Here is a 126,705-nt window from a genome sequence, read left to right as displayed (position 1 = left end):
AATTAATTTTATATTTAAATATTATTTAAAAATTTTATTTTTAATTTATTATATTTAAATAAAATATATTATTAAAATAAAAATAAAAATATTATTAAATAAATAATATAATATTTTAAAATTTAATTATTTATATATTTTTTTAAAATATTTATTAATTATTTATATAATTTTTTTTAAATATATATAATAATATAATTATTAAAAAATTAAAATAATAATAATAAATATTATATAAAAAAATTTTAAATATTAAATTTTATATTATTTTAATTTTATTTATTATTATATAAAATATTTTTAAAATATTAAAATTAATATTTATAAATTTATTAATATTATAAAAAATATATTAAAATTTTAAATAAAAATATATAATTAAATATAATAAATAATAAAATATTAATTTATTAATTAATAATTTTATTATTTATTTGATTTATTTTTTATAATTTTTCTTTAATTTTTATAATATTAAAAAAAAAAATTTTAATTAGTAAATTTAAGGATTGTGTTGTTTTTTGGGGTGGTTTTTAGTATTGTTTTAATTTATTTTAATGTGTTAAAATTAAAAATTTAAAAAGCGGTAAAGTTTTATCTGCTTTTATTTTTTTTTTATTAACGTTATAAACGTTATAAAATTTTTAATTTATATATTTATATTTATAAATTTTAGGAAAAGTATTTTTTAAATTTTAATTTTAATTGTTATTTAATATTTTAATTATATTTAATATATATTTAAATTTTTAATAAAATTATATTAATAATAATATAATAAATAATAATAATATTTAAAATATTTTTTATTTTAATTATTTAAGGTTAATTTTTTATTTTTATTATTTTTTTATTTTTTTTATATATTTATACGGTATTATGTTATAATATTATAGGTTTTAATATTTAAATAATTTTAATGTTATACCTACGTATTTATATTTATATATTTATATTTATAACTATTTATAATTATATTTAAAATATTTTTTATTTTTTAATTTAAAGCTATTTATTTAATTATTTAATTTTTTTAATTTTTTTTATATATTTATATAATATTATTTTATAATATTATAACTTTTAATATTTATTATAATTATTTAATTTTAACCTAAAATATATACGTTTTATCCGTCGGAGACATTTTTTACGCTTAAACTTTTGGAAATTATTATGGGAAATTGATAAATAATTGATAAATAATTGATAAATAATTGATAAATAATTGATAAATAATTGATAAATAATTCTTTAATAAATGATAAAAAATTGATAAGTTAATAAAAAAAATGATTGGCTAAGATTTATTAAGATATTTAATAAAATATTTAAATATTTTTAACAAATTTTACCATGTTATAAACACGTGAAAACGCTTACGTAAGCTTGCGAGTGCATGCATTTTCTTAAATTTTATATAATAATTTATTTAAATAATTAAATTAATATTTATTTTTTATATAAAAATTTTATTTATTTAAAATTAATATTTTTAATTAATTTAATTATTATTATATTAAATAAAAAAAATATTTAAAATTATTTTAAATTAAAAATTTAAAAATATTTTAAAAAAATATATCGGGGTATAATTAGTTAAAAAAAAATATAGTTAAAAAAGGTATTTTTTTTTTAAATTATTTTTAATTTTTAATTTAAATTTGTTAAGATAAATTTTAATTTATTTAATTAATTAATATATTTAATATTTTTTATATTATTTAAATAAAAATAAATAATTAATATTTAAAAAATAAATAATATAAAAAAATGGTTTATTTAGTTTAATTTAGTTTAATTAAATTTATTATTATTTATAATTTTTATTTTTAAACTATATATTTAAAATATTTAATATATATTATTATAAAATTAAATTAAAGTTAATAAAGTTGGTTACTTTATATAAAAATTAAGTTTTATATGGTATAAATTATATTGTTATTTAATAAAATTTATATTAAAATAATATATTTTAATAAATTTTATTGTTTTTATTTTACGCATTTTAAATACTTAATTTAAAAACCATGCTAATATTTAAATTTTATTAATTAACTTAGTATTTAAAGTTTTATTTTAAAATAAAAAAATATTAACTTAATATATTATTAAGATTTTAATTAATAAACTTTTTCGCGTAACTAATTTAAAATAATTAATAAAACCTTTAATTGGTTTAATTACTTATTAATTAAGCAGTAAGATTTACATAATTACGCGGTAATATATAAATAATATAGCTTTTACTATTTTAATATTATATTAAAGTAGATAAGGTTAAGCGTTGGTAAAAAATCTACGGAGGAATATCCGGTTTTAGTTATAGTGAGCACTTCTATAGCTCATATGCTCGGTGTTGGTGTATAGGATTGATGTTGGTTCATGCCATCTCGAAACTTAGGACGTGATTAGATGTGATTCGAGGCATTATTCGAGAGCCTTAGGCTTGGCTACCAAGTACCCATGTACGCAAGATTCAATCCTTGATTTCTTTTCTCTTTTTTCCATTTATGTACAAGTAACTTGCGGCTGAGTTTGTCTATATCAAGAGATGATTTCCTCTCTATTGAGATCCATAAACTCATGAACATCGACCTAATCGTTTTACAAACATTCGAATATCTATAATCAAATAGGCACTTTTATCCTATACTATTCTAACAGTCACCATGTCTACTCGTTTTTGTACGACCTGTTCGAAATATACACCTGTCAACGCAAGTGATTGTGTAAGTCGAGAATACCTAAATATGGCAACACCTTGAGTATGCTGATGCGTAATAGTGTGCGGAATGCGGCTACTCTCCCCCAAAGTCGAACAAAGCTTCCATCAACGAGGACGCGAAAAACAGGGGGTTCGATGGGTCCAAAACCTATATGCGATCTGATGAACTTTCCATCGATAATGTGATGAGTAACGAAAGTAAGGGGACGTTCCAGAGAAGGGAAAAATTGGTAGACTCAAACAAGTTGAAGGTGTCGGATATTTTACCGCTATCTTCAGCGCCGAAAAACTAGAAGATATCCCTAGTCTAGTTACTCGTCGTATACGCAACCGCGTTTACCAGTTTTCTATCCAACATTCTCGATGAGCCCAACAAGCTTAGGTTGCTCTTCTTCTCTCAACGGCTCCTCAACATACTTCTTCACTGAGACCGTGCCAATATCTACGGATCACTGTCGACCGCACCCGTCAACTCCACTTGGACTTTTCAGCCCAGTCAACCTTCAACCACTACGACCCGTACTGTACAGCCGCCTCATTTGCTCTAATGAGACAATTGGGATTCGCCCATTGAGACTTTGGTGATTTCACGAACCAGCCTTCATCACACTCAGACGTTTGCTTGCCATTCCACGTTTTCATATACATCGCACAATACATAACGGATAGTATTTGAAATTCCGGATTAGGGGGTGGGCGTTGAGCTTTGTCATATTGTATTAGTCATTCGTTTTTGAATAAATCATTGTCGTTTTAGAAGGTAATACACCCTCTTATAAATTTCGTGCAATGCGCTATATTTATGCTGAACCACATGAATGATGACCGCCTATCTTCTAACTACCTATGTCTCCTCTTTAGTGATTCTGTTGGGGTGGCTTATGGATTCAGGCATTCCTGGCGCCTCTTGTTTCTGTAAGGCTTGTTCTATCCATTTCTGAATACTGTCTAGTTTAGCCTGAATATTCGCTGCGAGCTCATTGGAAAATGATGAGTTCAGAGACCTGAATGCTTCTAGTGCCTTTAAATTGTACCTTTTTGCCATCTCCAGATTATGAAGGTCGTGTTGGTCTCCGGGCCAGTACTTGAAATATCCATCAGCAAGGTCCTCGTTTGCGAATGCAGCATGTAACGGAACATTATTCTGAAGCTCATAGCCCTCAATCGCTCTTTGGATTTTTCTTTTTCCATCATAGAATCTGCCGAGTTTTATGAGCCATTTTCCGTAAGTTCGTATGCTATTAAGAGTCATCATATCATTCCCAGAAAGTAGCTCTTCTAGGCGCTGGATATATTCTTCGTAGTCGTCGCAAGCCTGTTGAACAGCCGCTTCGTCGTCCTGATTATATTTATAGCACTGTGCCATGCGGAGAGTAACTTGGTGCCATCGTAGGTCAAGAGCGACTCTGCAGTCTGCTTCACAATGTTCTTCGATGCATTTCTCTGCCTCTTCGAAGCATTTTCCAGCCTCTCGTAGACTTTCCGCTGTATCTTGAAGAAGGAAAACAGCGCCAAGTTCTTTCGTCGCAAGTGCGAACTCCAGGCAGTTCCCGAGTATAGCTTGGAGTCTAGATGATGCGGTACTTAAACGTTCTAAAGCGTCGGTAAGATCGTTTCGTAATTTTGAAATGGTACCAAGATGCTGTTCAATTTTGAGCAACTGCACTTTGAAATCATTACCTAGGAATTCTTCGTAAGCTTGCCTTGCCTTGTTCAATAATATTTCAGCATCATCTATTTGTCCTCGCTGTATAAGGCAAAGTGCAAAATTAGTACCAAATTTCGAATCTAGCATATCCGAAAAGTATGGTTTAATTGTAGTGGTCCCAATGGACTCACGTACTGCTTTGAAGCATTCTTCGGCGTATTCAATCTCATATCGGTCTTTATATATCAGGCCAAAATTGTTAAGGACGATGTAGTACCCAGCAGCGTGAGGATCAAAGAGATCTATCTTTTGCGTTTGGCTATTGACGGATCTGGCTTCATCGACTGATTTGTCATTGGCATGAGCTATAGGCGAGAGCCTGGTGTACCAGTTAAGAGTCCAAGCATAGATCCTCGCCGCATCATCCAATTGATTTCTTCGTTGGAGTAAATGTCCAAGATGACCAAGAATAGGCAAGAGTCCACAATGAATATTCATGCCATAATCATTGAGAATTTCCAAATTCTCTTTGCATTGCAATACGTGAGGGAAAAGCCGACGTTGTTCATCCGTAGCTCCTTCGGCATGTTCATTTAGTACTGCTCTTGCAACGTTATAGATAGCAGAATTGATGTACATTTCGGCATCGCTTCTCTGAATTGCGAGTAAACGAGCTACTCTGTGGACCACGGGATAAATCGCAATACCTGCCTTTCCAAACCTTCTATTCGGCACTGGTCTAATCAAGCATATTCCACCTAGTTGCCTTACTAGATCGTTAAACCGACCATGAGATAAGTCTGTAAATAGCTCGGCCCATATGCATTCAGGATCTAAAAAGGCGCAGACCAGGAGAAAACCCCGAACATCTGAATCCAGCCTCTCAATGGCTAAACTGATAGTTTTAGTCAGTGACTGATCCAAACCAAGTTTAGAGTCATCCGGAATGCTCCTATCTTGAGATCGCCAAAGACTAATATAGTCTTCTACGTTTATTTTGTAATGTTTCATATACTGAGCCGCGCTATGGACCGACAATGCATGATTGTCTAGGAGTTTCGCTAATTTTAGGTAACCTAGAATCTTGTAAGTACCTAATTTTAAATGATCTTTGAGGAATTATATAGCGTACTAGTATCTCCTGATCCTTCCTGTTTTCCAAGGACTTTTTCTATTAGACGTATGCATTCGAAGTCTTCCAGACCCTCTACATGGACATTTGGATATTTTTGCGCGAGATTCGAATCCTGAGAGGTTATTATAATGGTTCCCTGGCGAATCTTTTCAACGAAATGCTGTACCCAGTGTTTTTTTTCGTCAACTACTGGCTCATTGGGTCGTTGGGGAGAAACGTCGTCTATGAGGATAAACCACTTATTATTACCCTTGGTATTAAGCCAGTTGATGATAGTATCTATGTTTTCCCTTTCCCGGTCTTGAAGCTTATGAGATTCTCCTGTCGCCGAGATGTCTCGTGTTAAATTGACTGACTGTGATGGCGGGGTGAGACTGGGGATATCCTCTGCGAATCTAGCTAGAGTTATGCTGAAGTCAATTTCCGAATTTCCCGGAAGCTCGAAGCGAGCAGTAAAGTCTCTCGATCTTGCAAAATGACGAGCCATTAGCGATTTCCCGCATCCTGCTAATCCGTATAGACATAAAATGGACCGGAAACGCGGGTTTGTGCCAATTTCTTCGGACATTCTATTCAGGAGGTCGGATCTGTCTACAAAGTAGGCAGGCTTCTGTTCAAATCTATTGGAATGTATCCTATCGACATCAAACCTTTCAGGAGGTGATAATGATTGCTTTACTATACAGAATAACGGGGATTAGCGAGATATGTATAACCTTCTATTTATCCAAGTACCATTCAGATCCTGGCTGGACTATAGATGCTCTTTGTGCTTATACAACTTACAGTTCCTTTTCCCATTACCATATTCACTTAACTTCCGTCGCTCTAGTAGACTCTCTTGATCAGCTTGCATGCTACGAATCACGCTTGAAACCGCTAGGAAAGACCGGTCGTTTGGATCCGAAAACTTGTTAAGCTTTAAGTGATCCGAATGTAGAAAAGCTCGGTCCCAGCCGAGGATATGGGCAGACCTCTCGTTTACCGTCTTTGCGATAATCAGTTTGACATATTCATTAACAATTGATCCTAGGAACATACCCTTGCTCGTGTCAGGCCCGGGATATCCAATCTCTTCCCATAGTCGATGGCGTGTAGTTCAATAAAACAGCATATAGGCAAGTCTAGCTTATCCCGGAGCCGGCCAAAAGCATGCGTCTTGTCATGTAAATGCCTCTTTTGTTGATGTCGCGCTATAGTGACACTCGTACGAAAACTAATGGAACCCATAAACCGCGGTGAGGCTTTAGCGAGGCCTCGCATTCTCTTTCCCGTGAAAGGAGTGCCGAGTGCCGCGAACCCGACCGTTCGTTCAGGTAAATATTTGAATTCTCTGGTGCGGTCGGCGTATAATAAGGCCTGTTAAGTAAGAACCGGCCCCCTAGATACGAAATGCACGTAGAAATCATCAACTCACATGCAGCACAACTAACCCTCCGAGGCTATGTGCAATGAAGATTAAGGGACGCTCCAAAACATCAGTGCGGCTGTTATGTAAGTTCTTAACCAGTTCCTCACCGCAGAGATCAAGGTGGATTTTGGGGGCCTTGGAGTGCCACGTCGCCTCAAAACTGTACGCCATAATTCGGGCATTTGGTACTACAGCAGGAAGCATGTCAGGATCTTTCAGCCAGTGAACATGTGGTAATTGCCCTCCCTTGTCTTTCCAGGTCCATGACCAGTCTGCACCAAAACCCAAACCAGGAATAGCAACTATACTAGCCAGCGAAATTAGTCCAGAGGGTTTTATAGGGTCTGATAAAGGCTTACTCGACTTCAGCTTTACCGGTTGGGTCATCATATAAAATTTCAAAGGATGACCGGTTGGTGGAAGCCTACAACTGATTTAGTCATACGTACGAGGCGTCTTGACCAACTACTTGAGATTCGCTAACTTGTTTCCCGTCTTTTTGGGAGTGCTCAGTGGCATCTTCTCGTTGCCCCCCGGGCTTCGCCCTTGTAAATGGAGATCGCATGTGTTGGAAACTATGAGACATCCTCGCTATGGTGGACAAGGCTCTCTTCACAGAAAGATATAACTATCTAGGATAGTTTAATATTATACGGATATAGCAAGCCGTAAAGTAATATATTAGGTACTTGTAGATAATTGGATGAAAGTTGAGTTTACTAGAAACTCTGATAAATTACGTAGACAATACTGGCGTGTCGGCGGTGTCCGTAGGCTGACTGTCGGTCTACCTATGGTCTCTATGGGCGGGGCCAGCGCTAATACTTCTAATCAGATTGGCCAACCATTCAATAGAGGCTGGACACTTGGACAAATCAATAATAATACTCAAGCGCTGTTTCGAGATGAAATTATTTCTATGATACTCATACACTTATTTGAAAATAGAGAACATTAATCTACCTCGCATTTTTACATAGTTATTTATCAATTAAGATCTTGAATACTTCCCCACACCTGATTATCTCCTCTAAGACCCCTTTTATCCCCGCCATCTAAAGAAGATATCGACAATGTAACATAGACCCTATGGTTACAACACAAACCTCGTAGTAATATATGCTTAGAACTCTTTAACCCTTAACTACTAAGCAACCAGGCGTCACTTTATCATCCTTCCACAGGGCTGGCTCGTTGTAGATAGATAAGAACACTTCGATGACTACAAATGAAGCTAAAAGTGGCGTGTCGATTTCGAGTCGATTAAGGTCAAGTCCTCACCTTGGACTGCACAAGCTCACGGATCCAAGTTATTTTCAGCATATCGATGAATGCCCAAGAATAAAATTCCCGGCTAAGATGCCCCTTCTAGTACGTTTCGGAGGTTCTTTAATTGCTCCTCATCGAAGTCTTTCACAAAAAAGGCATGTACGACGTATGCTAATTTACAGCTCAGGGCTAGGGCTGAAGAAGCCTCGGGTGGAAGAAAATTATGTAGCTCGAATAAGATAATGAGTGGTTGATCTAGTAGTAGGGACGTAGTTTGCTCATTTATAGCGCGCATAGGCGGCTGGTGAGGAGAAGAGCTGTCAGCCATTTGGGAAATGTAACTGAAGGTAGAAACTCCCAAGAGACTATATTTAGTATGAGTATATTGTTACACTATAAAGGAGTTTGAATACTGACCGTTGAAGAATAGGAGAGAAGGTGTCTCGAATTTGTAGTCGTGAACTTGGAGGATTGATTGCTTGCAGGTACGATATGTGACATATTTGCAATCATTTTTCAGTTACGGCGAGATATCCTACCACTTATATAGTCATTCAAGAGCATCAAAGCAAATAGAGGTATATCGTAGAGTTTAGAAGTTGATAAGGACCAGTCTGTGTCCTCAGCCAGGGCCTTAACTCTATATTATGTAACTATCCATAACTATAACACTATCCTATTAAGATATTATTCCAACGCTACACAAATGTTGGGAAATATTCATCTATACAAGAAATATAGATTTTTCCATGTTTATGCAAAAGTCGAATAACACCGAAACTTAAGGAATACGTCATGACAACGAAAGCTTGAGCAAAGCTTCCAGCATCATCAACAACAACGCTGACATTCCAACATTCAAGCTCTTAGGAACGCGGGGTAAATTTGCCTGCGTCGAGCTTCTCTTCTCCAATGCTCAATTATTATCTTCCATTCTAATTCTCAAATCTTTCTATTAGTAGCATCGAGACCATAAAAGTATCGTTCTACTTCTAGCATCGTCGAAAATGGCTGCCCAAGGCTATGTTCAGACTTCCCTTATCTGGGTGACTTACGCCGTTGCAATTTTATTAGCCTTAATTGTTGCTAGCATCACCACTTTTATATGGCAAACCCCACGCGACCGATCTGCGATCGTTACCACCGTTGCTATTGTCAGCTTAACCTCCCTCTTCGCGACTGTCTTCCTCCTCCCTGTCGACATCGCCCTCGTCTCCTCGACTACGTCCACGGCCCTCGGCGCTAAGAAGGACTGGGCTACTCCCGAACGCGTCAACAACATCCTCCTTACACTCAAGATCGTTTATTATTCTCTCTACAGCTTCGATGCCCTGCTCTGCCTGCTGATAATTCCTTTCTCTTACTTCTGGTATGAGGAATATGACGAAGTTGAGGAGCAGGAGGGAAACCAAACATTCGGCTCGCGCCTCTGGGGAGCTTTCAAATATACTATTGCTTTCATACTATTGATCGTCATCATATTCCTCGTCGGTTTCTTCGTGCCTGCTGCCGGCGCCCGCGGCGATGGTAAACACCTCGATCTCGACTTCTTCAAGAAGCTCCTCGATGAAAATCATGGAGAAAAAGCGCTGACCTTTGGTGTCGGTCTACTTGTTACGCTGGGTACCCTACTCTATGTTCTTTACGCTGGTGCTGGTCTCGCCCTTTTCCCCGTCTCCTTCATCAAATCCGCCCCCTCCGTGTCCGCGCCGCAGCTCTCTGAAAACACTGCGTCTCAGCTGGAGCAGAACAGGGAGCGCCAGAGACAGTTGGAATTGCGCAGTGCTGGTCGGTCAGATGGAATGCCAGCCAAAGACAGGCGCGAACTAGAGGCCCTTGTTCGCGAAGAACGGACTCTAGTGCGTCGCGAAAGGCTTGCTGCCGAGGCGCAGGGCGAAGGCAAGGGTTTTATCGTCAGGGCATGGTCAAAGATCTGCGCAGTTTTCAGACCGCTGAAGCTCATTGGAGGAGTCCTACTTGTCGTGCTCGCACTACTGATCTGGGTCTCCATGCTAATCACAGGCATCGACAAAGCCGCCAACTCGGTCTGCAAGGAACACTGCGGATACATCCTAGCGCATATCAACGTATTCCAGCCCGTCAACTGGCTCTTCGTACAGACCGCCCGTGCATTCCCCGTGGACTACGTGCTCATGGCACTCCTAATCTTGCTTTTCTTCAGTAGCTCCGTGTCGGGCTTAGCTGCTATCGGTATCCGCTTCTTATGGCTACGCATCTTCCGAATTAGCAAGGGTCGTACGGCGCCGCAAGCTCTACTCATCGCGACGGTCATGTTGGCACTTATCATGCTAGGTATCAACTACGCCATAGCTATGATGGTAGCACCGCAGTACGCGAGCTACGGGACCCAGACATTCTGCGATCTACCACCGAAACACCCACTTGGACGACCCGACTGCACCGACGCCCCCGAAGCTGTCAAGCCGTGTTCGGAGTGGGCGGGCAGCGCGTCGCGCGGGCGGTGGTCGATGGAGCCGCAATCCGTATGCACGCCGACTGTCATGTCGACGTTCCTTAACCGCATCACGCTTAACTGGCCCGTGTTCGGTGCTATCGACTTCTGGGCGCAGTTTGCCTTCCTTGGCGTCTTCTTGCTCGTGTTCCTAACAAGTCTATTCCGCGCCCCAAGGCTCAACCTTAGCGAGATCGACGAGGAAGCTGAGGCTGATGAGGAAGAAGGTCTTCTGGCGAGTACCGGACGCCGTTTTGGTGCTACCTGGCAAGACATTACGGGCCGGCCGAAGCGCGGGAACGGAGCAGGTGGGAATGGTTCTGGCTACGGCTCTGAAGCGTAGCTTCCCCTAGATAGGTAATTACTACCAAGTTACTTTTGCTACAGATAACTTACGGTGTGATATATGCTGTCTATCTATATCAGGCCGAGTGGGAAGACTTGTTTAAATAGTTTGATTCTAAAATATCACCTTGTCTCTCCTTCACTATGTTCTAGGCATACAATGGGATGAGTGGGTTCATACATGAAGGGCATTACATCTATCTAGCTTCATTGTGATGTTGTCAAAATACAAGGGATACATGTGTACGGAGTATGGGTATTAGCTTGCGGGCAAACAAGCAAAATGTATTGGACTGGACTGGATGGCGTCATGATACTGAGATTCTGCTACTACTACAACAAATTGGGGCGTGGTGTGGATAGGTTAGGTAGGAAATGCTAGAAATAGGGAATATGATATTACTTTCTATTGGTATATGGTTAATGTGCATGTGCCATTGTGAATATTCGTTTTGTTAAATAGGTACCTACCTAAGTAGATGATGGTTCTACGGGGGACTCCTCTCAAGGAGGCATTGCGCCCAATTAGGTTTTGAAAAGGGGCTTACTGTAGGACTTGCGAATTTAAAACTGGATGACTAGGTACCTACCTAGCGAGCATTGTTCACTAGGTAGTAAATATTGTGTTTTGAACTCTGGGAGTATGTTGGGCTATGCTATAGCATTGAGTGAATTATCTTACAACTCAGTTGAAAATTCTAGTGTATACCTACACACATTATTATCGGGTCTTGATAGTTCGAACTAGTTTACTCACCGTCCCTTTTTTTTCCCCCTATATATAACCTAACACGGATTATTACATCGTGAGCTAAGATGACTTAATATATCCGACGTGTAAGGCAGAATTCACCGTAGTCAAGGCATATCCACCCTCGCTACTCAGCTTGCTGATGCCAAGAGCTACATTATCTACCCTTGCTTATCTGTATAAGGGAACAATAGTGAGATCCTATTATTTAGGTAGATACCTCACTAGAAGGGAATTCATATGTTACATAGTTAATTGATTTAATTGGAGGCCGTCGAGGCCTCTGTGGCCAAGCACCTAACTAGCCGATCTCTCAGATAGTATCTCGTTTCGGGAATGGCATCAAGCGAAAGGTGGTATAGGTAGGTAGGTCACAGCGCCGGGTATCTAGATATAATTGCAACTCAAAAACTACAATGCTGATCCAACCTAATCGTAAAAGAACCAATCATATATCGTCAGCGTCTGACATACTTCTCCCAGCGGTGCCCACGCTCATCATACCCTGCACTAGGACCGACATGCATCTCCTTCCAACACCTCGCGCAGTAGACGTCGCCGTCGCAGTCTAGACAGCGGATAGCGCCGTCCTCTAAACACACAACACACCACGTCTTCTGGTCCTCGTCTGTGAAACCATATTGCTTGATGAGCCCCGGAGCAGGTCGATCAGATGGTGCGAAGGTAGGCGCTGAAGGGAGGCCTAAGGAATCGATGTCTGCTGGTACCGAAGGCAGATCCGGACCAACAGGTGTATCAACGTTGAGCGCAGCCATGCGAGACGTGATAGATGCTGCAAAGTCGGCGTCGTCCTGGGACGCCTGAGGATGATCTGGTTGGTGTTGGTCCTGCAAATCCGACGGAACCGTAGGTAAGTTAAAGGGGTCGCTTTCATCGGACCCTGGTGCTTGTGTACTTTCATTTGCTGCCTTACCGCCTTTGACACCTGGCTTTGCGGTGTGGCTTGGTGAAGTGGGTGAAGAACCAGGCTGAGACGGAGGCTTATTGGCCTGGTCGTATTCTACCTCGTCAGCCGTTTGGGCGATAATATCGTCGGCTTCACGAGTCATCCGTTCACCCTCGGAGTCGTCGTCGCTACTGTCTTCACCTTCGTTTTCATTGCGAGATTTCTTAGTCTCCGAGTCCTTTTCTGGATCCTGGCTGGTTTTGGCAGCATCTCCAAGTTCTTCAAGAAGTGCGGTTACCCTGCGATGCTCGTCTTCAGCTAATACCTCCTCGAGCCATTGCTGATCAGATTCAAGATCTGCAAGAAGCTCTTCGAGAGTCTGATCGTCGGTATAAAAGAGTGGATCTTCATCTTCATTCGCATCTTCTATAGATGAAGTTGGTGCTGCGTCTACTCCCGTGCCCGAAGATTCGGGATTAGGGGGTGGCTGTTGTTGTGGTGGGTTTGAAGATGAAGAAGTGATGTGGATATTGCTATCATTTTGGTTTCGAAGACTCTTTAACCTTTCTGTGAGAGCATCTTCTTTGGATAAAGGCTTGGCTGATTCTATAGTAGATGCTGCAACTGACCTAGATACCTACGCTTAGCGAACTTATGGTCTCATGTAACAGGCTATGTAAGCCTGATATATGAAATAAAATAAGAAATTATACAAGGTTGCCTTACTTTGATGACGGGCTTAGATTGACAGTGCTAGGCTTAAGAGCATTTAGCCTCTCAAGAAGAGTTCGATCAGATCCCGGGAGGTCCGTCATGGTCAAGATGAGTAGGCGATACACTGATGTTGCTGTGTTCAATAATAAGTGGCTGTATGAGGCGTTAACTTTAGTTTCCTATTGGTTTCCCAAATATTATCAAGGTTCATGCTGACAATTGTAAGGCTGAGCAGGTGGTCCGGAGATTATTGTGCATCTAACCTAACCTAACCTAACCTAACCTAGATAATTAGTGTATCTTGCCAATTTGAGGGAACGTGATGTCACTGTAAGATCGGGCTCAGCTTAAGTTGCACTAACAGGGAATGGAATGTTGACAGAGTTATTACATAAGTAAAGTGGCATAGCCCTTAAATGGATAAAGTATTCCAAATCAGGTTCTGTTGTAAATCATTGTACCACTTACATGCTTACACATGATAGGCTGTGAATTGAATATCCTTGATGATTTGACATCGTGCTCGGACTCTATCATTTTAATTGGGTACCTACTAAAATTATATTATTGAAATGTTAGGTATTCCTTTTTTTACTGTAGGAGTCAGTCAGATAACAGATATTAGTAGGTGCCCTTCTAGAGCAATTCTAGAAGTGAATCTATTGAAATCATGAACAAGAAGGCTTAGACAAAGCCTTAACTCATTTCTGTTAAACAGTAGACGTCACGAGAGAATAAAGAGGCAATGATGATCCAATCCGCCTAGAAACTAAATAAACCTAAAAAATTGGCCACACCCGCCACCTACCAGTACATACCCAGATACCTAACCTGCTAACCTAACAATGTAATAATGCATCCCAGTTACTAAACTGCGCACCATCGTGTGTAGTGCTTTGCCAAGATTTGCTTGGCACCGCAGTTTGGCCTAAAAGAGGATTATCGAGAGTCATCAATCATACCGTCCATCAATCACATATATATTCCCAGTTTTCGCTTCCTTCTTACTTATTTCAGATTTCATTTGGTTCAACCATCATCAACATCTAATTAAACCTAAGCATCCCTGTGCCTCAATATCCTATCGGAAAGCTTTGATCTCATTGCTCAATTGTTTATTACCTATCGATACTCATAACAAACGCGATTCCCATGAAGACTTCGCATTTCCTCTTGGGCTTAGTCGCCCTTGGTCAAGGCATCAACGCTGCGGCTATTCATAATGTCGAAGATGTCGCGTTAGACGTAACGACATCGGATGTTCCGATAGAACAACGGGATCCGGAGACGTTTGCACAGAGTGAAGATCTATGGAAGCGCAAAGGCGGTGGAGGAGGTGGTGGTAGAGGCGGTAGTGGCTCTAGTGGTGGCTCCAGCGGTGGCTCTTCAGGTTCGTCTGGCGGTCGCGGTGGTTCAGGCTCCTCTGGTATTTCATTTTGAGGAGTACATTCGTCAGGGACGCATATAGGCTAACAATTTCATTACAGGCAGCTCCGGAGGTTCTTCTAGCGGCGGTCGCGGATCGTCAGGATCCAACACTGGCGGCTCGACAACAACCGGAAGTGGTACCCGACCTAATTACGGAGGCGGGTCTTATTATAGCGGTGGCGCAACGCAGCCGTTCAAATCCGGTGGTAAGACCGCCTCAGGCATCTTCCCCTTCGTCCTCGGCGGCGCCGCGATCGGGGCCCTTGGCTTCGTAGGCCTGAGCTTAGCCTACAACGCATACGCGTATCCCTACACGAACCGTTACTACTACCACAACAGCACAACCAATCAGAACGAGACTAAGCCCGTTACGTGCATATGCGACTACTACGGAGAATGCGGCTGCGACGACAACGGTAACCAAACATATTTCAACTCGGTAATCGGAGACGGCAGCTATCAAAACCTAGACAAATCGGTTGTTACAGTAGCTGAGAACGAAACTACACACGAGAAAACCATCTACATCATCGGCACTTTGCCCAACGGCACAACATCGTCCGGTGGTACCGAAGATCCAAACGCGGGCGCTGGCTTGCAAACACTAGCTCGCGCCGTAGGCTGGTGGCCGGTTGTGACGACGGCAATCGCCATCGTATGCCTTTCTTAACGAGGCAGATTTTGCTTTGATTTATAACATACGCTTTTTGTATATATGACTTCGTACATTCTTTCACGCATGACCCCCACGAGATAAGATTTGCGGCAACGCCTCGAAATCAATGGTTGATATCCCTATAGGCGTTCCGGGTTTGTCTAGAAAGAGAGGGTCGGTTTGGGGGTACAGTTTATGATCACATCGCTGCTGCACGTTGTATAGCAGCAGGAAGTAGCCTCATAGATCTGCGAGCTATGCTAACCGCAGACCTGGACTTGGGGGTTTTCTCCTAGACAAATAGCAATATCATTTTTACTTATATGGCCATGTTCTATTAAGTGATATATTATAAATAAGTATCTGAGTACAGCTGGTAAAAGTGACTTTTAGCTAGTGTCTCGATATATGTTCAGGGGTATCTTATAAAACAATTCGTTACGTATCGTAGTCCCCATCAGCAGTAAGAATAGCAAATAGCAAGACATTCTCCCCTTTATACCGGATCTGATATTTCAGGATCCTTGCTATCCTCAGCAGTAGCATCCTCTCTTTCCTTCCTCCTCTTCACGCACCAATCTCCCAAAATCTTCCATATCCTCTCCTTTTCCTCCGGCCTTAGCGTAGCCGCAAGTCCACTCGTACTAGTCGCTACAAACACTCTCGTCCCCTCCCAAGGCTCCTCCTCCTCATTCCCCTCAAAAACACCCATCCTCTCCTCCTGCCACCCATACTTAAACTCGCCCTTCTTCATAGCCCGTCCATGGCGCACGCGAAACACGCTTTCCCAGATACTCTTGCCCGTGACACACGCGACCTCGGGCCGCCACCGGCGACACTTATCCTCGAGAATGGCAACGCCCTCGTCCATCTCGGCCTTGCTCAGCTCGGCGCCGTTGCGCGACGGGCGGGCCACGATGTTAGTGTGGCCGAGCGCGTACCGCGCCGGCATGGTCTGGTCCTCGTACGCGTGGCATCGGACAGGCGTGATCCCAGACGAGTAGAGCAGCTTCCAGAAAAGGTTTGAGGGGTGCGCGTATGCGTGTCCGACGCGCGCTGTCTGGAGGCCGGGATTCAGCCCGATGAAGAAGATTAATAGGTTTGGCGCGATTGCGTCTGGGAGTAGGGGTAAGTGTGCGTATGTTGAGGGCGGGGCGTATGAAGACGGTCCTCGAGATCGCTTTTTTGGAGAGGATGAGGCCGATGCTGGGGGTGTACTTTTTCTGCTACTCTCATCTGCTTCTGATACCCCCGAGGGCGCTTTGCGCTTCTTTGATTTGGGTGGCGTTTTTGATGATAGTGAGAGTGAGCCCTGAGATGAGGCGGCAGACTGAGGTGTCAGTAGCCTCTGGCTTCGACGTGGTGATATAGACGATGAGCTTTGGCTCGACCCGTTAAACACGAAATTCTTCAATTGAAGACGACCTTCAAAACTTGTCTCTCCCAGTGAATTGTGTATGTCTTGATTATCTTCATCTGCCGCCATCATGACGGTTTATGACGAATATGAGAAGTTTAGTCTATGTTAAATGAAACTGCTGTAAATCTTCATGTCAAGGAAATAGAAGGCTGATACTAGATAAGTATGTACATTGTCACTCAGTCAAACTCTATTAGTTTAGGTAGATTCTTGGGGTGATTCCTGGGGTAGTCGCCACTGCGAAGTCATCTTGACTTGCCGTATGAGCATAGTAGATCTGCTAGGGTCTTATGTAATTACCGAGTTAATAATCGATAAAAGGTACATCTTCATATGTACTAATCTTAGGTAAGGTATGACCTTGTATACGGATCCTTACTGACATTCCGTACTGATTGACATCTCATAAGTTCGTATAAGTCTAAGACTGACTGTAAACGTCAATTGAACAGATGGCATCACCGACGCCTTCGTGTTGATGTCAATCCAAGACCATCATCCCTATCCAAGTCCTCGTATCGAATGCCAGATCGGAAAGACTTGTCAGGGATTATTGCAGGAGCCGGCAGCGGCGCGACCCAGAGCTTCCAAAACTGCGGGTATACCTGCAGATCGGATACGGCGAGTCAGGTACCGCAAGTCTCTTGCGAATTCAATTTACCATTGAACTGGGTATATTACGTATATGTTCATGTAGGATAAAAAAAAAACATTTATCGGGAAAACTACAGGTGCAACTATGATTGCAATATCACATATATTACACGTCGTCAGCTTGCTAATTTACCTACCTACGTATATACAAATACACACAACAAACGAACACAGGTATGCAGTCTCTAGGCTATACGAAATGTAACTTTGAACAACGTAGCGAATAGGAAGTGGCTGCGTCGCCGCATGGCTTTTCGAAGCGGTGAGATGCGAGATACAAGTATCCAACCAGATAATCGAGATGAATAGGAGGGCGGGAAGAAAAACAGGAGATGCTAAGTGATGGTGTCACTAATGCACTAATGCACTAACACGCTAAAAATGGAGGGGCAATGAGAAAAGCTGAAGCTGTTAAATTCCCCTCAACCCCACTAAGTCTGCATGTTATGCCGGGTTATTTAGCTTCTTTAGTGGATGGTTAAGTGTAATGTACCCTAACGTAACATGCAGATATTAGGTACCTGTTACACTGGGATATACACTGGGATCCCTTGTTCCTGCCCCTCTGCCCCTCAGCCCCTCAGCTCCTCCAGCTTATTCGTACATGTATCCTAAGGGGGAGGATCCCTTATTTACATACTTGTTCTTCTTTTTCTTGACTTCTCAACCTTAAGTATCTGCTTCTTCCATAAAGTCAGCACTAGCTTTAGAATTCTAGGCTGTTTCTTGGCAAGCGATTGGTATATTTCCTACCTGTTTTCCTATTTTTCTTATAGTTAAGCTTTATTCATTCTTACAACTCCTAACACCACTCAAGATCACCATGCCAGAATTCACTCCTACCGAGGTCCAGAACCTCAAGTCTGTATACGAAAAGGCCGATCAAGGCCACGTATTCACCTACTTCGATTCCCTAAGCCAACCCGACCAAAAAGCTCTGTTCGGACAGCTCCAAAAGATCGACCCCGTCAGAGTTCACAAGCTACGAGACCTTGCTCTGAACCCACCGACAGAGGAGGCACAGACCGTCCTTGAGCCACTTCCCGAGTCGGCAACCGCTAGCATTTACGATTCGAAGCCGGAAGATATTCAAAGGTGGTATGATCTCGGTCTAGAGCTGATCGGTAAGGGCGAGGTTGCCGTAGTTTTACTGGCTGGCGGTCAGGGTACCCGTCTAGGAAGCAAGGCCCCAAAAGGCGCCTTCAATATCAAACTTCCCTCCCACAAATCCCTCTTCCAGATCCAAGCCGAGCGAATCTTAAAAATCCAAAAGCTAGCTGCTGCGCGGGCCTCAGACCCTACTAAGGCTGTGATTCCATGGTTTATCATGACCAGTGGTCCCACACGTGGGCCGACTGAGAAGTTCTTCAAGAAGGAAAAGCTCGACGAGCTTAGCGCCGAGGAGAACGCAAACCGAGCCAAGGGCGAGCCGTACTTTGGTCTTGACCCCAAGAACGTGACCATCTTCGAGCAAGGTGTGCTCCCTTGCATCACGAACGATGGAAAGTTTATGCTCGCGAGCAAGGCGAAGCTTGCAGTTGCCCCTGACGGCAACGGCGGCTTATACAAAGCTCTACAAGACGAAGGAGTTCTCGAAAAAATGCGGCCCACTATCAAGCACGTCCATGCGTACTGTGTTGACAACTGCTTAGCCAGGGTTGCGGATCCGATCTTCATTGGATTTGCCGCCGAAAAGAAGGTTAAGATTGCCACTAAGGTTGTGAGGAAGCGAGATGCCAAGGAGTCGGTCGGTCTCATTCTCCAGAAGAATGGCAAGCCTGACGTGGTCGAATACTCGGAAGTTGACGATGCCACCTGCCAAGCAGTAGACCCCAAGCAGCCCAGCATCCTCAAGTTCCGCGCTGCCAACATCGTCAACCACTATTACTCATTCGAATATTTGGACAGCATGGGAGATGCTGTAAACAGCTTACCACCGCACGTTGCCCGAAAGAAGATTCCCTTCTTTGACACCGAGAAGGGCGAGGCTGTAGATCCTAAAACACCCAATGGTATCAAGTTGGAGCAATTCGTCTTCGACAACTTCAAGTGGCTAAACTTGAACGAATTCGCTTGCTTCGAGGTCAAGCGTGAAGAGGAGTTCTCCCCTCTGAAGAATGCAGACCCAGCCCAGAAGGCTGACGGTTCATTCGAGAAAGAGCCTGAGGACAGCCCTACAACCAGCCGCAGACACATCAAAGAGCAAGGCCGACGGTGGGTTGAGGCCGTTGGCGCAACTGTCAAAAACGGAGATGCTGATGGCGGTCTTGAGGTTTCCCCACTCACGAGCTACGTAAGTCCCCATACATACAAACACCAGAAAACCTTTCTAACAGAATACATAGGGCGGCGAGGGCCTAGAGGGATTCAAGGGACAGACAATCGAAAAAGCTACTATTTAGACAGGCTAAAAAGACAGATGTTCTGATAGATGAATTAACGTAAAATTTTGAATACCTAAAAAGGGGTAATGCTAGTCACCCTAGTCGAGTTGTGGCGTTTCTATATACCTGAATATTTAAAATATAAATACGAGTAAAGTGCCTCGATTATATTATAAGTTAGGTGTCTATTCATTACTCAATATTGCAAACATTTTCAGAATATGTAAACATATATGCTGTCGAAGTTCATCCCCCTTATTTTAAGCTCTCATTAAGTATTGCCTGTTACTGTTGGTACGGGAGATCGTTAGACTTGTAGCATAAGATAACCCTATCCATCATCTCATAGTAGATGATGATGATGAGAACGTTAACGTCTATTGGTTGCTATAAACAGGTAGGTAGCTACAGCTGCGCATCTATGGCGCTTTTAGACGTCTAGAGTACCACCTCCTTAGGTAAAGAGAGACAAAGCTAGAATATCGCTTGACATGAGAGATCCTCCACTTCCTGCCTATAGGATCCCCAGACCCTACCTGCCTTCAGTATTACTCTACCTGGTTAGCGCTGGCGCCAGGTAGCCGACTTTAACCAGGGAAAAACTCATCGAACACGCCTTCTTATAACAAAGATGGAATCACCCTCAGCGCCCAGCAGTGCCCAAGGGCATCTCACAGTAGAATCACATAACAAACCGTCCTTCGATACTATACCCAAGTTTCGATCTTGTGTTCTACTAGAGCGAAATTTTCAAGAAAAAAAGGGGGCAGGGGTTATACATGTGTTATGCTTTAATATATTTATTATCATATACTCATTATTATACCCTATGCCCTTATGCGCCGGTGCGTCATAAACTTTAAACCTATATGCTACCCACAAGGTGACCTTTTGTCATACTATTGTCTAAGACATTACATTGCCCCCAAGGTGCTCCCCCCTGATACCTGAAACATTGTAAGATACCCTATTTAAAGCGCTCAGATAGTGAGCAGAGAAGCACCAGAGACCTTGGATTGTAAATGATGAAAGCCACAAAAGGTATAAGAAAGCTTGGTTTGACGACATTGGCGCTTACAGAAACCTGTCTGCGCCGTCATTACACAACATGAGCTTTTTCAAAGATCGTACAAGATATAAGGACGGACCAAGCTTGAAATACCACGACATCAGTTATGTTCCCAATATGAGGTTTTAAACCTCCCCTAGTCTCCCTCAACGAACGAATTCCCCCTTCATTCATCTCTCATCAGAATATATAGTCTGAAATCAATAAGTCCCTATATAGCACTTTTACACTCTTTACTATATCCCAACGTTATTCCAATGTCGTATCCATCAGAACAGACGCTAGTTGGGTCAAGTATCAACGATTCTGAGCCCAATGGCCGATGCTCACCACAAATTCCTGTATCACTGCCGCTGTTAGAACGGCCTTTTTCCACCCGCATCCACCGTCCGCGCGACGAATGGCTAGAAAACGATAGCTTGCAAGAATTCGACACCACCGATAAACCCTCGTGGATGTGGGCACTCGGAGTCTGGAAGTTCCAACTTTTTGCCTCGCTTCTGTCCTCAGCAAGTGTCATTGGCCTAGCTGTAATAGCCGCAACTTTCTCCGGACGCCCTTTATCAGACTGGCCCTTGAATATTATATCTATCAACGGCGTTGTGGCCATATTGACGACCCTGATGAAAGGGCTTATGATGGTCCTTATTGCGGATTCGATCGGCCAGGCCAAATGGTCTTGGTTCTCGCGAGAGAGACAAGAGGGACGGCCGCTAGTAGACCTAGAGTTGATCGATAATGCCTCTAGAGGTCCCTGGGGGAGTTTCATCTGGCTATCTAAGCATCCATTTCGCCTACACTTTATCAGTTTCGGTGCGCTTTTGACCATGCTTGTCGCTGGCGTAGATGTATTCTCTCAATTGCTCGTCACTGTTGAGGATAGAGCCATTATTGATCCTCAGCAGACAGCCCACGTACCATGGGCGATGAACAACGATGCTTTGATCGAAGATTCGACCTGGGCGGCAGCTATTCTCAGTGGGATGTATAGTACCACTATGGACGACTTACCCGTCAGCTGCCCCAGTGGCAATTGTACCTGGAACGGTGTTGTACCTTCAGTGGGTGTATGCGGAAAATGCACGAACATTACGCAGATACTGCCAAAAACGTGGATCAAGTCCTGTTCCGAGTTCTTGTGCGATTATTCGTTCAATCAGGTGCGAGGGGAGTTAGGGGACACGGATGTAACAAATGGGCCTAGACCCAATTCCACGTGGGATTTCTTTCAGCTTTTTGACTCGATCCCAGAACCGCTGAATGGTGAAGCGGTTTATGTTATTCCTGTATCCGTGGCTACTAACTTTTTCGACTACAATAATTCTATGGCAAGTGAAGTTCGATGGAATGGGAGTGACCATATGGTCCTCGGAGACTTCACCGTTTTTGATATTCCAATGAAATTAGAAACAAGGTTTGATGCTATGGATCTTATTCCCTCATTTGGAGAGCCCGTCGTAACTCGGTGCTACTTTTGGTATTGTATGCAGGGAATTACTGTCAGTGTAAACTCAGGCCAACAAGAACAGACGATAGCACTTGCCGAAGAAGCCTTATTAGCAAGGGTTTGGAACTGGACATTTGCACCAAACGGAGGGGCATTCAGAGACGTCCCAGGTTTCAATATGTCGGGGCGTAACTTTTCTGTGACCTCTCCAGACTATGCAAATATACTACCGACAAGTCCTCTTTCGAGCGTCTCTATCTCTTCAGTGATATCCTCAACTCCGGCAAGACAATTTACTACCAGAAGGAAATTTAAAGACGGATCACCGGTATCCAGGATATATACTGAAGTTAATAGACCTACCTTCTTTCAAGCCTGGCAGTACAGTATGGATGATCGCTCTGCATGGGCCGACCGAATTGCCAAAAGCCTGACGAACATGATACGCCTACAAAATCAGCCTAGTCGTGAAGAGGATGTCTACGCCGGAAATGTCTGGATACATCAGATTTATATCAGAGTATCGTGGCCTTGGATAGCTTATCCCGTTACAATACTTCTGGCCAGTCTGATCCTTTTTGCCAGCAATATATACAGGTCATTGAAACCTAATCGAGGAGCCTGGGGAAATGGAACGTTAGCCTTATTATTGTCGGATATCGATAGCTCAGTTAAAGTTCTAGCGAATGATTCCTACCGTTCAAATGATGAGTTGATAAAGGCCACCGGGAAGGCGATGGTTCGTCTAGAGGAAGATGGGTCGGGCTGGGCATTTCGACATAAAAAGGATTAGTTATGCGGTATCAAAGGTATCTTGAGAGTTTCCAACCCAGAATTATATTCACTCTCAGACTAATTCATTATATTGCAATACGGGAGCTTGTGTCAGGGTATTTCTGACAGCTTGTAAGAAAGAAGTGACAATAAAGTGCTGCTAAAATAAGAACCATATAATTGCCTACGTTGGTGTAAGAATGGTAAGTCGCTGTAAGATCCAGCTTTTTTACCTAGTATTACCTATCACCACGGTATCTCCTTGTTGTCTATAACATTGAGAAACTTTCCCGAACTATTCTCGCGACTGGCATCGTCAATCTATCCAAGTTAGGCGTTGCCCCAAGAAAAAATCAGAATTAGGATGCTTACCAAGCTTATGATTCTCTCGGCGCTATACTTTTTCGTATAAGGGGCCCTCTCTAAGCCTAGATACTCGGCCGTTCCCTTTCCCATATCGGTATCAACAAGTCTGAAGTCAAATCAGTCCTACCTTCGAGGATCTCCTACGCTATTATACTAACCCTGGGTTCACAGCGATGGCAGTAAGCCACTTGTTACCGCAGTGTGCTGCCCTGTAATTAGTTAGCCATCATTTATCCCTTTATCGTATGCGGAAATGCAATATCTTACATGGTAATCCAATTAAGAGCAGCTTTTGAAATACAGTATGCCGGCGCAACGTGTGCGTTATAAGGTTCCATGGCGCTAATAGAGCCAGCAGCGCTGCTGATAGATACAAACTTAGCATTGCTAGACTTTTCGAGTAACGGATGGCAAGCCTGGTATAGAGCAATAGCACCGACAGCGTTGACGTTGAACGCGCCGACTACATCTTCAAGATTAACTTTCTCAAGTGATACGATCGGCGGGCTAATTCCAGCATTTGCTACCACGATGTCGATATGGTCAATGCCTGCTGCCTTAATTTCGTCTGCTGCACGGTTTGCATCGCCAGGCACGGAACTCTCGATCTTGACTAGGAGTAGTTTAGATCCGCTTCCTTTTGGGGATGCCTTCAACTCAGTAACGCCCGATGCTTTCTCATCGCGAATGCTCCCCACCACCGTACAATTTGAGCGTGAGAGATAAATCTGAGCCAAGGCATTTCCAATACCTGATTCGTTTGTTAACCTAAATACCACTATTATAGGCATACGTTGACATACCTCTACCGGCGCCAGTAATAAGAACCACAAACTGATTTTCCATACTCTGGGCTGTTGCTGTATCTTATTGCAACGACTAGTGATGGCTCCCTGTTTAAATCAATGAGAACGTGTGAACTACCTATCTACGAAGTCAGCGTATAACTTAGTTAGTCAGTAGATTATATACCTATTTATGAGTAAGAAGATGAATAAGAGGGAATTAGAGGGGGCGGGGGTATAATCCTATCTTAGGTAATCTCACCCTTAGATTAGGTGGTATACATAGATGCAGAGGGGAGGCTATACTCTATCGAAAATATATGCTCATTGCTGACCCTAGCGAAGATATCATGTCTTAACTGCTAAAGTAATAATATGAAGAAATTACCTAGTTACAATTTAGAGCTTGAAGGCTCTGAAGATCTCTTATATAGAAATTCCAAAATCATATTATTATCCCCTTGTAAACCCTCTGATCGGGCTATTGCATTTATAGACGAGAGCAAGAATCCCCCTTGAGATATATTAGCTAAAACCTTTGCTTAAGATAGCCTATAATACTGAAGGGCACAAATCCGCCTCCTGATGCACTTTTATAAATGATAGGGTATACATAGCCGGGTGCTGTCCATGTCATCCACAAACTTAACCAAATAAAGCTTAAGAAACGTTGCACGATCTCCGGCAGTAGAGTAATACCAGGCGCGATGCTAATCATATCTCCAATAAAAATACCCAGTGGCTGGATTAAGAAGAAACGTAGTGCCCCAGATTTAGAAATCGGTATTCCTATATTTACCCTCTTTAGTTAAAATTCTCAAGTAGCGTAGCATTTATATTGAGGCAACGTACCTGAAGAGAAGTCAACGGCAACATGGATGGCTCCAGATATGGCGAACATCAAGCATATCCGCATATGTTGAACTAGCCTGCCACTTTTTCGTAGCCGGAAGATGTTATGCACAACGTAATTCGTCAATGCATGTAACCAATGGCTGTCAGCCTGAGGCCAGAATACGCTAGATACTGGTTAGTTCATTGATAAGGAGCCCAGGGCTTGCAGACATACCTCCAGATTTTTCTTAAACTAAACGACATCAAGATAGGTCTGTTAAAGGGGGGCCAATCCTGTGGAGAACTCAGGCCCATAGCCACACATACAAAGGATGCAATCGCGTACACTCCACGCTGGAATGATATGAGGCTCACACCTAGTCCAATGATAGCGAAGTATCTCTCCCTAAGCGAGACCTCCCCGGTTCTAGAAAACGGGTTGATTTTATCTAGAAGCCAGAACTTCGTAGTAATATTCTTGTCTCGCAAAGAGTTCATCTCATCTAGTACTAGATAGCAGGCAAGTATCGTCCAACCAGTATAGAAAAGAAACCTAGTAGACGAATACAAAGTTTTGTCTAGCTGGGGCACGGCCCTAACCTGGTACGGTGTATTCACAAAACGCCATGAGAAGAAAGTCGAGAAGCCGAACTTCAGGCGAGATATTATGTTTAATCGGTGTGATCCGCTCAGCTTTGGGTATATCTTCGAACTACCAACCCGCCCATTTCGATTTATCAAGTCATTAGTAGGACCCCGAGTGTCGAAGCTCCAACCACTAAGCACAGCAACATCTAGGTAATGCAGGAATGAGAAAAGTGTATATGCTCCTAAAGCTGCAGCCCAAGTGCCCCTTTTGATATACTCTGAGCAGCTTGAAAGACAATGAAATGTTAAATAAGCCAAGGCGAATAAGGAGATTCGTCGTAGTGATGATGATGCGGATGTAAACCCTATAACAATTGGTGCGAAAAAGGCAACGGCGACGGTATCAAATATAGGATGATACTTCATCTTGACAGGTAATCAACGTGAGCTTTTAAGAATCAAAATAAAGGAGGTTGAGGATGGTAAAGTAGTAAAAACACGACTTAAAGCTGGATTGTTTTCAAAGAGGGCTAGGTATCGCTTTTGGACATTACGACTAACAAGTACCTAATGTACCTAGTCGAAAGAACAATGACCTAACCTAGTCAATAATCGTATTTATAGGATTCCAGATGAGGTATCTGAAACAAAGAGCACTTTCTATACCCAATGTACCAGCTTCTATACCTTATTACATGTACGTTATGAGGTACATAAAGTAGGTACATGTACCTAGGTAAATATGTATGCAGGCAGGTGCCTAAATTTAGAGTTCCTATAAGATTCTAGTTTTTGAAGTTGCCACAGTCGCGACGGCGTTAGAATTAAGTATCATAGGTGGAAGGTACCTTATGAGGAAATTACAACAGGACAAGCTTTTTCATGAGTGGAGGTACAAAACCCAAAGCCTGACTCACATATACGTTCTTGTTAAGATGCCTCGCGCTATACCTGACAGAAGCCTCTCACTACCTGTGTCTTAGGTACTCGTGTTATCGTCTTGATCATCTCCTTAGTAAAAATCAAACAACCTTCTTAAAACCATGGATCCTACCACGAAGTCTTTGGGGATCCTTGATCTCCCTTGCGAACTACTCTTCATGATATTCGACGAGCTTAAAGCCTCTTGTTAGGATTCCGACACGAGGAAAATGCGGATCTACAAGATTCAGGCTATCAGGAATGTGCGTCTCACTTGCCAAAGATTCTACAGCACCAGTTCCCATCTGCTCCTGGACTCCATCACCGTTGAAATGAACTTACATTCTGTTCAACGATTCCTGGACATATCGCAACATCCTCTCATAGCCCCCGGGGTGCGATCAATACGTATCTTACTACTACTATAATAGCTCTCTAGCTGAAGACCTGAATGCTTATGGAAAATACAATGCGCAAAAGATTTATCATATCGTCCGTAACTCAGAACGTAATACAAGCACCGCTTTCTTTAGTCAATACACGGACGTCTACTTAAACCAAATACGCGAGATATGTTGCCAAGGGAGAAAGATGGCTAAGACATGGAGGCACCTAGGACAAAGTGACAACAAGGGACTGTTCGAGCGCATGGCTCGGTCGGGTCACAAATCTACCGATCTCTTTACGGAGAGCAGGAGTTCCTACGGGAGCAACGACGCTTCACCAAATATATAGCCGAGGGAATGACCAGAATGCCTGGTGCCCGAGAACTAGAATTCAGTGATCCTGGGTTCTCCTACATATCAACTTCCATCAATGATGTGACAGAACGTCATAAAATAAAGAAGATGTTAGTCTCACCATTATCATGGATTGACGGAGAGAAATACGAACCAGCATCGCCACCGTACGAGATCATTTTTGATCTCTCCATGAAATTGGTGTCCAGCTCACCAGCCTTCGGATCGAAGTTCCATTATATAGTCCGGATATAGATATACTAAGTCAAAAGCACTCGGTTGATTTAACGGCCGCAGTGCAGACTTTGAGGAAGTTCCAATATTTATACGACAATCGCGAATTTAGACGATCAACGACACCAATATACAATTATACCTTTGCTATGTTGGATACCTCAAGCATCGAAGAAATCCATCTAAATTACAACCCAGAACCATTAAAATGCGTTTTCGAACACGCGATTCCGCAAAGATATTGGCCGAACCTAAAGAAAGTGCAGCTGGAATCTTGTCTCATCCACCAAGGATGCCTAAGTCGATTTTTAAATCGTTGTAATCTGGCCGTCTTCAAACACTCAGAACTTTCTATGGTGGAACTCTTTGACGGTACTTGGGGTGAGACCCTGGATATCCTAAAGAGCTCTTGTTTGGACTTTTTCTCTATTGGCTATTGTTTCATGGATGAAGATGGTGCAAATCTTGATAGCGACGAGTTATGGCTAGTTAAAAATGACGAGGATAGCGTATTTCAATTCTGGAGGCAGCTTAACATACACCATGCAGTAAGAGCAGTCTCCTTGAATGACTAGGTTATTTACCTAGGTAATGCTTTAAAGAAGCTCGGATATTGTATCACGAGGTGGACCCTGAAAAGGAGGCACATTTTGAGGATTAGATTATGGTAGCTTAACATTAAGGTCGATTGGAATCATCGCTGTTGTATTAGAACTCTCCACGAGAATAATATGTTTCTTTAGCTTCTTTACCACTTAAGTATACTCATTACTTCAAATATAAACCTCCGAATCCAATACGATACAAAATTCTAGTGTTGAGAACTAGTACAGAAGACAACAGTCATCTCATAAAAAGCTAAAGAAGGGTTGGCAACACCCCATACGCAACTATAGGATAGGAAACAGGTAAGGGTGGAGGATACCGTGAGCTAGTCTTGAGATCTTTGACTTGCACGAATATGCATATAGAGATAGACGGTTAGTATTTAGGTACGATAACTACACTAAATGAAAACATCGCGATAAATACTACCATGACTATTGAAGTATTTATTCTAGCGACATTAGTCAAATCCTACTCGTTTTATATAATAGTAGATTAATATATCAATATGAAGACTAGCGTTTTATTTTCATTCACCACCAGCTACATCTGCTTCGCACAGAGAATTTCGTCACATGGATAGAGATAAACAATACGCTACGCCGATAGACTATAGTATTACTATAATTTATGTATTGGACAATACTTATTTGCCGTGATTTTACTATTTAAGGTATTATCAAGGGCCCTTATTATCCTACCTAGATAGCGACTTTTACATCTCACCGCACTGGGCAATGACTACGTCCATGTCTGGTATATCCCGTCCACGTCTACCAGTCTTCGTTTTTTCCATCTTCTCGACGACATCGAGGCCGTCGACGACTTTTCCAAAGACGACGTGTTTCCCATCAAGGTGAGGAGTAGGTACGGTGGTGATGAAGAATTGAGACCCGTTGGTGTGCGGACCCGAGTTCTGATCCACAGTCAGTACGGATAGGGGAAGATAAGATAGGAGGAGGACTTACAGCCATAGAGAGAAGTCCTTTCTGGGTGTGTTTCAAGTCGAAATTTTCATCTTGAAACTGCTTGGTGCCGTAGATACACTTAAAAGACGAATCAGTATTTGATCTACCAGCGCCTTCTTAGTAAACTTACGGTACTTCCAGTGCCATCGCCGTTGAGAAAGTCTCCGCCTTGAATCATAAAATTGCTAATCTATGATTCATTAGTATACCATTATCTTGATAGCAGCTGTAGAAGACGTACGATTCTGTGGAATTTGCTTCCTTTGTAACCCTGACTCTGGCCTCGACTGTTCTTGGACTCGCCGGTGCAGAACTGACGAAAGTTCTCCGCGGTGCGAGGAACAGTATCCTTGAAGAGCTCAAAGGTGATCCGTCCGAGGGGTTCACCTGCTGCAGATCAGAACCAGCGATAATGTACAGTATGACAAAGCAATAATATGAAGAAAGCCTCGTAACCCTATGTGAATACCTCATGAGGTAGAAAATAAAGGTCACGTGATCTCTTTTAAGACTGAGGCGATACTATGTATTGATTCAGGTCTTGGCCTCCTGCTTGAGAGAAAGCAAGGGCGGGAATAGATTCGGAAGCGCTTACCTCCGAGCGTAACGTCAAAGAAAACCCTAGTAATTCCACCTGATCAGTAAGGTAGCTCCGGAAGGCCGGGTACGGCTGACGAGGCCTGCTCAGCCACGGCGAGCGAAAGAAAAAAAAATGATTTAGACTTACAAAGGATTTCCGGAAGCCGGAAGTTGTGTTGGCGCCATTGGATAACGCAGAGAAAGGTGTGAATGAGGCGATAGGTGATGATGAGAATACCAAAAGTGGGTAGCTTATTTAGGTAGTATTTCAGTAAGCTTAGATAGCGTAGATGTAGTGAGTGTGGATGTAGATGTAGGTGTAGATGGGTGTAGATGAGAAAATGTTCGGGTTCGGGTACGCGGTAACCGGTGGTGAAACTCGGGGGGGTTATAGAAGGATACCACTTCCCTCCGTACTAGTCTACCAGATTTAGGAAAGTACAGTACGATAGCCAGTCAGCTGCGACGATCGACTATACATGCATATGTATCCATAACAAAAGGTTTTACGGTCGCGGGGCTAGTGGAGTCTAAAAAGAATAGACTTAGTGGGGTTTAGTATCAAACATCTGGTAACTTCCGTAATCTGGGGGAAGGCATTCCCTGGTTATTATCACTTTGTTACTCTTTTATGTCACTAATTTCTTCTCCCTACATACAACTAATACTTCTCGAACACCATCACGACGCCTTAAACTTTTAACTTCTTTCTATTAAAATTAGAAGAATCATATATAATGGGCCTTGTTTGATGCAAGTCGCGCTATATGATACTTAAGCGGCTATCCTGCATTAGCTCCTTAAAAGATCGACATTAATCGCCTGTTGTTGAGAATGACCTCATGGAGGACCTATAACGACCTTAATAGACCAATGCCATTATTCTCTCCGCAAGCCCACCTGTAATGATACCTATTAGCTACTTAGGTATAATAGAAGCTAACCGTTTACAATTAATGTCGGTGAATAAAACTCGACGGAATTTGATTACGGAGTGAACGGGAAACGGTTCTAGTCTATAGGAAGGTATAGAGCCTGTGTATACTAACAAACTACCTACGTACAGGTAGATAATTACTTCGAACATATCACTAAGATAAGTGTAGTTATTAGATACCCAAGTTTAGTTAAACGAAGTGGTCTTACGACTTCTATATTCTTGGCACTCTCATCAGCCTCATTGTTTTTCGGTTGCTACCCTACGTGCTATTGGTTTAGCCGTTGACAAATAAATACACCATACATTGGCACGAATCGGCCAGCCGTGACAAGTTCTGGGCACCAGCAAAGAGGCATTGCTAAAACCGAGCTATCCGAATGGCCTCGCATTTTCCCCATGTAAGAATAAAGGTAGAGGTATAAAGAAGCACTAGTTGGTGAGGTGGTGTAGTTATAAGCTTTCAGTAAGCTACGCCCTACTTCGCCCACTAATCGATCCACAAAGCTACGAGAAGTACGAAGTATCGCGAACATTAGAAGAAGATACCTCCTCTAAGATCTGATAACACTAAAACTTCAAAGCCCCCTCGTCTAAAAAGTATACCTATTCTGCTAGCCTAACATTTCTACCTAGGTAGTAGAGCGAGGGAACTCATGCACATAAACGGGAGGCCACCCCGAGGGGCGACACAAGCCGGAAGGGGAGGAAGGAAAAAACGGGGGGGGAAGAGGGGAAAAAGGAAAAAAGAAGGAGAAAAAAGGAAGAAAAGAAGAAAGAAAAGGAAAAGAAAAGAAAGGGAAGAGGGAAAGGGGGGGAGAGAAGAGGGAGGAGGAGGAGGGAGGGGGGGAAGAAGGAGAGGAGAGGGGGGGAAAAAAAGGAAAAAGAAAAGGAAAGGGGGGGGAGAAAGAAGGAAGAAAGAGGGAAAAAAGAGAGAAAGAAAGAAAGGGGAAAAGAGGAGAGGAGGGGAAAAGGAGAGGAAAGAAAGAAGAGAGGAAAGGAGGAGAGGAGGAGGAAAAGAAGGGAAGGGAGGGAGAGGGGGGAAAAGAGAAAGGGGGGGAGGAAGGGGAAAGGGGAAAGGAGGGAGGGAAGAAGAGGGGAGGGGAGGGGAAGAGGAGAGGAGAGGGAAGAGGGAAGGGAAGGGAAGGGAAGGAAGGGAAAAGAAGAGAAAAGAGGAGAAGAGAGGGGCGGGAAGGGGGGAAAGAAAGGAAAAAAAGGGAAGAAAGGGAAGAAAAGGAGGGAGAGAAGAGGAAAGAGAGGGGGGGAGGGGAAGAGAGGAAAAGAAGGGAAGAAGGGGAGAAAAGGGGAGGAAAAGAAAAGAAAAGAAAAGAGGGGAGGAGGAGGGGGGGAAGGAAAGAGGGGAAAGGGGGAAAAAACGGAGAGAGGGAGAAAGGGAGAGAAGAAAAGGCAGCAAAAGGGCGAGGAAGGGGGCAGGAGGGAGGAGGAAGGAGGAAGAAGGAAAGGGGGAGGAAAGAAAGAAGGAAAAAAGAAAGAGGAAAGAAAGAAAGAAGAAAGAGAAGAAAGAGAAGAGAAAGAAGGAAGAAGGAGAAAAGGAAGAAAGGAGGGGAAGGAAGGAAGAGAAGAGAAGAAGGGAAAGGGAGGGAGAGAGAGGGAGGAAGGGGAGAAGAAGGGGGGGAGGGAAGAGAAAGAAGGAAGGGGAGAGGAAAGAAAGGAAGAAAGGGAAAAGAGGAGAGGAGGGGAAGGGGGAGAGGGGAAGGAGGGGAAAGAAAGGAAAAGAAAGAGGGGAAAAAGGAGGAAGGAAGAGAGGGAGGAAGGGGGGAGGAAGGGGGGAGAGGAAGGGGAGAAGGGAGAGGAGAGAAAGAAGAAAAAAAGAAGGGAAAAGGGAAGAGGAAAAAAGAGAAAGAAGGGGAGAAAGAGAAGGGAAAAAAACGAGGAGGAGGAAGAGAGGGAAGAGAGGGAAAGAGAGGGGAGGGAGGGGGAAGGAGGAAGAGAGGAAGGAGGAGAAGGGAGGGAAGGGGAGAAGAGAAGAGAGAAGAGGGAGGGGAGGGGGGGGGGCAGGAAAAGGGGGGAAGAGGAAAGGGGAAGGAAAGAGAGAGGGAGAGGAAAAAAGAGGGAAAGAGAAAGAGAAGGGGAAAAAGCGGGGGAGAAAAGGGGAGGAAAGAGAGGAAGGGGGAGAAGGGAGGAAAGGGAAGAAGAGAAGAGAGGGAAGGGAGAGGAAGAGGGGGAGGGGAAGGAAAAGGGGAAGAAGAGAAAGGGGAAGGAAAGAGAGAGAGGGGGAAAAAAAGGAGGAAAAGAGAGAGGGAAGGGAAGGAAAAGAGAACGAGAGAAAAAGAGAGGAGAGAAGAGGGGGAAAAAGGACGAGGAGGACAAGGAGAGAGAGGGAAAGAAGGGAGAGGAACAAGGGAGAGGAAAGGAAGAGGGAGAGGAGGAAAAAACGGGAAGGAAAAGAAAAAGAAGAAGAAAGAGGAGAAGAGGAAAGGAGGAAAGGAAAGAAAGGAGAAAAAGGAAGAAAAAGAGAGTGGAGGAGAGAAAAGAGAGGAAGAAACCGGGAAGAAGAAAAGAAAAGAGAGGAAGAAGAAGAAGGGGGAAAAAGGGAAGGGAGGGGAAGGGGGAGGGGAAAGAAAAGAGGGGGGGAGGGAAAAGGAGAAAAAAAAAGGAAAAACGGGGGAAGGGAGGGGAGAAAAAGGGAAGAGAGAGAGAGGGGGAGAGAGGGAGGAAGGAGGAAGAGGAGAAAGGAGAAGGAGAGAAGGAGGGAGGCGGGAAGGAAGAGGAGAGGGGAAAAGAGGAGGGGAGAGGGGGAAGGAAGGAAGGGGAGGGAGAAGGGAAAGGAGGGGAAAAGAGGGGGGGGGAGGAGGAGGAGGAGGAGGAGGGGGGAGGGAGGGGAGGGGAGGGAGGGGGGAGGGAGGGGAGGGGAGGGGGGGGAGGGGAGGGGAGGGGAGGGGAGGGGAGGGGAGGGAGGGGAGGGGAGGGGAGGGGAGGGCTAGGGGGGAGGAGAAGAAGAAGGAGAAGAAAAGAAAAGAAAAGGAAGAAAAGGAAGGAAGGAAAAAGAAAAAGAAAGAGAAGAGAAGAAAAGGGAAAAAAAGGCGGGAGGGAGAAAGGCGCAAGCGGGGGACAGACGGGGAAACGGGCAGGGAAAAGGCGGGAAAAACAGGGAAAGAGGGAAGAAAGCGGAGCCAAGAGGGGGGGGGAGGAAGGGAGGAAGGGGGGAGGAGGGAGGAAAAAAGGACGGAGGAAGGAGGGAGGAAGGAGGGAGGAAGGAGGGAGAAGAGAGGGAGCAAGGGCCCAGAAGAAGGGCCAAAAGGGAAACGGAAAAAAGAGGGCCCAAAAAGAAAAGAAAGGAAGAAAAGGAAGGGAGGAAGAGAAAAAGAAAAGAGAAAAGGAAGAAAGGGCGGGGAAGAGAGGAAAAAGCGGGGAAGAGAAAAGGGGAAAGAAAGGGAAAAGAGAGGAGGGAGAGGGGGGGAAGAAAAAAAAAGAAAAAAAGAAGGGGAAAGGAAGAAGGAGAGGAGAGAGAAAAAAAGAAAAAAAAGAAGGGAAGAGGGGAAGAAAAAGGTAGGGGAAAGGGAAGGAGGGGGGAGGAGGGAGAGGAGGAAAAAGAGGAAGGGAGGAAGAAGGGGGGGGGAGACGGGGAGGAAGGAAGGGGAAGGAAAAGGAAGAAAGGAGGGAAAGAAAGGAAAAGAAGAGAAGAAGAGAAGGGAGGGAGGGAGAGAGGGAGGAAGGAGGGAGGAAGGGGGGGAGGGGGGGAAGAGAGGGAGGAGAAAGAAGAAAGGAAAGAGGAGGAGGGGAGGCGGGGGAGGGGAAGAAGGGAGGGGGGAAAAGGGAAGGGAGGAGGGGAGAGGGGGAGGGGAAAGGGGGGGAAGGGGGGGGAAAAAAAGAAAAGGGAGGAGGAGAGGGAAGAAAGGAAAAAAGGGAGAGGAGGAGAGGAGAGGAGGGGAAAGGGGAAGAAGGGAGGAAGGGGAGGAAAGGGGGAGGGAAAGGAAAAGGGGGGAGGAAGAGAGAGAGAGGAGGGGAGGGAGGGACGAGGAGGGAGAGGAAAGAAAGGAAAAAAGGAGGGGAAAAAAAGAAAAAAAGAAAAAAGAAGAGGAAAGGAAGAAGAAAAAAGAGGGGAGGGAAAGAAGAAGGAGAGGAGGGAAGGAGAAGGAAAAAGGAGAGAAAAAGGAGAGAAAGAGGAGAGGGAGGGGGGAGAAAGCCAGGAAAGGAGAGAGAGAGGGGGAGAGGAAGGGGAGAGAGAGAGAGGGGGAGGGGAGAAGAGGGAAAGGAAAGAGGGAAGGAGAAGAGGGAGGGAAGGAAGGAGAGAAGGAAAGAAAAAGAAGAGAAGAAAGAGAAAAAGGGGAGGAGAGAGAAGGAAGGAAAAAGGAAGGAAAGAAAGAAAAGGAAAGAAAAGAAAGAAAAGAAAGAAAAGAAAGAAAAGAAAGAAAAGAAAGAAAAAGAAAGAAAAGAAAGAAGAAGGGAGAAGAAAAAGGGGGAAAAAAAAGAGAGGGGAGGGAGGGGAGGGGAGGAAAAAAGAGAGAGGAGGGGGGGGAAAGAGAGAAGAGAGGGAAGAAACAGGGAGAAAAAAAAAAAAATAGAAAAAAGAAAAAAAAGAAAATAAAAGAAAAAAGAAGAAGAGAAATAGAGAAATAGGGAAAAGAAATTTTAATATATTTATTAATAAATTTATAATAATATAATTTTTAATTTTTTAAATAAATTTAAAAATTTAATTAAAAATTTAAAAAATATTAAAAAATAATAATAAAATAATTAAAATATATTAAAAAAATAAATAATATATTTATAAAATATTTTTAATTAATTTTATTAATTTAAAACCTATTAACGTAAGGCTGAGATAACTAGCGCAAGGCTAAGATGCAAGGCTAACAAAGCTTTACCTTTAACATACTAAAAATCTCTTGACACAAAACCTTAAGTAAACTTAAGGCAAAGGGGGTATGCGTTTGAGGCTGTTCGCGTACCATATCTATGATTCGTGGAGCGGCGACAGCAGCCGCATCCGATCGGCGCAATAAAGATGACCGAGAATTACTAGAACGACATTATCGCGTGTTCGCTAATAGCCAGCCACGAAGCACATGCTACTGATTTGTATTTAATTGGAATTCAAACCAGAGCCATCCAAATAACGAATCATGTCGAGATAAACCTTTAACGTCCATCATTTAAGTTAAGCAGCAATGCAAAGCCCGCGCTGAGCCTAGAACTTTGGATGAAGTCAGGAGTAACATGTAGACGTAATTCGTGCCTCTTCTTGACGCAGTGCATTAATCATTCCGAACGTTTGTGATCAGTGATGAGTTATCGATGAATTTAACTGGGAGCCATGTCGATAAATTACCTAGCTTTCTTATTATCGTTCGATGCGATGCTATTCAATGCTGGTCATCCAGCCTGTTGATGTTCCCTTTAAGAAGGATGTCTCTTACTGTATTTGTTGTGGTATCATTATCGAATGCATGACTTGAGCTCTGCCACGCTTACGTAGTATTGAGAAGTCTTAGATAGATCTGTACTTCCTTAATTAGATTCCGATATCCACTACATAGGAAAGCGGTAGTCTTGGGATCCCAAAGGTCGATATAGAGATGCAAGCTTTAGGGTATGACCACCTATCAATTAACGAATTATATATCTTAGATGCCTATACATAATCTGTAACTTGATGAGGTACTGGGTGGGACTTACATTTAAATATACATGAGATAATTGTGCTGCCATACGATAATTCGATGGGAAATAATTAAGTGCATCAATCATCGTTCTATTCCGTATTATGCTGTAGCACACTAATACGCACACCTAAGATCATTTTCTTCCATCCAGGTTCCTTTTTCGTGTTAGGGTATCTATGAGTGCGACGGCGGCGCAAGAGATTGGGTAGTAGAATAGACCTCAAGACACTTGCGCTATACTAGTTTAGAATACTAGTTGGATAAGAGGGTGTATTATATATCAGGCTGTATTTTAAGCGCCCATCTAACATCTCCCCTGGTGATCTAGAATGCCTACACAACTGACAATAATATGCTTTTGGAATGTAAAATTTATACTCCCATATCATACCTACCTTAGGTTAAGTACATTAGGTAGGTAAGGAAATTGAAAACCGCCACTATCACCGAAACCGTGGGGTTTGAAGAGGCTTGTATAACTAACCTGTTTTTAGGTAATTTCGAAGTTCTGAAACAGCAATAAAGTCTAGCCCTTCCTTATCAGATAAACGATCTTGTAAACGATACTAACCGTTTTGCATTTTGATGCCGCTCGGTTTAAAACTCAATTTCAGTAAATTGCACCAATAACAATCTCATTAACAACCCTGGGTCTCTGCAAGTCACATTGTGTGGATCATTTGTCCTGTGCTCCCACCCATGATTACTATGAATGGTTCATGATGTAATAAGACAATATGTATACGAGCGTATATGTAAGAAACTTAGGTACCTTGCGTAAAATCATTGTTTGCTTAGGTGTCGCCTTCGGATCTGCCCCACTGACTGACTGACTGACTGTACATAAACGTATATGTATAGATTTGACAAATATTTTGATGACAGTTTTGGATAATGATTCTCATTCAAGTTCAAGGTCTAAAATCAGGAGCCGAAACGGGTCGACTAGAGCTGCATCTCTATTTCCTTGTCTGGCTTAGACATGAATGCTCCTGTTCCTAAAGTACTGGAACTAACCTTTTGATTGGGTAATTACGGTTCCACTACTACCTATCAATGAAGCCGAAGCGTTCAAAACCGCCCCAGTAAAGCCCAGCCCATCCAGCCCCGACAAGGACCGTCTGCAGCGTATGCAGCGTCTGCCACTTCCCACTTCCGTCTCAAAGTTGGCTGCTTGCGCAGCTGCGAGTTTATTACATATCACAGGACCTGACGGACTAAACAGTCAGACTTTCTACCCCCAAATCCCCAAATCCTTCCTTATTATGCGCTTCTCCGTCCACAAAGTTCCCTTGTCCTTTTTTTAATGGTCGCACTTCTTTCTCCACCCTTTTTCCCTTGGCTGAAGGCCTAAACTAATAACGTACATTACAACTTTGACCACTATTCCACTATTCCACTATTCTTATCCTTTGCCAACTTCCAACTTCACCCGTACCTTGGCACTCCCGCCCGCGGATATTGCGACGATCGGCATCATTTGCTATTTTGCTTTTTTTCCTTTTTTCCTTCTCGAAGGCATAATCGCAGAAAAAAAACATACCTAGAGAGGACGTAGATCGTGATTCAAATCAATTCCCCACACAACGATTTGATAGTAAATGGCATCTTTGGTTAGGATACAACCGTGTTGATACGATTCTTCGTCGAGGCCTTTCGCCGATGACCCTCTCGATTGACGATTAATCGGCCGTTCCGATATCTGTTCCAATTGTAGTCATCTCATTTGCGAAGATGGCGGATTTCAATCAGGTCTTGGCGGGTGGCGCCCATTTTGTCGCAAGAGCGATTGAACATCAAGTTCGACAGGCCGCTTCGTCGGTAGATCCAACGTCTTCGGTCTTTAGTTCTGCGTCTGGCACTCCTACGCCATCAGCAGCCTCGCCTCCCGCGACTCCAGAGCCTTCTACGGGTAACACGAACAACGACAATCAAAATAATGGTGGCCAGTCGACTAATTCCCCTCTACTATTCTTTGTAGCCCTGGGGTTTGGTGTCGTTTTTACCAATCTTTGGTAAGCTATATCTAACGGCGTAGCCGTCGGCTGCTGCTTCACAATCTAACATTTGGGATAGGATTATCGTTGGTGTCAAGTACTGCTTTCGCTACAACGCACGTAATCGACAGCTGCGAGGATTGGATGAAAATGGAGAACCTATCAACCTCGAGAACATGCCCGCTAGACCACATCGTCGACGTCGAGAAAAGAAGTTGATGACGATGGATGAAGTCAACGATAAATTTCCTATGATGAAATACAAGGCTTGGGTCTCAGCACGTGCAAGCGAAGGGCTGCCTACTGCGGGTGGTGTCTCTGCCCCGCCTAGCCGCGCCAACAGCGTAAGGAGCGTTGAAGGCATCGTGCCGGAAATAACGTCTAAAGAACAAGAATCAAACGAGGATCACATTGATCCTAGCTCTGTCCCAAAACCTACGGATCGAGAAAGGTCTCACGCCAGTCATGAGAGTCAGGACACCACAGCCGATAGTAACCCAGCTGGCGACAACACACTTACCCACGCGCAAACCGCGGAAAGTATAATAATGAAAGACCATGACCATCGTGCGAGTATCGACGAAGAGGATGATGATGACGAACACATAGACGCTGCCCTGCCTCCCGAATTGGTAGGTACTCAGGGAGATACGTGCGCAATCTGTATCGACACACTCGAAGACAACGACGATATTCGTGGATTAACTTGCGGCCATGCTTTCCACGCTGTTTGCATCGACCCTTGGTTGACCAACCGGAGAGCGTCATGTCCCCTCTGTAAGGCAGATTACTATACACCTAAGCCACGCCCGCCTCCTGCAGACGGTGACCCGGCAAATCCTACATCTCACAATGCCGATCCATCCCGAAGTAATGGTCGAATGAATATGCCGAGGTCTCCGCAACGCACGTTCACTTCATGGAGCAACTTCCGGGGGGCTCCGCGTGGTATGATTGCGGGTCGCTTCGGAGGTGTCGGTTCGGATTCGGCGAATTACAACCGGCAACCACGGATATGGGAGAGAAATCGCTCAGAACACCCACGAGATCATCATCGTCGCCATAACCCCCAACCTGAGTCTCAGCCAGCCGCAGCGGAGAACGCCGGGATTTTTTCAAGAGTTCGCGGTCGTTTCCCACCATTCCGACTGAATGAGCTGATGCGGAGGGACCGTAATGGGCAAGCCCCAGATGCAAGCGGGGTGACGGCTTCTGGTGCCAACGGCGGGGCGAACACTACACCGTCACAATTGGAAGCTGGTGTACGACCGTCTACGACTGCGGTTAACTGAGGAATTTTAATATCCATAGAAATCGGCTTAATCCAAGGAATATATAAATATTGCATTGTTTCATGGTCTTTTCAACCATATCCTATATACGACATCGCGAAATGAGTCCGCATACCCCTGTATCTGCTTTCTATAAGTTTCTTTTTCCAACAACGACAACACCTAGCCGTCAGAAGATCAGCACATCGCTTAGCTCACCTGCCGATCCAGAGAGTTGCCGAGGCTATACGGTAGGGGGCCGGAGGGCAAGAAACTATTGAGGAGTTTGCGTTGCGGACGGAGGGAAAATCAGTGACGTTCATCATTACTTTTAGGTTTTTGTTCAAGGTTGATCCCGGCCGGCACCCCGAACCTTCGAGGGCGAAGGACCGAAAAACATGGTCAGGCGTCGCAATGCATTTGTTTGCGGGAGTAGGCGGTGTTCCAAGGTATTCTCCCAGTATAAACGTCAGGGTTTCCCCCTTCCCTTTGAGGAGTTTTAGTTGAGGGCAGATCTGTATCGTATCGTTGTAGGGAAGTAAGAGGGTTTGCTATTCTCTTTTTTCTAGTGTTCTCAGAGCCAAAGGAGTAAAGGAGAGGCGGGAGTGTTATTGAAATCGGAGGACTCCCTGCATGAGCCTTGTATGTACCTATCTACCTAGCAAACACGCCAGCTAGGAAGAGAGCAATGCTAGAAAGCAGATTGCGATGAATGGACTATATTCATATTCGTATTTTGAAACATGCTAGATTAGGTCTTGAATGTATTGCTATATCATACTCTTTATAGTATAAGCTACCTAGCTTAGATGCAATTCTATATATGAAAGACCTCGTTGTCCTCAGCCTTTTAGTTTGTGGATATGGGTATCTTCATAACTCGGCTTTAAATATATCCCTATCCTCCATCTTCTATCTCCTTTACTTCTTATTACTTCGGATAATTTCTTTAATTATAACCTATACTCTATCTATCTATACCCAATCATGTGCAGACAACCGCCACAACCCCCTAGAGGTACTTCCCCTTCGCAAACCTCCCGCCGAAATCCGCAGCGCGATTCAGCAATTCCCGGCGCTGCGCGGTGCCGATGCGCCCGCCGAGCTTCATATCTTTCTCGCGGTCGAAGGCGCGCTTGCTCGGATCGTCTTCCTCCTCGTCGGTCTGCAGTTTGCGCCCTTGCCGCGACGCCTGGTGCTCTTCGTACAGGCTGCGGCCGCGCGTCGCCTCGGTGTAGCTGCGCACGCGGTCCTGCTGCTCTTGGGCTTCTTTCGATAGCGGGGCGTCTGCGGCAGCGACGGTACTACCCGTACCACCATGGCCGCTGCTCGTGGTCCGCGCCTGCGTGGTGTCGTCGGTGCGCCCTAGGACGGCGTTCTCAAGGCGCTTGCGCTTCTGCTCGGGCGTCTCCGTCCATATGCTGCTGATCTCGTTGCTGGGCGCGGCGCTGGACGCCGTTCGCGGGCCGCTTGCGAAACGCCGGTTTTTTAGCTTGGTTGGGTCCGGCGCGCGGTATCCGCTGGCGGTTGGGGGCGCGAGCATCCAGTCGTCGCGCTGGGGGCCGGCGGCTGCTGCGGCTGCGCGAGCGGCTTCTTCGGCGGCGCGGGCTTGGGTTTGGCGTTGGATGTGGGAGGTTGATGTTGGAAGGGCGGGGCCGTAGTCATCATCGTCGTCGTCGTCGTCGTCCGAATCTGAGTTGGTGGATGTGGTTGGTCGCTCGGAGAGGGGGGCGGGTGGAGGAGCGGGGCCGTGGACGCGTTTTGCGGATGGAGGGGCTGGAGGTGGTGCTGGTCCAGCCTCGTCGTCGGAAGAGTTGTTTTTGTCTTCTAATTGGGTTTCATCCCGGTTTGTGGGCGGGAGAGTAGGTCCTATAGATGGTCGAGCATTCATAGGTGGCGGTGGAGCGGATGGACCGATGTCATCGTCGTCACTGTCGTCTAATTTAATCTCATCTGTGTTTGAGGGCGGTAAGGTAGGTCCTATAGATGCTTTCGATGCTGGCTGAGGAGCAGGTGGACCATAGCCATCATCATCATCGCTGTCGAGATCTATTTCGTCCTGGTTGGTTTGCGCTCCTTCTGTAGCTCGTAACTTTGCGGCGGGAGAATCTGCTGATTCGTCTTCTGGAGTACGCTTGCGTTTAGAAAGGTGGGGTGGTAATTGAGGTCCTACGGACGGCATTGTGAATTTGATGTTAGAATGTATAGCTAATGATGACTTGGGATCTTGGAAGTCTGATGATAATATTAATATTAATAGGATAGGAATGTACTAAACAAAAATGTACCTTTTACAAGGCTAAAAGTTGATGTCAAATGAGCTAAGATATCGATTACACCGATTACACCGATTACACCTGTGATCCCCGTTCTTGTTGGCTCGTGCAATGCTTATCATTTAGCGGTTTTTAGTGGATCCTCGTTTATGATTGGTGATGTTCCTCACTAAACTTAGCAGCCCCCTGTTCCTACATTCACTATGCCTGCTAATAGTAAGGCTGAGCTAGGTACCTCGACGTTAAGTAAATGAATGGATTCGAGAGGAGCTGCAATAGCGTCTAATAAAACACTTGTACTACTTCATTTCTTCTTTTACTTCTGTAGACAGCTTAAAGAGAAACCCGTCTGCCATACCGTCCTCCACCCCGCGATTTTGTACCGATAATCACCATCTAATTTTCGGCCTCCGATAGAGCCGTAGAACGAATACTTACCTACCTAAAGCTTCGAGCTTACTAGGCATAGTACGCAGCAGTAAAGGCAGTTTCGATAGCTACGAAATCGTGAAGCCAATTTATCTAAAAGCTACGGCGCAAAGCAATAAAAAAGTAGCGATCATATTTGAAGTCATGCGCCCGATGTGGACGTCTCGATGAGCTTGCCTTCCCCGGAGAAAGACGATGGGGTTGCCAACATGGATGATGATCATCTAGATCTGTCTCCTGATGGAGAGGGGGTATCGAGTGACGATGAGACAATTAAACCAGAACATGGAATGGAACAAGAGCAATTAGAAGAGGATTTTGAAGGAGAGCCAGGAAGTATTGTGTCCGACCAACCTAGTGGAAATGGAGTTGTCGCGAATCGGTATCGTCAACTCCTACGAAATCGCGATGATGTCTCGGAAGCAGGATCTAGCGAAGGTCTTCCCCGAAGAGCCGGGAGCCCTATCGATTCGTTACTTTCTATACCCGACGATTCGCCTTCAGTCCAAGTAAGCTTTTATACTTACCACGATTTTACTTAACTAGAAGGAAAAAGTATAGGTTAGCTAACAGCTTCAGGGCTCCATGATATCTTCCCTTGGGAGCAGTAGAGTGCCCTCTCTCGCTTCTCGCCCTGGGCTTAGCAGTCCTACGCCTTCATTTAGACCCTTCGATCGACGATTCCAATCTCGTATAGCCTCCCCTTCGGCGCTATCTCCGCGGCCGTCGTCGCCTGCTTTTCTTGCGGGACACAGCAGACAGGCATCCATGAGCAGCCAGCTCTTATTGGAATCTGGCGAAACCGAAACTCCCACACCCCCGTGGGAAGTAGTACGATGGACTAAGCTAAAGAAATTAAACGGACAGGTATTCTCTGAAGCTGGGAAGCGTAACTTTGGTTCGCCTACATGTATAGCTATTTCTGCGTCCATCGTATTGGGCACCTCCAAAGGCATAATCCTAATGTTTGATTATAATCAGAATCTTAAGATGATTATCGGCCCAGGAACGAAAGGTTTGCACTGCTTTTAACCCCCTTTACAGCTGTTTGTTAACTAGTTACAGCTATTGAATCCGGGTCTATCACAGCCATCGCTATCTCTGCAGATCACACCACGATAGGCAGTGGTCATGCTAGCGGTAACATCTTCACGTGGGATACTAGCCGAGTGTCTCGGCCCTTCCTCCATATTCCGCCTCTTGACCCAACCCAGTTGCAAAACCGGACGACGGATGGCCATATGCCTAATGTAGCAATAACCCATATAGGATTCCTAGGTACCAGGCACACTGCTCTAGTCTCCGCTGACGACCGCGGAATGGCATTTTCACACCTTGCAACTCGGGGTACTGGTGCTCTTGGGCGAACGGTCAAGACAGTGAGGATACTAGGCCGCTACCCTGATGCTCCGCCTCCCACATCAGGGAAGCCCCTGAAGCCTAGCACCGTGTTGGCCTTTTCTCCATTGCCGCTCGGGAATGTAGAACGGGCAACAGACACGATGGGCCTCACAGCAATGCTTACCCCTTATCTACTTGTCATAGTCTCGACGACACCAATTGCGCAGACTCAGCATAAATCCGCCAGACCAAAAGATGTTGCACCGCACAGTGCTATGACCGGCTGTTTAGCGTGGTTTCCTGCAGTCAAATTGAAGGTCCCTGACCCTATCACCGGTAGTACTATGTCTAAAGTCAAACTGGTCTACTGTTGGTCCAATGTGCTCACCGTTCTTGACGTGGATGAGGTACCTACAGATGGCAAAGATAAGCCTCCCACCCTCAAATTCAAGGCGCGTAGTAGATGGACGTGCGAAGAAGCGATTGTAGCAGTCCAGTGGCTCAGTCGCTCTGTTTTGACCGTCCTCACAATCACGCAGAGACTCATTGTTCTTGAAGACCGCTCGATGAGGATGACGGAAGCTTTCGATCTCATCCATAAGTACATATATCATGCCGATCTCTTTTCCGCTCAATTACACAACCTAGTTGAGCAGCTCGATGAAGATGACACGTCAATGCATGGGGTTGTCGCAGATGCTTTCTACATGAGTTTTAAGGCGTATAAGGGCCGCATCTTCCTGTTAGGGTTCAATGATGTATCTATCGGTGCATTATCGAACTGGGCTGATCGATTGATAGCACTGATGGAGAACGGCGACTACATTGGTGCAATACAGCTAGCAACTACTTACTATACAGGGGACGCAAATAAGCTAACAGTCGGCCTTCCTGAAGATGCTGCTTTGAGACACCGAATGGTACGTGATAAGATAATGGAGATCATGAGCGCATCTCTGAAATATGCATTTGGTCAACGGCAAAAGAACAAGGCCTCAGTAGATGATCAGCATCTACGACAACTTGCAGAAACCTGTTTTATCGCCTGCCAAAGCGTAGGGGACCTCGACTTCCTCTTTGATGACATGTACGAATGGTATGAAGACGCCGACGTCGAAGGTGTTTTTTTGGAGGTATTAGAACCATATATTCTCGAGAAGACGATATCAGTCGTGCCACCAACCGCCGTCAAGGCCATGGTTGCTCACTATGTTAGCAAAGGTTGGGAAAGCCGCCTAGAAGAGATAATTTGTCATATGGAAACTACTACCCTCGATATCGATCAGATAACCTCGCTTTGCAAGCAGCATGGCCTTTATGATGCCCTCATATACGTCTGGAATCAGGCGTTATCCGATTACATCACGCCTCTTATCGACCTACTTACTCTGTTAATACCTCTGGTGCAGAACACCGAATATACAAACTCCGGAGATCTAATGGAGGATGAGATATTTGGAGTTAATGGACTTAAGATGTTCCCATATCTCTCTTACACGCTAACTGGGAGAATATATCCTACGGGTGGTAAGATGGAAGATGGAGTGGCTTCCCAGGCCAAGGCAGAGCTTTACTGGTTTCTCTTTTCTGGGAAGAGCATAAGTTGGCCTAAAGGCAGCAGCAAAGTATTTCTTACTCGTCCAAAGCAAGCGGAAGAGCCGTCTTTCCCGTATCTCAGGATGATACTACAGTATGATGCGCCGAGCTTCTTAAGTGCGCTGAATGAAGCCTTTGAAGACTCTTTTTTAAACGAGTCTCAGGAGAAGCAACTCAACGGTGGCACTGGAAAAGACTTACCAGAAGAGCAGATATTCGGCTTGACTGTCGATCGCCAATATGTTGTGTCCATCCTATTAGAAATCATGAATCGAAGCGACTTTGCACCAGAGGATACCATATATCTGGATATGTTTATCGCACGAAATCTTCCTAAATTCCCACAATATCTTCTCATACCAGGTTCTACCCTCGACAAGGTCTTAGCCGGGCTATGCAATTACCCTGGCATAGATCTCGCCGAAGATGCCCAGTTGAGTGCAGAATATCTACTCTCTATATACCAGCCACCAGACATATCAGCAACGATACCTCTATTCAAGAAGGCGTGTTTCTACCGTATCCTAAAGCGGATATACAGGAATGACAAACAGTATGGAAAGCTACTACAAACTTACTTCGAGGACCCAGAAGACCAAATGGACGTTTTTGAATGCGTCGTGGAGTGTCTACGCCCCCAAGCTAATCTCACCAAGAAGCAGATACAAGATGTGCACGATGTTATTAAAAATAATTCAAAGGACTTGGTCGAGCTCGACCCAATCCAAGCTGCTCAGACCCTGAGTACGTACGCGCCTAACTTGCATAGATTCGTCTTAGACTCGCTTGAGGAGGGATCAGAACAGCAATTTGCGTACCTCCGAGCTCTACTCGAACCTAACTCCGAAACCTCAAGACAACCAGCTACGACCCTAGACCGGGATTTCATTGAACAATATGTACAACTCATGTGTCGGTATGACCCTTCCCACGTCTCGGATTATGTCGGCATCGTACAAGCTACAAACCTAAGGCTAGACAAATTACTGCCAGCTATGGAAGATACAGGAGTAATCGACGCAGTAGTTATTCTTATGGCCCGAGAGGGGCAAGTTCAAGACGCTATGAGCCGCTTAACGAAACATTTAGAAACTTTAGAGTCAGCTCTTCAGGGATTAGTAGCAAATGCAGATGAGCATTCCGAAGATATAGACATCAAAGAAGCTGCCGAAGATCTTCTCAGAGGACTGCAGAAATATACGCATGTTGGTATCTGGCTATGTCAGGGACAGATGAAAACCACCAAGAAACTCAATGCGGTCGGCCGACGAAATTCGCCATCACCTAGCGAACTTTCCCCCGATGAAGCGTTATGGCTTGAGTTAATAGACACCACAGTCCAGATCACGCGGCGTTTATCATCCGTTGTTGCGCCATCTAAACCAATCAGAGTCTCTAGTACTGCTTCTCCATCACCGGTTCTTGATAGCGACAAGTTGGTAGGGCTCCTGCGCTCACTTGTACAGCACACATTCACGGCGCTTATGACAGCAACATCCACTCAGAGTGGTGTCCTTCCTACCAACCGCATAGCAAGCTCGGGGGGTAGTCTCACATTCCTTCGGATCCTCCGAGCCTTCTTGACTCGCGCAGCCGCCACTTCTCCTAACCTTGCCGACCTGCGAGCTGTTCTAACATCGATATTCTCAGCCTATGCATATGAGGAATCCATACTGCAACTCTCAAATAGGCTCCTCGAGCAGCAATTGTTTGTCAATGTTAAAGAGGCGGTGGAGCTACGCCAACGGGGATGGCGACCTAGGGGGTCCACATGCGAGGCTTGTGGGAAGCGGCTTTGGGGCCCCGGAGTTTCCGGAAATGTCTTCGAGGCCTGGGAGGAGAAGCAGGCTATCGAGAAGAAGAAGCGAGAGGAAAAGAAGGCCGCCTTAATCAGTCAGTCTATTGCGCGCGGAAAGGGTAAGGCTGATTTCCCACAAGAGGCTGAATCCTATAACGGAAAGGGGAAGGGTAAAAGCACGGAACGAAGCGGCGGTCCCAGCTCAGCAGATGAGCATGCGGCGAACGGTGAACAGGATGCCCATGGGTCTGCTATCGAGTTGAATGGAGACGCTTATGGACGACGAAAAGACCAACCCCTAGGTCCACTTGTCGTCTTAGCTTGCAGACATATATACCATAAGGCTTGCCTAGACGCGCTACAAGCGAAGAAGGCAGCGAACGGAGGCCATAGAGAGGTGGATGAGTTTGGTCGCGAGACAGACTACAGATGTCCTATTGACGGTTAGGGTAGGAAAGGGATATGGTGGGCGCGGTCTAACCGTTGTATTTACGAATGTACACTACGGTAGTTACAAAGCCGTCGACACTTGATCGACCGCTACAAATATAATGCTGGAGATGCTTAAAGACATCTATGGAATTTCGTATAAGTCCATCTACATTACATTCATACCGGCACATTAATGTGAGCAAAACACGATGCAAAAAAGAAATTTGCAAAAAGGGCAAAAAGGCAAAACGTACAACACCGGGGATTCGCTGGTCGTCACCGACCCAACTACTAATCCGGCGATATCGGGCTTATCTAGGGGGAGAGCGGACGGGATCCCGAGTTTTCCAGATTCTATGGTCGTACGTGATAGTTTATGGTGTTTTTGAGGATTATATTTCTTAGTCGAGAATGAGGGGCGAGCAAAGTCACCAAAATCACCAAAATCGAGACCCATCAATTCTTCCCCCCTACAAATTTACAGACCAATTTACTTGCATTACACAGTTTCAATTTCACAAGACACTACTACCACAATGGTCAATCAATATTCGTACCTCGAATAATCTATGTCCCTTTTTTTGAATAAAATTACAAAATGCGCAAAGGTATATACAAGAAGAAAAACGCTGTACATTTCGCGACGGCCTCAAGCTGCCCCCTGGGTTGGAGCCTTCTCCTTTCCCGTCGTTTGTTTGTTCGCCTATGGTATCTCGCTCTATTCAACCATTCCTATCCCATCATATCTCCTGTGGGAAAAAAGAAAAACAAAATGCCTCCCCCCCCCCCCCCTAATCATCATATCTTATACCTTTTCTTATTTTACACGGATGAATATTAACCCCTTGTTTTTTTTGCATCTGCCTTAGGTAGTAGTTTAGTCTGTCCAGGCAATCCGCGTGTTTCAGCAGGATGTAACCCATGGACTTACTTAGACTACCCGACTTAGAGCCAGAGTTACCGAGGTAGGCTAGGGTAAGACATAAAAACTACCTAGTGGATAGCCCGACGCCGCCGCAGCGAAGGCGATGCGCGCTTCGTGTGCGCGTCGGGGCATCGGGTTGTGGTTATAATCTCCGTCTTGGTCTTGTAGATGACAGACGGCTGGGCGGCGTTGTTCGCGTCCGCGGGTACAGCCGGAGCTGGAGCTGGGGCGGAATCGTCCTGCGCTACGGGCTCGGTAGGAACAGGCTCGGCGGGCGAAGGGACTGGAGCTGGAGTTGCAGCTGGGGCCGGGGTTGGCTCTGGCTCTGGCTCTTGCTCCGGCTCGGGAGTCTTCTTGGCGCGAGGCGTGGCCTGGACGCTGGTTGCGGTGGGCACGACGACTAGAGGGTCGATGGACAAGGTGTTGACGATTGGTGCCGTTAGGCTGTTCAGCGGGATGGGGTTGCCGCGCTGGAGAGGGATGGTGGCGTTGGCGTAGGGTGCGCCGGTTGCGGAGACGGGGCAGTGTGTTGTGGTTAGGGTGGCGGTGTCGTCGACGACGACGATCTGGGTCAGGCTTGCTGGGCAGTTCATGACTTGCGCGGCACACTCCGTGATAGTGTACTTGCCTGTCGTAGTGTGCTTCTCGGTGACGAGGGGTACGGGGCAGGCCAAGACGGAGGCTGGGGGTGTCATCTCGGGGGGTGCGAGAGAAGTCGAGCCGGTGCCAGTAACAAGTGGTTTTCTCGTGATGGTGGGCTTGGCTGCTGCCGTCGTCTTAGACGATACTCTAGATCGAGTGCGGATACCCGTGCCGACGGGCTTCTTGCCCGTTCCTAGCGCAGGAGTAGGCTCAGGGGTGCCGGTGGCAGTCAAGAAGCAAGTGCTGGTAGACGCGGTGAAGACGGTAGTACTGAGCGTAGGGTTGAAGTCAACAATGGGGTTGTTGGCCACATCCGCACCGATGTCGACGAACACGCCCGCGTTAATGTTAATATCCGCGGACGCGGGAAGTAGACATTCGCCTGCCTCGGTGATGCTGCCGTTGCGGTCGAATTGTTGCGAGAACTCTTCCGTCAGTGTCACCTCGGGGATGTACAAGAACGCGCCGACGAGAGCCTGCGCGTCGAAGAGCTTGTTACCGGGTAGGTCTACACCGGCCTGGACACGCAGGCGCAGCGCCACGGTGATCTCAGCAGGAGCGTCAACGGTTAAGGGGAGAAGAGTCGTCTGGGCGCCGTCGCTGTGATGGTGGTTAGAAATTGTATTCTTGTCTGGTTTCATTTGGGTTTCCCAGCCTGATCTGATAGTTCAGGAGTAGGGAGGGGAGAGGAGATGAGAAACTTACAAGTTGGCAGTGTTGGGAATGCTAGGGTCGAGAGGTATCTTATAAGACGATCCATCAGGGATAGTAACTTCGAAACCAGTCTCGGTCGAGATCTCGGCCGTCACACTAACGATGAGGTCCACGTTGAAAGTAATACCGACTTGGAATCCAGGGCCCTATATTCGTCATCTGTTAGCCTACAGAGCCTTTTAACATTATTGGCTTTATTCCGCTTCTAGACTTACAGAAATGCCGAGGGGTGTCTCGGACTTGAATAGCGGGATGGTGAACTGGCCATCACCGTCGACGGCCAGTCTTATACCGATAGTGGCACCAACTCCTTCGAAGCCAATCGTCAAGCTGGCGTCGTTGAGCGGGTTGAAATCTTTGATATCGTGGAGGAAGTCCCCGAGATCATCCGGGAATTCAGCAGATGCCCTGATGGTACCGAAAGTATTGCATTCGCTGCAGGATAAATCCAATGAGATATCAACTCCCTTTGTGGCGGTCCAAGCACTGTTGATCGTTAGCATATATGTTTGCATATATAATTATATAATTATATAAGTGAGATATAGGAGAAGAGAAGTTGAAAAGAGTTGCATACCCTGAAAACAAAGTCACATCTGAAAAGTCATGATCGAAACTGAAAGTCGTATCGGCATCGCGCTTGATCATGGACCTCGTCCTTATCGGCCGCGGCGCAGGTTGAATATCGCGTCTCTCCCAAGGCATAAGCAAATCTGAAAGAGGTGAAGCGGTCACCGGCGCCAGCAGCGACCAGCAGGTCAAGGCGAGAGGCAGTAAGCTACGCATAGTTGCCTAGTTCCTGCTACGAAGAAAATGAATGTATATAGTCGGTTGCTGGCCGGAGCATCCACCGAACGATCGGATAACAGAGAAAGAGCGAAAAGAAAAAAGAGAGACGACGATAAAACGAGAAAGGATGGGAGGAATGAAGGCTTCACCACAAACTCATCATGTACAACACAATGTTAAGGAAAGACGTAGGTAATATACCTAGAGGAGAGAGGTAGAAGGTAGAAGGTAGAAGTAGTAGTAGTAGAAGAAGAAGAAGAAGGAGTAGAAAAGGAAAAATATTAGATTCCTTCTTCCCTAACCCATCACACATATAATAACAAGAACAGAATAATAGAATTAGGACCGCATCCGATCCTCTCGTAGTCAATTACTTACTTACTTACTCCCCTGGGCCAGACCGACGTTCTCCTCTCCCCCCGTGGTCTCACTAAAGCCGAAAGTGGCTTGTGGTATTTTGGTATTCGACCGCCTACGGATCGGGCAGAAGGATTTCGGGAGAGGAGCCAGGGTTCAAGCTTTCAAGCTTTTTCAACCGTTGGCTCACCCCGTCATGAAACCGAAACGAGCCATCTGCCAAGACGAACGCTCCGTTGAACCACCTTGACTTATATTAAAAAATGTGCAATGTGCAATCTACATAGCACACGCCGAATAGCTAAAATGGATATGGATGGATGGGATGGATGGGATGATCTAAGCTGTTCTCGTCTCGCAAATACTTACCTTGAGATGAATCTGACTTATACATCTTCATCTTCGTCCTCATCCTCCCCTATATCGTATACTTATTTCGTACCTAAGCTAGACTGTTCGTTTCTCAGCATACTTAGGTAGTTATATGATCTTCTACTATAAGGTATGTAAAAAGGTCTTGAGCCTCACAACAAACTGTAAAAACCCCCCCGGTCTATATCTCCAAACTATAGTCTATAAACCCCCCTTCCCCCCACGACATACATACATAGGCTACTAATATTCACCTCCTGCATGCACCCATCTCTTGCCCCTTCCGGTTTTGAAAAAAAAAAGCAATGGGATGGAGATGGGGGGGGATGGAACGGGGCTGCAAGGCTGCGACAATGCCAATTCCGTAAAAGGCAGTCGGTAAATATATTATTATAGTGCATGTAGATTTATTTAAGCTTACTTACATAGGTACAATGCAAGAATTTCCGCTGCACCGGGTTCCTTTTAAAAATTCCTTTTCCTTAAATTTCACGAATGACGACCTGCTCAACGACTTACCTAATCGGGACTGCGCCACCTCCCTCTTCGAGCCTTCAGCTGTTAGAGCCCAGCCCATGTTTCATATCCGTCTATATAAGGTAATCCATAATATGCACATCCGATGCATATTTCTATCTATACCCCAAGTACATAAGTATATGTAGAAGGATTCCTTATGCCGTACCAAGTTACACTCACTAATCTCTGTTACATCCCCATCTCCCTATCCCCCCCTGACCCAGGTCCGATCTGAGGCTGCGCAAAACGTGGGCACTTACATTAGTACCTACTTACCTTTTACAGGGCATGCGAGATATAAATAAACCACCATTTTACCATTTCATTTTACCCCGTACTACTGCTACATCCTACAACCTCTAACTACCTAAACTAACAAATCGCACCATAAACAATTAGTGCGTAGGAATTCTACAGTCTACATTCTATATAGTCTAGTGCATATACATATACATATATATTGAGGCTCAGCTAATACCGTTGATCATATGGAAGCTGCCCATATGTACGGATCCGTAGATCAATCAGCTCGAGACACACATGCTGATGCAACATGCCTAATCAATATAATCCGCAAATAAAAAACATGCACATCATCAAATCCATGGCGCCAACAACACCAAATTCTAAAGTCGAGGATGCTCACGTGTACATACATACGTACATACGCATCCTCTCACCCCCCCCCCCCCCCCCCCCCCCCCGAATTAATTAATCATCACCACACTAATAACCACATTAATACAATATAAAAACCTATCATCAGCTTCACCGAGAACAAATAAGAAACCTCCAAAACACCCATTTCCAAAATCATTGAAAAAAAAAAATCGATTAAAAAAAAAAGATCAAAGTAGTCTATTTTCGCCGTCTCAATTCCATGGTGACGAGATGTCTCTTCTATGATAGAACCCTAAACCCTTCCTCTCCCTTTCACCCTAGTATTGTAGGCACCTAGGTATGTAAAGCCGCTACTCCTAGTCTCCCTTCTCCGTCCCCTTGCATTTGATCGCTTGTGATACACCGGCAACATCCCAGTTGCCATAATACACTTTGTAAGTTTAAACAAAAGAGAAGCGATGCTAAACAGTTGTTCCGTCCCTCCATGCACTGGTTTTTTCTTAATCGCCCCTGCGGCCTACATGATGCAACATATCTCTCTATTTCTCCACCTTCTCTTCTACAACCTTCTGCTGCTCTTGCTGCGCATCCTTGGCTTGAACCAGGTCGGCCTCGGCATCGACAGCTTCGACCACCACTTCTTTGTTAAGGCCCTGCTCTGCAGCCGCTGCTTGAGCACGATCCTCTTTATCGTCAATGTCTTCCACGTCCTTGGGCGTGGCGAGACCCGTGTCCTGGTTCTCCTGGTTCTGCTCGTTCTCTTCCTCGATCAGATCCTGTTGCTCCTTCAGAACCTCTAGTCGTTGCTTGTTAGTCGCCGCACCCTCGGCATTGTGCACCTCAAGCTCGATCTCGTGGTAGAGTTCCTCGGGGATAGATGATAGCACACCAGTTAGGGCCTCGATCTGGCTGTGGAAGCCACCTTCTGTCTTCTCGCCGTACATGTAAGCATTGCTTAGCACGAGCAGCGTCGAAGGAACACCGTGCTTTAATCGTAGGTCCAACCAAGATTGAAGGTCCTCTCGTAGTCGAGCGGGCGATACTGTATGCGTTTTAATGCCTCGGCTGGCACATGCAGTCTGTAGTTCTGCGACGTTAAGACTGTCAACACCTTCGTAGCTGATCGCCTTGTCGTCCCTCTTGATTTGCCTCATTCTGTGACGAATTTGGTACCTGAGCATGATGTCCGTACCGAACGTATTCAAATTCAGGTACCGACACATAGATACGAGCTGCGGCCTTGACAAATTGTCAAGAGTCAAGTCGTCCCTAAAGGCCTTGCAAACCTTAATCACGTCATCTGTGCTAGGCTTCTCCCCGGTGGCCCGTAATTTTCGGAAGAACGTAGCGAACTCCTCTTTCTGCGTCGTCGTAGGCGACAGAGGAAGCCCCGTCTCCTTTAGAGTCTCCCGGAGGAAAACGCTGACCTCTTTACGTGTCGCACGTAGCGTCGCCGCCTTCTTGTCCTTGGACTGCTGGGCTTCGTATGTACTAGGCAGCATATTGGGGAACAATCTTAGGGCGATAGGTAGGAGCGCTTCGGCAAAGGGAACGATGACGAAGACTGAAAATGGAACTAAGCGTCCAAGATCCTGAACTGTGCGTTGCAGTTGTCGGTTCTCTCGTCGGGTCAGTTCGTAACCGGCAGCCATCTTTAATGCTAGTTTGCTGCTGATCCTGACTTCCGTCGCCAGAAGCTTTGTACCGTCCCAGTAGTGTTGGATTTCATGCTTGATCTTTTGTCCGAGAGTCAACTTCTTCTCCTGTTTCCCTTCCTGCTTCTCAACTTCTGCTGCCTTCTTCGCGGCCAACTCGGTCAAGGACTTAGGTTCTGCAGAGGGCTCGCCAGTGGAAGATTGTGTTGCCTTTGCAGCGGTTGCGTCCTCGGTTGCTTTTGCTTTAGCCTCGGACGCCTTCTTGCTCGAGGCAGGCGTATCTGTCTTTGGGAGAGGCTTCTTGGCCTGCTCTGCGTTGAAACCAGGGGGTGGTACGTCGGAGAGCCCAACTGAATGCCGTTCGGTTGATATACTTCGAATAGGAATCAGAAGGGCTCGCACGGCGAAATCTGAAGGAAACTGCCGACTCTGTCGTCCAAGGTAGGCTGATGGAAGGGCAAGGCCAGGTCGAGCAGCAGCCCTCCCTGCAAAGGGATTTATTAAAACCGCCTTGCGGGCAGCGGTTCTAGAGGATGCGCTCATATCGATAAGGGGGGCGAAGATAACGATGGACTAATTGAGCATACAGAAGTAGAAAGATAACTTTAGGAATGACAGTGGGTGTGTAAGTGCGAGGGTGTAAAGGCGCGAGTGTGTGTGTGTGTGTGTGTATGTATGTATGTGTATGTGTGGTTGTTGCAAGAAAGTTGTGTACAAAAGTAAACGTTGAGAAAGATAGGAATGAAGAAGTAACTTTTTCTCGCTCCCAATGCAATCGGGTTATTAAGGTAAGGTTATTACATTGCATGACCCGACCCCCGAACGACTAAGTCCGGACGACTTACATAGAGGTACATCATTGGTAAAAGCCTAAATCACGTGATGATAATGACCGATAATGATAATTTACGCTTATCCGCCCTATCTAGGCCGTTCTCTAATCCGTACTCCACAACTTGTTCCACATCAAGTCAGGTATGGAAGTTATTTAATCGGACATTTCCGGCTCGGGCCATAATACATGATAGGTACTTAAGGATAAGTACCCAACTCAATTACGTCAAGAAATCTTCCAGCTGGTGCCATCTGGTCTCCTATCCTCCATACGTTATGTAGGTATATTTTACTCCACTACTAGAGCAAGTATTGATGTCACTAATAATAGTCATAAAAGAAATTCAAGAATGTCAAGATCATACTAACTAAGAAGTAGATACAATAGTAATGAAATCTATTACGCCAACCCGGGTATCTATATATACAAGTAATTTAGTAAGTAACGATAATGACTTGCTAACTCCAAATGCTCGCTTCGCCAAATGCTATATGCTCTCTCCTTTTTTCCCTTCCCAGACCTTAAGGTAATTAAAGGATATCTTCAAAATAGTACAAGTATCATGCTTCGAATTAGAATATGATTAATGAATAATCATTCCTGATGTTGAGGTTCTTGCCGTGGTCTCGTAATGTTCGGACCCGTACCGATTCCTGTCAGCGTTCGCATCGCCCAGTGTAGCCAGCTTTCTGTTTCGAGTTGTTTCTTTAGCTCATCTGCCCTCCGTTCCACGTCGTCCACTTGTATCTCGAATTGTGCAACGCCTTCCTCTACATCTTGGACACGGGAGACAAGAGCGTTAATCTCGTACTCTAGCTTAGCCGCCTGTACTCCGACGTCTCCAAGTGCTTCCGTGATACGCGCCCTTTGAGCTGCGATTGTCTCTTGAGAATCCTCTTTGGTCCGTCTGTATGCATCGGTGAGCTGATCATAGAGTGCCTGTAATTCCTCTTGTTGACGCGCGTAATAATCATCCAACTCCACGACTGATTTGACCTTAGAATCGGCCCACGGCTCAATGCTCTGCTTAACGTCAAAAATATTCACGTATAGACTCCTAGCAAGTTCCGCCAAGTATTCATGCTTCTCTGGCACTTCTATGCTATCCGAATTCGCGTTCTGGTCGAGGCTAATTACCTCTTCCCACCGAAGGACGGCTTCTTCAGCGTCTCCGAAGGAAAGTCTCCGCGCCCATCTAGCCTCATTCAAGGAGCATCGTTCTGGAAGCCGTGAAACCCCAATACTGTGACGTCTATATAGACTAGGTAGAATAGTACCAAACTGCTGCTGCTCCGTCTCGACAAACGGTCCTTGAAGATCACTTTCAGCAACAACCGAATTTGTCACTGAAGATTCGACCACCGCTGTTACTTCATTTCGAACCTCTATGGCTTGCGAACCACGTTTAAAGTCCTCGTTTATCGATCTTTGCACGTGGCCATTCGCTTTAGGCATTGGCCGTAGTTCTTTAACGGGCGATTCCTCTGTTCCTAGTAAGGCTACCGAGGCCGGGGCGGATTCAATTTCCCTGTCTCTCCTTATGGCGCTTAGGTACTCTTCCGGCTTAGTCTTCCAAGTAAATGCTCTACCAATCTGTCCTGGACCCAGACCAGAACTTGGACTTGTCGTAATCGCCGTAGAGGAATCGGAGAGCATAGACGATCGCGGCCCGGTAATCGTGGTTTCCGAAGGTTCGTCTTTCGACAGCCGATTGTTGTGACCACGTAGACCACCTCCACTATAAACAGCATCCTTTATACGTCCAAGACCTGAACGAGCATCTCGAGCGACGCTCTTGAATCCACGCCGGATAGCATCCTTATCCCCGGGACTATCCGTTATGCTAACCGCGGACCCGGGAGCTGGAGTCGAATAAACAGGAGTGTCTTCTCGCCGGCGAGTTTCTGTCTCTTCCTCCAAAGGTGTCGAATGCGTTCTCTTTGCTTGACTAGAGGGCTCTTCCTTGCCGAATAGGATATTACTCATATCGGGAATAGGCTTTTCGTGACTGTCAGCCGTAGAACGTTTAGGCTTGCCGAACCATAGCCACTTCGCTCGCTCTCCAGAGGCTAAGCTGATGAACCTATCAAGATCTAGAGTCTCAATATCTCCGATCCCACCTTTGTCGCGTCCACTGACCATACCAAGAACAATCTCGCCTCGCTTTCCACCTATTTCAGTCATTGTTGATTTGACTGCTTTTTGTACGCCCCAACCTTCGCCTGCGGCTGCTTTTGCAGTTACGGTATGAAGCTTGTGCATAGTTTGCCGATCCAACCGGCGTGTTCTCTCCAGCTTCTGGTATTTTTGGAAGTGAGAAATACCTTTCTCGGTGGCGTCGATATCGAATACATCTTTTGGGACAGGTGCTCCAAAATAACTCAACCTATTTCGCGCGCCCATTAATAAACCAAGCAATGCAGCAACAGTCGTCGGACCTAAAATCCCATCCGCCGGTTCTATATTGTAGTATTCAGCTCCGAACTCCGTCCACCAATCCCCAATAGCAGTCTCGGTTACATCGCACAGCAGCCCATCAATATAAACCTGTTCCAATTTTCCAAACAATAAGAGGGCCACTTGGCAAATCTTAACCAATTCAATAACGACGTCTGAAAATGGCATCTTCTCAGTTGTCTTATATAACTGGTAGAACTTGGCTTTGGCGGCTCCAGTGGGCTCAGACAGGGTCATGCCAGATCGACCAGAACATCCGAGCCTTTTGAGATCTTCAATGACGATAAATTCCCTTCGATGTTTTTTTATGTCGCCGTCGGGAACTAGTATAACGGTTAAAGCAGAAGGAAAGCTACTCAGGTTTGTTACCATCAACTCGCCATAATCCGTTTCTTTTGGTCGTGCATGGTACTGCTGGATAGCTTTAAAATAGAGACGCAATTTCGGTGACCACGCCCTCTCGTCGGCTGGAACACTTAGGACACCCACAACAACGACATGTTTGTTATCCCCGGTATATGTAACGATAACCACGGTGGGCGACTGGCGGGAACAAGCCCATTGTTCAACTAGGTACAACTCATACCCTCGGATTTCTCGACTTTGCTCAGCGATAGTAACACACGGGTCCCCTTCAAGATATCTGAAAGCTACGGGGTCTGGAATAATGACACGGCGGCGCGAAGGATGCGTAGATGTAATTTGTCTCGAGTCGGGGGAGGCTGTCGTCACCCGATCCAGCTGGCTTGAGGCCATATTCCTTTGCGCCGAGGTCCTCATAGCTGCCGATTCATCATCGCGTTGTCCCCTATGTTCAATCGAGGATACAAGCGGTCGCAACGACATGGTTGCACTCCTAACCCTCTGTCTCGTACTGATCTAGAGTTCATCATGCGCTGAAATTCGATAACAAAAACATAGTGACCGGCTAAGTTAAACAAAGATGACGCAGTAACACAATGGAATTTGGTAGGCGGTAGGCAGTAGGCAGTATTCCGTATTGAAAGTTGGCATGTGACGACGAATGTGGTAACGTAAGTGGTGTCAAATGTTACTTTAAAATTCCAAAAGGTGAATTAGTTGAGTTAACAGGTTAGCTACCCCTACCTAGGTCCTAGGTAATCAAGAGTTACCGCTTCGTTGGTCCGTGTAAGTACCACGGTAAAGTAATAAAGGGAGCTCTCCTGAAGGGCTGTCTGGACTGTCGGTATTGGAGCCAACTAACAAACGTAGCGCAGGGGAATGCAACTAAGTGGGGTTATCTGCGTCATTGCTACCTACCTAGGTAAGTAACATCCCCACATCTATAAAAGAGACAGTCAATGGATAGTCCTAGTTACAGGCTAAATCATGCGATTCTGGGCAGGCCCGACTGTTCATACGAAGAAATTAATATCCGGGGTTACCGCGAGGCCAGGTATGTAACTAACCTAACCGCTTAATCGGTATCGTAACTGGCGCAAAACAATGCAGGTCGCCATCATCTGACTTTGAGTTTGACCGTACAACTCTTAACCCGCTACTTCAATACGTTATTCCGACAAACCCCCCTGGGCCTTGAAAACTTTCTTTGTCTATTATAAACTCGGGGATTCGACTTAAATCTTTCACCAATTAGTCTAGCATATTTTGCCAGAATGAAAAATATCTAGTGGTTCTCCGAGACGAAGTAAAGGTCGGAAGCCCTTCTTTTTTGCGCAAAGTTGAAACTTTCATAACGAGGACACAAGCACAAGTACAGGTTTACTAGTCAATCTCGAAGGTCTCGTGCTCAATTTCAAAATGGCCTTTTTACAATTACAGAAGGACCTCGACAAGCTGACTGGCTCAGCTAAGTTATCCGATGCGGTACAAGATGTCGACAAGGTCATAGAACTTCTCACCGCTGCGCGAGAAAGGGTGGCATCAGGTAAATAAGAGATTCTCGAATTAACACCATTTCCCCTCACGACATATCACTAACTCCAATGCCACAGCAAATAACCCTCATACTACTAATCTAACCCTCGCCAAACTACAAAATCCCATAAAGGAGCAACTAGACGTCTTAAATAGTAATTTAAGACATGTCTACAAGGCCCAAAATGAGTTCAACAAGTCCCTAAAGAATGCCCTTCCTAAAGCTCAGGGCACTCTACCTACCGAACACGACCCCATGGAGTCGCACTCGACTCTTATAAATCGCGCTATCGTCATGCATCTATTACGAGAAGGCCAGTTTGGCGTGGCCTCGACATTTATCAACGAAGCACATCAACAACCCGAGCCTACGCAGATTCAGCAGCCCAAATCTCAACCATCTGACTCTGATTTCCATCCAGTCATGTCCCCCGAATACCTACCACCTACCGACGCCATCATATCCGATACCGATATTCCCTCCGACCTAACGGCATTCCATTCTCAAGCCCTCCAATCCTCCTTCGCCGATATGTACTCCATTCTCTCTGCCCTCAAAGCACACAACCTATTACCTGCTATAAGCTGGGCCAGAGAGAATTGCGTAGAACTTGAGGCGCGGGGATCCAACCTGGAGTTTGAGCTCTGCAAGCTACAGTTCATATGGCTGTTTAAAGGCCCTGAAATCAACGGTCTGCCTAATACGTCAGAGAATGGGGTGCAGGGTGCACTACAATATGCTAGGGAGAACTTTGGTCGTTTCCAGCACCGCCATTTGCGTGAGATTCGACAGCTCAGCGCCGCAATGGTGTATTCCCGGAACCTAGCAGACTCGCCGTATAGTTCTATATTTGACATCTCGGCAGCCTTCGATGAGGTCTCGGCATCGTTTACTCGAGAATTCTGCTCACTTCTGGGTTTATCAGCCGAATCACCCCTCTATGTCGCAGCTACGGCCGGGGCTCTAGCTTTGCCTCAATTGGTGAAGTATAACTCCAAAACAAAGGCGAAGGGCACCGAGTGGACGACGGCCAACGAGCTAGCTTTCGAGACGCCGCTTCCTCGGAGCATGATGTACCACTCTATTTTTGTATGCCCCGTGAGCAAGGAACAAACTACGGAATCAAACCCGCCTGTCATCCTACCTTGTGGTCACGTTTTAGCAAAGGAGAGTTTGCACAGGCTAGCTAAAGGTAGCCGGTACAAGTGCCCGTACTGCCCTAGTGAAGGTGTTGTTAAGGACGCAAAGGAGATCATACTGTAAGCATGTTATAGGACAGATATTGATTTGTTGGGCATTGCGCGCATTGTTTTCTCACCTATTGGCTGGAAATGGTATTGATTAATTGAATCCGGCGTATGGCGGTAAGGTCGGTCAGGGGGTCTCGCTCTCACGAGGGTCTTGGAGGACGGTGTGCCAAAACTCAACTCGGGCGTCAATACGCCAGAACGTACTTAACGTACCTATTTAGGGACTTTACAGGTGCTTTACATGATTATAATGAAGTCTCCGGAGTATATTTATTCCATCCTCCATGCTAGGATTTGAGATATAATACAATTGAAGAGTAAAATTACATGTCATGGAAGCAGAATGTTTTGAATATTCCTTCGTATGCGAGTGACGTATTCAAGCAACTAGCATAAACTTGTCTTGGACAACTTCGTAGAAATTATTTTGCTTCGTTTAGAGGAGTTCAATAATTTAATACCTGTAGAATATTTAGACTGGTGTTTTTAATATTGGCATTGCAACTTGCTATTGAGAATTATCACTCGTATAAGATGAGGGCTAAGTTGTAACCATACGCCCAAGTGTAAAAGGGCGAAGCAAAGAGAGCATCTTGACAACAAGGGGAGTACAAATGAAGAGCCATACGATCAACTGGCTATGAAATGGTGAGTATAACCCCTTTTCTCACAAAAGGCAAGGTAGTAAAAACATAAGTAACAATAAACGGAACTAATAAAAGAAAGATGAGTGTTTGGAGATTAAACATAGCACCATATTCCCGGAAAGATAAGAGAGCAACACTTTGGGCTGTATTGAATAACCCACCTAGCCTAAAGCATCTATTACAGAAGTTGTTTTTAGTTATTATCATTGAGTAAAAGTTAAAAAGTTACGCGGTATCCCCCAATCCCAACCATATTTTCCTTGTCTTCCTGTATAATACCCCATAGCGAAATTGCCTTTTGGTATAATAGTATGTTTGGCAACCTGTTTGCTTTACTACTTCTATTCCGTGCTCCAACGTCTTGTCGACTAAAAGGATAAAATTATATTACTCTGCTCTCTACTCGGATCGATTCCTTTCTAATTTAACCTCGAAACAATCATACTCCTTTTTTATCTATTTATGCTCAGCTCTATACGTAACTAGGTAGTAGATCTAATAGTCAAGTAAGATTAACCCTTACGCATTGCATATGTATACACCACTTGTTTACTACTGCTTACTAGGAAAGCTTTGTCTACCACTTATAAGCTCTTCTCGCCGTTTTCAAAGGCTGATTAGCATCAACAGATTAATCTAAGCGTACCTATTGCAAGCGCAAGACCTCCCAGGGTTCAAGCTGCATCGTGTAAAAAGACGTGTGCCGATTTCCCGTAGCCGCACCCGAGCTATATAGTTAATTCACCCCCTTTCGTGCCCATAGAGTAGCGGTATCAAGCAAGTCTTAAACATTCAGCTGCCGGCCGGTATTCCGTCTCCTAGTATTATTGTAAGTGGAGTCTCATTCTATAAGTCAAAGCAGACTGGATACCTCGTTTAGCTCGCTGCTAGCAACGCTGGAGAAAGGCATATAGGATTTTTGAGATGGAATTTAGTCCTTTGTATGATTCATCCGGCTATACGGCATCCACCCCTAACTTCGGATGATATTAGGTAACTTTACTATTCCCACAGCCTTACCATTAACCTTTAGTCCTGCATAGATTTTCGAGACTTGACGTTTAGTGTTATTAACCTATTAAGAGGGCAAAGTTACCTTGGGCAGGTAGTCTTCAGTACCATTAAAAATGTAAACGTATAACGAATCAAACCGCAGAATATCTGCTTCTATTCTGCTAGGTAACTACATAGACTATGTGCTTATAAGTCTGACTTTGATGTTTGTCATCATCTCTACCAGAAGAGACCCGCGAACCATGCAACCTGAACCCTCCAGCGAGAAATATCGAACTGGAGATGGGGGTATTCCCTGATCACCTGAGTACCTGTCTACTACTAACGCGCTGGTACCGCAATGACCTCTTCCCTGTCGGGTGAATGCTATCCAGATTTCCACCAAGTCTGACGCGGCACACTTGGGGCGCAGAATGTTTGTCCCGTAACTCCATCGGAGGTCGAAACTAGATCTCGACCCGATCAAACGCCAGAAAAGGACAAACGAAATTCGCAAAAATCATTCCTCGTTTTACGAGAAAACTACAATACTTGGGATATCTGAAAAATAAAGAAAATGCTCGAAACTAAGAAGTCGTTTAATCGTATCGCTTTGTACACCTATTTGCTACCTCATGACTAGTCGATCGTCATTCTGCTCGGCAGCTGCGGCTGTTTGACATCATGCATGGAATAACTGGCTTGGTCCTTATCGATCTCCTCTCGAGGAGCATTGAGGTGCTGCTTTAGACCGGCACCGAAGTTGAACATACAGACCAGAGCGTTGATGATGGTCAGAATGATCAAGACGATAGTGAGTACTGCAAACGTCGTCAAAGATTTGCGAACAGGTAGGTAATACTTGGATTCGTAAGGATCGAAGATTCGCTCAAGCTTGTAGATGAAATACGTAAGACCGCCGAGATAGAGGATCATGATAACGATCATGCCTAGCTTCCACTCCCGTCGCGTAAACAATGCCGCACAGAGGAGAATGACGATAGTGATAGGGATAGCAGCAGCAGTTAGGCTGAATTCGGTAGTTGTCTTGCCTCCGACCACGACTAGGAACTGGATAGTGAAACCGACAAAGAAGAAGAAATCGAATTTCAAAAGAGCAATGTAGACCTGCCAAACATGATTAGTCTTGTATAGGAGCGATATAACATGACGTGTGACAAACCTGGTAGTGCAGGAATCGCTTCTTCATCCTGTAGTCGGCTCCTATATGCTTCAGGATATCCCAGGCGAATTCCTGGTAAAGTTTCCAAGCAATGAAACTTAGACCAACGCTGGCGAGGGCGATGATGCACGGCATGGCGATGAGAACACCTTGGACTTCTTCCCATACGTTGAGGTCTTCGAAAGCATTATACCCCTTCAGTTTGGTAATGGCGACGTGGATCTGGTCAATTTGGAGGGCGCTATAGATGAGAAGAGCAAGGTTGGCGACGCAGAGACCGATGACTTGAATTGTGTTCTTCATGCGCAGTGCATCCCAAGCTAACACTACATCGTATAGGAAGCCAAGGATTAGTAGGCCGAGGAAGGTTGGGATGGTTCTTATTTGAGCCATGCCATCTTCACGCTTTTCTTCTGAACCCCAGTCTTCTACAGTCCTCAGGTGTTTAAGACCAGTTTGAAACTGAGCAAAGGCGTATCTAGCAAGGGGAAATCAATTAGTTTGAGACTGGGAGAAGTATTCAGCGATAGCAACTTACGCCTCAAAGACGATTACAATAACGGCTTGTATAGCAGCAACGAGGAAGAATAAGCGCGGCCATTTCCTAGTGAATATCTCGCCGGTAGATTTCGCTAGGCTGCTAGCCCGATTACTCTTGTTCGCGGCCATCTTGGTATCGCGACGACCAACGTACTGCTGTGGATATTGCGCTTGCGAGTATTGAGCGTATTCTTGCTCTGGAGAGTGAAAAGATTGATTAGAGGGGATCTGCCGGAAGCCCGCTGAATCCCCAGCCAAAAAGGACGGAGATGTTTGTCCGAACGCCAGATTGCTGGTACTGGACTCCTCTGAAAGTGAGGAGTCGGACAAATAGCGAGTGCGAATAGAGGATGGGAACGATCGAGATGTTTATTGGCGAAGTTATTGTTACGACTCGGTCGATGATTTCAATTCGCTTAACCCGTTAACCTGTTATCCCTCTAGTTTTTCTTCCACTGCTTCAAGCAATGCGAATAATAGCCTGGCGGGGCTGAACAACTGAGTAATGAAAATAGAACAAAGGAGTTAGTTGACGACAAAACAATCTTGACGTTAGTAGAGGCTATCAACGCCGATCTACGAAAACGTCGCGATGTATTGTGGATGATGAAAGATCGATGGGAGAGGTTTTAATTATTGATTATTGTTTGCGAAGTCGATAGAAGTTTGGACGTGCTGAACTTCCTGAAACAGATTGATGAGTTTGATCCGTGACGAGGGTGAATGGAGGCAGGGGGGGTTGTATTCGGTTCTGTCCGCGGCCTAGACTGGCAGTCCAATTTGCTTGGCGGGTTCTATGTGTCTTGAGTATGCGCGCCAAAAAGGAATCTCTTGGGGATTATTCGGTGCTTCTTGTCACAGTTATTTTTGAAGGATTGGCTCCTGGTTATTCGACGAGTCGAAGTCGAAGACAAGGTCTCAACGAGCGGTAAAAAAGAAAGAAAAAATAAGTTAGATTAGGTTAATTGCTTCGCATCGTGGCTTTACAGGTGCAGCTAATAGTTCGGTCGCTTGCTGCTTGCTGCTTGCTGCTTACTGCTTTGAAGAACGAGGCGCAGTTGGAGACTAAGACGGAAAATAGGGAGAGAGGGAAATGTCTCTATAGGAAATGCGACGATACCGTTTGTGTTGTTTCTTTTGTCTGATACGTCTGATAGTTGAAAGGGATGAGAAATTGAGTTTGAACGGTTATTCGGATTGAATGAATGTCAGATGTTCTTTGCTGACGGGTGGACGGGGACGCGGATCAACAGCTGTAATTCAATCCGAATTTCAAATGGGCTGTGCTGACATTTGACTTCGACATTTAGAGCTGGGGCTATTTTTTTTTACGGGGGTAAGTTAGGTAGGTACATATTTACATAGGACGAGCCATGAAGGCCATGCGCTACGGGCATTGTAGTACCTGTGGGGATGTGGACTTTTTTTTCGGTAACTTCTGTTAGTGACATTTGTTAGTAAATTTGTTACATGCTTAGTGTCATACTAGCGAACTCTACTTTTAGAGATTTCCATTCCTGATGTCGGGAAAGGACATTCCCTGATGCTAATGCTATGCCATGCATCTCGACCGTTTTTCTCCCTACCTTCATACGAAAAATACGTACATATGTATGCAACCCTCGACATGGCATCAGGTATCTTTTACTATGCCTTCAACTATGCATCACTCATAATGAAGATGACGTGTATCTAATGCTTAATCTATATCATCTCTATCAATTGGTGGTTTATTGGATATGTACTTGGATACCTCCTAAGGAGGTATACATACAAATAAATTTCTTTGGTTGTTCATGTCCAATGAGGTCCCTGGTTACTCGAGAACGCCTCGACTTCGTATTTATGAGTCTGTGTGACAACTAAGACTACTTGGCGGAACTGTGCTCAGGTATGTATATATTCTTTTCTATTCACTTTAATAATTTTGTAGGTATTATAAAACTATTAGGTTGATCGGAGGTTTTCTCGTCGAAAAAGCCTTACACGCAATACGGAACTGGCTCACTTGTACAACGTAATACATTCTACTACCTATACCCTGTGAGGACCCTTATGCAGCAAGTTATTTACGACCTGCTATTATCTGGGTAGTCCCAGATGCACAGGGACTTTCAGCCTAGCGGAGTCCCGCTCGTAGAACGATCCATGGAAATATGAGGTAGACAGGGTAGGGCACAATGCCAAGATGGCTCAGCCCCTTAGATGGTCAATGTTGATCATTAAGCTACCTAATGTACCTAATGTCTCCATCCTTTTATGTAAGTTGTAGGCTATTACAATTGTTGTGAAGGCTTGAAACTTGAAATTGAAATAGTTACTATATAAATATTATTTGATACTCTTATGCACTTACAATGCAACCTCTTTTAAATGTCGGAGTGGGCAAGTTATAATGAGAAACTATAGTATAATTGACTAATAAACTCTGAAACGGAACTCCACACTCACAACTCGGCCTTTTGCACTCCCTCGTGTTGGCTACGTCTTATCCTTGCCAGAGCTCTTTTACAGATTTATCAAACGAAATTTGGTTTTCCACAACTTAGGTAATCTGTAATTTGGATTAACTAATTAAATGTATAACTAACTAGGTAGTTAATGTAAATTATACTTTAATGGCTACACGTAGAGAAGAACTTGTCCGAAGAAATATAATGTCTGCCTTATGTAATTGCATATAATACATAGATTACCTGATATGTACATACAGGAATACCCTACAATTCTCAAACCGTTGACCAGGCTGAATCTTGGAAAAATCTCTAATGGCGGCTTGGAAGTTGAAAGTTGGAACTCAGCCTCGGACGATCTGCACCGCCACGGGTAGCAAGGGCTACCTCCCGGCTAGGAGGTAATTAGGTACCTTAGGTAATATTGAATTAGTTAATCGATTAGTGGAGGCCCCACGCAATTCGCATGGAAACGCGCATTCGCGCATCAAAGGCAACTACGTCAAAAAAAAAATACCGAAGCTTTTAGAAGCTTAACACGCGATTCGGCATCACCACAAAAATCTACATACTACTTAGATACTTACCACCATACTTACTTTACAACCGTAACGCCTTAATACTACCCGATATGATGGAAATTGATGAGGAGGATATCTTACGCGCAATTGCGAACGGTGGTTCGGTTGACTTGTAAGTATATACCCTCAATGGCCTTCTTATTCACTTTCGCGGCAGGGTCTCTTACTATTGGGAATAGTTCAATATGGCCAGCTTTATTATCAGGAATAGTGGCTCGAATCGAAAAGGTCGGTATTATATGTCAACTTTAGGCGATCAAGTGTTAAACTCTGCAAGTAGATCACACATCATGAATTCTCAATACCTAACTTGCCATCCACGGCCGTTGCTACTACTATTATTCCATCCTCGATACCACATCCACCTTTAGTTCGACGCTATTCAGAGCCGACAGAGAACTTTCTGTCACCACTACCGTCGTCGCCTTTAGAACCCCCAAGCTCAGCATCTTCTCAAGATAATAAAGAAAATACACCCATTGCGCCGCGGGTAAACCTGTCGTCTACATCAGCTCCTGCTTCTGCTACAACTCTTCCTCCGGGCACGCTACCACCACAGATCATCTCTATGCTTACCGAGATAACTTCTACTTTAAAATCCACATTCCCAAAGTATCCTCCACATACTTTGCAACGCTTATCAGAGCTTGTCCTAGCACCCAGAAATCACTACCGTACATTACCAACATATCTTCATGCCCTCGATAGAGTTGTCCATGTGACTTCGGGTCTTAACATTTATCCACTCCCTCCAGCGATACCCGATATGAAAACAGCATCGCTGCTAACAAATGGAATATCCGATCCCATAGCCTCACCGTCGCCCTTCGCTGCACCTGGTAGTGACGAAGCTCTAGGCGGTGCTCTTTTGACTCCCATCCCCTGGCTTCAGCCAAATCAGCATGGAATTGGTGGGCCCTCGCAATCCTCGCTAGGAACACCGGGAACTAGAAGTCCTAACAGCCAGAATAGCGGAGTAGTCGGCCCAATGGGCGGTGATCTCGAAGGCGAGGTACGTACGGAAAGCACTGAGACTATCGATGGTCCCAATGGTGTCGGCAGTATCGAGACGGTATCAGTGTCGGTCAACGGGATCCCCTCAATGGGCGCTCGTGGTATAGGTGTAACTCAAGGCGAGCTACTGAGGCAGGAACAACGCGCCGGTGTGGTCCCCGTCAGCCAACTTGTGCCTAGCCACCACGTACACGGCGGGAACCCGCACGCCCAGATTCATCGGCGAGCATCCACCTCTCCGAGCACCGAATCCCCTCAAAATGTAGCGACACCGACTTCTTCATCCGGCAGTCCCGAATCTGAGAGGAAGTCCCAGTCTCCTCCAAATGTAGATACCCCTCCTTCTATTAGCGGTACCGCCACCCTTACCGTAGACGCCGACGCTCCTCTAGGCTCGGTAACCGGCGCGGATGAAGAGAAGCCGCACGCGCGGGGGCCCGAGGAAATTGGCCCAGAAGACATGGGTCCGCAGCACGGCAACACAAGTCTCGGGAGCACTACGATCGGCAGTCCAGGCGGCGTCGAGATGCAAGGCATCGACGTCGAAGCAGCGGTTGGTCGAAAAGCAGTAGGGGGCCGTGGAAGCAGCAAGAGTCCTCCGAAGACGGACGGGGCGGGCGATAAGATGGACGTCGAGGCATCAGAAGAAGAAGGCAGCGATCGAGAAACGAAACGCGAGGCGGAGGACGAGCCCGAGGGCGCTGCGGGAGCGAAGAAGTTGAAAGAGGATAAGGAACTGGCGCCCGAGACGACTACCGAAGAAGGACGGACCGAGGCCGAGGCTATGGATACTTCTTCTGATGGCAAGGGAGAGGCGAAAGGGGTGCAGGGAAGCGTCTAGGATAGGCTCCCTAATCTCCGCAGATGGCTGTAGTTGTTTATTTACAGAAGCGAAGACAGTAAGGAATGATTATCCGGTTGCGATTCAGTGGCTAGTCACGTAAGATAAGGACCGTATTCCGAAGTCGAATTTGGTTGGAACTGGCACAGGAGAAAGGGAAAGGGGTATACTGTATTTTTTTTTGTTTCTCGCTCGGTCTTGGGATTTTCGGAACTTGTGACTTGATGACTTGATACCAGACGGGGGTGGATTATGGACCGTCGGGGACGGCAGTATAGTCATTTTCTGCCGTGACATAGGATACTGTGTATGAATGGACAACACGTCGGTTTAACCCTGGCTCGCATTTATACGCTGTGGATTAATCGTTGCATAAAATGTTCACTGCATGGGTATTGATGACGATGGGATAGGATTGTGCGTACATCGTGATATTATTATGTTGGCTACCTAGATCCGTAAACACGTATGAAATGCTCGTTCCAATACACGCCGAGTCTCTAAGCTTCCCTTAGTGAAGCTGGTTAGAGTATGGTACATGATTCTGTAGTCCATTATCAGATTCTCAGTCTTTTCGCATTGCGCCAGCAAAATGTTACAGCGCAAACTAAATCCGAAGCGCCAATGCAAGCAACCAACAGAATACGATAAACGGCCATCTTTCAATCAAGTACTAAGCTATCAAACACGAGTCCTTTCTCTGCCTTAAAGGACAGTAGAAATGCTCTCGCGCTCAATAACGCTATTCTGCTTGTCATCACGTTTCACGCGGTAAAAATAGTCGCAGAAATCTGAGCAGCGCATGTGTCGGAGGAATTCCTCGTCGTGTGTGATGACGATGAGCTGGAAGTTGGCCTGCGCCTTTCGCGCCTTGATGATGGAATGCAAACTCTCCGCTAAGCTTCGAATATTATCGCGGTCGAGGTTGGTCGTGGGCTCATCAAGCGCGATCAGTCCGCAGCCGATACCGAACGATTCTGCTAATGCTAAGCGGATGATGATACTTGCTAGTACTTTTTGTCCGGCCGAACATCTTCCTCGCATGTCCATCTCAGTGTCCTGCTTCACCATGCAAACTCGGTAGTTGTATGAGCTGCGGCCCGTCGTGACCTCGCTGTCCGACTTGATTAGGATTGTGTCTATGTCGGTGCCCTGATATGTGCTCTGCCACAACTCGCCCGCAATCCGGTTCACCTCCTCCATCTTGAGTGCGTGGTATCGCATAATGGCATTGCTAAGCGCTGTGCCATACTTGCCCAGATCCTCGATCACCGCCTTGGTTGTCTCCACCTTGATATGCGTCTCGCGATACTTGTCATTTGCCATTTTGTACTCGGTTTCCCACTCGTCTATTAGACGCCCTAGCTCGCCATCCTTGCTCATCATTGTCCCTTTTATAGAACTTATATTCGCGTTTAGCATATGGCTTCGTGATTCCCAGTGTTTAGCCTCGGCGTCGAGTCGTTCGTAATCTTCGTTAGCATTACGAGACTCAAGCTCTTCGATGTCTCGTTTGAATTTTTCGATGTCGCGAAGAGTTTTACGGTAGGTGAGATTATCCATAATATTCTTCTTTCTCAACTCACTATTGCTGACCTCTTCCTTGATTTTGTTGGTTCGCGCTGTCAAGTCGTTCATGTCCTTCTCGATACGCTTAATGACTTTATCGAGTGACTGAATTTGCCGCTCGTTAGCAGCAAGGAGCGCTGGACCACCGCGATCTAGGTAATCTTGTATATCATTATTAACCAACTTGAGCTTGTTCACCGATGCCGCAAGTCCGTCACGCTCATCAGCAGCTTTTTTTTCTTTTACACGTCCCCTCTGCTGTGTATCATCTCGGATAGCCTTGGCCTTGGAAATCTCGGGCTCGATTAACCCTATTTCTTTATCTGCTTCTTGGATAACTTCTTTTTGCTTGTTCATATCATCTTTCTGAGCTTGAATCTGATCTTGGAAGTATTTTTTCCTCTCAAGCTGCCGACTAGCATCGCTGATCCTATTGCTTAGTCGACTCCGCTCAAGTTCAAGAGAGCTTATTAGATCTCGCATACGTTGTCTATCACCTGATAGCTGCGAACAGCTGTGCTTTACTCCTTTCATCTGCTCGGCACATCTGTCTTGCAGTTCATGGATCTCATGGGTGCTTCGAACCGCACCGCTGGACTGCTGTTGAGACATGATACTCTCCACCTGAGCTTCAGCCTCTTCAATCTCTCTCTGTGTTTGAGAGATGTTGTGCACCGTTTTGCTCATTGACTCGAGGTCTTGCTTTTCCTCTAGTCTTCCTCGGACAACCTCGTCCATCTCCTCAACGCTTTGCACTAAAACCTCTTCTCTTTCTTTAGCTACTTGGATCTCTCTGTCAGTATCGCCCTTTTCTGACATTAGTCTAGCGTATGTTTCGCTTTGAGGACGAACAGCTCGGAGATTTCCTAATAACTCTTCGCACTCAGCTAGCTCGGTTTGCATCTCCTCCTTCTTAGCTTCTCCGAGCGCTTCCTTGATTTTTTTAACCAAGCGCGACTTCTCACTTACGTCGACAAAGGTGCGATCGCAGAGTTTACACCTATTATGTTTATTTAGCACTTTCTGGCATTCTAGATAGTAGTCCTTGAAGTGTTCGAAGAGGGCTAGATCCTTTTCCAAGGTAAGGATCTCCTCCTCAAGGCGCTCAATCTCTTGAGGTAACTTATCGACGCTTGGTTCGGATGTAGAATCTGCCGCCTTAAGCGCATCAAGTACCGCTAATTTGCATCGCTCCATTTCTTCATTGTGCTTCCTGGCCGTCGCCTGTGAACTAGAAAGTGTATACTGCACTTGCTTAAGTTGCTGGACAGTATCGTCGCGCTTTCGGACTGACTCGTCATAGGCCTGTGTCTTTAGCTGCAAAGCATTCTGAAATTCGCGACTGATGTTTGAAGGTTCCCACGAGCCGCTGACCATGCTAGATATCTTATCACTCCAGGTGCTGGTGAGTGTATCTAGTTTCCGCTTCTTGTCAGCCAACTCCATCTTGCGAACATCTAATTGTGCTCGGTCAGAAAGGAGCTTAGTAGATTCCATGAGTTCGAGCTTAAGTTTACTATTCTCAGCCTCGAGTTGTTGTAGTTTGCTCTCTTCCTGCTGTAATCTTGCATCAAAGTCACCTTTCTGCAATTCCTGGGTGGCCTGTCCAAGCCGTTGCTCTACGTCCTTGAAAGATGCGTCAAGTAACGCCTTACTGCCTTCGTCAACTTCTACAGAGCTGAGGTCTTTTTGCAGGGCTGCAATTCGTTTCTCTATCTTGCCAATTGCTTGCCTCGCAAAAACGCGGTTTTGCGTATGGCGCGCCTTCTGATTGTCTAAGTCGCCAATGGCGGCTCTCTTCTTTTCAAGCTCGTCAGCATTTTCTGACTGTAGACTCTCAAATTCTCGCTTTTTGTCTGCTAGAAGAGTTTGAATCCGCTCCTGAAATGCTTGGACCTTGCGATCATCCAGATCTCCATCGAACCCACGAATACTATGCAATTGGGCTGCTTGATGGATGTGCTCGATCCGTAAAGCAAGCTGGCGTTCGTACTTGGCTTTGTCGGATTGGTGCATACCCTGTTCTGCTAGCTTCTCTTTTATCTCATCACCAGTCCTCGAGTGATCCTTTTGGAACTGCCGGAATTGCTCAATGTTTTCTTTGTGTTCCTGTTCGAGTCTTGTGACCCGATCTTCGTACTGTGCTAAAGTGTCCTGCAACCAGTCGTCGGGCTCGTCCATCTCAGTCATTCTAGATTTCGTCTCCTCTAATTTCTGTTGAAGGTAGCCAAGTTCTCGCTGGTTGCTCTTCAAATCGTTCACGATGTTGAGAAAGCTGTTCGCCTCCCGGTGCATCTCGACAGCGTTCTGATCAGCCTCGTTCTTCTCCTTCTCCATCTGTTCACATTCCTTCCGTAACCGCTCGATTTCTTGAAATAGTTCCTGAGACCGCTTTTCACATTTGTCGGCCTTCTCCTTGTTGGCCTTGTCTTGGCCTTCCATGATCTTATATTTTTGTAGGTCTTCCCCCTGTTTCTTTTTTAGCAACTTGAGGTTATCAATTGCTTTGGTATATTTCATGGCCTCGAAGATCTCATCGAACCGTTTTTTGAGAGCGGAAGGTTCGCTCATAGGCCATAACGATTCGTCTTGATGGCAGAATATTACAGCGTCGAGGATAGCTGGGGCGACACCTAGACTGGTAGGAACGGCAGTATCGAGGTTAATTACTCTAGAAGAGGTTGAGTTCTTTTCACCCCCATGGTCGGTAAGGAGGGTACCCTCGAGGGTTTTCTGGGACCTCGTGGTCTTCTTCACGGTGAGCTGTAGACTACGGGTGACCACATAAGTAGTATCAGGAGGAACTTTGAACTTGAGCTTAACCTGCGCCAAAACCTCTCGTTCTCCACATAGCTTAGGATCGTGAATGAAAGCTCCTCCCTTGCTGTTGGGAGGTAGCTCGCCGGTGGTGGCATATTTAAGACACTCGATTATGGTAGTTTTACCTGAACCATTATACCCCACGATGAGAGTGAGAGGAGTGTTGAATTGGATAGTCTCTCGAGTGAGATGACTGAAGGATCGAACGCCCGAAATGGATAGTTTGTCTATCTTAGACATTGTGATAGATCATAGATCAACGTCCCGAGTTTTCCGGACTACAAAGCGGCCGTCCCATACTATGAGACTGATACTATCTAATAGTTATAGTCTAGAGGGCTTCGGTAATTAATGGGAATGTTTGAGATGCGTATTTCTTTATCCGATCCTTTACGTGGTGGAAGTGGTTTATAAAGTTGCTTATAATTAATTTTCAATGGGACGCGTCGTTGTATAATTTTTGGAGGGGAACGCGCCTTAGGAATTGTACGTAAGTTGAGCTAGGTACATCTAACGGATATCTGGTACTAAGGTAGTACCTGCAGCAGCCTAAACTTAATTGCTTAGGCCACCGGAAAGTAAGAGCGGGCAAATTCAATCCTAGATCTGCCCTTCCGGTGTAGTTCCACTTTATGTATAACAACATACCCTGGTAAACGTAATAGACGTAATAGACGTAACAGGAGGGGAAGTGCAGGTTTCCATATTGGCAAGTATTGAATGGCATACTTAAAACTAATATAAAAAAGGACTGCATTATATAGTATATTCTGATTTTCTCATCTAAACCTACATACAACATAAAAAATTAAATTCCCTATGGCCGGCATTGTACAGAAATACCTAAAGTAAAATGTCTACCTCATAGGTAGTATGGAAGGTAGTAAGGTAAGAAGTAGGTAGTATATGTAAGTAGATATATGTATTAATGACCTAGCGATCGTCCAACCTATGGGTCTTTTTCTCAGATCGCCTTGGCTTTCTGACGTACTGTGAATGGGTATGTACGTAAGGAGCTACCGCCGTAGTACACTATTATGTAGTAGTAGCTTCCAGGTTAGTAACGTATGTATGCACATATAGTAATTGACCTTCCGTACAAGTACAAGTACAATTCTAGGTCACACGGCAATCCATTTTGTTAATCGAGAAAGTGAAATCCCATCCCGTTTTCTTCGATATGCCCCTGCCCCCTTTATCAATCCCTCATGCTGTTATTGCTACTACCCCAGTTTAACATCTAGAAGGTAGGTAGGTATACTTTAACATCATAGGTATGCTTGAATGGAAGTTACCTACCTACACTTTAGCTACCCTCTAGCTACCCTTTAACCTAACCTATGATCTCTCATCTTCTACCTGGCTCTTCCATATCTAATTCCACTACATATACCACTACCATATACCTAATCCACCACATCGGGATACCCGGTTCATATTTGTGTGGATTCCCTCATTCTTTTTTTATTAAAATTCTTCTATCATCTTCGACCATCTTAAAATCATAATTCATCGAATTCGACTAACTGATCTTCTCTTCCCACTCGTCCTTTTATTGTTCGAGTGCGATCGACCAGATGCCCTCGTTGCAGAGACCCGAGTGCTCTCCATTCCCCAGTAATAAGACACACTACTGCTGCGTCGCATTCAACTACAATTCAGATTCAAGTTGCCGCCTCCGTCGCCGCCACGACCCACTATCGCTATCATGGACCACGGACCACCACCAAATCCCAACGACTTATTTGAGTTTACTGCGCCGGTTACATTGAACCCGGTGAGTACTAACGGCAGTATGCTCTCATGTCTCAGCCGTGGCGAATGCCGCTAGTCTTAAACTTTATGCCCTAACCCTACTAATAATGAGCTTTATACATTAGATGACAGCCGCCGACCAGAACGAAATGATGGCGCTTTACGATAGCTCCATGTTCACAAACTTCGACGGCTTGCCAATGAGTCTTGATGGCCTTAATGATATGACTGCTGTCCCGCCGCAATCATATCCACCAGTTTCCGCCGCGGCAAACCCGCAGGTCGCACTTATCCATAATGACGCTATGCAATTTACATCAAATACCGGTGATAGCGCTGTCCCACCGGCGCCGAGTACGGCCATTGCTCCAAGTTACCCTACCCCCGCGCAGCCTACTCTACAAGGAGGAAGTACCTTGACCGAATTCACCAAGAGGAGAAATTGGCCCGCAAAGGTTGTAGAGGAGCTCAAGGACTTTTTGCAGATACTGGATGCCCACGGTAGAATTAAATATGCGTCACCAAGCGTCACGTCATTGACTGGTTATGGATCAGAGGAGCTAGTCGACCGGTTCGTCAAGGATCTAATTCATCCAGATGACCTTGGGACCTTCACCTCGGATATGAACGAATCTATAGCCACCGGGAACCCGCTGCGCATGTTCTATCGTCTTAAAAAGAAGGATGGCAGTTACGCCATATTTGAATCTGTCGGTCATGCACATATCGCCGCAGCTAAATTCGCGCCAAATCCGGAAAATCAGTCGCCCTTCTGCCAGTCGGTATTTATGATGTCACGGCCGTATCCCACGAAGAACGCCTCACTATTAGACTCATTCCTGGAGCACAAGATCGAAAATGAGCGATTGAGACGGCGAATTGCGGAGCTTCGAAGGGAAGAGGAGGAAGAGGAGGCATCTCAGCAAAGCTGGTTCACGAGTCAAGAGGGCAGATCAGATATTGCTCCATCAGAGGATACGATGATGACATCCTCTCAGAGTCCTGCTTTGTTCACCCATACAAGTGTAGATTCACAAGCCATGCCGCCTCCAGAAAGACCAACGCCGCTCAATGTAGCATTAACAAGGGAGAATCTCGAGGGGGTGACAGCAGGAAACCGGCCAGATTCGATTAGGGATAAGATGGCAAGATATGAGGGCGCGTCACATACCGACACTATCGAGATGTTGACTGGTTTGAGATACGTTGAAGGGGAACGAAGCCGTGGTATCACTACCGGTAATTCTAGTCCGACCCTAATCAAGGGCGACGTTGGGATTGCAATACCGATCGATAGAGACCCTAGAACAGGAGAGAAAAAGAAGAAGCTTAAAGTCGCAGAAGAATATGTCTGTACTGACTGTGGTGCGTATAACAAATCATGTGCAGGCCGCACGGGTCATCGTTCTAACATGGTTCAGGAACACTTGATTCCCCAGAATGGAGAAAAGGTCCCCAAGGACCTAAGACTCTTTGCAACGCTTGTGGCCTTCGATGGGCGAAGAAGGAGAAGAAGAAGAATGCTAATAGTGGAGGTAATATGGGCAATTCCGGTCCTGGGCATCTTCCTATACCCATCATGGAGCAGCAGTGAGCGTCTCTTGAGGTTTAATGGTTTCCGTCTCAAGTGAGACGGTAATATAACCCGAGGTGTATGGCGTATAAGTATTTCCTGAGGTATATGATAGTGCTTTATGCACAGCGGGCATTTCAAATTGGTCGGGCTATGGGCATGGAGTCGGAATAAAATCACGGTATCCTGAGCTTTTACAACCGAGCTTATTACACGACAGGATCTTTTCTCCTTTTTTTCCTGTTCTTTTCTTCGAGATACCTGGGAACGAATATGGTTCGGACTGTACGATTCACGGGGATATCTCACAGGCAACAAAATGGGTGGCTATGGTCTACTTAGATGTATACGGTATATCATGAGACAAGGAAACAAGAATGCTAGTACAGGGTTTTATCTATTTTTAATTTGAGGCTGATATAGTGAGGTAGCGCGATAATGAGAGCTCCCAGCAGCAATTTTGTTCCCTTCCAGTCATAACAGGTACCTAGGCAAAGCTTTCTACCTGCAGCCCTATCATTCAGATTTGGTAGCTTTTTCTCTATAGGAAGCTCCATTCTTGCGGGAATTTTAACATGATGGTATATGTGATATGTTCTCATGTACTGAGCGCCATTTTTGACTGCGCCAACCTCGCCATTCTCTCTTCGAGCGTCCACTCATTGGGTCGCGGTGCAAATTCCGTTGCGTAGTAGCTACAACGGCGGCAATAGGGGCTCGCGGCAAATGCTTAACAATACAAAATGCAACAAGAGGTCATGTTTATATATGCTACATAGGATACGTTTAGTTGGTTGGTGGGCTTTGCAGGAGCCGTTATACGCATTCATTTGCTGGTCTAGACCCTGCGCCTGGAAGGGTCCATATTACGGGGTGTTATATGGTTACACGATCTCGATCGCATCTTCGCTCAGTAAGTCAATGATCGGCGCTCTTAGGAGGTCAACTCCATACAGAATTTTGTTCGGATTTTTTCAGAACCGCAGTTCAGCTAGATACTACCAGTATAGGCTACGATTTCTTTCATAATATCATGATATAAAATATCCCTCAAATATACGGGCTAGCAATGCAACCGTCCCGTCGCAGGAAGCTCACGGGACGGGACCTCGCGGGACCTTTATGCTAGGAACTTGGATGCTAGGCCGAGGATACCTGATCCCGAGGACTGCGCCTTGCCGCCGCCTTGGCTCTTCAGGTACATCTTTAGGGCCATCTCGCCAGCTTTCATCACGGCGGACTCCTTGCTACTATCACTGGAGACCTTGCCCTGAGAAGCCTTCTGGTCGAAGAGCTGCAGACGAGGGTTTAGCACGGTATCCACAGTATAAAAAGCAATATCTTAGGAATACGTACCTTGCTAGCTTCAGCCATGGCGAGACCTACAAAAGCACTCTGGCTGCTACTCTCCTGCGCATCCGTTAGTCTTATATCTAGTAACACAGCGTTTTGCAAGCGGGGTTTTGGTCGTACATGGGCGCTCTCGCTCTGACCACTAGTAAATAGCTTGAGAGCTTGCATGGCAGCGGCAGAACCTAAGCTCTTATCGTCTGCCTCGTTATCATTATCGTCATTGTCGTCACGCTCGAAAAAGCGCTTGTGCTGCTTTACAGCATCATCCTCATCTACATCTTCTTCGGCAAGGGACTGCTTCTTCTGGGTAAGGGCACCTAGTAAGCTGGAGAACAGGTCGCTGTCGCCGGAGCTCCCCGCATGACGGCTTGCGTGCTCAGCTGCCCCGCGGAAGTCATCGTCGTCAGAGCGAGGATAGCCACCACCAGCGGGATATGCGCCACCGTGCGTCACTAGAGGCTCGTCGTTAGAAAAGTATTCGGTACGTATGAAGTTGATTCGTAGTTAGAGCTCACTGTTGCCGCCGAAATCTGCAGTTACATTGGAGTGGTTAGCTGCTGATTTGACCCTGAGGATCATACGCATGCGGGGCAGGCATATCGCCAAGCTTACCTTGCTGTCTCTCCCCGCTCATGTTGGAGGTTAAAAGCGACAAACGTTAGGGAATGTTTAGGCAAGGGTAAATTGTTTATTAGATTCGGGATGATGAAGAATCTAGAAAAGTAAAAAGCATAAAAGAGAGAATTATGTATTTTCTACGTTAGAGGTGCATTAGCTAAATGGGACAAAACGTTTATCTAGTCTCAGACCGAGACACCTGCGTCACAGCTATAGCGACCTAAGCTCAGCACCATCCAATCCATTGGATGATGACGTGTGCGGGGCATTCGCACTACGTTTAGGATTGACCTGGGCATTGTCTGGGGGCTAGCAGCAAGTAATAGTATGTAAGTCACTTAATAGGTATATATATCTAAGCTGAGTATACGTGTAATCAGAGTTAAAGGTATGCAGTACTCTAGTAAACTAACACCTGATATAGAATTAACCTAGATGACTCTTATTAAATGCATTCAAATATTTAAATAGCTGCATATACTCAATTATTAAGAAACAAGGATATTTCCGTCTTGAAACTCCTAAGATATTTCCTTTTACTTTCAACCACCCACTCCAATATATCATGATCAACACAATCAATAAATTCGACTGATACGGCAAGATACTTCCAAAGGCACGCCAATGAATTGGAGATGATAATAAATTGCTGCCATTATTCAATCCCCTGATTCTCCTCTTTTTTCCTTAAGTATATTGACTTGCATTGACTTGCATTAACTTGGAGCTTTTCATTTGGAGCTTTCTCAGCTGCATGCAGTCAGCTTTCAGATCTCTCCCCAACCCAATCACGCATATATATCACACATGCAAATGGTCGAAGATGGCTTGACTATTGGCTTCAGTCCTCTTTTCCATTACCTGGTTTACCCTCATGAGCTAAAGGTGCATACTATCATTTCTCATATTCCCTATTTAGAGTATCCCGAGATATTCACCGCCTCGTATCAACTATCATCGTGCAGCACGTGGACCGTCGCGTTAATGAGGGCAATTCTAATAATGCCGAGTGGTATTAGTACATACATATCCAGAGTGACTTTATGGAATACCAGAGTACCTGCTTTAGCGACTTGGTACAGTATTTTTTGACATGTAGACCTTTGCTGGAGAGCTAATTATATCTAGGTACTCATTATTCATAAGTAATTATAAAGACTCATCGGAAGACCTTTTCCTGTTATTGCATTTATTAACGAACCATAGCATTACTTGCCCCTGTAATGATACTAGATTATATTACGAGCTGTAACCTACAACCAAAATCAGTTACCTAATGGAAGGCTAAACATAGGTTAGGTAGGTACTCTATTATTTGCTACCATTGTTCCTTAAGCAAGACAAGTTCAAGAATGAAACTTATGACTTCACGTGGGAATACTTACGATAAGGTCAATCTCTCCTATAATAGAGGTGCCGGTAGAACGACGTCAGTTCATTGCGAGGGTAACAGCCAAGTCCAAAAATAGTTCTCGGCTAACATTTCGAATTGCCATTTTGAGAACCATTTAACCCCTTTTATTACTTGACCAAATTCTAATATACCCGATGTATCATTCACCACATTTCCTTGTTATCATTCCCTGTAATTCTCCGAAACGTCGCGTATCCAAGAACTACGTGTTAGACCTCTTAGATTATTGAAATATCTACGACAAAGAGCTTGTAGCTATATCAATGATCCCCTACGCAAAAACTGGGTTGATTTCCCACACCTTGCTCTAATTTTTACAATCATGCAGGGAGACGTGGAATGTGTTGATGTGCTCATTATCGGAGCGGGCCCTGTAGGCCTCATCACGGCGCTCCAGCTTGCTAAGTTCGGCGGTGTCTCCGTTCGAATCGTCGAGAAACATGCCAAGTCTGATCAAGATGCGTACGGTCGTGCTATTACGCTCTTTCCTCGAACAACAGAGATGCTTGACCAGCTAGGCCTTGCTGATGAGCTGTTGTCAAGTTGTTTCGCTTGTCGTGATACGGTTACTTACAATGCTCAGGGTGAAGAGGTCGACGGTCGTGGGTGGAGTTTCATGAAACACATGAATGATACAGCGTTCGATTTCGCACTTGTCCTGAGACAAAAGTTCCAAGAAGAGATATTTCGAAACGCGTTGAAGCAGCACGGCGTATGTGTAACAGCACCGATAGAGTTGATCACCGCTTCAGTTGATAGGAGTATCCCCGTTGGAGGCCATAAGGTAACAGCAGTTCTTCTTAACCACCAAAATGGAGCCTACGAAATTGTGAAATGCAAATACTTGATTGGTTGTGATGGAGGACGCTCATCTGTTCGGCGTATCTTCAACATTGCCTTCGAAGGTTCTATTAGTGAAGATCAATGGGTGAGGATAGATGGTCAGGTCCAAACTGACTTGCCCAAACCTCGCTCATACTGCTCAATCGAGTCTCCAACACATGGAAACGTGCTTTGGGCTGCCTTGGATCACGGAGCTACAAGAATTGGCTATGCATTTACTGATGATCGGGCCAACGCATATCAAGAGTTCGACGAGGCCGCCGCTGTTAAGGAGGCTATTGCCGCAGTTAAGCCCTTTCGCCTTGAATTTGAGCGTGTCGATTGGTGGACAATCTACACAGTAGGACAGCGCATAGCCGAATCCTTCTTCGTCAAAGGCTGTGTCTTTCTTGCCGGAGATGCCTGCCACACCCACTCATCAGCCGCAGCGCAAGGAATGAACACCGGTATCCACGATGCTGTGAACCTTGCTTGGAAACTAAGTCTTGTCCTCCGCGGATGCGCAAAGCCTGAGATCCTTGAGACATATCATACGGAACGGCTGGTAAATATATCAAAACTTATCGAGTACGACAGAGATATCAGCCAGCTCATGTCAAATCATCTACCTGAGAAATGGCAAGGTGATCCAGATGCCGACATCAACGTGGTTCTTGCGCAGGTCTTAGAAGAGATTGGAACTTTTACTAATGGACTTGGCATCTCCTATGATATTCAAAAAGATAACCCCTTAAATGTAGAGGGTTCGTTTATCAGCGCGCACCAACTAGTTAAGCCAGGAATGAGAGGCCCGGATATCACACTCCTGCGCCCGGGAACACTCGAGTCAACAAGGTTAATCCGTGAGCTACCTAATACCACAAAGTTCAACGTCGTAATTTTTACGAGCAATCAAGTACCCGCTATTCCGAAGGTGGTGTACGACGATATAACACGCTCGCTAGCCCTAGAACGACCCGTTCTTATGAGTGCGTATCTCAATATCAGAGATCATATATTTTAAAGCTAGACTGACGAGGGAATAGGTTACTTGAAATTCATCACAATTCTCCCCAAGCCTACGCCTTCGCCATATGAAATACTCGGACACGAGCCTATCGGGCGTGTTTATTTCGTCAAGGAAGACGGAGCTGCGTACCACCGATATGGAATTGACATCTCGCGGGGCGCAATCGTAGTGCTAAGGCCAGACGGCTGGATTGGTACAATGATTGAGTTGGGAAACAGGGCTGCTTGGGAGCTTGAAAGTTATTTCGACAAAATTCTCTTCTATCGTTCGGCTTAGGTCTGGGGGTAGAGGCTGTATTGTCGGAGGCTTCGCTTTCGACAATGTTTCGATGTGTCGTCCGGTATCATTGAATATACCATTAGACTTATCAAGAAGGAAAATAAATTTAGATACGAAGAATAACAACTCAAGTTAATTATATACTTGAAGTCATTTTCTTTCATGTATACGATCAGGTCCTAGGGTTTCGAAACTTGATGTTGTATCAGAATGCTGACAAAGGTGAGAGGCTGGGGGCGTAACGGGAAATCATACGATACAATGTATTTGCCAACACCTACCTCTTATATACGTCGGGGCTCGTGGTAGTTTAGGAAATTCCACGTCACTTTTCAGTTTGATAGAGTGATGATACAATTTCAATTTTCAATCATTTATAAGACATACTTAATTCAAGTTTCCTGGACTATATAACTACGTCCTACCTATCATACCCAGCCTTATGATTAAGTCTTAGGTCGACTTAAGAACTTAGAAAAGTAAAGCACAATCTAACTAAGATACTTAAAAATACTATCAATATTTACTTCTAGTGACTAAGCAGACTCATGCCAAGCGGGTGTCGAGTTAATAGCTAAAGCTTCATAGCCGTAGTAAGACAGTGGGGTGCAGCAGAGTGATATATTATAAGTGACAACCTCACTGCCGGCACCACCGTTAGCCTTCTAGAATCAGGCCAGAAACTGAGGGGAAATTCTTGTCATGAACACCTACTTCGGATCGTACCCCTAGGGGTTATCGTAGGGTTAGCTACCGTTTCCCCTAGCCGAACCGTTAACTGTTCGACATACCTGCATATGTGCCTAGTCGTGCCCGTTTAAGAAGTAGGGGTTTGACCATAGTTATTTATGGATTCTAGACTTTGACTATTTTGACAAAATATGAGACGGTCTAATCCATATCGACTCTAGGTATGTAAAACTGTATCAAGTTTCAAACTGACCCAGGGTCTTGCGTAAGCGGCAGGGTATATCTCAAAGAAGCGCGTGGGTATTCTGTGACTACCTCAGATCTACCTGAAACCAAACAACTTTAGTAGATTAAAAAGGTTAACCTATACAAAGCTAGTAATGATTTTATTCACGTTAAGGAGGTGAAGGTAGAAATACTAGGGACCGGGGATGGATATATACAGACTTCAGTATCACTGGATTCTAGTCGGGGGGAGATTGGGTATGAGGGGAACAAAAAGAGAACTGATGTGAGCTTTGTACTTGTCGCGATGTTTAAAGAGGTTAGAGACTTATTCTCGACCGTCGATGACGAAGTATGTTGGTTAGTCGTGCTCTACATACACTAGTAGAACGGTCGAGAGAGTTTCTAACTTCCAACAACCCCCTGTCAGAATTACGGACGGTTCTTGAATTTAGGTTAAAGCATACATATATTGGACGACAGTATTAAACTAAACACTACCGACCCCTGCTCCGACTAGATTCACGATGCCGAGTACCGAAGACCCCTAAGACCCCTATGAGGTAAACATGACCAACCTTCTTAGGTGGACCACCACGTGGCTTGGGGGAGTTCCTTCACCCATGTTCCCGGACATCCACGCTTGCAGAATCTACACACGCGGTATGTATGTAAGGTTAGTGTATTGTACATACATAGACATGAAGCTAAACACACCGAGATCCTGTATGTCTCGACGCAAAGTAACCTACGCAAGCACTCTCACCGAGAATAATTAACGCATCACGGTAACTCTTACATAATGAAGCTGAACCAGCCTGGTCGCGAGTAGACGGGCCGGTGTTACATAAATACATACATACTTAAAGGACTAGGGTGGCGTGATAGTGGTACGATGGCATAAAAGGAATAGGTAGGTAGATATGGAGAGAAGATGCATATGTAGTGGATTCATACTTGATTAGTAAATATCCTATATATAGTTCTATAATAATGCCATCTATATATATATATATATATATGTATCTTAATACATACTAGTTATAAGGTATCCTATTTTATCCTGTATCCTCGCCCTCCTTTTCTCGTAACTCCTTTCGCCATCGCATGCCCCTTTTCACGACAAAGTACAGACAAGGCGACAACAACAAGTAAAGAAACGCGATGATGGTGTAAGCCTTACCCGGCCCGACAGCCCTAATAAGCGGGTCGATAGCCGCCGCCATGGCAGCACCTAAGAGGAACTTGATGATGTTATTTGCTGCACTCGCAGCACCCGTCTTCCCCGGCCGGATATCTGCGATGAGCGCACTGAAGACACTCGTGACACTGACAAGACCTAGCCCGAGGAGGAAGACCAGCACGCATACGACAGCTATCGAAACTTCATTTTCCAGGGTCCATCCCCAAGCCGCGATGATGATCATGCTTAGGATGAGCGGCGGGATGGCGACCTCGATCCGTGCCCGTTCGATAGGGAAATCTAATAAATCCATCTGACGGGTCCGATCTACTTCTATTCCCAACTTTCGCGCGTGTCGCCGATAATTCCAGTTCATTCCCTTCCCGACGAATGCGACGGAAAATATAGATCCGACGGCCATGGGTAGGTATATCAGACCGACTTTGAAGCCATCGAAGCCGTATATCTCAGAGATTAGGGTTGGAACGGCGGTTGCTACAGCATAGACACCCGCGAATATGAAACCACCATATAAGAAGAGTAGACTAAGCTCCTTCTCGCAGAGGAGAACAAGAGATGTTAGGAACCTGGACCAGGCAAAGTTCTTCTTAGGAAGGGGTTCGGTCGTCTCAGTAATGGTTGCAGTATTACTCTCGGTATCGGAAGCAACCTTTTTCCTCTTCAAGTTCCGGATCAGCTGCATTACCGTCTGGTTACGTTTCCGCGGCAGGATAGAGCCATCGCCTACGACCGTACGGCACGTCTCCGGGAAGAAGAAGATCAGGATTAGGAGGTTGACTAGGCCACATATAGCCAAGAACCAGAAGATACTCCGCCACCCTAGATACTGCGCGATAGCACCGCCGATGACGGGCCCTAGACTCGGCCCCAGCGTGACTGGCACCGCGATGAAAGCCGTGTACTGGCCACGCTCCGCGCTGGTTGCGATATCCGCTACGACGCCCTGGCATAGAGCCTGCGTGGCGGATATAGTAGCAGACTGGAAACAACGGAGGCCCAGGAGACTCCCGTAACTATCGGACTTAACAAGGCCTACATTGGCAACGATGTAGAGCACAAAACACGCCAGGTAAGCCGGCCGACGGCCCGCGGAATCGGCAAACCCGCCGATAAAGATAGGCGTAACGCCCTGCAGAATCATGTAGCTGGTGACTGTGAGATTGATCCGTGTGGTAGAGACATGCAAGTCGGCGGCTGCGATATTCAGCGCAGGCAAATAAATCTGAGCCGTCCAGGAAGCGAATAGGGCGCTGAAGGCGGCGCTCAGGACGATCAACCGCTTCTGCCACGGCTTGTATACCGTGAACCGGGGCGGGATCTCCTCGACCGGCGGAGTGTCCGCTGACTCCTTGGGCACAGCATCGTCGTCGGTAACGGTAATGATAGTGTCGCCGCTTATCTCGCTGGGCCTCTTGGGGTTCTCTGGTAGGTCACGAGGCACCACCGCCGAAACATCTTTCTCGACAACTACTGTTGTTGTTTTCTCTTCCATGATTGGCTGTTTCTCCGGTGTATAGAGGTCCGGGACAAAAGCTCACGTGAAACTCACGTTGGAAGCTGCGTGGTGGTCAAAGCTGGAGAAGGGCTCGCCAGCAGAGCGCAGCCAAAAGCGTTCCGGGGCGCAGTTCAACTTCTTTTAAGAGTATAGAATACTCTTCCGGTACGTCACGTCGTGCCATGGAATAGCGAGATTAGCTTGTATGGGCGAACAACGGTGCTCGGTAGTTCGCGGTAGAGCCATAGTCTCGCCCCCCCCCTCCTCCCCCCAGAGTGCTCTCTTGTCGGCCCTTCAGGCGGATGACAGTCAAGCCTAGATTGTGGCTCGTGTAGAGGGCTTTTCGTCTGTCCATCTCGCCTCTAGAAGTCTTGGCGCCTCTTATGAACCTTGAAGGACTTGAGGACCAACAGCTCATAGTCCCACGGCTAGAACATATGCTGACAAGAATGGACTCGTCTAGGCCCTAGCTCCCGCCAATAGCAGGGGTATAAAGTGCCAACCAGGGGTCCTGTCAACGGGAGATTCGGGATCTGTGTAGTGGTAGCGATGCTGGATTCGTGAGGCGTGTCGACCCACCAGCTCTATGTACGTGTCATGCTACAAATACGTACCAGCCAGCCCAGCCCTACATACCTACAGTAGTGTATGCTCCTCAGAAGATACACGACTTGCCGACTGACCTTATCTCTAGTACATGCTATTAGTACCTATAACGTTTACTTATAAGCACCCATGAACCTCTTTGCAAAATATTGCCCCAAACTCAACCTATGCTGTGCTCTACTACATACTGAGGGGCTTACTCTTGTGGGCTGAGACAACCATCGGAGTTCTAGCTCTCGCCGATCACGCCTTCACCCTAGTCTAACACACACAGAGAGAGAGAGAGAGAGTTATCGACTAAGCATGTAGGTAAGCAATCCTCGACGATCACGCACAGGCGGGAAGGAAGGTAGGATTCGATTCTAGTACATAGACCCTTTTCCATCTGAGACACAACCGAGATGTGACGAGAGAAGCATTGGCACCCCAGAACAAGAATGGAATTCAGATCGCGGACGACCGAGACCGTGGGTAGCGGAGCCCTGGGATTGAAGGAATACGGGAATGGGGGAGAAAATAGGGTACGGTATGTATGGTACACTTTGGGATAATAGTCAGAGAGGATGCAGAAAGATTATGCATAGATATATGTATAGTCAGATTGCGTAGAATATCTGATGCTGGGCGCTCATAATCTGGTAGTAGTTGGGTTGGGGCGCGTGTGTGTGGGAATAGGTACATATGCGGCTTCGTTCAAAGTAGGTACCTAATGCATAGTATAGTATAGTGTATAGGTAGTTGTATGTACATACTTACAGCACAACGTGTATAATTTCGGCCGGGATTAACGGCACCGGGAAATACGATGTTGATTCAAGGTTAATCGTATCGAATCGGAATCTCGCCCGCACGCGGATCTATCCTAGTAACGGCCCTACATAGTCCAAGGGGCTTAATCTAGTTAGAGAGAGAGATATGTTACTTTGTTACTTGATAATTACACTCCCCTCCGAGATATAAAGAATACTACCTATATGTATAATATGCGGACCGAAATAATAAGGCACACCTAGGTGTAGACCACTATGTTACATAGGTTAGGTACCTACTCCGGCTGAACGGGACGATGTCACATTCATACCGATCCTGCAATCCCGCAACTGCAGCACGATAAGGGGGGCGTAAATTAAGATACTATGTAAAATAAATCCCATCGTTGCATCGGCAATATTAACTCGCTTCCAATGACAGCCTACGCCGTAGATTACCGATGTCCTTTGGTTGGGCGCCTTGTGAGACAGACCTCAATAGGTATCCTACCTACCTAACCTATGTAACTGCGACCCCCTGCCCCTGGACGTAGAAACTCAGGTACTAAATTAATTGTCGAACCAAAAAAAAATAAATTTTGGGCTCGTCGGCGATATATTAGTAGACATGCGCGCCAATCGAGACCCTTGTGGCGAAGCGAGGAGCTGATGAGGGAACGATGGATGATTAGGGCTACGTAGGTATGTATATACATATATGGCGGGTGATAGCTGGCTACCTAGGTAGTAAGGCCGGATCATCGGATCGGGGGGTCATGGAGGACGGGAATGTGGGGAGAGGAGAGGAGAGGAGGATGGGATTTTTTTTAACCCTCAGGTCTGTCATGATCAGCGCAGCCTCGCGCCGATCTTGCGGCGTTCAGCTTGGGGGGGTTTGATTTGTGGCGTCTGGACTATATAGATCATAGCATGTAGTTAGTATATATAGATCATAGTATGTAGCCTAATTGAGATGATGATGGTATTTATTAATTGGCAATAATCTTTGACATTTGGAAACAAGTCGTCAAATGCAAATCAGCCTAGAGAAATCTAAATGTATGCATGTACAATGCGCGTATCAAAAAGCATAGGTAGGATGTAGTTAATAGCAACGCTATAATGAAGGTTCATATAGACCCAAGAACCCAATATTATTACTATTTAGTTTACTATGCAATAGCTTTGCTTTTTTTTTAAAAAAAAAAAAAAGCTATGTGCTGTAGACATGGATCATCTTGTAACGGATCAAGATCGCCTCACGATGAGATAGATTATGTATGTATGTACAAAAAAATTATAAATTTTTCTTTTTTTTGGGTACTGCCGCCCCTCCGCTAGTTCGCCAGTGGTGCTACGTATTTCTGCTGTGGTCGCCACAACTTCACCGGTTGTGCTGCATGGTAGGTAACTTCCAGTCAGTACAGAATCTCAATCTCAAATGTGGGGTACGTCTAGGCGTGGGGGAGGGGAGGGGGGCAAGGGGGGAAAGGGGAAAGGGGGAAGGGAGTGAGTGGAGTGGGTAAACTAAACTTACTCAGGCTTTCGCGCCAGTGAGCCAGCGCGCCGGGAGTCCTCGAGAGGATGGTGATAGCGATGATCATGTCAGTGTCAAAACCCCTAACCAGGTAGGTAGTATAAGTCAGCATGGGGATACGTTATTGTTATTGTTATTGTTATTGTCTGGGTAGATATATATATAGGTATATATATATATATATATATATGATGGAAGACAAGACCCGGTTGTTACACGCCGAGAGATGTCATGTTACGGTAGAGTCGCACTTACATGGCAGTATAGAGGAAGCAGCCCATCAGGTCGGCATTTGCCTTGAGGCCTCTCTCGATAAAGTAGGCGTCTTGGTTGGCGTACTTGTCGATGGCCATGGCCACGCGTAAAAGGGGGTTAGCATCGACGGCATCTTGATGCTCCTCTAGAAGCTCTTCGATAAGCGCGACGCGGGGGTCCCGCGTCTTATACACACGGTGTCCGTAGCCGAACAGCCGCCCGCCCTTGGCCTTGATGCGCTCGATAAATGGTGGAACGCGCTCCGCCGTGCCGATCTGCCTGAACGCCTCGTACGCCAGATCGATCGCGCCGCCGTGTAACGGTCCGTATCCGCAGATAATCCCGGCCGTCACCGCCGATACCGGGTCGATGAGCGTCGATCCGGCGTGTAGCACGGCAGCGGTTGAGTTGGTCATCTCGTGGTCCGCGTATAAGATCCATAGCTTGGCCAAGCACCTCTCTACTTGAGGATCTGTGATACCCATCATCAGGAGCAGGTTCTGGAGTAACGACTTGTTTGGTTCGGGGGCGTTCCATTGCTTTTCGTTCTTGTGGCAATAGACGAGCGAGATTGTGGCTGCAAGATACGCAATCGTTCGTGCGAGGGCCTCGTCGGCCACGTCGAGGTGTCCGTGAAACATAGCGCTCTGCTGGTGACGCGTCTTGCAGATAACGCTGTCGCTAGCAGCAAAAGCGCTCATTCCAGCGATGATCATGGGGAACGTCTCCGCATCGCGGCTATAATAATAATAATTGGAGTTAGTGATGATACTTATGCCATGCTACGTTTCTTGCCTTATCAGTAAAATAAGGGGCGGGGGGGTAACCGTACGGGAATGATGAGATAACATCCTTAACGCTTTGAGACGGGTTCATAGCATTGCTCATGACCTCTCGGACATGATCTTTTTGTTGCTGAGTGGGAATGCTGCCCCAGATAATGAGGTGCATGATGTCTTCATAAACGTATTCGTGGAATAGACTCTCGATGGGAAAATCCCGGTATCGAATAGTGCCGCGCACGCCATCACTGTTCATCAGAATTTGTAAGTGAGTGGAAAAGATGATGAGTAATAGAAAATATAACTGGTATTATAGAGACATACATGTGAGTGATGCTTGACTCCATGCAAGCTGTATATTGAAAGCCATTGTCGATGATATGGAGTGGACGAGCCTTCAAAGAGGTAGCTAGGTCTTCTTTACTATCCGGAGCACCAATTCGGGCAACATCAACAGCACGAATATAATCTCCTTGTATTGGGATTGTATAAGACTTTCCCGTGCGGGAGTCTGTGACATCAAGGTGGTGCTCTGTTATTCCCGGCATTTTTGGGTCGATGTGTTGAATAGTAGTAGTTCAAGATAAGGGGAAGGAATGAGCAGTAAGAGCGAATATTTCACATATACGATAGAGCTTAAAAGAGTAGAAACTATTCGAAAGGATTATTTCGCAAACTATTTGAGATGATGGCTTTTCCGTGGTGTCTGCTTCTTTTTTCTCGTGGGGAAACATAGGTGTTCAATATTTCGTAGGGCTAGACTTTGGGGATCCCTGAATCCCGCAATCCGTTAATCCCCTGTTCCCCTGAATCCCCAGATCCTGAAATCCATGAATCCTGATGCTTATCGTCAGTGACCTGATATTAGCGCCATGGATTTTGTGCGATAGAGATGTTGAGTATTCTAGATGTTTAGATAGGAATTTCAAAATAGCTATATAATTCATTATGAATCTAACCTCGCTGTTAGCTCTCATTTCCTGACATCGCGCTTGTTCTCAATATCCTCTTTGATCATCATCATCATCAAGACCTCTTTCTAGCTCTAGACTTCTCACTGCATATTTAAAATGGCTGCTGCTGCTGTTGCAACTACCACCGGCTCTATGGGCATGTGGAATGGCACTAAAGATGGCAGACATGAAGGATACATTGACTGGGCTACCGGCTCAACCAATGTGCAAGACCCTCTACAGGTCAAGATCGAGGTCGAGGACATCCGAACACTGAACCCTCAGCCAAATTATGAGAACAACGGATACGGGATTGTGAAGCACAAGTCCTCCTTGACTCCCGAACAGTTCTTGGCTGGTAACGACCCTGAAGGTACGTTTTTACTTACTCACGAAACTGGCTATTAAACATCTAGACTGTTCTTGTTAACGAAATCTTACCGTTTTAGGCAAGAAATACATCGAGGATGTCTACTACAAGGAGGTCACGGAGCTGGTCAAGCAGATCACCGGCTCAGACATTGTGGTCCCCTACATATTCCGCATCCGCCAGAACAGCCACAAGGCCGGCGAGTTTGCGCCCACCCAGCTTTCGCACGCCGCTCTGCCCGTCGCTCACGTGGACCGAGACCCGATAACGGGAGAAGACGGCGTACGAGAGATCATGGGCGAGCAGGCGGACGAGCTGATCAAGCAGGGCAAGCGATTCGCCCAAGTCAACGTCTGGCGCACGATCGACCACCCCATCCAGAAGTGGCCTCTCTGCTTCATCAACCACAGCGGCGTCGACGGCTGGAGCTACGACACGCACCTGGCGCGCGTGTACCCCACCAATGACCCCAGGATCGTCATCCGTGGCACAAAGAAGCACGACAGCGTCGTGAAGTACGACCCCAAGTAAGTACAAACAAAATCCCACATTCTAAACTTGCACGTGGCGGTGGAACGGGGGGCTAACGACGAACAATGAATAGTTACAAGTACCACTACGTAAGCAGGCTCGACCTAGACGAGGCTCTCGTCTTCTCTTCGTTCGACTCGGACGTGAACAAGGTCAGCCCGCACGGCGCCTTCTGGGACGATGCTAGCCCGCCGGATGCGCCGACGCGTCGATCCATGGAGGTTCGCTGCTGGGTCTTCTTCGACTAAGTTGATTGCCGCTTGATCGACAAAAAGGGGACTCACATACTCGGGGGTGATCAAAGACGCGGGATGGTTATTGATTCTTGCAGGAAAGGAACCGTCCATCATTTCTACATCAGGCGTGTCTATGTATGTCTCTCGGCGATTTCAAAAATGAAAAAAGCAAGTAGTAGTAAAATAGTTAATAAAAATTCCAATGCGCTGTTAATATATATCAAAGATAAAGTGTCAGCTAGAAATATGTAGGAGTAGTAGCAGCGAGGAAGTAGAAGAATTATTATTATTAGTGCTTGAAAGGGAAGGGGGATAGATAGGGATGCTGGCGCTTCTTTAGGCAGAAGTCTTGATGGGGGGGGGGGGGCTCAGGGATAAAATTAGCGAGCGAGTTGAAGGAAATCTTAGGGTCAAAAAAACCTGATTTTCTGATGGAGTTGGTGGCGATCATATGGGGAGGGGAGTACCAGCGGAAGACATATATTACACGGCACGGCGAGACGGGGCCGTAATGTCGATCCTGTCCCGGTATCGTGTTCGCCTTGTGTCCAAGTGATCGACGCTCTCGACGTGGACCCAACTACGGACGAGGGAGCGGGTGATGCGGAGCAACACGGCCTGGTATAAGCTACCCACCACTAGAATATTGCTATTCCGCCGGCACTTGATGATGCGAAGGATCAATAGGTAGCGAGTAATTTGACCGAGAGCACCCGTAATTTCGCCTTTTTTTCCCTCTTTTATTTCCAAATCTGCACTTTCAGCTCTTAGCTTTCCATTTCAACCTTCTTCATCCGTAGATACCCAGGTTTAGGAGGTACCTCCCAGCGCCGTGCCGTATACTTTTTTTTTTTTTTTTTTTTTTTTTTTTCGTTGTGCGATCCACTGGGGCTAAGTACACACCACCCACCTTACTACCACGCAGACAGATGCACACGCTGCTACCGCTCCCCCAGGTGCAGATGTCTAAAGTCTTGGCAAAGTAACTGGGTCATAGTGTGACGGTGTCCCGTATTTGTTCGGTCGTGAGGGTCCCCTAGCCAAGTCCGCAAGCCGCAACCCGTGGGATCGCTTGAAGGGGGAGGGGGGAGGGAGGAGGGAGTGATGGGGGCCAGCAAAAAAACGCAAGTCATGCTGACCTGTAACTCTGATCTGACCTGACCGATGAGTTAGTTTCTCGTACGTTTTCCTCCTCCCTTCTCCTCGCCCGGAAAGCCCGGCCGATACGGCGATTGAAGACTGGGTAACTAGGATGGTAAGCTTTTTTTTTTTTCGCTTCGTACCTTGGTTACCTGAACGCCGAAATTAACCTCGATCTCAAAAATGAAATGGTGAGTGATGATGATGGTATACCACCTTACATAAGTAGTAGGTTCGGGCCGCCCCGGCTCTCCAGAATAGGTGACGGGGATGACGGGGATGACGGGGGCACCTATGAGATGGGACTGGGTCGACGGCGACCCAACCTGTACTTTTGCGTGAAACTCTCCGAGAGTGTGGTTTACCATCCTTCGGTAGCTTCGCAGGTGTTTCGGCAGTTGTGTTTCATCATACACATCTGTGTGGGAGGCCTTGAGGTGTTATTGCAGGGAGCAAGGCGCGTGATTCCGATTGCTTCTCTCGTACTGCGGACTAATTATTCATTTCTATGCAGGTGGTAAGTAGTAAGCACAGCACCAACGAGATTAATTTTCTTTGGGTTTGTTTCTTTTGTCTTGTCCTTTATTTTCTCATCCTCAAGAGGGCTAATCGCATTGGAGGACTATCAGCTGAATACGGAAATAATTGCCGATTTCTCTTGGCATCAAGGTATCGATTGGTTCTAGATGGGAGTAAGGGAGTTTTCTTTCGCAGATAACATACGAATATTGGGGTCGCAAAGTCTCGCAATGAATGTCTCAGCTTAAAAAAACTTAAGACTCTTTTTAAATTATTAATCATCTGTTAATGCAGAAACTAGTCAACTGAAGCTATTCCAAGTCGATATAGGCTCGTGACTTACATAAGTCATTTATAGGTTAGTTCAATGTTATTAAAGACTGGAGGTTTTATTTATTTATAACCAACGTTAGTTATTATAAAACTCTCTCTAACTTTACGTACGTATGTACTAACGTACCTAATCTTCTCCGTCATAGTTTGTAAACTTAAAGGCTGAGCTAGTAGGCATCCGGAATCTGGGGTTCATAATGGGTAGCAAGCTATACCACCTCTAAATAGATTACTTAGTATATGCACGCGTCATTACTCGTATACGATCTCTGTTAGGATACGCGTCAATGACGTTTTTTAAATTAACTTTGTGACATATCTTCTTTTCTACACACCTTAAAGTTGCATCTGGAAAACCCTCTGATTACCTTTTACCTTCAAATCGAAGCCATCAAACTCACCCTCGATTTCCTAATGGGGTAAGTGGGTCCCTATAGCTTGGGTGAGCTCCGGGGTACTCCGGGAGGTGGGGATTGGGGATTGGGGGATTGGGAATGCTCTACATAATACCTCGAATTCCCAACAGTACATAGGTACCTAAGGAGTATAGTGCCATAGCTAGAACCGCGGGTACTTCTTTTACCTATCGGGCGTGAGGAATTTCTGATTATGTAGTCGAAACGCGTGCTTGTGCCCTACTTGTAAGCGCGCTTTTATACTCACGGTATAGGGGTACATTAAGAATCAACACTAAGTTTTAATTGGTCTAAATAAGATATAGGCAATAGGGGTAGTGGCAACATTACTTTGTATAATTCGGACATCGTACATAAAACTTGTTTTATTACCCCTTTTTCATATTTAAATAAACAGGTACCTATCTATTCATAAGTTGAATTCTTTCAAGGGTTTCAACGTAGCATTATACCCCCCACCTAAGAAAACAACTTAAAGGCTCTGGTGGAGGAATTGGGCACCGATCTTTACCACATTTCATAATTGTGTGGTTACAGTGATCGATGGAATTATTCTTATTATCTTGATGTGATCGTGATCTGCGCCTGCTACTGTAACCGACAACGTAGCGCCGCTCTCTCCCTCTCTCTCTCTCTCTCTGTCATATTCTCATGTTCTCATACGCATATGTATCTGTCCTGAATTCGATGATGGATCTTCAATGACAGGGGGTATAACCAGTTTGTCTCCTAAACTTTCGCCTGAACCTATTCGTACCTAGGCGTTCCCATCTAAACTACCAAATACAACCAACCAACCAATACAGTACCTGCGAGTTGTCTGTCTCGCCCTACGCGCCCTGCGGTAGGCATCAGTTCGGGGGTGGGAATCCGGCCGCTTCTGAGTCGCCCATGGCGCCTGCGCCCCAGTCCACCGTCTGCCAATGAATATCTTGGGTGGCTGCCGCTGCTGCAGCTGCTAAGCGGGGATTACCCAAGACTGCAAGCCGGCTGGGACGCGGTCGACCATTGGAATATCGACGGATCCTGTTGCAGCTCTGCTTGGCTAGATGCGTATCTCTGGCAGAGTTACGGGTGAAAATCGCCCCGCATAGGGGACATACACCCTTGGTGCTGGCTCCTGATCTTTCCTTTACGTGCCTGACGAAGTTACTCTTGGATGAGAACTCACGCCCGTTGCATCCGTGATCCCAACACCGATGTTTTCCATTCCGATCCATTGACTGGTCATCCGCACTCTGGTTGCTTAAGAAATCTGACATCCCGCTGCTCAACTTATCCAGAGCATTTGGATAAGGATCCATCGATGCCATGTTTCCTGATATATGTTGTATAGATGTTAATGGTGCTTCGTCTCCATTGATACGATTCCGTGAAGAGTCAGTATCGTCGATCCAGTAGAGACTATTAGATACAAATTAGATAGATATTCTTAAACGTAGTCTACGGCGTCAGCTTACCTCTTGTGGGACAACTCGTCGAAGATAGCTGAACCGTCCATGATGGGATCCACGAAACCAGCAAAGTCTGACGACGTCGTGGTCGTTGAGCTATAGTAGTCTACATGCTCGGCGTGGCTGTGAGACGTCCTACTCTTCAAGCTATGTGTATGCTTCTGTCTCGCCATTGTGATGTTGGTAGAGAGAGGTAGTTATAACTACCAGTGGACATGAGGTAGCTTGTAAAGAATGTTGAAAAAAGGGTTCTGCTACGCTACTGTGGCTAGTTTCTAATAATTGGATCTTGGTAGCGAGAGAGGCTTACTTGAGATCCTTCAGTTAGTTCGTGGGCGTCTTACCCGCCTGGCCGGATATTAAATACTTCTGAGATATTAAATACCCTGAACCATCTATCCGGCTGGAGTCCATTACTAGCCGAAGGCAATGTATCTTATCACGGGAATCTGGCAATATGTCTGGCTCATCGGATTCTAATACCAGTAATCCAAAACCCCCAATCAATAGAACGCAGACTACCTACCGAGTTGACAAATCAGGAACAGCTCAGAATCGAACGTCTTTCTGGTCTGACAAAAGGTTTCAGTGAACCTTTGCGGCCCCTGGGGAAGAGTATTGCAGAGCCGAGCCACGAGGTCTTTGCAGCAATTCGAGAACTTCGGGAGCCGGTCTAGAACATATGTAGTGCCTAGGACGAAGACGTCGGGGTCGGTCCTTTTTTTGCACAGCTTATAGCAGCCCCATGATTACCAGTGATTACCAGTGATTACCAGTGCTTCTAATGCGATAAGAGGGCATCATCGACGAGTGGCGGGCCTCTAACGACCCCAGACCAGCCAGACCAGCCTCACTGCAATGTCAGACTCTGCTCCCGCATTAAATCTAGGCCCGCGTAGATCCACAAGGGATGGGCATCTCTCACCCATTATCCTTTGCCCATGATCCTATCCAGATGTCTGAAGGGGTTCCCGGTCTAGCTGCGGTACAACGCTCTTTGTTGGTACCGTCTAGTAACGTGACTCTGATGCAGGCTCGTCGGTTAAAGTCAACCTTGTAACAGTTATAGACTGGGCTAGCCAACCAAGCAGCAAAGAACCGTTGAAACGTTAACGGACCGGTCCGTAAAAGCTCTGACTACCTACCTTACTTACATATGTGGTTCTTCAGGTTTACATTCTGCAAAGTTAAAGATAAGCATAATACAAAAAAAAAAAATCAACCCATTTTTTCCGTATCAAGTAGTGTGACCCGGTAGCGCTCCATAACGGGCTATACGGTGCCAGCGTATGGGGAATCGCTAGTTAGGATAAACAGACACCATAAGATTTTAGAAAGAACATACTGTAGAACCCGAATCAGAAATACTAGAACACAAGGATTAATCAGCCTATAACATCTAGCTCAGAAAGAAAATTACCTACCTACCAGGTACCCAACCCAGGTAAATATTGTTTATTTTTAGAAACCTTTGTACTATGATGGACCTTAAAATCCTCGGCATATTGTATTATTAACTGTCTGTTATGATTTTAACCTAACATTCTTTTTTTTTTCTATTAACTACACGGGGTCGACTATACTCGATATTATACGTAAAGACACACTAGAACACCCTTGGCAAGATCAATTTGACATATCGTGGGGAACACGTTGTTTAATTTAAAAATCCAGATCGAGTGAAATGCCAATACAAATCCCAAAAGGGTATGCAGCGAGAGCTGATAACCGTATCCGTAGAGTCAGTGCGGCCACCCTGCTGCGGCCAAGCAGACGCATATCACATATGTAAGTCTTGACATCACGACAAAACCCCTCGAACCCAACCACCGAGTCAAGTGACTCGGCACATCATGCATTCTGCAGAACCATGCGAGGGAGGGAAATTGGGGAGGGAGGGGGGTTCCGTCGTAACGTCGCTTAGAAAGAAAAGTACGGGAGAGTGAGAAAAACTTCGGGATACAACTTCTAATTATATCGTTGACAGCGGACATGAATTTTCCTCATTGGACGCTTTCTAATGCGGACCCCAATAAAATAAAAAAAACATATCTCTTAACGCCGGTTTCCGGGATATACACCACCCACTTTGATATTCGATATACCCATCACCTATTAACATCACGACATCCTGTAATTACTCCCAGCCTTCTAGAACCTTACCGATGCGAGGAGACTGGGTCATGCTATGTACATATTCAAAATAGTCCCTTGTAAGTTCGAACGGTCTAGCCGTCAAGTTCGGTACGTACTTCCCAACGAGCTGTTCCGGATCGATACTCTTCTCCTCGAGGTTCTTGAGTAAGAATGAGCGGAACGATTGTACTCCGGGTCGTAGGTACGAGCTATGAAACGGGACATCGATCCCCCGGAGCGGTACCGTAGCTCGACCTCGTGTTAGCTCCAGCGGCATAGGCTTAGCTCGCGAGTGCCGGTCTGCTTCTTCGATCACTCTGACCAGTAGATTGTTATTATCCTCCGACTCGAGATGACGCACATCTACATTGTGTGCCTTGATACCGTCCATAACATGGCCTAACACGTCTAGACCACGTAGGTCGCCTGCACAGACATATTGCATGTTGCGAATATTGTAATTGACGATCTCTAGGAATGAGCCTGTGACATCGCCAATTGCTTTGACTACGCGCTTGAGTGCCTGCTCGCTGAACCGTGCACTGGCCCGTGAAGGGTCAACGGCGCACATGGAGTAGTTTGAACGACCGGCTTCGTCTCTTTCGACAGCAACTTGCATACACAAGCCGCGGTAAAATACCACTGACACAAGCGTCTCGACTGGCATCACCTTGGCGATGGATGCGAGAGCACTGTATTCACCTAAGGAATGCCCGGCGAAGATGCTGTCTTTCTGAATGGCGCCTTGAGCTCGTAGATCTTCAAAGACTGCCATTTGCATCAGTGTAAGTGCTGGTTGTGTGAACTGTGTCGCCGAGAGCAATCCGGTCGGCGAGCGGAAGGTATACGACGTAGTATATTCTGTGATGGTCTTGAAAACCTTCTCCTGTTTCGGGCTGCCGTCCGTAGCCGGCTCAAGGCTTTGAAAAGTCATAGCTATATAGTTTTGTCTAATGGCTTTGCCTCGAGCGCCACCGAAGTATACTGTGAGCTCTTTTGGATCGTTGCGGACGATGTTAAGAATAGAGAAGCCTGTATGACTAAATTAGTATATTATCCCAAGATGTTTTAGGTAGATGAGGGATGAAACGAACCAAAAGTATCAAGGAAATGCTTGTCGGCACGGTCCCAGACGTCTCTGGCCACTGCACTCTTCTCATACAACTCCATTCCCATTCCCTTCTCTTGAGAACCCTGACCTGTGAATATATATGCAGATGTGGGCTGCTCGATGATGGCTTCACCGACCAATACCTTCTCTCTTGTCTCGTCGCTCTTGACCACCTCAATCTGGATAATCATGAGGCCAGACACCATACCAATATGGTACAGCTGAACCTCAAGCCGATCTCCAGGCAGCACCATCCCGACAAACTTGACGTTATAGTCACGCATCCTATGAGCATTGTTCTCCGTCGCCCAGGTCTCGACTAAGCTCCTGACCGCACCACTGGTGTACATGCCATGAGTTATCGTCCCTGGTAGATTGACGTACTTGGAGAAAACGCGTGAAACATGAACTGGGTTGAAATCTCCCGACACACGGGCGTAATTCTCGTTGGAGACGGGCGCTTCAATCTCCAACGGAGATTTACTATAATTGTTCTGTATCGGGATCGGGTGCTTGAAATAAACGGGCTGGTCCAACTTAGACCCGTTCCGAGCGAGGTATTCCAAGACCGGGTTCCCGCGCGAAGGCCCATCGGAGACGTACTTTACCGTTCCCACGCGGACCAGCTCCTTGGTAGTCGGGATTTCGATCTCGACCGTGCCGCTAGTTTCGACGGAGGCAAATGTGACCTTGTCGCTGAATCGGGTCGAGGTGTGTAGCTTGAATACGACGCTATGACCTAACAGAAGATCGTCGGCGTCTCCTTCTAACTTGAGCCACTTCTTGGCTTTCAGCACGGCAACTTCTTTGGGGCCCTTGAGTGCTACTCTGACTTGAGGCTCAGCTTTACGCTGGAACGTCTTCTTGTAGTCGGCGAAGATACCGCGGTAGAAGAACTGCGAGGTAACCTCCATCACCGGGTTTCCGCCGTCTCGCGTGATTGTGCCGCAAACCTCAACCATCTGACCGGAGTCTTGGTTGATAATAGCAGTGATCTCAGAAGTTGCGCTTAGTGTGTCGCCTTTTTTAAATGGAGTCGCGCCAGGGACCATGCGGAAACGGTTAGAGAGGTGGACAAGCTTCAGCAGGTCCCCGTCGACGGCATGGAATAGGGGCTCCATGAGAGCCTTCCAGCCGACAATGATAGCGAAGTCCATAGGTGCGAGATGATCTCTTCCAGGTCGTTCAATGTAGGCCTCAGCAGTGTTACCCACTGCACGTGCGAACTCACGTATCGCTGGACTGGAGATGGTAGTTTCGCCCCCATCCCAAGGCTTGACATGAGACATCGCTGCATCCAAGCGGATATCGGGCCTATCGGTACCAAACCAAAGCTTGTAGTAAAAGTCTTTAATACGATCGTCTCTAGAAGCCATTTCTTCATGGATAGGCGCGTAGCCCGCTTCAGGATGATAGGTAAATAGAAGCGGGAGTACGACTGGGCTGTTTAGGGCGGTTCTGTGCTCAATAAGATATAACGGAATGACGTTGCCAGACAAGGGACCGATTTTCATCGTCGGCAACTGTTTTCCACTGACATTTTCTTCAACGGTAATAACTGTCTTGTCTGAGTCGTCTGGTTGTGCTATATGTATGACTATCCCGCGAGAAGGGGCAAGAAGACGACGTAGTGGGTTGGCTTCAAGGCGATACCCCTGAACGAAGATATCCGTAGTAAATAGAGCGCGACGCCACGTAGTCTGATCGCCTGCAAGTAATTGCATCCACTCATTTTCGTCCGGAACGGTTGTTCCCGGAATAAATAGTCTCAACTCATTCCTAGTCTCAGAAATAGCGACTCCTTCGAGGATAAGGCGAGCATCGTAAGCAGTGTCTGCCATCTTGTCTCCGAAGTACTCGACAGTTGGTATCTTCTCCTCATTGCCATTATAGAGGCTTTGTGTGAGAATTCTTATATGGCCCTCGTGAATACGATCGAGAATTTCTTTGATGGATTCCTCGGTAGTAGTCGAGTGCTTGGCAGCAACAGGTCCGTGGAGGACGCAGACCCTGCCTACATCTTGGTCGACTACTGCGTCGAGGTCCTCGGACTGCCACAATGAGTCCTTTTTGAACCATACTTCAAAGTCTTCATCCAGACATGGGACGAATGGTACCGGCTTTTGACTAGGGCGCTTACAAAGACCCAAGAAGTGTAAGCAGTCCTGAGAGTTCATAAGCTGCGTAGCCGCCGAAGGGTATATTGCGAGCAGTCTGTTGATAATGGGTAACGGGTCGTCAAGCTCCTCGTACGTCTTTATGAGCTGGCTATTGGCCGCACTCGCGTGTTTAGAAAGGCGCTGCTCGACGTAGCTGATAAAGTCCCCTGTTAACTTGGCAAGAGACTTATCAATCCACCTCTTCTGGTGTTTAATAAACATAAGATTGATCATCCTGGAAATAACCTCGACATAGGTCATCTCCCGGAGGTCAACCGCTTTTCCGGAAGCAGTGAGACCAAACCATGGCTTCTGGAAGTCGGCATTAAGCCGTCGAATGATATATTCGCGAGTATCTTTCTTCTTTAATTCAAGGAGGCGCTTTTCCTTAGGTAGGCTAAATATTTTCTGATCCATCTCAGCCCAGAAAATGACGCCGCGCGTGGCGAGCTTGTGAATAGGTTCTCCCATCTCGGATCGGACGGTGATGATCCCGCCTCCGCCGACAGGTTTCTGATATGTTTTCTCCCATTCCCGGTCATCGAGGCCATGCGCATCGACGATGGCTTGCTTTGCCCCTTTGGATGTATGTGCCTCCTTAGCCACCATACATCGACTTCCAAGGAGAACCCCGTCAAAAGGCATAAGCGGGAGACCGAATTTCTTAGACCAAGTGCCGCTCAGATAGGGGTAAGTATCATCCGAGCCACCAAACCCGGAACCGGCCACAAGCACAATATTAGAACAACGCCGTATTTTACCATACATCTCTAAGATCGGTTCGTGAAAGTCTTCGCATGAGTGGTGTCCGCCACCACGGCCACCAGTCCACTGCATTATTATCGGGAATCCTGGATTAGCCTGGGCGATTTTAACCACCTGTTGGATGGCTTGGACAGACCCAGGCTTGAATCCAATTTGCCTAATTCCAAGCGTTCGAATGTATTCATTCGCGATCTCGAGAGATGGAACGCCGGCGCCAATAGTTAGCCCCTTTATCGGCAACCCTTTTGCGCATAAATCGCGTACAAGTGGGATCTGCCAAGCAATGGCTTTAGGACTGGCGTAGATAACGTTGAGTACTATGCCGCGGCCGGGAGGAATCTCTTTTGAAATCTTCGTGATTGACTCAGTCAAGCTATTCGCGTCGTAATAGCCACCGCATGCTAACTCGACTTCATACCCCGCTTTCATTGCGGCGACTACAAAGTCCCAGTGTACTGTTGTAGGGGTCATTCCAGCAATCATGACTGGCGGAAGACCGAGTAACCTGCTCATCTTGGTATCGACGAACGTCTGGCCGGTGGAAGTCTTCATCAATTTTGGACCATATTGCTTAGCCCAGTTTGTGCCATATGCAAGGTCTGACCTCTTTCGGGCAAAAATCTCGTGCTTACAGCCAATCTCGGGGTGCGTCGGGTTAGTAATATTGGTTGCGAGGATGACACGGGCTCCGGTGCCGTCTTTGATGCGGCTCGTGAGGCCAGCAACACCTGCAGTACGCCCAGGGCCAAAGTCTAGTATGTGTGTAGCATCAGGCATTGCGATGGACTCATCCCAATGTACTGGATCTTGACAGATCATCTTAACAAGAGAGGGCACAATATTATCTGTCCCCTGTAGTTCATTCCTAATGTCTTTCCCGCTGAATGTTGAGTATACTGGGATGGCGAGCTCGCTGGGAGATATGATGGTCTCTCTTAGGTCATCTTGAAGCGCTTCTATAGCTGATCGTAGATAGGGGCTGTGGAATGGGGCCGTTATTGGAAGGAATCTGTTCATGATGTTCAACTTTCTCTGGCTAAATGGTATGCGAGACTCATCCACATTCTCGCTTGCTTTCACCCGACGGAGTTGCTTATTGAGTCCGTACAACGCCATCGGCGGACCAGCAACCACAAAGTTCTTTGTGCCATTCACTAAGGCTATAACGATATGCCGGTCTTCCTGAAGCACCCCATTCACTTTCGCAATGTGCTTTTCGAGGACTTCTCGAGCCATACCCCTAATAGAGAGGGCAGCAGTTGGTTCACCCTCGCCATGTGCTATCGAGTCTTCCAGAGCACTTGGTGGGATAGAAGGGAGTGGATATGCCTCCTGACTGCGAACGCCAATCCAAAAGAGTATCGCGAGCGCCTTCTTGCCCTGTATCTCAAAACTCTGCCAGTCTGCGGATGCAGCAATTATAGCTGCGAGTATGACGCCCTGAGAATGACCTGTTGTACCAGAAAGACGATTTCTCATACCGCCAGGATGTGTTCCAAGAGAAGAAGTTGTGACTATATAATGAAGTATTTGTAGCAAGCCAATGAGAGGAAAGCTCACTGGCGCCGAAACAAGGTAATCGTAATCTGGCTGGGAGTCGGGTTGTTCCAGCCAGCGCATGATATCCAGGCCGTGAGCAAAGGCTTGAGAAGCCCTAACATCGCGTGATAGGCGTTCAAGGAAACGTGCCGCAGGGATAAGAAATCGTCTTGTGAGTGTTGGATAAACATCGTAAACATCTCGTAGTTCGTCAAGGTAAGTTTTCGTATTGCCCTGGCCGCCAAATACAGCATACACACGAGCGGTGCCTTTTAAAGCTGCACGCATAAGGGCTGACTCTGGTGCACCCGTAGGTCGCCTTACTGCTCCGACTGCGATATAATATGACCGGATTACCATAAGTTTATCAATATCATCCGGAAGCCCTGCGACGAATGCGTGAACTTCCTCGCCGTGTAGTAGCTCCCTTTCGAATGACTGGAGGACGAAATTGAGCACCTCCTTATCGAAGCTAGGATCGATATGTGTTTCTACTTCCTTGGCGATAAAGCAGAGGAACTCCGAGACGAGCTCAATAATAGATAACGAGCTATATCCCTCATTATCCTGTTTGCTCGGGTTGACAAGTGTTTTGAGAAATCTATCTCGTAATTGAATAGCGTTGGCGTACAAGAATGTGGGTATTATGAAGGTATGTTCGAGGGTATTGTTGATTAGAGTGAGCGGTTGAGATTGAGATCCCGTCTCAGGTTCTGGAGTGAAGATATCCGGACCTGAGTCCGATCCATCTAATTCTATCATGACTGTGGTTTGGAATTGAAATTCCTGTTTGCTTGTTGGCGTTGATTCCTCTAGATACCAACATATGTCGTGTAAACCGCCAAGCCGGGTAGGTGCAGAATATTTCAGGTCAATAAATGTGAACTAAAGCAAATAAATGTAAGTTTCGCATTCATGAGAGACATGTAAATACACGAATGATTAGGTTTGCTTGAGAGAAGTTTATACTATTCGTATATTAAGAAAAAGCCGAGGGCTTAGAAATGGCTATGTGCTTCTACCAATTCTGCCAGGCTACAATTAAAAATGGCCTAAAGGCTAGGCCTGTTAATAACTGGAATGCGGGATTATGGGAGGATAATAGAGCGCCGGAGCCCTATGATTTGGGAGTTTATCGCCAGTGTAACCAGAATACGGGATTGCAGGATTTGGGGATTCAGGGAATTGGGGATGCTGGGACATTAGGCCTAGAGTGAATAGAATTTCAAGTTGAATACCTTGAATAGTAGCATAACTACCTGCTATCACGAAGAAGCATGCCGCTTTTACTGTAAAATTTTCAATTACATATTTTCTCTGTCGCGTTTCTCATTATTGAGCGAAATCGAGTAATATACTCTTTCGCACATGAGAATTACGCTCTAGTCGAACATTATAGAGTGCCGTCGACAAGCTCAATAGTGAAGTTCGTCAAGATGACACACCAACAACATGAGCGAGAGCTTGCTCATGTGCTCCTCACGGAGTTATTAGCGTAAGTTTCTCTTAACTAAATCAACTTGTATAGACGACGGAACGAATGTTGACACAAGAGATAATAGATACCAATTTGCGATGCCTGTCCGGTGGTCAGAAACTCAGAGTATACTCTTTGACAAAGTCAACGTTGAGAAACTAGTCGAGTTTGGTCCATCACCTACACTATTAAATATGGCAAAGAAAACTCTAGGCCAATTCAATCTCGAGTCGGATGCTGTCAATGGAATTAAGCGTTCTCTTCTCTCGACCAGCGCCAATTACGATGACCTCCGCTACGATATACCTCCAGCCCCAGAAGTAGAGAGGGTAGAGAGGCCGGTATCACAAAGCAATCCGGAACCAACTCCGAATGCACCTACTGCCGAGGCGCCTCCTGCGAACACATCTATCTCTACAAAAGCAGATAGCCCAGTCCCCGATGTCCCAATTACTGCGTTAGAGTCAGTTACGGCACTTATCTCAAGCAGTTTGAAAAAGACATCTTCGGAAATTAAGCTTGATGAAAGCGTTAAAGCCATTTCTGGGGGGAGGTCAATTGTACAGAACGAGATAATAGGAGATATGTTAGAAGAATTTGGGCCGTTGGCGGATGATGTTGAGAACATACCCCTTAAGGAACTTGCTGCGACAATTCAAGGTACATACGACGGAAAGTTGAAGAAATGTTTACGCACTCGGATTGAGAAGATGGTTGGATCGAAAATGCCTGGCTCGTTCGACTTAATCTCTGCCAAATCCTACCTAAATGACAAATGGGGTCTCGCCTCCGGAAGACAAGACTCAGTTCTCTTACTAGCGCTTGGGCAACAGCCAGCAGCTAGATTAAAGAAGAACGAGGATGCCGAGGCATTCTTCGACGCTATTGCCCAAGGGCACTTAGACAGTGCAGGTCTATCTAGACAAGGGAGCACGGCTGTAGCCAACCCACAACAGACTATGCTCGATTCTAAAGTAGTACAACAGCTACGCGATGAGCACTCACAATTAAAGAAGAAGATTGCCGCCCTTCTTTTAGATGATGACGACTCCGCGACATCATCCGGAACTATCGATGATTCGGCAGAGACACAGGATAAAATCGATATGTACGAAAAAGAATTAGGAGAAGACTTCTGCAATGGTATCAAGCCGATCTTCAAGGCCGATCATCAGCGATCATATGATTCTGTCTGGAATTGGGGCCACGTCGATCTACTAGACGAGTACTATAAGCTCCTCGAAGGTAGCAAGAGCCAGAATGATCTTGAATCGGCTATAGCTAGCCTTAGAAGTAGGGCCAGCGGCAGACTCGAGAGGGCCAGACAGTACTTACTTAACAAGGTACACTCGAAAGACAACGGGATCGAAGGAATTAAAACGATGCTTAACAAGCTCGATCCTAAAGAGACGAAGCCTATAAAAGCCAAATCGCAAGAAAGCTACCAAGACGTTCTACTCTCAACTCCGAAGCAGCAATCTGAGCCCAAAGCCACAGAAACAAAGTCCCCTCATATACTTAGGAGAAAAGGGGCTTCGTGGACTCCGGACCAACAGCTAACGACCCTCATGAGCACAGACAACCAAATTGCGACGAAAACGTTTGCTGGAAAAGATGTCCTCCTGACAGGCGCGGGTCCAAATTCGATCGGCATAGTCCTTCTACAATCACTTCTCCAGGGAGGAGCCAGGGTTTTAGTCACGACCAGCAGGACCATGCCCGAGGCGGGCCCTATTTACCAGGAGATATTCGCACGCTACGGGGCCAACGGATCCAAGCTCGTTGTTCTTCCATGTAACCAGGGAAGTAAACAAGATATAGAGAACCTGATCGCCCACATCTATGACCCGGTCAACGGTCTTGGGTGGGATCTCGATTTCATTATCCCGTTTGCGGCACTGCCTGAAAAGGGCCGTGAGATCGACAATATCGATTCGAAGTCGGAGCTTGCGCATAGAGCTATGCTGACAAATGTATTGAGGATCATGGGTGCTGTTAAGCTCGCAAAGGAGTCGAAAGGCTCTCGTACAAGGCCGGCGCAGGTCTTGTTGCCCCTTTCTCCTAACCACGGCACGTTCGGGAATGATGGCCTATACTCCGAATCTAAGATCGGACTGATGGCGTTATTGAATAAGTGGTCCTCTGAGAGTTGGAGCGATTATCTATGTCTTTGTGGCGTCATTATTGGCTGGACTCGAGGCACAGGCCTAATGGCAGCTAACGACGCAATTGCAGAGGAGATTGCTAAGCGTGGTGTGACCACCTTCTCGACGGAAGAGATGGGACGACTTATAATAGGACTCATGTCAGACCCCGTAGTATCGATCTGCCAGACTGAATGTCTCCTGGCGGACCTGAGCGGCGGCATGGGTAGCGACCCCGAGCTAGCAACATTCATTGCTGGAATAAGGAATTCGATGCGTCAAAACGAGGAGGTCAAACGGGCTTTAGCTGAAGAAGAAGCCCTTGACGAGGTCGCTACTCGAGGCAAACCCACCACGACGTCGCAATCGAATTCGGCGTTACCTAAACAACCTCTAGTTGACCTTGAGCTAGGTTTTCCAACACTACCTGACTACACGACCAAGCTGAAACCCCTAAACACCAAGCTAGATAATATGGTCGATCTAGAGTCAGTCGTAGTTGTGGTCGGCTTCGCCGAAATTGGACCTTGGGGAAATTCCCGGACAAGATGGGAGATGGAGCTCAAAGGCGAGTTGTCAATCCAAGGTTGTATTGAACTGGCTTGGATGACGGGACTTATCAAGCATAATCCCAAGCCAGCTTCTCCGACAGACGGCGCCGCAGCCGCGTGGCTAGACGTAGCTACCGGCACGCCTGTGCATGACCACGAAGTAAAAGCAAAGTACGAGAAGCAGATTCTAGAGCATACAGGACTTCGCCTTATTGAGCCGAGCCCTCTGGACCACCCCAATCGGGACAGCAAGCAGTTCCTCCAGGAAGTCATTGTCCAGCACGACCTGGAGCCCTTCACCGCGTCATTCGACACGGCGATGGAGTTTGTACGAGAACAGGGCGACAAGGTCGAGATCAAGCAAATATCCAAGAGCGACCAGTTCTCCGTGCGTCTGAGGAAAGGCGCCACTCTGATGATCCCCAAGGCAAGAATCTTCGACAGGATCGTCGGTGGCCAACTCCCAGCGGGCTGGGACCCGACAATATACGGACTCCCGCAGGATCTCTGCGAGAGCGTGGATCGATGTACGCAGATGGCACTTGTATGCGCTGCCGAGACCTTCCTCTCGGCAGGAATCACAGATGTCTACGAACTATACAAAACGATTCACGTCTCAGAACTTGCGAACTGCGTGGGATCAGGCATGGGGGGCGGCCAGTCCTTACAGAAGCTCTACCGCCAAGGGTATCTTGACCGGCCGGTGCAAAGCGACATCCTAGCCGAGGTGTTCATCAACACGACGGGGGCATGGCTGAATATGCTCCTCATGTCGTCGGCGGGTCCGACGAGAACGCCTGTTGGCGCCTGCGCGACAGCGCTCGAGTCTCTCAACCAAGGGTACGATCTTATTACAAGCGGCGCTGCGAAGGTCTGTCTAGTAGGGGGGTTCGACGACATGACGCAGGATACGTCGGCAGAATTTGCCAATATGAAGGCGACGAACAACAGTATGGCCGACATTGAGCGCGATCGCGCGCCACACGAGACATCTCGCCCGTGTGCCTCGTCGCGGAAAGGATTTGTGGAATCGGAGGGGTGTGGCATGCAGTTACTTACCAACGCCAAGGTAGCCCTAGAGTTAGGCCTGCCCATCCGATCTATCGTCGCGCATGTTCAAACGGCCAGCGATGGCGTCGGTCGCTCGGTTCCCGCCCCTGGAAAAGGCATCATGGTCAACGTCCGCGAAAGCCCTAGCCTCGGACCGTCCCCGCTCCTAGACATCGACTATAGGAGACGGTTGCTCGAGCACTCCCTAAAGTCGATCCGCGAGCGTCAGGAGCTTTTCGGTCCTCTGGCGGGTATATCCAGCGGCCCAGTTGACGAGCTCGAGCTCGAGCTAGCTGCTCGGCGCGAGGAGAAGGAGGCCCGACGCAGATTTGGCAACGCCTTCTGGACGCACGACACGCGCATTTCGCCCTTGCGCGGAGCCCTAGCCGTCTGGAACCTGACTGCCGACGACATCGGCGTCGTGTCTCTCCACGGCACATCGACAGATCTCAACGAGAAGAACGAAGTGGAAGTACTCCACCGGCAACTCAGCCACCTCGGCCGCACCCCCGGCAACGCGGCCCTAGCCGTGTGCCAGAAATATCTAACCGGCCATCCCAAAGGTGCCGCGGCGGCCTGGATGCTCAACGGGTGTTGCCAGATCCTCGACACGGGGGCCGTCCCAGGCAACAGGAACGCAGACAACATCGACGTTGCGCTTGAGCCCTGGGAGAACCTCGTGTTCCCCAGTCGGACTATCCAAGTTGACGAGGTAAACGCGTTCAGCGTGACGAGCTTCGGCTTTGGCCAGAAGGGGGCCCAAGCGCTCGGTGTACACCCTAAGTATGTATTGGCGACGATTGGTGAGGGACGGTATGACGAGTATTGCCGCGTCCGTCAACAGCGATACTTTAAGGCAAAGCAGCACTTCCAGAATACATTATATGGCGGCAGTATGGTGGTACTGAAAGATGAGGCGCCATATCCAAAAGCTCGACTGGTAGAGACTTTGGTGGATGCATCGGCAAGATTTGGAGGGGAGGAGTAGTATGTATGTATGCTGTAACACATGACTTATACTGCTCTTTGGTATTTCTATAGCTAGGCGTTAGGTCATTATTCCTGGAGTAAGGATCGGCTTGATGACTTAGATACATATTAAGATACATATTAATAGGAGATATAGCCGGTAGCCTTTATATATGAATACGAGTTGTGTAAATGATACAACAAGCCACTCTCTAGTTATTGTCTCTCGCTCTTGTGTTCTAATTGATTTATTTCCAAGGCTTATCTATATCCCTGGTATATCATTAATGCATCAGCGCGATTATAGTGCCAGTTAAACTCCTTTTCCTCCTTGCAATACTCGCAGTCCTTTTTCTGCTCACCTTTCTTATGTCCCAGGTATCCGCGCCTACAAAGAACACACCAGTGGTCGTGGAAGTACTTGCCCGCACCGAACAAGTCTTTACAGCGGTCTAAGATAGTCATCTCAGCTACCTCTTTATCTGTTACGAAACTTGGTTTAGCTACTAAGTCTTCAAATTAAAGATGTCTTTAAAGTGACTACGGCTAAATACCTTCGAGTTTTCTAGCAGCTTCTATCATCATCTTCCGCGCTTGGTCATAGAACTCGGCCGTAGGAGAGTCTTTATTACGAAGCTTATTAATCAATGCTTCATCTATCGCACTAACAGCGACCCAATCCCTTAGCCGAGGGTCGGCGCCATGATCCAACAACCACCTCACTAGATCAAGACTTTCGTAGTGGTCCAATGTAGTCATAGTGCGCCAGTCGCGGTTTTGGGGGTTCTCAATCGCTTCTTGCAAAGGCCGGCTTGAATGAGGGAGCAGTTTGTTAACGTCTAAGCCGGCAGCGATAGCTTCCTCTGCCCAAGTTATTCGTAGCGCGACGGGCGCAAGCGATTGGCAAATACTTTGGATTCTAATTTCGGGTCTAGTCTCAGGGCGGTTGGGGTTATCTCTGGCCCAATATTCTATATCTTCTTGGGTTATAGGTCTTTTAGACACCACGATATGGGGAGTCTGGGCCATTTCTTCGATTTGAGACCCGGAAATGCATTAAATTGAATGTTATACAGTCTGTATGTAGGTAGGATTTTACTTGGCGTTACATCATATGTCGTAGCTTAATATTGTTGAGATTATATTCATTCGAAAATGTTAAATAACATATAGCAGGCACTTTAAACCTAGATGGAAGACTAAAAGACTAAAAAATATTCAAATCAATGATGTTAGCTTAGATATATCTTAATAAGATTTGGGTTGAGGGGGAGTTTGTGGACAAAGCCATGGATGGTGGCTTGATGAGGCTTAGCTAAGCAACCCTGAAGGATGAGACATCCAGAAGAATACTTTTAATCAGAATACTTTTAATATAAAGTCATATTTAAAATTCCATATGGGAAAAATAAAATTATTATCATGTTTTATAATTACGCACGCTTGGTGAATATAAAAGCTCTGTTTATTTGAGGTATTTAGTTAGCTAGCTAAATGTATAAGGCTATTTGGCTCTTTGACCCCTTTCTCCTGGCAGTGACTAAATACCTACCTACATATATTGAAAAAACAACAAGAATCAACACATACGACCATAGGATCCGGAGAACTCGGGATCCCGTCCGCTCTCCCCTAGATAAACCGGATACCGCCGGACTAGTAGTTGGGTCGGTGACGACCAGCGAATCCCCGGTGTTGTATGTTTTTTTGGCCTTTTTTTCGGATCGTTTATTTCACAAGTTCTAGTTAGATAGGTACCTATCTACCTACCTACCTCTCATAGCAGACTCTACAACATCCAAACATGAAGAAAGCGAATATGGAAGATAATTCACACTCGTAATAAGTATTACAATAAATTGAGGAACCCCCCCCCCCTTTTTTTTTTCTATTTTACTATTTTATACTAATAATACACTAACATAGATAGGTAGGTAGTCAAGCTGAACTAGGGATTTCTAAAGAGAGACCTGTTTCCAAAGAGGAACGAATTGCCTTGCGGTCCTATTGTCAGGGTATAAGTGGGTAAGGAGGCCTACAGGGGTCTATCTACTATATAAGGGCGCGTAGCGCCCTCGAAAGAGAGTAGAATCAGGCGTTACTAGTTCAATATATCATCCTTTTGGTCTACCTATCCTAGATATTCACTCTGTGTATGACATCAATCACCAGTGTATATACCCCTCGACACCTATACGCGAGTAGAGAAGTTAGTCATAGTAACTTGGGTCAGGGTCAGCCCACCCGTGGTCCTTGCGAATCTGCTCCTCTTCCTCGGGGGTAAAATCATTTTGGACTCCAAAGTACTCACGCATCTGCTCCGTCGACATGTTGTCAACGACCATCGCAATCCACCTGGCGCAGTGTTTGAAGAGGTCCTCGATGTCGAAGAAGTTCGCCGCCGTGATCAGGTCGAAGACCTCCTCCTTGTCGAGCCTGTCTAGGAACGCCTTGTCCCAGGCGGGAATCACATCGGAGGGATTCTCGTAGGTGGTGGATTTGATGGGCCCCTGGTCGCTCTCCGAGTCGTCGTTGGCCGGCTCCGGGGGTCCGACCTCCTCGCCCCGAGCCTCGCGCTCCAACCGGTCCGCTTCACGCGCTTCCCGGGCCTGCTTGCGCGTTAGTCGACGAGCCTCCTTTGCAAGCTTCTCGGCTTCGTCTTTCGCCTCTTCCTCAGCCTTCGTTACGGCCGTGGCCTCGCACCATTCAACGATGAGAATCAGAGTCTTTGCGTCAACTTCCGAGATGGGGATTTCAGTGGTCCCCTCCTCGTCGATATCGTTCATCATGTCGGCAAGGACCTCGGAAAAACGAGCAGCCTCGCGGCTAATGCGAATAAGTTTGCCATCCGCGGAGCGAAGGCGAAGCATATCTCTGCTTTCAGAAGCCATCTTGATCAGATTTATTCAATGGTAAGATATAACTTGAGTTAATAAAGTGTTGTAGGGGTTTCTTGATGATAAATGTTCAGAAGACTCTTAAGTTCTCAAAGAATGATAGATTGTGTGATGATGGTGGAAAAAAAGTGAGAAGAGACTTGAGCGGAAAGCAATGCTTATATATCGTGGTTTATCAATACAATGTGCAAACACATTGATTTACAATCAATTCATACCAGAGATGTATTGTATCAACACCTTGCAGATTTTATCTGCACTTCAATAAAACTGTTACCTGAAAGTCTGTGATCAAAGACATTGTTCCATAATACAAGACATGGTCACAGTCAAAGATAAAACCATTCGATTGGTTCAATACAATTCGACATCTAGGGAACAAGAAGGTTGTTTCTAGCTAGTATAGATTTACGTCGTTTGCCTTTCAATTAGGTCTGCATTATTCTCAATAAAGCAAACCAAATTACCTGGATACCGACAGCTTCTAACCATCATACCTCTGAGCCCAAACGAAAACACTTTTTTTCTCCTTTGTTTATTAAACAGAATGCCACCGAAGAAGGAAAATAAACCAAAAGAAGATACGCCAGAGAAGGAAGATAACGCCTTATTTTTCCGAGTGCTGGGTGTCTATGAACATTATGCAGTACTCACAGCCCTGTACCGAACATATATGTTCATCTTTCCGGGCACACCAAAGAAGGAGCGCAAACCAAAGAAGTAATATCATTTGATGGGTTAGGGTTATTAATTAGCCCGAGAAGGCTTGTGTTATAAGTTTGACAAACACACAGTGAACCATTGCATAGTACCATAATCTCTATACGTAGCCCCCTCTCATAATAAAAAACATATTTACCTCCTCATTTATCGCACCTACTCATGTATCTTAGATAATTTAAAAAATTTCATACTTAGATGTGCTCGTAACAACATAGAATATGATTTTGCGCAAATCCTATATACCAGCTCGTCATACTTCTTAGGGAGATAAGACCTCTCGTGAGCCGTCTTCGTAAACTTTCTCCGCTGGAGTCTGTTATCATGTTAACTTATTCTGCGTAGGAAAATTTAAATGACTATGAAACAAACAATCGTGGGCACTAGGGAAGAGGCAGCATGCGTCGGGATTGGCTGTTTGGATCCCCCGAGAATGATATGCTGTCCGGTAGGCATAGTAGAATAACACTCGTTACGGTGACACTTGACTAGAGAGCGAGTAAATAAAGGCAACTTACCAAGTCTATCCCATGAGTGTTAACAAAGGCGCAATTAAACTTTTGGCACTTTTGATACCTGCAATGATGGCCCCAATAGCAATCAACATTCTTACAACCGCTCTTGTAATTGCATAAAGAGCCTCTAGCTTTAATTCGTAAGATGAGCTGCTCGGCCGGCCTCAGGGGGACCCCATGGTAGTACAAGCATGCGTTTTCCTCACAAATACCATGCAGATGGTACCTGTTGCAAGGCTTCCTGTTTCCCTCTTCTTCGCAGCGCTCTTTGAAGCGCTGCTCGGAGTAGGCATCGGCTTGCGGTAAGGGTCCATCGACACGCTGACCCAAGGCATTGACGAAATAAAATTTGCGGGGAGATGCCATCATCGATTTCACTGGCGTAGCCACAGGCTTTTTAAAACTATTGACGAACGGAATCGTGCTAGTCCACGAAGAAGCGATGGCAGAATAGTTGATTGTCTTGTTTACTGACGATGGTGTTATTGGGTTTGGCTTGTTTGTCGACGGCGGAGGAGTCGGTGGAAGCCAGCCTTCTGGAAGGAGTTCAGAGCGAAAGACATCGTTAAACTTAACTCTGCCGAATGCCAGCTCGCTAAATTCGCGCGGGGGCTGGGTAGTTTCAAGTAAAGTGATCTTGTTAAGAACAGATGTCTCAAGTTGATATGGCCTGAGTTCGACGATATAACCTTTGTCGTGGCAAGGCCCAAAGATAATATGCTTGCACTGAAGATTATGCACCATCAACCGCAGCGTTTCGCGGACTTTAAAATCAGCCTGCTCCTTGCCCTTGCCGACGTCGATAAAAGAAAAAAGACCCTGAGCACGACTAAATCCGCGAGCGAAGGCGGATAGCTCGCTCATGCTCTTCGCAAGGTCAACACTAAAAAGCTTTCTGGAGAGGCCTTCGAGGTTAAGAACGACCTGGACCATTATATGCCATGTTTCTATGTTAACGTCTGGATAAGCTTCTTTAAGATGCTTCTTAATGTCGTCGCGCAATTGATGAGCGGCCATCGCGCCGCCGTCTTCGCCCTTCCTAATCCAATCGTCGCGAAAAACAGCGCCGTCGCCATCGATAATAGCAATAGCAAAAGAATTAACATCCTAGGAAACTTTTAGCACATCTGATATTACGGGCTATGTAGGGGCCTAGGTAGTATGCTTTACCATTTTATGTCGAATATTAGTGAGCTTCGTGTTAGCATCATTAGCTCGAGACTGATATATAGAGCGTGTTTGAACCTCATTATCAAATTCTTTACATTTCGACTCGAAGCGCTGTTCGAGGTCATCGTATTTAGCTATTAAATCTTTAATCATATCTTCTCTCTCTTTATCAAGCTGATTAAAATGCTTAAGGCGAGCTAAATAGTCAACGCCACTTTTGAATTCGCCGTTATTCATTTTAAAAATAGTGATTGTAAGCTAACTAAAATTGGGAAGATGATATATATAAGGATATATATAAGGCGATGGATAACAGCAATAGCTTTATTGAGAAGTAGATAAGTGTAGTAGATAAGTGTAGTAGATAAGTGTAGTAGATCAGGTTAGTAAGGTTAGGTAGTTGAGGTAAGTCAAGTTGAGGATTTGTGTCCGATTTGGAGTAGAATGCGAACCTAATCTGCTAATGTTGCATCCTAATTGATGACAAATTTCGCCCCTCAGTTCTTCAAGTTCTGGTGCAAGAATGTGGCTGGTGTGGTACATGTATCACCACAAAACAGGTAATATACATGAAGGGCTTTGCCACTGACATATACATGTATATAGTTTACCATCTTAACAATATTAACTTCATCTCTTGAAGAATTCTAGTATACTAACTACCTAGTCTCATATTGCCCCTAAGAGGAGTTCGCATCAGATGAATGGCTCGCTACTAAAAACACGGGGGTCCTATTTAATTGCATATATGCAAAGCGACCGCAGATCCATGCTCTATGCTAGATGTATCTAGAGGGACTTATTGGATTCTAGATCTATGTGCACGTTATATAACATTTCCCATTCGTGGGGCTATACGCGCCAGAACAACATGTAGGGTCTGCTCGATACCTGGTTGCGTAAAGATAAGACGTGGAAACGTGGAAACATCTATTATCTACCTCTTACAAGCAAATTTGACAGACCAGGTGATGATAGACCCCGAAAGTCACGATGTTGCCTCGGATGGTTGTTACATGGCGCAAGTATGTACATGGAGAAACAAAAGAAAAAGTCTAGCAGAACTAATAGAATTGTTCCTGCGGCCGACATCCGAAGCTAGTTACCCATCGTGAGGCGCGCTACTGTAATGCCCACCACATGATAGAGATTTTGCGGGGATGAGACCTTGACGATGTGCTGTACGACAAGAATAATTGGTGCGGTAAAGAGGACAAACTTGTCCGTCCCCATATCCCCCATTTTAATCGGACGTATAGCAGCCGAACGTCATCGCATTGCTATCCCCAATTAAGCACCTTACACCCCCCTTCATGCAGACAGAGCACAAAACATTCACAATACCATTGACCTACTAGCATTTTATACGTGTAAGCGACGATGATATATAGTCCCGATGCAGATATAGTTTCCGATCCATGTAGGGCCACAGCTCGGTGGCCGTATTAGACCACGAGCTAGATGAAAACATATCCGACATCGTCTTAGATCAGCCAGTTTCGGGTCAACAGTCTAGAATTCGACAAAATACTGGGGAACGGAAGCGAAGAGGTCGGGAGACATAATAACGGGCAGGCCCCTCCTTTGAGCTTCCCCTCCTAATGGTTTGAAACTCTCTTTGAACCTTCTCTATCTCCGTTCGTCGTTGTCCTTTGTCTTGCTTCAATTTCTTCTCGAACCTGTCAAAATGAGCTCAACTACAGTTGAGACTGTCGTGAAGCCTTCCAAGGCAAACATTGCTGTCTTCACGAATCCCGCCCACAAGCTATGGATCAACGAGGCAGAACCAACAGTGGAGGATGTGCAGAAGGGAGAGAGCCTAAAACACGGTGAAGTCACTGTTGCTATCAAGAGCACTGGGATATGTGGGTCAGTAGCCTTTGTATAAGACGAGTAAGACTGTCTTGCTAATCGTTACGCAGCTCCGACGTCCACTTCTGGCACGCAGGATGCATCGGACCTATGATCGTGGAGGGAGATCATATCCTGGGACACGAATCCGCTGGCCAGGTTATCGCGGTACATCCGTCGGTGACACACCTAAAAGTTGGAGATCGAGTCGCGATAGAACCGAACATCATTTGCAACGAATGCGAGCCTTGCCTAACGGGTCGTTACAACGGTTGCGAGAAGGTCCTATTCCTATCGACACCCCCGGTTCCGGGCCTATTAAGGAGATACGTAAATCACCCAGCTATCTGGTGTCACAAGATTGGAAATATGTCATACGAAAACGGAGCGATGTTAGAGCCTCTCAGCGTTGCACTGGCTGGTATGCAAAGAGCCGGTGTTAATCTTGGTGACCCGGTACTGGTCTGCGGTGCTGGACCGATCGGATTAATCACATTGCTGTGCTGTCAAGCTGCTGGCGCTTGCCCTCTAGTCATCACAGACATTGATGAAGGACGATTGAAATTCGCCAAGGAGATCTGCCCGTCAGTCATAACGCACAAAGTAGAGAGGGCGAGTGCCGAAGATTCGGCTAAGAAAATAATAGAATCTTTCGGTGGCATCGAACCATCACTGGCTATTGAATGCACTGGAGTGGAGAGCAGCATAGCATCGGCCGTTTGGGCTGTTAAATTCGGAGGCAAGGTATTCATCACCGGTGTTGGAAAGAACGAAATCAACTTCCCCTTTATGCGAGCCAGCACTCGAGAAGTTGACGTAGAGTTCCAATACCGATACTGCAACACATGGCCTCGAGCTATTCGCTTGGTCGAGAATGGCGTAGTAGACCTCTCAAAGCTTGTTACTCATCGATTCAAGCTTGAAGACGCTCTTGACGCCTTCAACACGGCAGCAGATCCCAAGACGGGAGCCATTAAAGTTCAAATTCAAAGCCTTGATTAGCTTGAGTTCTGCTATACCCATAAGAGAATGTACGACAGCGTTAGGGGTAGGCCATTACATGTAGAGTAAGGCTACGGCCAAGGTCAAGTGAATCTTTGGGAATATAGGTATCCTCTTAAGGTAATAATATAAAATAAAGCATAATAAATACTATAAATTAAACCAACTGTTATAACATGACGGATTCAATGTGAAGTTTACCATACTTTAGGAGAAAGAGTATAACTAATAATATAAAGACAAAAAATGAAACCATAGGGTCCAAAAGGTGAAAGGTAAAGAAGATATGGGATGAATATGTAGAATAAGTGAATTGAGAAGGACCCTTTAATCATTACTAATATAGAACTTTCCTTACTTACTAGTAATCTGATTGGTCAATTGCTCAAGATCCACGAGTACCGCTGTACCTAGGTTTTTAACCTTGAGGTCCAAGCTCGGATCGGGTTTTTCCGCCGGGGGGTACATTTTCGAACAGCCGATTTAGAACCTTTTGAGTGTTTTTTTTTCCAGTGCGAGAAACAACTTCCCCATCGACGACGACCCTTGCGAACTCCCACCCCTTCCCTCCGCCACCCTCTCCATTTAATTCCCCGGTCAATCGACGCGACCTAGGCCTCTTACTCGTACGTCTCAGAGTAACCCGAATACCCGAGTCCAGCAATGTCGTCCGCTCTCGCACGTCCCCTGCTTCGGCAATCGGGAGCTTGGGGTCGCATGGCGGCCCGAAGGTTCGAGTCGACTACTACCGCTAAGGCTTCCGAGGCGGCTAAGGAGACGGCTAAGGAGACTGCATCGAAAGCCTCTTCGAACGCTTCCCAAACTGCCTCGCAGTATGCCGCAAAGGCGTCCGAATACACAGCGAAGGCAACCGAATACTCGGCTAAGGCAGCGCAGGGTCTCTCGAGGGTCACTTCGACGGCTGGTCCGGCCATTGCAGGCGCCGCCAAGGGAATTGCGAACTCGCTGGGCAAAGTTGGTGGTCGCACTGGAAGATTAGTCGCATTTTTTGAGAGTACGTGGAACCATGTGATAGCATCACGGATTACTTAGGAGGGACGTATATGTGTTTGTTTGGATAGCGACTGATGCTTTGGGTTTGCAGGATCAGTACCTACGGTCGTCTACTACTCCAAGGTCGGCTCGGAACTCGCCAAGATCGTCTTCAGGGGTCAGAAGATGTCACCACCGTGAGTTTAAGGCATACTTACAGATTATTCCTCGTGGATCTAACGAGATATTCGTAGTTCTCTTACTACTGTCCAAAGCTACTGGCAGAACGTGTTGCAGTCCGCGAAGAACCCGACTTCTCTGCTTCAGACGGCATCCAAGATTGCAGATCAACCCGCCAGTATCATCCAGCAAGCGAGAAATATCAGCAGAGCTCAGCTCATTACTACCGGCGTTCTGGTTGCGGAATGCGTTGGCTTTTTCACCGTCGGTGAGATGATCGGCCGCTTCAAGATAATTGGGTACCACGGTGGCTCTCACGCCGAGCACCACTAAGGCAGCCTCTCGAGAGAATGATTAACTAAGATACCTCTGTATTACGCATGGATGGGGGAACGTTATAGACGGGGTGGGTGTCGTTCTTGCATTCGAGGAAACATAGTGGGTAACACGAAGGGACGAAGGGACGAAAGGTCCGAGTTCGGACTCTCTTATTAGATACTGCCGGAGGTAGCCATATGCCCCTAACAGGAAGATCAGGCTGTCTCTATAATCGGCTACGGCATCGTGGAATGTGTAAAGGGAGAGAAGGCCGAAGCTAGGAACAAGTGTCCTCACCCTGTATATTCACTCTCGCCCCCTTCGCGCGCTCTACGCCGTCGACCATATTTTCCTTTGTTCATGTCATCCTGTACAATAACTATACAAACTTTGCATCAAGATGGGAATCCCGCTGTCAACGAATAAAGTAATTGCCCACCGTTGTCTCGTTTAGCGCCAGCCCGCTACCTCGGCTTCTCACTTTGGATTTATTCAGTGTCGAAGATGCGAAGGTTATGTTTCACCCAGGCAGATGTTGGTTTTATTTATCTCATTTTGCGTAACGTCATTGCCGCAGCCTCGGACCTGCCTACCTTGGACAAGCGCTCAAAGCGAAATAATAGTCATGACCTGATCGAATTTTACATATCATATCGAAGGCCGGCGATTCTCATTATTGTTATGCGGTATGCATGTGATTAGAGGTATTGCCTCTCGAACCAACCTCGCCTTTGTGTAAGTGGAAATACGTAGTTTGGTTGGTGTTAGGCCGCTCAGGTGACGGCTTACGGTAAGAATCCAAGGGGCACAGCATGTTGGACGAGGAGGGGCGGGAGGTGCCGTTGGAAGGTGTCATTATGTACGTGGATCGAGCCTCATATACATATATCTTTCTTTAAGAGATAACGGCGATGACTTGAAGAATTATTCATTTTCTAGATAAAAAAAACACGTGATTGTCATGTTGTTAACGGTCATAATATATATGTAATATCGATTGACTCAAATAGAATGTGGCGTTTCGTAATTTGTATAGGTTAGGTAGTTAAGCCCCTTGTGGTTTATATTAACAGTTGCTTGTTAGTAGCAAGAACCTAGTCGACAAGCCTGGTCCAAATGTGCAGAGATCGGCCGGTCTTGTCACTCTCGTGCTGCTAATCAAATTGAATTAAGTAAGTGCCGAGGCCCGTTGATACTGTTGGTCGGAAATGCAGGATTGCTGAGAATCCATCGTGTAAATGACAGATAAGGGGGAGGGAGAGCGGGTCAGCCCCAGCGCCGGTATTGTAGGGCACTACCTAGTAATCATAAAAAGCAACTGTTTGTAACTCGTGAGACGTCGCTCGCTATCTCATCTTGCAGATGTTAGTCTGAGATATATACATTATGTGAAAACCGAGAGGAATTCGAAGAGCTCAGGGGGGGAGGGAGTAGAAGAAAGGGGCATTGAGCCCGTGGCCGGAACGGCCTCCCTTTACCCGCCCGTTCGCTCGCTTCACTCCGTCCGCCTCACCGCAATGAGAAACTATATCATCAGATGCGACCCGGCACCAACTGCATAACAGCTAGCATGGCATGTTTGTCGTTAGGAGGAAAGATTGGGGGCAAGAAAGCAAATTATATGTTTTCGTATGTGATGTACGGTGATATGGAAAGGAACCAACTGCATGAGAGAGCAGATCTGCTGACCTCCTTAGAGGATGGAACGTGGCAGCAGCAGGAAGAAAATAAGGAATATCTAATACGCTACTGCATATAATACAATACCTGTCCATGCATGAATCGAGCTTGTATATCGTAAAAAGGTATCGTAGCGCGGTCTACAATGTAGTAGTAGCTAGTAAATAAGCCAGCCAGTTACGGGGCAACACAGCTCCCGAGACTCCACCATAAGAATTACTATCGGATAGCATCAGGAGTTAGACACGTCGGGCCGGTCGATGGTGTTGAGAAAGTCGCTCCTATAATTATTCGTCCGCTTATTAGGGGGGGCGTGCGTAATATCTACTTAGGTACTCGGATGGGTAGTACTCGCCTCTACCCGTCCGACTAAGAGCGCCATCGTCGTTAGCAACGAGCCGGTAGCCAAGAAAGAAGGTAGGTGTGATTGGGAACGACGACGCCACGGACGGACCCCATCCCCCCTTTATAAAGCCTAGCAGGGGGAGAGAGCCGCCTAGGAGAGGCAAAGACAAATAAGTCAGCGCGGATCAGATAGATTGATCCTCTTAAAACTTTCGTGTACCAAGGACGAGGTTGAAGAATAGCCGGGGACGCCTCAGACGTGCGTCATTCGAGATGCAGAGCCGTGAATAAAAGTGTGGTACCTTCATCTATACCCGGGCGACTGGTTTGAAGCGATGAGCCTAACCCTGGTTGGAGAAGGTAACGTTGAAGATTAGGCGCGTGGAGTTGCATTCGAAGCCGAACAGAAAGTTCCAATGGAAAAAACCAAGGAAAACGACACAGGACTTTTTACTTTGGCATATGCAGTGGAATATACAATTTGGGTGCTTATGGGTCGCCAATATGAAATAAACAAGTAGCCCATATGATGATTCTTGAAAAGATCTCGATATGATTAACATCGATCATGGTTGTTACAGATCAACACGTATATCGAAATGCCTACGGACGTAATACGGGAGTTGTGCCGAAGAAATTTTTTTTTTTAAAAATATCATATCGTTTGGTAGGCTAGATCTCGGTGCTCGCCGGTTCATGTAGCTATGTAGGCGGTAACATAATACAAAAAACAAATATGCACAAGAGACAAGGAGAACACGGAGGCCAGCTCACTAAGTCTGAGAATTTCTCAAAAATAAATGTTATCATTTACACGAGAAGCAAAATATTTACTGCAACGGGTTTTGCTACAATGGCAATAACACCAACATCAAATAGTGTATAGGCCTCTCATATGGCCCCGGCCTAACTTGGCCGCCCCTGCGGGTCAAACTTTTCCAAAACCGCCCACCCTCGCCAGGCAACACGACACAACATAACACCCGCCGACTGTACAATGCACACAATCAAGAGAAAGTAATGTAGAGATGACCCGGAGCGCCGTTTCGTCTAAGACGGAGGAAAGCAGTGTAACTCTCACTGCCCAATGCGCTCCTATTGCTTAGGTGCCAAGCCAGCACCGCCAATGAAGGTACTTTTTCCCCCCCGGCTCAAGGTTCAACTTCTCCTGCGCCAAACATAAAACCAACCAACCAATACACCTAAATTGGAATGGTTCCCCGGGAGCGCGTGACGTCGTGACCAGGACTGATTCGGTTCCAGATGAGAAAACATTAACTGGCGATGTCGACAAGGCCAAAGTGTATAAAATTCATGTCATTCGCGAGTCGAGAACGGGGAAATGCACCGTGAGCAAAGTAGTGTACATCCAATACATGTATAACCTACGCTGGTCCTGCGTATGCACGTGTAGACGCATTACCTCCGGATCTAGCCAATACCGGAGAAAAAAAGTGTGTGAGCCCGTTAAGAAAGGCATGCGGGCCTCGCTCCTTATGCAGGGATATGCCAAATGGGCTATGGTAAAAACAAGTTGGCCCACAAGTCCGATAGAACGACTATCGTAGCGGTCATAGAATAAGACCGGCTCGCATGGCTAAAGGTACTGCTTAACACAACTCTTGTATTTGCCCGTAGACATAGGATAGCTGACTAATGACGCAGTCCAACCTCGCCAGGGTTGATGCTCGAGATATGGGGGCGGAAAAATAGTTGGACAAGATCCTAGAGCCTGCCTTCTAGTAGCTCCTAAATCGACTTGAAAAGGCGGTAGATCCCTGCATAGGAAGGAAGTAATACGTCTTTTATGCAAGCGCCGTAGACGTCCAAGGTAGGCTATGGCCTAAGAGATCACCGAGCAGAAAGCTTGGTTCAAATGGCGTGTAGATAGATACCGGTCCAATGGTTGCGTTGCAGGCAGCCGGAGCGATCACGCTCGTTGGCCGGGTATAGATGGCCTTCGTGCTGTCCAGATATACCTACTCCCTGAATCAGTTTCATCAAAAACGGGTAGCGACATCGAAACTTACATGGTGCAGTAAGCTCTTAATCTGCGGGAGCACATTTCCTTCCGCACTTTTGAAATTAGGTTCTCAACATGTTCCGGGTCGTAACCGTTCATCCTAGTTAAAGGACCTATTGTTATGGCGTGCAGCCCTTTCGTAATACCAAAGTTGAACCACCTACCCATCTCCTTTTCTTGTCCATCTTCAGGCCAAGAATTGAATGGGATCCGCTTGGTTGTTTGCTCGACGTCAACGTAGCCGAGACGCTGTAACATCCCTACAGTGTGGGGGTTCGCTGTTAGAGGTCGCCCAGCCCTCTCCATAGCCTCGGTCAGCTCGTGCGCCCATACTCGAAGCTGAGAGTCTTCGGGTAATTCGCCATCTGCGGACTTAGGCGTAAGATCAATCTCCACATGTTCAAAGAGTCCAGTACCAGGTTTGAGGTATCTGTCCGTCAAAATCAGCGATTAGCAACTACAAGGGTTCGCTGGTCAGATCACAACCACAACCATGGCCCGTACCTGAATGCACGGTCGTATAAAGCCGTCCAATTTGCTATACCCCCAGCAAGCATTTTCATATGAATGAGATCGAAGGAATTCTCTTCAATGCCGGTCCAGGGATCCTCGATATCACGTCGCTGAAACTCAACACCCGGTGGAATCCTACGTCAAATCAGCGAAAAGAACAATTACAAAGGTAAGTAGCATTACCTAAGAGGTTGTATTAAAGAAAGGTCCCAACCGAGAATATTAGCTCGTCCTTGGTGGCGACTATGAACAGGCCGGTAGGTTAGCCAGGAGCAAAGTTAGTATTTTGTTGCAACCATGGAGGAGACTCACTCGGCCATATCAATCACCCATATACCAGTACCACATCCAAGATCTAAGATTCGAGGGTAGACAGGTAGCGGCCGTTGGCATAGACCTCCGTAGTTAGAGCTATCCTGCCGCGCCACTAGAAAGAACTTATGGAATAGATCCATCCTATCCATTTCGTCCTAGAAAAAATAAAGTACTTTAGTCGAAATTTCGATAATAGCCTGCTCTATCGGTTCCATACCTCATCCATTGGGAACATATACTTCCCCCTCCGAAAAGTATCGTAAGAGCGTCCATTTTCCGTGTACCACCATTCCTCTGGCTTTCTGTTTTCGTTTCGATTCGAGGCGGAAGAGGGTAAGACTGGTCCGCTAAATAATTATAAAGAGCCATATTAGCACAGCTTAGAGCATGGGGGGTAGACACTTGGAGCTCGACCAACATACCCATTCTGGGGGTAAATAGAGCCGTTGCCATTGTGAGCCATGGCGGACACGGTGTAGCCCGGTTAGGGCAGAAAAAAGACGCGCAAAAGGTCGCACGCGAAAGGAAACCGTCGTAGAAGCGCGGCGCAGGTATGAAAGATGGTTGCGACTAGGGCGACAAGCTCGAGTCGGCGATGCGCTAAGTCCTACAGATAGCTTCAACAAAAGGCGGATAGGTTAAAGTAGCGGCTCTTAGCTCAATATGCGGATTTTGGTAAAAGGCACGAACTTTAGGAGGAAAGAAGGAATGGAGGAGATCAAGAGAAGATATAGAGAGTGATATCGAGAAAAATAATACAGGATAAGACAAGACAACGAGGGACAAGGAAGGTACGCGTGCTGAAGAAATCGCGGATTGGAAGATGATATGTGACGATGGCAGTTAGCGGTTGGTTAGCGGTTTAGCGGTTAGTTATGTAGTTATGTAGTTAGTGGGGACTAGGATAAGTATTTCGACCCGAGTTTCAATCGAACGAGGTACAACATGAAATTATTTTAGTGCCAACCCTAGCTTAGGTACCATCTAGTATAGCCTAAGTACCGAACCGAACCTCAACTGTAATGCAGATCCGTATTCCTCGAGCACGCAAATACGCAACGGTGGGGAGGAAATAATGAATAAGAGAGGATAGCAAGGATAAAAATAAAAATAAAAGGTGGTAGACAAACAAGACTTTTTAATGTCGAGATGGAGAGATTTCCTAATGACAAGGGGACATATGTGAAAAGTGTAAAAAGCTACAAGTCATAGGCCATAGGTCATTAGGTAGGTCATAGGTGGAAAGGGGGAAGAGAAGACTAAAACGGACGTTGGAATATCGATTTCTGAAATTATAACATTCTACCTCCTATGCATTTAAATATGCATGTACATAGGGTGTGCATGAACAAACCATGATGCTCACTGGTTTATATAGATATAGGTATGTACCTATTTATTTATTTATTATTCTACATCGGCTAGCGATGGATGATGAACATTACCTGGTATAGAGGTAAGTACAGTACAATCGACATAGCTAAACCTTAAGGTATACGGGGATACTTCTTAGGTACGGCTCATGCATCTCGGAGAAGTTATAGGTGGGTCTCGAAGTAGCCAAGGAAGTAGCGCTAAACTTGCGCTGTACTGTATACAATTATGTATACAATTACAGGTGTAGTCCATCCCTGTCTCCAATTATTCTTTCACTCGCCTACGAACTTCCAAGTACCCGGACCCATCCCATAAGACATGGAACTCTTCAACTACGTGTACATAGAGAACGTAACCCGGATTTCACCACTACCATCACCACCATTCATGTCGGCTTAAGTAATATATAAAACAACACTCATGTGAGGTGGACAAGGTATTCAAAGATGCGCCGGGTAAATTTTCTTGGCAGAACATCTCGACTCGAACCGTCTCAGCTCGTAGCAAGCGGTCTCGGGAACGGTGCTACCAACATACATATCTACGTAATGACACGCCCCGTTGCCGTGTTTCTTCGATCCGTCCACTTGGTTACGGGTCTAGTGGCTCCTGTAAGGCTTCGGGAGGACCCAGTCCGCTAAGGCCTAGCCCCACCGATATAGCGCTCCCCCGTCCCGAGGCAGAGGGTCGTGTCTCCCAGATGGTGTGCTGGTGACACAATGCTCAAAGGTAAGGTACTAGTACAAGATCGATCTTATGGTAGAGTCTGTGAGATGCAGGAGTAACTAACACATCTAGTATAGCTTCTTCCTCGACTTGTCATCTTCTCAATGGCTTCCATTATACATTCTCTTAGACTATCTGAAGTCTAAGGACATGTGTGCGTACTACAGAAAAGAAGTGAAGATCATTACATGTGTAGCAACATGTATCGTCGACAGTCCTGTTGCTACTAGTTGCTACTAGTTGCTACCAGTAGCTTCTACTTCCTTTACTCATAAGATTGTGTCTCGAGAAGACAAAGTAGGTTCCACAGCCAGGCAGCTTAGATTCGTCTATTAGGATGTCTTGCTGGAACATAGAGGTCAAAAGCCCAAGCAATACAATGGCTTCAAGATATGGTAAGCCCCTACGTCAAGGGGTAGATTCTGTGCGTCCAAGCCGAAGTGCCCTCAAGAAGGCTCCCCTCGATGCGCCATTGTAAGGTCGTCACAAAGTACAACCTGGAAAGGCGACACCAACAAGGACTTCAGACCTCCTTAAGTGGATTCCCGTGAACATGCATTACTTTGCGATTGCGACTTGCAACAAGCCACCTCGAAGTCAGACCACGGGACTGTCTTAGT

At 46.0% G+C, this 126,705-nt stretch overlaps 30 protein-coding genes across 32 annotated transcripts; 13 read left to right on the top strand and 17 right to left on the bottom strand.

Moving 5' to 3' along the window:
- Window positions 1-9,201: 9,201 nt before the first annotated feature.
- GL218_06368 (putative lysosomal cobalamin transporter) lies at window positions 9,202-11,010 on the top strand (the record flags this gene model as incomplete). Its single annotated transcript, XM_033583077.1, has 1 exon — window positions 9,202-11,010. The coding sequence occupies one exon, from the start codon at window positions 9,202-9,204 to the stop codon at window positions 11,008-11,010; it is 1,809 nt and encodes a 602-aa protein (XP_033433796.1).
- A 1,211-nt stretch (window positions 11,011-12,221) lies between these two features.
- GL218_06367 (uncharacterized protein) lies at window positions 12,222-13,485 on the bottom strand (the record flags this gene model as incomplete). The annotated part of the gene is made up of 2 exons (XM_033583076.1): window positions 12,222-13,299; window positions 13,397-13,485. 2 exons carry the CDS (start codon window positions 13,483-13,485, stop codon window positions 12,222-12,224), a joined length of 1,167 nt encoding a protein of 388 aa, XP_033433801.1.
- Window positions 13,486-14,536: 1,051 nt separating this feature from the next.
- GL218_06366 (putative glycine-rich protein) lies at window positions 14,537-15,482 on the top strand (the record flags this gene model as incomplete). 2 transcript variants are annotated; one of them, XM_033583075.1, is made up of 2 exons in its annotated part: window positions 14,537-14,774; window positions 14,872-15,482. In XM_033583075.1, 2 exons carry the CDS (start codon window positions 14,537-14,539, stop codon window positions 15,480-15,482), a joined length of 849 nt encoding a protein of 282 aa, XP_033433803.1. The 2 variants fall into 2 exon arrangements, with proteins under 2 accessions (XP_033433803.1, XP_033433802.1); XM_033583074.1 differs by having other exon boundaries at window positions 14,537-14,810.
- A 481-nt stretch (window positions 15,483-15,963) lies between these two features.
- GL218_06365 (G/U mismatch-specific uracil DNA glycosylase) lies at window positions 15,964-16,956 on the bottom strand (the record flags this gene model as incomplete). The annotated part of the gene is made up of 1 exon (XM_033583073.1): window positions 15,964-16,956. One exon carries the CDS (start codon window positions 16,954-16,956, stop codon window positions 15,964-15,966), a length of 993 nt encoding a protein of 330 aa, XP_033433804.1.
- Window positions 16,957-18,364: 1,408 nt separating this feature from the next.
- Window positions 18,365-19,943, top strand: GL218_06364 (UDP-N-acetylglucosamine pyrophosphorylase; the record flags this gene model as incomplete). Its single annotated transcript, XM_033583072.1, has 2 exons — window positions 18,365-19,834; window positions 19,887-19,943. The coding sequence occupies 2 exons, from the start codon at window positions 18,365-18,367 to the stop codon at window positions 19,941-19,943; spliced, it is 1,527 nt and encodes a 508-aa protein (XP_033433805.1).
- Window positions 19,944-23,461: 3,518 nt separating this feature from the next.
- GL218_06363 (Norsolorinic acid ketoreductase) lies at window positions 23,462-24,427 on the bottom strand (the record flags this gene model as incomplete). The annotated part of the gene is made up of 5 exons (XM_033583071.1): window positions 23,462-23,536; window positions 23,588-23,687; window positions 23,740-23,790; window positions 23,849-24,332; window positions 24,385-24,427. 5 exons carry the CDS (start codon window positions 24,425-24,427, stop codon window positions 23,462-23,464), a joined length of 753 nt encoding a protein of 250 aa, XP_033433797.1.
- Window positions 24,428-29,004: 4,577 nt separating this feature from the next.
- On the bottom strand, window positions 29,005-30,022 carry GL218_06362 (Peptidyl-prolyl cis-trans isomerase H; the record flags this gene model as incomplete). The annotated part of the gene is made up of 6 exons (XM_033583070.1): window positions 29,005-29,205; window positions 29,258-29,335; window positions 29,388-29,447; window positions 29,499-29,644; window positions 29,853-29,878; window positions 29,985-30,022. 6 exons carry the CDS (start codon window positions 30,020-30,022, stop codon window positions 29,005-29,007), a joined length of 549 nt encoding a protein of 182 aa, XP_033433798.1.
- Window positions 30,023-38,137: 8,115 nt separating this feature from the next.
- On the top strand, window positions 38,138-39,692 carry GL218_06361 (uncharacterized protein; the record flags this gene model as incomplete). Its single annotated transcript, XM_033583069.1, has 2 exons — window positions 38,138-38,418; window positions 38,480-39,692. The coding sequence occupies 2 exons, from the start codon at window positions 38,138-38,140 to the stop codon at window positions 39,690-39,692; spliced, it is 1,494 nt and encodes a 497-aa protein (XP_033433799.1).
- A 991-nt stretch (window positions 39,693-40,683) lies between these two features.
- Window positions 40,684-41,853, bottom strand: GL218_06360 (uncharacterized protein; the record flags this gene model as incomplete). The annotated part of the gene is made up of 1 exon (XM_033583068.1): window positions 40,684-41,853. One exon carries the CDS (start codon window positions 41,851-41,853, stop codon window positions 40,684-40,686), a length of 1,170 nt encoding a protein of 389 aa, XP_033433800.1.
- A 690-nt stretch (window positions 41,854-42,543) lies between these two features.
- GL218_06359 (Vacuolar protein sorting-associated protein 8 like protein) lies at window positions 42,544-47,559 on the top strand (the record flags this gene model as incomplete). Its single annotated transcript, XM_033583067.1, has 3 exons — window positions 42,544-42,885; window positions 42,956-43,391; window positions 43,442-47,559. 3 exons carry the CDS (start codon window positions 42,544-42,546, stop codon window positions 47,557-47,559), a joined length of 4,896 nt encoding a protein of 1,631 aa, XP_033434033.1.
- A 977-nt stretch (window positions 47,560-48,536) lies between these two features.
- Window positions 48,537-50,610, bottom strand: GL218_06358 (uncharacterized protein; the record flags this gene model as incomplete). 2 transcript variants are annotated; one of them, XM_033583065.1, is made up of 4 exons in its annotated part: window positions 48,537-49,710; window positions 49,816-49,970; window positions 50,040-50,310; window positions 50,402-50,610. In XM_033583065.1, the coding sequence occupies 4 exons, from the start codon at window positions 50,608-50,610 to the stop codon at window positions 48,537-48,539; spliced, it is 1,809 nt and encodes a 602-aa protein (XP_033434032.1). The 2 variants fall into 2 exon arrangements, with proteins under 2 accessions (XP_033434032.1, XP_033434031.1); XM_033583066.1 differs by lacking the exons at window positions 49,816-49,970; window positions 50,040-50,310; window positions 50,402-50,610 and having other exon boundaries at window positions 48,537-49,751.
- A 2,411-nt stretch (window positions 50,611-53,021) lies between these two features.
- Window positions 53,022-54,680, bottom strand: GL218_06357 (LETM1 domain-containing protein mdm28, mitochondrial; the record flags this gene model as incomplete). The annotated part of the gene is made up of 1 exon (XM_033583064.1): window positions 53,022-54,680. One exon carries the CDS (start codon window positions 54,678-54,680, stop codon window positions 53,022-53,024), a length of 1,659 nt encoding a protein of 552 aa, XP_033434023.1.
- Window positions 54,681-55,566: 886 nt separating this feature from the next.
- On the bottom strand, window positions 55,567-58,209 carry GL218_06356 (Protein STB2; the record flags this gene model as incomplete). Its single annotated transcript, XM_033583063.1, has 1 exon — window positions 55,567-58,209. One exon carries the CDS (start codon window positions 58,207-58,209, stop codon window positions 55,567-55,569), a length of 2,643 nt encoding a protein of 880 aa, XP_033434022.1.
- A 1,002-nt stretch (window positions 58,210-59,211) lies between these two features.
- On the top strand, window positions 59,212-60,592 carry GL218_06355 (Protein RMD5 like protein A; the record flags this gene model as incomplete). The annotated part of the gene is made up of 2 exons (XM_033583062.1): window positions 59,212-59,338; window positions 59,406-60,592. 2 exons carry the CDS (start codon window positions 59,212-59,214, stop codon window positions 60,590-60,592), a joined length of 1,314 nt encoding a protein of 437 aa, XP_033434025.1.
- A 2,266-nt stretch (window positions 60,593-62,858) lies between these two features.
- GL218_06354 (UPF0658 Golgi apparatus membrane protein C23H3.04) lies at window positions 62,859-64,071 on the bottom strand (the record flags this gene model as incomplete). The annotated part of the gene is made up of 3 exons (XM_033583061.1): window positions 62,859-63,347; window positions 63,403-63,880; window positions 63,941-64,071. The coding sequence occupies 3 exons, from the start codon at window positions 64,069-64,071 to the stop codon at window positions 62,859-62,861; spliced, it is 1,098 nt and encodes a 365-aa protein (XP_033434024.1).
- Window positions 64,072-67,026: 2,955 nt separating this feature from the next.
- On the top strand, window positions 67,027-68,831 carry GL218_06353 (uncharacterized protein; the record flags this gene model as incomplete). Its single annotated transcript, XM_033583060.1, has 3 exons — window positions 67,027-67,088; window positions 67,156-67,204; window positions 67,257-68,831. The coding sequence occupies 3 exons, from the start codon at window positions 67,027-67,029 to the stop codon at window positions 68,829-68,831; spliced, it is 1,686 nt and encodes a 561-aa protein (XP_033434027.1).
- Window positions 68,832-69,536: 705 nt separating this feature from the next.
- Window positions 69,537-73,460, bottom strand: GL218_06352 (DNA repair protein RAD50; the record flags this gene model as incomplete). Its single annotated transcript, XM_033583059.1, has 1 exon — window positions 69,537-73,460. One exon carries the CDS (start codon window positions 73,458-73,460, stop codon window positions 69,537-69,539), a length of 3,924 nt encoding a protein of 1,307 aa, XP_033434026.1.
- A 1,468-nt stretch (window positions 73,461-74,928) lies between these two features.
- Window positions 74,929-76,569, top strand: GL218_06351 (Cutinase gene palindrome-binding protein; the record flags this gene model as incomplete). The annotated part of the gene is made up of 3 exons (XM_033583058.1): window positions 74,929-74,997; window positions 75,101-76,340; window positions 76,397-76,569. 3 exons carry the CDS (start codon window positions 74,929-74,931, stop codon window positions 76,567-76,569), a joined length of 1,482 nt encoding a protein of 493 aa, XP_033434029.1.
- Window positions 76,570-77,668: 1,099 nt separating this feature from the next.
- GL218_06350 (beta-flanking protein) lies at window positions 77,669-78,535 on the bottom strand (the record flags this gene model as incomplete). The annotated part of the gene is made up of 4 exons (XM_033583057.1): window positions 77,669-77,842; window positions 77,905-77,958; window positions 78,022-78,353; window positions 78,514-78,535. 4 exons carry the CDS (start codon window positions 78,533-78,535, stop codon window positions 77,669-77,671), a joined length of 582 nt encoding a protein of 193 aa, XP_033434028.1.
- Window positions 78,536-80,255: 1,720 nt separating this feature from the next.
- GL218_06349 (Phenol 2-monooxygenase) lies at window positions 80,256-82,061 on the top strand (the record flags this gene model as incomplete). Its single annotated transcript, XM_033583056.1, has 2 exons — window positions 80,256-81,744; window positions 81,802-82,061. 2 exons carry the CDS (start codon window positions 80,256-80,258, stop codon window positions 82,059-82,061), a joined length of 1,749 nt encoding a protein of 582 aa, XP_033433787.1.
- Window positions 82,062-84,037: 1,976 nt separating this feature from the next.
- On the bottom strand, window positions 84,038-85,675 carry GL218_06348 (Quinidine resistance protein 2; the record flags this gene model as incomplete). Its single annotated transcript, XM_033583055.1, has 1 exon — window positions 84,038-85,675. The coding sequence occupies one exon, from the start codon at window positions 85,673-85,675 to the stop codon at window positions 84,038-84,040; it is 1,638 nt and encodes a 545-aa protein (XP_033433788.1).
- A 2,695-nt stretch (window positions 85,676-88,370) lies between these two features.
- GL218_06347 (Citrate synthase) lies at window positions 88,371-90,155 on the bottom strand (the record flags this gene model as incomplete). Its single annotated transcript, XM_033583054.1, has 5 exons — window positions 88,371-88,429; window positions 88,571-88,653; window positions 88,826-89,563; window positions 89,658-89,855; window positions 89,932-90,155. 5 exons carry the CDS (start codon window positions 90,153-90,155, stop codon window positions 88,371-88,373), a joined length of 1,302 nt encoding a protein of 433 aa, XP_033433781.1.
- Window positions 90,156-90,677: 522 nt separating this feature from the next.
- Window positions 90,678-91,709, top strand: GL218_06346 (uncharacterized protein; the record flags this gene model as incomplete). Its single annotated transcript, XM_033583053.1, has 3 exons — window positions 90,678-90,933; window positions 91,010-91,457; window positions 91,535-91,709. The coding sequence occupies 3 exons, from the start codon at window positions 90,678-90,680 to the stop codon at window positions 91,707-91,709; spliced, it is 879 nt and encodes a 292-aa protein (XP_033433782.1).
- Window positions 91,710-94,956: 3,247 nt separating this feature from the next.
- Window positions 94,957-95,732, bottom strand: GL218_06345 (uncharacterized protein; the record flags this gene model as incomplete). The annotated part of the gene is made up of 2 exons (XM_033583052.1): window positions 94,957-95,509; window positions 95,566-95,732. 2 exons carry the CDS (start codon window positions 95,730-95,732, stop codon window positions 94,957-94,959), a joined length of 720 nt encoding a protein of 239 aa, XP_033433779.1.
- Window positions 95,733-97,696: 1,964 nt separating this feature from the next.
- Window positions 97,697-104,031, bottom strand: GL218_06344 (Fatty acid synthase subunit beta; the record flags this gene model as incomplete). Its single annotated transcript, XM_033583051.1, has 2 exons — window positions 97,697-98,727; window positions 98,790-104,031. The coding sequence occupies 2 exons, from the start codon at window positions 104,029-104,031 to the stop codon at window positions 97,697-97,699; spliced, it is 6,273 nt and encodes a 2,090-aa protein (XP_033433780.1).
- Window positions 104,032-104,940: 909 nt separating this feature from the next.
- On the top strand, window positions 104,941-109,479 carry GL218_06343 (Fatty acid synthase subunit alpha; the record flags this gene model as incomplete). Its single annotated transcript, XM_033583050.1, has 1 exon — window positions 104,941-109,479. One exon carries the CDS (start codon window positions 104,941-104,943, stop codon window positions 109,477-109,479), a length of 4,539 nt encoding a protein of 1,512 aa, XP_033433785.1.
- A 2,191-nt stretch (window positions 109,480-111,670) lies between these two features.
- On the bottom strand, window positions 111,671-114,765 carry GL218_06342 (SKP1-like protein 19; the record flags this gene model as incomplete). Its single annotated transcript, XM_033583049.1, has 3 exons — window positions 111,671-112,334; window positions 113,819-114,699; window positions 114,763-114,765. The coding sequence occupies 3 exons, from the start codon at window positions 114,763-114,765 to the stop codon at window positions 111,671-111,673; spliced, it is 1,548 nt and encodes a 515-aa protein (XP_033433786.1).
- A 1,684-nt stretch (window positions 114,766-116,449) lies between these two features.
- On the top strand, window positions 116,450-117,615 carry GL218_06341 (L-arabinitol 4-dehydrogenase; the record flags this gene model as incomplete). Its single annotated transcript, XM_033583048.1, has 2 exons — window positions 116,450-116,631; window positions 116,685-117,615. The coding sequence occupies 2 exons, from the start codon at window positions 116,450-116,452 to the stop codon at window positions 117,613-117,615; spliced, it is 1,113 nt and encodes a 370-aa protein (XP_033433783.1).
- Window positions 117,616-118,278: 663 nt separating this feature from the next.
- GL218_06340 (ATP synthase subunit g, mitochondrial) lies at window positions 118,279-119,121 on the top strand (the record flags this gene model as incomplete). The annotated part of the gene is made up of 3 exons (XM_033583047.1): window positions 118,279-118,630; window positions 118,721-118,805; window positions 118,863-119,121. The coding sequence occupies 3 exons, from the start codon at window positions 118,279-118,281 to the stop codon at window positions 119,119-119,121; spliced, it is 696 nt and encodes a 231-aa protein (XP_033433784.1).
- A 3,940-nt stretch (window positions 119,122-123,061) lies between these two features.
- On the bottom strand, window positions 123,062-124,435 carry GL218_06339 (uncharacterized protein; the record flags this gene model as incomplete). Its single annotated transcript, XM_033583046.1, has 7 exons — window positions 123,062-123,110; window positions 123,162-123,584; window positions 123,659-123,802; window positions 123,851-123,910; window positions 123,980-124,137; window positions 124,200-124,321; window positions 124,405-124,435. 7 exons carry the CDS (start codon window positions 124,433-124,435, stop codon window positions 123,062-123,064), a joined length of 987 nt encoding a protein of 328 aa, XP_033434018.1.
- Window positions 124,436-126,705: the final 2,270 nt, after the last annotated feature.

This window comes from Daldinia childiae (assembly GCF_008694065.1).
Source record: "Daldinia childiae strain JS-1345 chromosome Unknown Scaffold6, whole genome shotgun sequence".
Taxonomy (NCBI): Eukaryota; Fungi; Ascomycota; class Sordariomycetes; order Xylariales; family Hypoxylaceae; genus Daldinia; species Daldinia childiae.
Note: the sequence above shows the minus strand (reverse complement) of the source record. Positions and strands in the feature narration are given on the sequence as shown.